We start from the raw sequence: 123,791 nt of genomic DNA on the forward strand, positions 1-123,791 counted from the left end.
GTCACGTCCATAACGCTGGAATTGCTCTATTGGAGTTGCTTTTAATCTCACTGTACATGGGTATAGTGACAATAAAGGCATTCTATTCTATTCTATTCTAAAAATCAATAAATGTGACTACATGGCTGCAGCAGAGCTCACAGTCCATCACACACACACACACACACACACACACACACACACACACACACAAATGTTACCCCTCTTTATGTTTACGGACACCTTTTAATTGTGCAGACACAATTATACTGAGCATAAATTCATACAAAGAGACTGTGCGTGTGTAAATAATAATAAGGGTAGACACCAAATAACAAAAAGGCAAATAAAAACTTAATTTATTTAAAAATGGGATATTGTGTAAAGTCCATGCAAATCATAATGTAAAGTGTCTGAATACTACTGTGATGTAGAAATTAAAATGTGCTGTACATGTCTTTGAGCGGTAGGTGTCGCCAGTGAACGCTGTTGAATGAGACGCTGAGTCATGAACCTTTTAGTGAATCACAACCGAAGCCTTGGTCCTCATCAGTCACGTGGTTTTCCGCTAAAAGAAACACACCTCGTAACGAGGCTTCATCTACCACACCCCCTTTATTCAACACACCCTTCGGAGCCTCATTGGCTCAGATGGCTAAGGCACCATACCATAAATCTGGGGACCCGGGTTCGATTCCGATCCGAAGTCATTTCCCGATCCCTCCCCGTCTTTCTCTCCTACTCATTTCCTGTCTCTCTACACTGTCCTATCAAAAAAAAAGGTTCATGACTCAGCGTTCACTGGCGACACCTACCGCTCAAAGACATGTACAGCACATTTTAATTTCTACATCACAGTAGTATTCAGACACTTTACATTATGATTTGCATGGACTTTACACAATATCCCATTTTTAAATAAATTAAGTTTTTATTTGCCTTTTTGTTATTTGGTGTCTACCCTTATTATTTACACACGCACAGTCTCTTTGTATGAATTTATTATTGTATTACACACACACACACACACACACACACATAAATTGGTACAAATAACCAAACAGTCAAGGGCACTTGAGGTATAGCAGGTAAACATGAAACATGAAATAAGCAGTATAAACAAACTAGCAGCTGTTAAAAGATAAAAACTCACAGGAGGTCCTGTACCATGGACTGAAACTTTTCTCGGTCCATCTCAAATGCTGTGAAGTTTCTCGGCTGAAATGCAGACACTTCTTCTCTCAGTAAAAATGATACTCGCTCTGTCGTGTGTAAAGCTACACGAAGATGCAAGACGGATAGACGAGTGACTGACACAAGGGGCTTATTGCATCACGGGACGCGTCAGTCGGTTCGTGGTGTCGTGACGTGTTAGAATGATTTCGAGGGGCGGGGCGTCACCTCATTGAGAAAGTACCACGGTGTATTCGGGCCATGGTGTGTGTGTGTAATTTATATATACTAGTGCATCTCAAAAAATGCACTAGTATATATAAATGTTATATATTATAGACTCATTACACATAAACTAAAATGTTTCAAGCATTTTTCTATTTTAATTTTAATCAGTATGGCATACAGTACAAAAACATTAAAAAATACCCCATCTCAAAATATTAGAATATTTCATTTCGAGTTTGAGTAAAACAGTATGAACACGGTGTATCTCTCGGTCTAGTTCAGTACACACAACCACAATCATGGGGAAGACTGCTGACTTGACTGTTGTCCAGAAGATGATCACTGATGCCCTCCACAAGGAGGGTAAGCCACAAAAGGTCATTGCTGAAAAGGGTGGCTGGAAAAGGTGCACAAGCAACAGGGATGGCCGCAGTCTTGAGAGGATTGTCAAGAAAAGTTCATTCAAGAACTTGGGAGAGCTTCACAAGGAGTGGACTGAGGCTGGTGTCAGTGTATCAAGACCCATCACAAACAGACATCTTCAAGAAAGGGGATACAACTTTCGCATTCCTAATATCAAGCTACTCCTGAGCCAGAGACAATGTCAGAAGTGTCTTATCTGGGCTAAGGAGAGAAAGAAATGGACTGTTGCTCAGTGGTCCAAAGTCCTCTTTTCAGATGAAAGTACATTTTGCATTTAATTTGGAAATCACGGTTCTAGAAGAGTGGAGAGGCACAGAATCCAAGGTGTTTGAAGCCCAGTGTGAAGTTTCCACAGTCTGTGATGATTTGGGGTGCCATGTCATCTGCTGGTGTTGGTCCACTATATTTTATCAAGTCCAAAGTCAACACAGCCATCTACCAGGAGATTTTAGAGCACTTCATGCTTCCATCTGCTGACGAGCTTTTTGGAGATGCTGATTTCCTTTTCCAGCAGGACTTAGCACCTACCCACAGTGCCAAAACTACTACCAAATGGTTTGCTGACCATGATATTACTGTGTTTGATTGGCCAGCCAACTTGCCTGACCTGAACCCCATAGAGAATCTGTGGGGTATTGTCAAGAGGAAGATGAGAAACACCCAACCCAAAAATACAGATACGCTGAAGGTTGCTATTAAAGCAACCTGGGCTTCAATAACACCTCAGCAGTGCCACAGACTGATCACCTCCATGCCACACCGCATTGATACAGTAATTCATGGTAAAGGAGCCCCAACCAAGTATTGCATGTATAAATGAATATACTTTTCAGAAGTTGGACATTTCTGTATTGTAAATCCTTTTTTTTGATTGATCTTAGGGAATATTCTAATAATTTGAGATACTGGATTTCTGATTTTCATGAGCTATAAGCCATAATCATCAAAATTAAAACAAAAAAGGCTTTAAATATTTCACTTTACATGTAATGAATATAGAATATATGAAAGTTTACCTTTTTGAATTCTCATCTCATCTCATTATCTCTAGCCGCTTTATCCTTCTACAGGGTCGCAGGCAAGCTGGAGCCTATCCCAGCTGACTACGGGCAAAAGGCGGTGTACACCCTGGACAAGTCGCCAGGTCATCACAAGGCTGACACATAGACAACCACTCACACCTACGGTCAATTTAGAGTCACCAGTCAACCTAATCTGCATGTCTTTGGACTGTGGGGGAAACCGGAGCACCCGGAGAAAACCCACATGGACAGAACATGCAAACTCCACACAGAAAGGCCCTCACCGGCCCCGGGGCTCGAACCCAGGACCTTCTTGCTGTGAAGCGGCAGCACTAACCACTACACCACCGTGCCACCCCCTTTTTTGAATTAAATTATGAAAAAAGGAACTTTTTCATGGTATTCTAATTTTTTGAGATGCACTAGTATATATAATTTTTTTTTAAACCAACTTTATTCATCACACACTTGTGAAATTCTTCTCTGCATTTAACCCATCTGAAGCAGTGAACACACACATGCGCACACATACACCCAGAGCAGTGGGCAGCCATGCTAACAGCACCCAGGGAGCAGTTGGGAGTTAGGTGCCTCGCTCAAGGGCACCTCAGCCCAAGGCCGTCCCATATTAACCTAACCGTATGTCTTTGGACTGTAGGGGAAACCGGAGTACCCGGAGGAAACCCACACAGACATGGGGAGAACATGCAAACTCCACACAGAAAGGCCCTCGCACACACACCCAGAGCAGTGGGCAGCCACCCACGGTGCCGTCAGAGCAGCCAATTTTTTCATCTCATCTCATTATCTCTAGCTGCTTTATCCTGTTCTACAGGGTCGCAGGCAAGCTGGAGCCTATCCCAGCTGACTACGGGTGAAAGGCGGGGTACACCCTGGACAAGTCGCCAGGTCATCACAGGGCTGACACATAGACACAGACAACCATTCACACTCACATTCACACCTACAGTCAATTTAGAGTCACCAGTTAACCTAACCTGCATGTCTTTGGACTGTGGGGGAAACCAGAGCACCCGGAGGAAACCCACGCGGACACGGGGAGAACATGCAAACTCCATACAGAAAGGCCCTCGCACACACACCCAGAGCAGTGGGCAGCCACCCACAGTGCCGTCAGAGCAGCCAATTTTTTATTTTTGTAATTACACACACACACCATGGCCCTAATATGCCATGGTATTTTCTGTGGGTGGTAGAAAAGGGCAACTGGACTTGCTTGAAGATTCTTGAAAACGTTTCACCTCTTGTCCGAAAGGCTTCCTCAGTTCTGTCTGACTAATAGGGAGTATCAGATATTTATCCTCTCCTGGATCAGAATCAGAATCAGAATTCTGATGACAAGCTCATCTAAGGTGTCGTTGAGGCATCATGTTGGTGTGGGTCACTGGAAGCTGGGTGTGAATGGCGAGTCACCAGGGCAACCAAAGGATTGCCCGCCAGGGTGATCAATGGAAAGCTGACTCTCTCCGTCCCCCCGTGAGCCACCAAAAACAGCCGGGCCCTGGCGTACACCCAGCCGTCTGGGAAGAGTGTCCAAGACCGCACTGCAGACGGCTGACAAATGATGTCCCAGACCCCCACCTCTGTTCAGCGATGGCCGCTCCAGGTTGACAAAAATGGCCTCTCCAACTCCTCGTTGGTGTGGGAGAGGAGTTGGAGAGGCCATTTTTGTCAACCTGGAGCGGCCATCGCTGAACAGAGGTGGGGGTCTGGGACATCATTTGTCAGCCGTCTGCAGTGCGGTCTTGGACACTCTTCCCAGACGGCTGGGTGTACGCCAGGGCCCGGCTGTTTTCGGTGGCTCACGGGGGGACGGAGAGAGTCAGCTTTCCATTGATCACCCTGGCGGGCAATCCTTTGGTTGCCCTGGTGACTCGCCGTTCACACCCAGCCTCCAGTGACCCACACCAACATGATGCCTCAACGACACCTTAGATGAGCTTGTCATCAGAATTCTGATTCTGATCCAGGAGAGGAGAGGTGAAACATTTTCAAGAATCTTCAAGCAAGTCCAGTTGCCCTTTTCTACCACCCACAGTTTACTATGACCTGGATGATTGAGAATCTTCACAGACATGGTACTTTCTCTCTCTCTCTCTCTCTCTCTCTCTCTCTCTCTCTCTCTCTCTATATATATATATATATATATATATATATATATATATATATATATATATATATATATATATATACACTAGTGCAGGGCTTTTCAAAGTGTGGGGCATGCCTCCCCTAGGGGGCGCCAGAGTTCTTCAGGGGGGTCGCAACGTGAGGAAAAATAAACCAGAATAAGTTACTATTGCGGACATTTAGCGAACTTCAGCTAGCCTTTGCCAGAGACAAAATGGATCGATTTTTAGTACCTAAAGCTACAGTGAGTGAGGAGACAGAGTCTGGGCCAAGCAAAAAAAGAAGGAAGTATGACCACGATTATTTAAAGTTTGGATTTTCATGGACTGGATCTGAAGATGCTCCACTGCCACAGTGTGTTGTCTGCCAAGAGGTGCTAGCTAACGATGCTATGAGATGTTTAAAATGTGTAAAACAAGATGTTTAAAAAAAAAGCACAGATGTTTAAAATGTGTAAAAAAAAAAGAGGTTTTAAAAAGCACAGATGCTTAAAATGTGTAAAAAAGATATTTTAAAAAAGCACAGATGTTTAAAATGTGTAAAAAAAAGATGTTTTAAAAAAGCACAGATGTTTAAAATGTGTAAAAAAGATGTTTTAAAAAGCACGGATGTTTAAAATGTGTAAAAAAAGAGGTTTTAAAAAAGCACAGATATTTAAAATGTGTAAAAAAGAGGTTTTAAAAAAGCACAGATGTTTAAAATGTGTAAAAAAGATGTTTTTAAAAAGCACAGATGTTTAAAATGTGTAAAAAAAGAGGTTTTAAAAAAGCACAGATGTTTAAAATGTGTAAAAAAAAGATGTTTTAAAAAAGCACAGATGTTTAAAATGTGTAAAAAAAAATATGTTTTAAAAAGCACAGATGTTTAAAATGTGTAAAAAAAAAGATGTTTTAAAAAAGCACAGATGTTTAAAATGTGTAAAAAAGATGTTTTAAAAAGCACAGATGTTTACAATGTGTAAAAAATATGTTTTAATAAAGCTCATATGTTTTAAATGTGCAAAAAAAAAGATTTTTCAAAAAGCACAGATGTTTAAAATGTGTAAAAGAAAAAAATAAAAATGTGTACAACAACAACCATTTTTTTAAATACGAATGGAACATTAAGTATAGCAACAACAAAAATTGTAAGGGGGGGGTGCTGTTGTTTATTTGCTCTCTGAGGGGGGGCTGACTCTCCCACACTTTGAAAACCCCTGCCCTAGTGTATCTCAAAAAATTAGAATACCATGAAAAAGTTCCTTTTTTCATAATTTAATTCAAAAAGGTAAACTTTCATATATTCTATATTCATTACATGTAAAGTGAAATATTTAACCCTTTGGTGACTGACCCCTTGAAAATGGTTCCTCCAGGAACCATGACGTTTCAGTTGTCAAGACAACGGAAAAACTAAAATACAAATACAAGAGCATTTTGTTTTGTGCACAAGAGCATTGTGACGTATCTTTCTGTTTTTGTATTTTAGTTTTTCCGTTGTCTTGACAACTGAAACGTCATCGTTCCTGGAGGAACCATTTTCAAGGGGTCAGTCACCAAAGGGTTTAAAGCCTTTTTTGTTTCAATTTTGATTATTATGGCTTATAGCTCATGAAAATCAGAAATCCAGTATCTCAAATTATTAGAATATTCCCTAAGATCAATCAAAAAAAGGATTTACAATACAGAAATGTCCAACTTCTGAAAAGTATATTCATTTATACACGCAATACTTGGTTGGGGCTCGTTTACCATGAATTACTGTATCAATGCAGTGTAGCATGGAGGTGATCAGTCTGTCGCACTGCTGAGGTGTTATTGAAGCCCAGGTTGCTTTGATAGCAACCTTCAGTGTATCTGTATTTTTGGGTTGGGTGTTTCTCATCTTCCTCTTGACAATACCCCATAGATTCTCTATGGGGTTCAGGTCAGGCAAGTTGGCTGGCCAAACAAACACAGTAATATCATGGTCAGCAAACCATTTGGTAGTAGTTTTGGCACTGTGGGTAGGTGCTAAGTCCTGCTGGAAAAGGAAATCAGCATCTCCAAAAAGCTCGTCAGCAGATGGAAGCATGAAGTGATCTAAAATCTCCTGGTAGATGGCTGTGTTGTTGACTTTGGATTTGATAAAATACAGTGGACCAACACCAGCAGATGACATGGCACCCCAAATCACAGACTGTGGAAACTTCACACTGGGCTTCAAACACCTTGGATTCTGTGCCTCTCCACTCTTCCTCCAGACTCTAGAACCGTGATTTCCAAATTAAATGCAAAATGTACTTTCATCTGAAAAGAGGACTTTGGACCACTGAGCAACAGTCCATTTCTTTCTCTCCTTAGCCCAGATAAGACACTTCTGACATTGTCTCTGGCTCAGGAGTAGCTTGATATTAGGAATGCGAAAGTTGTATCCCCTTTCTTGAAGATGTCTGTTTGTGATGGGTCTTGATACACTGACACCAGCTTCAGTCCACTCCTTGTGAAGCTCTCCCAAGTTCTTGAATCAACTTTTCTTGACAAGATGTATAAGACAGTAGTGAGACCAGCTGTGATGTATGGATTGGAGACAGGACGCAAAGTTGGAGGTGGCGGAGTTGAGGATGTTAAGGTTTGTGATGGGAGTGACAAGGTTGGACAGGATAAGGAACGAGCACATCAGAGGGACAGTACATGTGGAGAGCTTGGGAATTAAGCTAAGAGAGATGAGACTGAGATGGTATGGGCACATCCTGAAAAGAGATGCAGAGCATGTTGGAAGGAGAATGTTGAGGATGGAGCTGCCAGGCACACGAAAACAAAGAAGGCCAAAGAGGAGATACATGGATGTGGTGAGAGAGGACATGAAAGTGGCAGGTGTGGTAGAGAAGGATGCGGAAGACATGGAGAAATGGAGATGAAAGCTCCGCTATGGAGACCCCTAATCGGAAGCAGCCAAAAGAAGAAGATGATATATACAGTGGTGCTTGAAAGTTTGTGAACCATTTAGAATTTTCTATATTTCTGCAAAAATATGACCTAAAACATCATCAGATTTTCACACAAGTCCTAAAAGTAGATAAACAGAACCCAGTTAAACAAATGAGACAAAAATATTATACTTGGTCATTTATTTATTGAGGAAAATGAGCCAATATTACACATACATAGGTTTACATACTTTTGCCACTCACAGATATGTAATATTGGATCATTTTCCTCAATAAATAAATGACCAAGTATAATATTTTTTGTCTCATTTGTTTAACTGGGTTCTCTTTATTTACTTTTAGGACTTGTGTGAAAATCTGATGACATTTTAGGTCATATTTATGCAGAAATATAGAAAATTCTAAAGGGGTCACAGACTTTCAAGCACCACTGTATGCAACTTGAAGTGTGTAAGTCACAGGTAACTGTATGTGACACAAGGGAATGAGGGTATAATGGAAGAGGGTAATTTTCAGTAGATAGCTTTCAAAGGAACTAGCAGAATGAAGTAATATTAATGTGTCATTAACTTTGTAATGAAACATATAGTTTTTGTTTATTTGTTTCTCCCCAGTTTGGTGACTTCCCAGTTCCCACCTATCTTTAATTTGTCTCAATTAGACCTCACAGTTATTAGTTCTGACAATGTCAGACTTGAATGAAAGATGGTCTATTACTGTTACTGATATCATTGCGTAACCATTCGTTAACAATATTATATAATATACTTAAAATTTATATAATAATAATATAATATTATTATTAAGTATATAATGATATACTTAAAATGTATTTATAATCAATCATCTAATAATAATAAAATTAAACAAGTCCTAAATTAATTACAATTTCCTGCTTAATTATAACAAAACAATAAATTATTCTAATACTCCATTTATTAGAAAATATTTCCATACAAATTAATATTTCCAAAACATTAAAAAAATTTGACAAATTTTAAGAAAACCTAAATAACATCAGGTGCTATCTATTTATAACGATATCAAACAAAAATAAGATCAAATAACAATTCAATAGTATAAACTCAATGTTGGAGCGATAGAGAAGCTTGAACATCAGTGGACCAAGTGCGTTGAAGTTAAAGGAGACTGTGTTGAAAAATAATGCAAGAATAATCTTTCTCCTGTGATGTTTTCTGGGTGAGGCTAAGAAATTTTTGAAGTACCCTCATAGATGAATTATACAGTCAAAAAGTGAAAGGTGCATTCATCAGATCTAGAGTGAAATGGCTTGAAGAAGGGAAACAAAATTCACCTTTTTTTAATTTAGAAAATCATCATTCCAGTAATACAGTAACATTGTGAACAGACTACATATTAATGGTGTAATTACAGAGGACTTTGAAGTAATATTTAGTTAATGTTCTATCTTTTACCAAACCCTATATAGCTCTACGTCTTGCCAGGCTTCAGCTGATATCTTTTAACTCCCTGAGGGTTAAAGGTGCTGACTGCAAACTTGAATTCTGGACAAAATATTCTATTCTATTCTAGGGGCGTGGTTGGGAGGAACGGCCTCCCCGATCTGAACCCGAGTGGTGTTTTGTTATTGGACTTCTGTGCTAGTCACGGTTTGTCCATAACGAACACCATGTTCGAGCATAGGGGTGTCCATAAGTGCACGTGGCACCAGGACACCTTAGGTCGGAGGTCAATGATAGACTTTGTAGTCGTTTCATCTGATCTCCGGCCCTATGTCTTGGACACTCGGGTGAAGAGAGGGGCTGAGCTGTCAACTGATCACCACCTGGTGGTGAGTTGGATCCGCTGGCGGAGGAGGAAACTGGACAGACCTGGCAGGCCCAAACGTATGGTGAGGGTCTGCTGGGAACGTCTGGCCGAGCACTCTGTCGGGGAGGTCTTTAACTCCCACCTCCGGGAGAGCTTTTCCCAGCTTCCGAGGGAGGCGGGGGACATTGAGTCTGAGTGGACCATGTTCTCTACCTCCATTGTGGACGCAGCTGTTCAGAGCTGTGGCCGCAAGGTCTCCGGTGCCTGTCGTGGCGGCAATCCCCGAACCCGGTGGTGGACACCGGAAGTAAGGGATGCCGTCAAGCTGAAGAAGGAGTCCTATCGGGCCATGTTAACCTCCAGGACTCCCGAGGCAGCTGACGGGTATCGGCAGGCCAGGCGTGCTGCAGCTCGGGCAGTTGCGGAGGCAAAAACTCGGAACTGGGAGGAGTTCGGGGAGGCCATGGAGAAGGACTATCGGTCGGCCTCGAAGAAATTCTGGCAAACCGTCCGGCGCCTCAGGAGGGGGAAGCAGTACTCTGCCAACACTGTTTACAGTGCGGGTGGGGAGCTGTTGACCTCGACTGGGGACATTGTCGGGCGGTGGAAGGAATACTTTGAGGATCTCCTCAATCCCACCGTCATGTCTTCCACTGAGGAGACTGAGGCTGATGACTCAGAGGTGGACTCGTCCATTACCCAAGCCGAAGTCACTGAGGTGGTTTGCAAGCTCCTCGGTGGCAAGGCACCGGGGGTGGATGAGATCCGCCCTGAGTATCTCAAGTCTCTGGATGTTGTGGGGCTGTCTTGGTTGACACGCCTCTGCAACATCGCGTGGCGGTCAGGGACAGTGCCTCTGGAGTGGCAGACTGGGGTGGTGGTCCCTCTTTTTAAGAAAGGGGACCGGAGAGTGTGCCCCAATTATAGGGGAATCACACTTCTCAGCCTCCCAGGGAAGGTTTACTCCAGGGTACTGGAGAGGAGAATTCAACCAATAGTCGAACCTTGGATCCAGGAGGAACAATGCGGTTTTCGTCCTGGTCGCGGAACACTGGACCAGCTCTATACCCTTCATAGGGTGCTCGAGGGTTCATGGGAGTTTGCCAAACCAGTCCACATGTGCTTTGTGGATCTGGAGAAGGCATTCGACCGTGTCCCCCGTAGTATTCTGTGGGGGGTGCTTCGGGAGTATGGGGTTCGGGGCTCTTTGCTAAGGGCTGTCCGGTCCCTGTACGAACGGAGCAGGAGTCTGGTTCGCATTGCCGGCAGTAAGTCAGACCTGTTCCCAGTGCATGTTGGACTCCGGCAGGGCTGCCCTTTGTCACCGGTTCTGTTCATAATTTTTATGGACAGAATTTCTAGGCGCAGCCAGGGGCCAGAAGGAATCCTGTTTGGGAACCACAGGATTTCATCTCTGCTTTTTGCGGATGATGTTGTCCTGTTGGCTTCTTCAAACCAGGACCTTCAGCATGCACTGGGGCGGTTTGCAGTCGAGTGTGAAGCGGCTGGGATGAGAATCAGCACCTCCAAGTCCGAGGCCATGGTTCTCGACCGGAAAAGGGTGGCTTGCCCTCTCCAGGTTGGTGGAGAAGTTCTGCCTCAAGTGGAGGAGTTTAAGTATCTCAGGATCTTGTTCACGAGTGAGGGAAGGATGGAGCGTGAGATCGACAGGCGGATCGGTGCAGCCTCCGCAGTGATGCGGTCGCTTTACCGGTCCGTTGTGGTGAAGAAGGAGCTGAGCCAAAAGGCGAAGCTCTCAATTTACCGGTCGATCTACGTTCCGACTCTCACCTATGGTCATGAGCTTTGGGTAATGACCGAAAGGACAAGATCGCGGATACAAGCGGCCGAAATGAGTTTCCTTCGCAGGGTGGCTGGGCGCTCCCTTAGAGATAGGGTGAGAAGCACAGTCACTCGGGAGGAGCTCGGAGTAGAGCCGCTGCTGCTCCACATCGAGAGGAATCAGCTGAGGTGGCTCGGGCATCTTTTTCGGATGCCTCCTGGACGCCTCCCTGGGGAGGTGTTCCAGGCATGTCCCCCCGGGAGGAGGCCCCGGGGAAGACCCAGGACACGCTGGAGGGACTATGTCTCTCGGCTGGCCTGGGAACGCCTCGGTGTTCTTCCCGAGGAGCTGGCCGAGGTGTCTGGGGAAAGGGAAGTTTGGGCTTCCCTGCTTAGACTGCTGCCTCCGCGACCCGGTCCCGGATAAAGCGGAAGAAGACGAGACGAGACGAGTGAGCAGCAATATCACGTGACCACCATGGGATCTGTTTGACCTACTTTTAACCAAAACAAGTCAGCATGGGCAAACATGGCGGACTCCACTCTCCTGCCAGCTAAAAGCCAGTGGAAAAGAAAAGGAAAGTCTGCCTAATGAATGCAACTGCAAGATAGAGCAAGGTTAGATGACGTGTCATTTTTCTGGACAGATAACAGTCATTCTAGCTAGTGCTTAGCTAGCTTAGCCTTAGAATGCATGGGCTTGACTCCACAGTAGCGAGTATGGAGTTACACACCTAATGTTTTGGTCTTATAGAGAAAGAAACGATAACACAAAAGCACTAACAGAGAAAATATATATTCATCTTTTGTTTCACAGAACCATTCGTGAATGTCAACCACAAATTACAGCCCTGTGACTCAAAACTCTCCGAGGTTGATGCAGAGTCACGAGGTTTTATGCACGTCTCCATCTTGGTGTGACGCAGTTCCATAGTTATGTTAATTAGTTAAAGCTCCTCGCTTTCGGCTGTTTCTGTAGGGCCATACTATCTACCTTAAGAGGTAGGAAAACGGTCCCAAAAAGGAGAAAAGCGACCCTCAGGACATCAAATTCTCATCTACATGACATTGTTCTTGCAAGACAAAGGAAAATGCCATGCACAATAAAAAAAATTAAATTTCAGATGACTTTGAAGTCAGTAGCTTTAAATCTGTTGATGAGAATGAAAGGGATTTATGTGATAAACCTCCTACCTCCCTTCAGGAGATTAAGATTGTAATTAATAATCTAAAAAAATACCAAATCACCATGTACTGATGGATTGACTTCAGAATTTTATAAATTATTTGCTAACAAACTGGCTCCTTTTTTTAGTTGAAGTCTTTTCAGAAAGTACAGTACAGGAAAATCTCCCAACCACCATGACTCAAGGACTGACTACTTTCATTCCCAAACCTAACAAAGACAAATTAATTGTTGAAAAGTGGCATTTAATTTTTTTTACTCAACAGTGATTATAAAATATTTGCTTTATTATTGGCTAAAAGACTTAAGATGGTGTTGAACTCAGTTATTACAGAAACATTGTCAGGTTTTATGACAAACAGACCTATCACAAACCATATCAGATTAGTTCTGGATATTCTGGATTACTCCAACTTGATTGAGGATAATGGCATCATTTTATCTTTAGACTTCTATTAAGTTTTTGATATGGTGGAACATCACTTTATCCTATAATCCTTAAACAAATTTGGTTTTGGTAATTATTTTTTTAAAGCTATTAAAACTCTTTATAAGAAGAGTAATCATTCTATTAAACTAATGGGTGGTACTTCCCCTAGATTTAATCTATCTTGAGGGCAGCACAGTGGTGTAGTGGTTAGCACGGTTGCCTCACAGCAAGAAGGTTCCAGGTTCGAACCCAACGGCCGGTGAGGGCCTTTCTGTGTGGAGTTTGGATGTTCTCCCCGTGTTTGCGTGGGTGTCCTCCGGGTGCTCCGGTTTCCCCCGCAATACAAAGACATGCAGTTAGGTTGACATGAGGCGGCCTTGGGCTGAGGTGCCCTTGAGCAAGGTACCTGACCCCTGACTGCTCCCTGGGCGATCTGGTGTGGCTGCCCACTGCTCTGAGTGTGTGCGTGTGTTCACTGCTTCAGATGGGTTAAATGCAGAGGATGAATTTCACTGTGCTTGAAGTGTGCATGTGACAAATAAAGGTTTAGGCAGGGTTGCCTCATTTCACAAGACCTCTTCCTCTTAGTGGCTCAGCTTTTGGCAGATCTTATTAATGCTAGTGTGGTGAAAGGTATCTCTCTCATAGGCAGAGAAATAACCATAACTCAATTGGCAGATGACACTACCCAAGTCCTGCAAAATGAAAACCAAATGTATGTCACCACTGAAGTTATCAAGGGGTTCTCAGAGGCTTCTGGTCTATGCCTGAATTTAAATAAGTAATCACTAAGGATGAACAGAGGAGAATCTCATCAAGCTTTAATCCTGTTATACAAAACCCCTCAAATTTAAACCAATGGCTCTTAAGGGATCTCTCATTAAGAGTGTTGATTACCAAGGCAAAAGGAATATTCTAATACATAGAGGAAGTTGCACGACAATATGAAGTTTATCTTCAAGTGGTGATTGGATATGTCGCGAACGAGTGATATATTTTTCAACACGAGAAGATAAACTTCATATCTTCATGCCACCATGTAATGTTCTTTATATTATATGGACACATCCACAAAAAATGCAAGTTAATTAAAAGAATTTTAATTTTGAATCGGTTCACCATTTTGACAATGCGCATCAAGCCAGCGGGAAAACATTAAGAGTGACATCATCGGAGTGAAATATCAGGAAATATACATACAGGACACTTTTTCAATGGAATAAAAACATGTATTCAATTCCCTTCTAGCGGGTTTCATTCATTTGGTTTAATAGCATGCAATATTGTTAGCATATCACTTACCCTACGTGTATTACGTCACTATCTACCCAATGGAGAATGAGCGTTGAATATGGTTTACGATATTGCATGGTTGTCAGAACAACATGACCTCACACGTCAGAGCTGATGTGAATATTCAATGAGAAAGTTTTCTGCTGTGTATGCACAGAAGCATTTCTGTGTTCGCCAGGAAAGAAAAAGATGTGTTGAACACCTGAAAGGCTACCAAAATTTCATTAGATATTCTGCATGCATATTTACAAGAGAAAAACATACCAATGGACATCAAAAAACTGGAAAAGAGTGTCTGTATAATAATAATAATAATAATAGTTGCCAGGCAAAACAAACCTCACCCGGTAGCACTTATGATGAATATGAAGGAAGATATCGCGAAAAAAAATAGGTACCCTATGGGTACATGTGGCTACTGCTTATAAATAAAATTGTTTTCTGATACCATGTCCATACAGTAAATATAGCGTATATATTTACTCTATGAGGCAGTAGCCACAAAAATGAAGCGTAATCCAAAACTGAACAATTTAAAAATCACAGAAGTAAAATATACCAAGTGTATGTACTTTATATTATTCTACTCTTACCTCTTACAGTTTTCAAAACTGAAACGTCCTAACTGAGGCTGACATACACACGCTGTCGCCATGACCCAAACTCTTATTTCCTGGAAATGGCCCGGCGCTAGAGCTCAGTGGAACGCACTTTCCCTCTGTAATAAGCATAAACATGTCTGAAAGTGATTTCTTTACTCCATTTATTTTGAATGGTGAACCAAATTGTATACACTCACCGGCCATTTTAATCGGAACACGTGTATGCGCATGCGCAGTGCACGATCGTTACACTCTTACATTCTTACAGCACGATGACATAATGGCTAGCACCTCTATATGAGGCAGTAGTCACAACAAAAATGATTTTGACCTTTTTAGTGACCTTGACCAGATGACCCTCAAAATGTTGGAGGTTCTATTTGAGATCAATGCCCATCTATCCTAAAAATTTCATGAAGATTCATCCAACCGTTTTCCCGTAATATCATTAACAAACCCGACCAAAAACAATACCTTGCCCCCTAGTGGACTCCGTCCCGGGCGAGGTGGTAATAATAATAATTATTATTCATCTCATCTCATCTCATCTCATCTCATCTCATTATCTCTAGCTGCTTTATCCTGTTCTACAGGGTTGTAGCTATCCCAGCTGACTATGGGCGAAAGGCGGGGTACACCCTGGACAAGTCACCAGGTCATCACAGGGCTGACACATCTTATCTCATCTCATTATCTCTAGCCGCTTTATCCTTCTACAGGGTCGCAGGCAAGCTGGAGCCTATCCCAGCTGACTATGGGCGAAAGGCGGGGTACACCCTGGACAAGTCACCAGGTCATCACAGGGCTCATCTCATCTCATTATCTCTAGCCGCTTTATCCTTCTACAGGGTCGCAGGCAAGCTGGAGCCTATCCCAGCTGACTATGTGCGAAAGGCGGGGTACACCCTGGACAAGTCACCAGGTCATCACAGGGCTGACACATATTATTATTATCTCATCTCATCTCATTATCTCTAGCCGCGTTATCCTTCTACAGGGTCGCAGGCAAGCTGGAGCCCATCCCAGCTGACTACGGGCGAAAGGCGGGGTACACCCTGGACAAGTCGCCAGGTCATCACAGGGCTGACACATATTATTATTATTATTATTATTATTATTGGCTGGATTTTTTTCATGATATATCAGATATATTCTATTCAGCTAGCATGATATTGAATTCAACTTTGACTCGTTCAGTATCATGCTAGCTGAATGGAATATATCTGATATACCACTCAAAGCCAGTCAATATTATTTAAATATATCACTCAGATCCATGATGTATTTCGGATGAAAAATGCGAGTTTTTCCACACAAGAAGATAAACTTCATATCTTCAAGCCAACATGTGATTTTCTTTTTATTATATAGACACATTCACAAATAAAAAGGACCCAAATTTATCAAAACAATTCATTGATTTCCTCACGAGTGACAGTGAGAGAATTATTATCCATACAGGACACTTTTTCCATGGAATAAAAACATGTACTCTATTCCCTTCGAGCGGGTTTCATTCATTTGGCTTGATGGCATGCAATATTGTTACCATATCGCTTATTCTCGGCGTATTATGCCACTCTACCCAATGGAGAATGAGTGTGCAATATTGTTACAATATTGCACATTGTCAAGACACAATGTCACACGTCAGAGACGTAAAACTTCCACGCTAGCAAGCGATAATAACAATTTGTAAACAAACATGGCCACCAGGTGTGCTTCGTTAAAAACAGAAGATTTTGAGAGAATTTTGCCTGCCAGGTAGCTCCATTGTGTGGAGATGTTGATTTTAAAAGTCTCATCTCATCTCATCTCATTATCTCTAGCCACTTCATCCTTCTACAGGGTCGCAGGCAAGCTGGAGCCTATCCCAGCTGACTACGGGCGAAAGGTGGGGTACACCCTGGACAAGTTGCCAGGTCATCACAGGGCTGACACATAGACACAGACAACCATTCACACTCACATTCACACCTACGGTCAATTTAGAGTCACCAGTTAACCTAACCTGCATGTCTTTGGACTGTGGGGGAAACCGGAGCACCCGGAGGAAACCCACACAGACAACATGCAAACTCCACACAGAAAAGCCCTCATCAGCCACGGGGCTCAAACCCAGACCTTGCTGTGAGGCGACAGCGCTAACCACTACACCACCGTGCCGCCAAGAGAGTGTATACTTGTGTATAATAATAATAATAATAATAATAATAATAATGGCTTTTTTCCTTTTTATATCCCTTTCAGCTAGTGTTTCTTGTCATGGTCTCTTGTCGAGAAACACAACTTTTCACCTCATAACTCTAGAATATGGAAAAACAAGGACATCTTATATTGAAGGAAATCTCTCTTCTTGGATCAGTGGTTTCATAATAATATTGTATCAGGGAATCAGTTATTTAAGGATAGGGATGGCCTTCTCTTCACATGTGAGGACTTCCTGTCAGAATATAACATCCCTGTAACACCAGGGGAGCATGCAAAATGTTTTTGGTGCAATATCCTCTGGTCTCTGTCTGCTATTTAAATCTCAGCCAAGGGTTATTGGTCAACAATGACGTTTGTTATCACCTAAATATCCACTTAAATGCGTTTGAAGGACTTTTACTCGACACTCATGCTGCGTTCATGTGCTATGGGAATTATGGTAAATACCAAACGCCGACATGGAAAACACACATGAACGCCCCCTCTTGTGGTATTTTCCACTGGGCAACTCGTAGAAAATTTTGATACACGAGTTGCCGAGATGAGATGAACTTTAACCTTTTCAACATGGCGGCGAGCGGTACAAGACACTTGAATGCTAAGCATTGTACGCTACTAAAGTTTTTTTTTTACTAGTACTAGTGGGTAGTTTTTGGTGTCTATGCAATGTTGCGTCATTAACAAGTGTAATATAATACATTAGAAATCCGTTTCCTTTAAAAATGCGTTGTTATGGTTTGTTTTTACCTATCCAGAGCAGACGCTATTGCTAACGATAGCTAACTAACTATTGCTAACTTGAATCTGGTCCACCATCTTTAATTTGTCAACCACAACAAAAGCATGTGAACACAACACACTGGTAAATACCACTTCCCAACTGGAAAATATCATCTTCCCAGAGCACATGAATGCAGGGTCAGTGCTGATGTATACTATTTCCGGGTCGCGCGCGCTACATTTAAGAGAAAATAATTCTTTATTAATCCCACAGTGAGGAAATTTGCAGTGAAACAAGATGCTCAGGAAACCATAGTAAAGCTACAGAGAGCTATAAAAGCGAAAATATATATGAAATAATGATTTAGAAACAGCCTTAATGGATTGGCTGTTTTGTCTTCCATGTTATTGTGTTTAGTGAATAGAGCTTTTTCATGTAAATATCAGTTTAAACGCAGTTTCTCGTTAGTGCCACAAGGTGGCACTCAAGTGTCAGCAACATTTTAACACTCATGATGAGGACCTTCATTTCACATAATTGTTAATGCAGTTATGTTATGTTATGTTATGTTATGTTATGTTATGTTATGTTATGCCTTCACCTAAATCTAAACCCTAACCTTAATCTTAGTAACCAAAAAGAAACATTTTGGCTCTTACAAAAAGCAGTTTTCATCATGGGGACCAGCCAAATGTCCCCACAAGGTCAAAACTGTCAAATATTCCTATCCTTGTGAAGACATCTGGTTCCCACCAAGATATGAAAACATGCTTACACTCACAATAACTCTCAATGTTCACAAGATTTGTCACGTACAGTAAATTTAGACCGGGCTTGAATACATTCCTGCATATGCATGCTATACTAATACATGTACAAGCACTTTGTTTTTATGAAACACGTGGATACACACAGTCTTCCTTTTGATCGTCCTGTCTAAAAATCTCACAGATTCAGCTGTAGGGTGTGGCACTGTGTGTAGAGTAGACAGACGGGTTTTCAGCCTGGTGGCAGTGAGTAAAAGGGCTGGTAGTTCTCTCTCTCTCTCTCTCTCTCTCTCTGTCTGCTCTTATGCAACGAGAGTCTTCCCACCTCCCCTCAGTGTTGTTGTTTTTCTCAATGAGCCAGGCTCTCCCCGGCGCAGGCCCCTGTATGCGCCTGTCCACCGGGCCCCTTTCCTGGAAAAAGAGCCCTCTCAGAGAGAGACAGAGAGACATGGAGAGAGAGGGAGATGGGGAGTGGGAGGGGGTCTTCTTCCCCTTCCTGTAAGTCACATGGCTGCAGATTTGAGCCTGGGTGCTGCACAAACCTCAGATTTGGCCAATCCAGCCTGTACTTTGCTTAATGTGGGTTGTGTTAGGTGCAGGCCATGAAGGACATTGAGGCTGCTTGGATCAAGGCAGGATTTTGTTAGTTGAGCTCATATCCTGTTAAATAGTTCAAGAAAGAGGCAGTTTTACTGATACAAGCTACATACAAAATAAACAAATTCTTCATACTCATTTTCATCGTCTGGAGTGCAATACGAGAGACTTTTTTTTTCTTTATCTGAACATTATATCCATAGAGTGTTCAAATATGTTAACATAAATATGTCAGCAGGGTGTAACGATAGTTATGGACATACACAATTGTGGTCAGAAGTTTACATGCATGGACATGAATGTCATAGCAATGTTGGGCTTTCAATGATTTCTTTCAACTGTTCTTTGTTTATGGCCAAATGATTGTACAGCATACATCTTGAATAGAAAAATAACTAAGAATTTGGTGCACAAGTTTTAATTTATTTTGGGTTTTCTGAAGTCAATGCAGGGTCAAAATTATACATACAAGTTCAAAGATTTACATATGCCCACTTAGATTATTAATTCAGTGGTGCTGAAAGTTCTAAAATGTCTTTTAACTTGCCAAGGCCTCTTAGTGATCATGACTGACTACAGCTGGTAGCTTCTCAAAAAGGGGTTGTTTGACAGAACTCACTGGATTAACCAACACATAGTACAATGGGAAAGTCCAAGGAGCTCAGTGCAGATCTGAGAAAGAAGATCATAGATTTACACTCAGGAATGTCTCTTAGAGCCATTTCTAAACACCTGCATATTCCAAGATCATAAATTTAAAAAATTGTATGTAAGTGCAAGTTATTTGGAGATGTAGCCACTTTGCTGGAAGAAGACCAAAACTGTCACCTTCAGCTGAAAGGAAATTGGTTCAGATGGTCAGGAACAAACCAGAAACCACCATGGCACAGGCCTGCCATGAACTTGGAAGCACTGACTGTGCATGTGTGAAACTGAGCAGGCTTGGGCACTGAGACATGTCTGTAGCAGCAGAAAATCAAGTATACACTGGAGACACTCCTGCACACGAGTCCTCATTGTGCAAAGCCATGTAATGGAAGTAAACTTCGGCCCTTGTATCGCTCACTGTAGACCGAAGGGCTGCAGTCCAAGAAAGAAACCCCTACTTGAAAATCGACACTTCTATGCTTGACTAAAGTTTGCTGCTGACCCCATGTAAGGAGATGTATACAGTATTTAACGTTTATGAAGGAGTCTCCAGTGCCAGAGCTCTGTAACTGTCAGTTTTCCGCCACTGAGGATTTTGTGCTGCATTTTGTTGCCATGTTACCTACCTGTTGCCACAATGTAGCATTTTTGCAGCTCAGCTGCAGGGTCCCTGGTTAGATCCTGAGTTTGGGTTTACTGTGAGGCGTTTTCACTTTGCATCCCCGTGTCTGTGCTTGTGATAGACTGGCATCCCATCCGGGGTGTGTTTTCATCCACATATCGTCCAGCGTTTCCAGGATAGATTCCAGATCCATAAATATAAACAACTGAATAAATGTTCTGAAAATATGAATATTTTGAATCTCTCTTCTTTAGTAGCAAGTTTATCAGGAATATTCACTTTTCTGAATCATAGTACTATAATACCATATTCATCAGGTAACTAACTATAATATGTGAATATTCATGTCTCTCTTTATTTTGTGTACAAGATGCTGTACATTACACACACACACCCTTTACACACACACACAAGTCTTTTTTTGCCTGTGCGTATGTTTTTGCAAGAGAATACTCTTGCATGTGAAAAATAATTCAGGTCATATCCTACTAACCAATTATGGGAGTGTCGCAACCTACATTAAAAAAAAAAAACACATTCTCAGTGCCACAATAATATCATCTCATCTCATTATCTGTAGCCGCTTTATCCTGTTCTACAGGGTTGCAGGCAAGCTGGAGCCTATCCTGGCTGACTACGGGCGAAAGGCGGGGTACACCCTGGACAAGTTGCCAGGTCATCACAGGGCTGCCACAATAATACAGTAGCTTATTCATTTAGTCATCTGCAGTAAGCACTTTGACTTGGTCAGGATCACCATGGATCTAGAGTCTATCCCAGGAATACTGGATGCAAGATGGGAATTCCTTCAGGATGGGATGCCAGGTCATCTCGGGGCACCATGCACACATTCAGTCACACTCTCATCTACATCTAGGGGTAATTTAGAGCAGCCAATCCACCTACTGGCTTTCTGAAGAAACTGGAGAACCAGGAGGAAACTCACACATGAAAATGACCATGATCATACATGTGGTCTTCTAATATGTTCCATATGTTATTTCATAGCTTTGATGTCTTTATCATTGTTCTACAGTGTAGAAAATAGTCACAAAACAGAAAAACTTATGAATGAGTAGAATCGAGGTGTACAAACTTTTGACTGGTACTGTCTTCTTAAAATGATGTGTATTACCAGTGATTTATATCATTTACTGTCATCCTCTTTGAGTGTGAAGCTGTACACAGATATGATATATAAGTAGCACTTACTGAATGTTGAATTCTGTTTACAGAGCTTGATTAGATTAGATAAATTAGATTAGATAAAACTTTATTGATCCCTTTGGGAGGGTTCCCTCAGGGTGCTGTATAGCAGACGGTCCACATAAATGGATTGAAAACATGTCAATGTTGATTTCATGAAATTGTCTGTGAGGAGACGTTTATTTAACATGGTTGGAAGGAGTCTCCAGTGTGAGGGCTTTGTAACAGTCCAAGGTAAAGATGTAACTTTAAGTTTTCAAGATAGTGGACTTTGTGGTTTCCTGACGATATGACAAGACTGTTGAGCAAAAGACTGTTTATAGCTATTGCAACATGTAAAGTGTGCTGACAAAAATGCCAGATAGTAATGTTCCTACATGCTTCTTTTGCACTAGTTTCTTTTACAGGTTTTCGTGGCCCCTTCTTTCTGTTTCTGAATGACTAGTACTTTGAGGAGTGATCTCTGTCATGATAGCTTTATTAACTGTAGTTTTGTAATTTGACCTTGTTTTTGATTGTCGCAGTGTTTCACACTACATATTTTGTTCCAGCGTACATAATTATATACATATCATTTTCTGTGATCTTGTGCCTGCTGTAGACTCAAATTCCGGTTCTTAGGTGACAGGAGTGAAACCTGATGTGCTTTTTTGCTGTTGTAGCCAAATCTGCCTCAATGTTCAATGTGTTGGGCAGTCTGAGATGCTTTTCTGCTCACCATGGTTGTAAAGAGTGATTATTATATTATCATCTTTAATAGCCACAGTCTTCCTGTCAGATCAAACCAGTCTGCCCATTCTCCTTTTTCTTTTTCTCTCTCTCTCTCTCTCTCTCTCTCTCTCTCTCTCAGCTATAGTTATATACTACAGTTGGACAGACGTTTACATACTGTAGTCAATCATGATCACTAACAGGAAGTTAAGAGGCCTTGGCAAGATAAAAGTCATTTTGGAACTTTGAAACTTCCGCACCAAATTCTTCTTCTTTTTTATTAATAATGTATGTTGTACAATGAGTATTCCCCAGAAAAAGAACAGTTCAAAGAAATCAACCATCCATTATCTGTAACCGCTTATCCTGTGCAGGGTCACGGGCAAACTGGAGCCTATCCCAGCTGACTATGGGCGAGAGGTGGGGTACACCCTGGACAAGTCGACAGGTCATTGCAAGGATGACACATTTAGAGACATACAACCATTCACACTCACATTCACACCTACGGTCAATTTAGAGCCACAATTAGCATGTCTTTGGACTGTGGAAGTAACTGGAGCACCTGGAGGAAACCCAGCAAGACACGGGGAGAACATGCAAACTCCACACAAAAAGGCCCCCGTCAGCCACTGGGCTCAAACTAAGAACCTTCTTGCTGTAAGATGACAGTGCTAACCACTACACCACCATGCCACCCTCAAAGAAATCATTCAAAGCCCAATATTGATATGACATTCATGTCCATGACACGTTTATGTAAACTTCTGACCACAACTATGTATAACTGTGATTTTCAGTCATGACTGTATGATCATGTAAATGAACAAATAAGACTCAGTACTGTGAACATAGTCTTTATAGCCTTCATAACACCTCTATACTTCTAGCCAACAGATCGTCCAACATTCCCAGGCAAAAGGATCTTAAATGGTGGAATCAGTTATTGTACATTATGCATGAAGCAAAACTTACAGACCAATCAAATTTAATGCTGCTTTTCCTACCACCCTGCTGAGTTTCTTTCACCATTTCCCCATCATATTTGTTGATACAGTGAGTATTGGAAACGTAAGGCTTTAAAAGTGACATTTGATTAGTGGTATACTTCAGTCAGATCTGATGGAAGTTATATATTCACACACAGTACCCACAGTATTCTTGGATCTACAGCATTGTCATTCACAGTGCTGCTCTTCAAGAATTCAATATTAATAGCAAAACAAGAGCTGTTTTGCAAGCCAGTGTCCTGTCTTCTGCCCTGAAGAGTTTTTTCTTTTCAGAAAATGTTTTGGAATTCTGCTCACAATAATTTTAGCTACAAGTCTGCGCGGCTTCCACGAGGAATGTAGACACTGCTCCAATGCTTGTTTACATCTCAGCTTTGTGGTATAGAATTGGCCCCAGCTGGGACTTCTCAGGAAGAGATTTGCAGCACTGGAGCTTTCTTAAAGCTTAACGCCTGCCACTCTTTCTATGAATTATTGCTCAATATCATTTTTAGTCTCGACATTGTCCTCATACCTGCTTAATACAGTATGAGACCTAAATATTACAACTTTAGTGCTTAGGAGCTGCAGCACGTTATTTGTAATCTTGCAAATGATAGAATAAATCCAAAGCAGCATCTATACTGTTTGATCAGAGAGATTGAGAATGTATTTGTGACTTGATTCCTTATCTTTGTGTTCTTTGTGTTACTAAAATATACATCTGCAAGGCAGGTCTTGCAGGTAAAAAAATTATGTAACTTATTAACTGCAATTGCATCTTGATTCATTAACCCCAAACCTTGACTTCTGAGTTTATTATTCTCCCGGCTGCAAGTTTTCTTAGAATGACAAATGTAATATAAACCATGCAGTGTTTCAAGAATAACTTACAAACATCAACTAAGTAAATGTTTGCAGCCCCCACTCCCACACGTAAAATTTCACTCCAGCTTTTCTCTTTTTATTTTCTCTCAGCTATTTTTTTAGAAAGCAAAAGACAAATTTAACACAAAGCATAACTGTATATTTATCTTATATGGCTTATCTATTTAAAGTGTATCATATGCCAATGGTGTAGAAGTAATTTGGTAACTGATTACATCTGACCAAAATATTTACTGGTCCCCAAAACAACAACAACAACAACCAACATAAAAGCACTGAAAACATACCGAATCTTTAATAAAATCATTATATCATCCACAGGGCAGAGTGCAAGGAGGAGACTTAATTCTAATTAATTTTAAACACTTTGGAATCTTATTTTATTTTTGTATTCTTTGTAACTTATTCTTATAACTTTTATTGTAGTAACCCATGTACTTACAGTAGCTACTTAATGTTGCTAGTGCAGTCCAGTTTTCATTTAAATTGATACAGCTGATATAATTCATCTCATCTCATCATCTCTAGCCGCTTTATCCTGTTCTACAGGGTCGCAGGCAAGCTGGAGCCTATCCCAGCTGACTACGGGCGAAAGGCGGGGTACACCCTGGACAAGTCGCCAGGTCATCACAGGGCTGACACATAGACACAGACAACCATTCACACTCACACCTACGGTCAATTTAGAGTCACCAGTTAACCTAACCTGCATGTCTTTGGACTGTGGGGGAAACCGGAGCACCCGGAGGAAACCCACGCAGACACGGGGAGAACATGCAAACTCCGCACAGAAAGGCCCTCGCCGGCCACGGGGCTCGAACCTGAACCTTCTTGCTGTGAGGCGACAGCGCTAACCTCTACACCACCGTGCCACCCTTGATATAATTCAAGCTATGCAAATTATAAAATAAAAATATAAAATGTAAAAAACAGTTTTGCAACAATATAAACAATATTACTCGTAATACAACAGCAACAACAACAATAATAGTAATAATAATATACATTCAATTATACATTTCATTCAGACTTGATGAATCATATATAGTTCATATTCATTTATATGATCAGTGTTGCAGGTGTTTTGACCAAATCAGAAGGATTAATAACTATAGAGCAGCTGTGAAAATAACAGTAATGGCACTATGTGACCATTTATCATGCATCAAGGAATACGATATTTTGCAAATGCAACCTTTAGGGCATCCTTGCCTGCTCTCTACCATTGTTTTACAACTATAACAACAATACTGCTACTAATCACTAATAATAATAATAATAATAATAATAATAGGAAGAGGAGGAATAACAACAGCACTGCTACAACTACAACAGCCAGAAAACAACAGTAACAGAAGAAGTACTTATTTGTCACATATACATTACAATACAGTGACACACTTTTCTTCACATATTCCAGCTTGTTACAGGACTGGGATGAGCAATGACATGGTGCTGCTGAAGCAGATAGGGTTAAGGGCCCAACAGTAGCAGCCTTTAACCATTGTGCCACCACTGCCCATTAATAATAATAATAATAATAATAATAATATGCGGGTGGCATGGTGGTGTAGTGGTTAGTGCTGTCGCCTCACAGCAAGAAGGTCCGGGTTTGAGCCCCGTGGCTGACGAGGGCCTTTCTGTGCAGAGTTTGCATGTTCTCCCCGTGTCCGCGTGGGTTTCCTCCGGGTGCTCCGGTTTCCCCCACAGTCCAAAGACATGCAGGTTAGGTTAACTGGTGACTCTAAATTGACCGTAGGTGTGAATGTGAGTGTGAATGGTTGTCTGTGTCTATGTGTCAGCCCTGTGATGACCTGGCGACTTGTCCAGGGTGTACCCCGCCTTTCGCCCGTAGTCAGCTGGGATAGGCTCCAGCTTGCCTGCGACCCTGTAGAACAGGATAAAGCGGCTAGAGATAATGAGATGAGATGAGATGAGATGAGATGAGATGAGATGAGATGATGATAATAATAATAATCTATACTACTAAAGGAAGGCTGTCTGTCTGACTGTTCACCTATGCAAATCGACATGGCTGGACACACATACTCCATACTTTCCACATGGATTGGTGACACCCCAGAGGGGCCCAAGACAACATTTTTGATTTTCCAAAACATGGGATTAGCACTAATTCAACACACTATTCATTTCCCATAGGCTGCATGCTCACGCTAACACACTGCGCGCAGCCTCGGCGGGGAGTCCCCTCCCCTACTCGCCTGAGAGTTTCAATTGTACGGGACCTCGGAGAGCACCATTCAGAGGAAATCAGGTTCATGGGCAATAACTGCTAGCAATAATAACAAGAAGAACAACAACAACAGCAATAAAAACAACACTACTACTACTGTTACTACTACTACTACTACTTAGAAGAAGAAGAAGAAGAAGAAGAAGAAGAAGAAGAAGAACAACAACAACAACTACTACTACTACTACTACAGTTAGGTCCATAAATATTTGGACAGAGACAACATTTTTCTAATTTTGGTTCTGTACATTACCACAATGAATTTTGAACAAAACAATTCAGATGCAGTTGAAGTTCAGACTTTCAGCTTTAATTCAGTGGGTTGAACAAAATGATTACATAAAAATGTGAGGAACTAAAGCATTTTTTAAACACAATCCCTTCATTTCAGGGGCTCAAAAGTAATTGGACAAATTAAATAATTGTAAATAAAATGTTCATTTCTAATACTTGGTTAAAAACCCTTTGTTGGCAATGACTGCTTGAAGTCTTGAACTCATGGACATCACCAGACGCTGTGTTTCCTCCTTTTTAATGCTCTGCCAGGCCTTTACTGCAGTGGTTTTCAGTTGCTGTTTGTTTGTGGGCCTTTTCTGTCTGAAGTTTAGTCTTTAACAAGTGAAATGCATGCTCAATTGGGTTGAGATCAGGTGACTGACTTGGCCATTCAAGAATATTCCACTTCTTTGCTTTAATAAACTCCTGGGTTGCTTTGGCTTTATGTTTTGGGTCATTGTCCAGCTGTATTATGAAACGCCGACCAATCAGTTTGGCTGCATTTGGCTGGATTTGAGCACACAGTATGTCTCTGAATACCTCAGAATTCATCCGGCTGCTTCTGTCCTGTGTCACATCTTCAATAAACACTAGTGACCCAGTGCCACTGGCAGCCATGCATGCCCAAGCCATCACACTGCCTCCACCGTGTTTTACAGATGATGTGGTATGCTTTGGATCATGAGCTGTACCACACCTTTGCTATACTTTTTTCTTTCCATCGTTCTGGTAGAGGTTGATCTTGGTTTCATCTGTCCAAAGAATGTTCTTCCAGAACTGTACTGGCTTTTTTAGATGTTTTTTAGCAAAGTCCAATCTAGCCTTTTTATTATTGAGGCTTATGAGTGGCTTGCACCGTGCAGTGAACCCTCTGTATTTACTTTCATGCAGTCTTCTCTTTATGGTAGATTTGGATATTGATATGCCTACTTCCTGGAGAGTGTTGTTCACTTGGTTGGCTGTTGTGAAGGGGTTTCTCTTCACCATGGAAGTTATTCTGCGATCATCCACCACTGTTGTCTTCTGTGGGCATCCAGGTCTTTTTGCATTGATGAGTTCACCAGTGCTTTCTTTCTTTCTCAGGATGTACCAAACTGTAGATTTTGCCACTCCTAATATTGTAGCAATTTCTCAGATGGGTTTTTTCTGTTTTCGCAGCTTAAGGATGGCTTGTTTCACCTGCATGGAGAGCTCCTTTGACCGCATGTTTTCTTCACAGCAAAATCTTCCAAATGCAAGCACCACACCTCAAATCAACTCCAGGCCTTTTATCTGCTTAATTGAGAATGACATAACGAAGGAATTGCCCACACCTGCCCATGAAATAGCCTTTGAGTCAATTGTCCAATTCCTTTTGGTCCCTTTAAAAACAGGGTGGCACATGTTAAGGAGCTGAAACTCCTAAACCCTTCATCCAATTTTAATGTGGGTACCCTCAAAGGAAAGCTGAAAGTCTGGACTTTATGTCCATGTCCATTATATAACTATAACTTGAATATGTTTCAGTAAACAGGTAAAAAAAGAAAATTTGTGTCAGTGTCCAAATATATATGGACCAAACTGTACATGCAGAAAACAATAACAGCAAAAATAACACTACTTCTACTACTACTATACATGTCAAGTTATATGGTTTCCCTGTATTTTGTACGGGAAAATGCAATTTTTTGGCTAATATGGTGTACACTGATTTTCATACGGGAAAATTATGTTTTGTATTAGAGATTTTTTCTGTTACTCCGAGAAAATTTTCTTAGCATCCACCATTTATTATTTCAAACACGCATGCCCAATGAAACAGAACTATTTTCAATTTATGTGGTTTTATAGTTGCACATGGTTTTCTCGGTCATTTAAGTACATCGGCCTGGACTGCCCAGACTTCTGTGACAGCTGTAGAAGTTACTAGTATATTCTGCCAATTTCTTGTGGAACACAACATCCCCCCGACTGTGACAGACCATTTTTCACAGCTAGTGGAAAAAAATGTTTCCCGATTCAAAGACTGCACAGGTAAGCGTTTGTGTTTTTTTTTGTTTTGTTTATTTTTTATTTTTTAAGTTTTTACTGTTTGCATGTAGGAAAGCTTCCTCCATTATCATGATAATTTAGGGAGGTGATACTGGGAGTTGCCTTTTATACAACAGCAACTGTAGTTACCCGGCGATTTCTGGTTTCGCTTCCCTAAACATTTTAATTGCTGATCGACATTATATGTAGACACAGATGACCAACACTCGTTACCACCATCAGTCATCAGTAAACTAGAAAAGTATTGGATGAAGAGTAATGGTGGTAACGACCGTTGGTAACCTGTCTCTAAAATGTGTAGTAGGGGATGGAAGCAATTTAACACTATCTACATGTTTGCCGTGCTCTGATTTTCTTTTATTGACCAGGAAAATAATAGATGTATATTGGGGAAAGGTCTTCGATGTAAAAACTGCTCTGGGTGTTGCCAGGTTTCCAATGCTGAAACAACTTTTTACTGCTTTGCTGTGCCTCCCACATAGCAATGCAGATAGTGAGAGGGCTTTTTCATTGGTTAGGAAAATTCATACGGAGTACAGAAAAAATATGGCTGCAGACACATTAACTGCATATCTGCAAATTAAAATGAACTGTGATGAGGAGCTACAACTGCTACCCAAGCAGTCAAGGGCGTCAGAAGCATTTTTAATGTGGGGGGGACACACTGGCGGGGGGTCCTCCGCCAGAAAATTTTTAATTAATTAGATGCCATTTCCTGCATTCTGGTGTATTTTTAACAGGTTGTTAAACACCTAATTTTACCTACAAAAGTCACTTAATTCAATGACTATTTTAGAGACTCAACAATAAGTCCTCATTCAACTCGTCCATATATTCATCAGCCTGTTTTTAAACCCACCGCTACGCCTAAGATAATGAGATGAATGTGACACAATTTATCACCAACAATGACTTTATGGGTGCATTTTACTTTTTATTTTGTGTTTTCTATTGAGTTTTAGATGTAACACAACATGCCACTGGGCCAAGCAATAGTGACACTCAACTGTATGTTTAAATATAAGAATATTCATAATCTCACACAATGAACAGGCATGACATGGCATCATGCAAACTTCATAACACAAAATCACACTGTGTCAAGCAACGGTGACACATAAAAAATAACTTCACACAATGAACAGGTGCAATTTTGTTCACCACCAACAGTGACTTTAGTGGGTGCATTTTACTTTTTTCCGATTTAGCGATACTCATAACAAAAATGGCATGGCATCATGCAGTCTTCATAACACAAAATTACACTGGGTCAAGCAATGACACAAAAGATAACTTCACACAATGAACAAGTGCAGTTTTGTCAACCTACATGCAATGGTGGTACTACAGTAGCATTTACAGATTAGTATAACAAATAGATTTATAGATATAACTCCTTATATTGGTGCCACCACAATTTCTACCACTTCATAACTTTTATCCCCCTTTCCTTCACAATCCACCTGGAATAACATCCATCTCTCTCCATCGCTTTCCTCTCTACTATTCCTTCCCCATACACTGATTTCCCATCTTACTTTCCAGAAAACTGCCAAAGACCAGACAAAACAAGGAATCAATAAATATCATCAGAGCAGACTTGACCTCATTCTTGGCATTACAGTAAGGCAGGCCTACTGGGTTTGAATTAAATGATAGCTAACGTTAAGCTAGCTGATACATCTCCTAACATTGACTAGCCAGCTAACTGCACTAACATTTCCATTGGGACAAAAAAAAAAAAACCCTGTCCTGTGGGGAAATTTTGACTGACTTTCCGCTTCTTTGTAAAGAATGTCCTTATGTCCATTGTGTCTGGGGAGGAGCAAATACTGCAAACAATTCATCATCAACCAAGAATACCCCATTAGGCTAAGCTTATTTCACTGTTTAGTTGAATATTAATTTAACGTGTCCTAGGGTTAATTTTGAGGGCATATAACAAAAGAATAAAGGGCCCCATACACGTTCAAAAAAGTCGTCAAAATTTTGCATCAAAATTTTGATATCAAAATCTCATCTCATTATCTCTAACCGCTTTATCCTTCTACAGGGTCGCAGGCAAGCTGGAGCCTATCCCAGCTGACTACGGGCGAAAGGCGGGGTACACCCTGGACAAGTCGCCAGGTCATCACAGGGCTGACACATAGACACAGACAACCATTCACACTCACATTCACACCTACGGTCAATTTAGAGTCGCCAGTTAACCTAACCTGCATGTCTTTGGACTGTGGGGGAAACCGGAGCACCCGGAGGAAACCCACGCGGACACGGGGAGAACATGCAAACTCCACACAGAAAGGCCCTCGCCGGCCCCGGGGCTCAAACCCAGGACCGTCTTGCTGTGAGGCGACAGCGCTAACCACTACACCACCGTGCCGCCGATATCAAAATTTTGATGCAAAATTTTGATGTAAAATGTCCACACACGATTCAATGTTTTTTCTATCAAAAATTCAGTATTGTCAAAAACTTTGACATGGACGCAGCAGTGGCCGTAGCACTTGTGTTCGCTCTGGACAATGAACCGCCTCGGCATCGACGGAAATGGTCGAAAGACTGGTTTTTGAAACAGCGAACGTACGGTCACGTCAACCTCCTCAGAGAACTTCGTCTCAAAGAACCAGAGGACTTCCGTAATTTCCTTAGGATGGATGCCCCATCCTTCGATGAATTATTGGACCTTGTCAAGCCATTGATATTGAAAGAAGACACTGTGATGCGTTCATCTATACCACCAAGTGAACGCTTGTCCATCAAGCCCCCCACACACGCATCAATAATTTGACGACTCTTCAAAAAATATCAAAGTGATTTGATATGTCAAAATTTGGGTTCAAAATTTTGACATCAAATTTTTGACGACTTTTTTGAACGTGTATGGGGCCCTTAAGGTTTTAGCAAAAGCTAGACATTATGAGGTGGCAATGGGGCTGACGTCACCTCCTCCACTTTCCAGCAGCTGCACCAACATTTCTGTGCTCGCGCTGAGATTCACTTCACTCGCGCGCGGTGAGCTGTTGTAGGGAGCGCCCGGAAAACCCGGAGTGGATTTTCAGTGCTCTGTGTATTCTCTTATCGATCAAGTGGAATGGATTCTTTCACGAAGCAATAGAAACGGCGCTGGGTGAACTCATATTTTATGTTAAATGTGGGGCGTCCAAACGAAGAATTATGAAATGTGAGGGGGACATGTCCCCTTCACATTCAATGGTGGCGACGCCCATGTAAGCAGTGATATTATAGCTAGTGCCGAATCTGCAACATCTTTGCACAACAAAGAACACTCCAAAAAGGAATAAGATTTAAATTCTTGTTATAAATTACTAGGAAGATTTTCAATTTAACTTCATAATTTATTAATATTTTCACTTATCCTTGTTTACATAATATACTTGATGTGGTTCAGTCATCTTTAGTTGGATCGAACACTGCTTGTGGTGTCAACACTTTTTTCTCAAATGGAACTTTTACTAACCTTCATTTACTGTTTGACATGATTATATATAATTTATTACATGTAACCTACTATTTTAATTAACATACCTACTTAGGGGGCGGCACGGTGGTGTAGTGGTTAGCGCTGTCGCCTCACAGCAAGAAGGTCCTGGGTTCGAGCCCCGGGGCCGGCGAGGGCCTTTCTGTGCGGAGTTTGCATGTTCTCCGTGTGGGTTTCCTCCGGGTGCTCCGGTTTCCCCCACAGTCCAAAGACATGCAGGTTAGGTTAACTGGTGACTCTAAAGTGAGTGTGAATGGTTGTCTGTGTCTATGTGTCAGCCCTGTGATGACCTGGCGACTTGTCCAGGGTGTACCCCGCCTTTCGCCCATAGTCAGCTGGGATAGGCTCCAGCTTGCCTGCGACCCTGTAGAAGGATAAAGCGGCTAGAGATGAGAGATGAGATACCTACTTAGTACTGCTGTTATATTTCAAGTAATTTTCTTTGGTGGAATGTAATATTGTAGGTGATGTCAACACTTGTCAGATAGAACTTTGTGTAATTTTTATGAACTATTTAATATTAGTAAATTTTATTTGCAAAATTTACATCAATAATTCTGGTATTACTGATACAATGTATATTAAATAATTAAGTTTATAGTTCAGTCATTCTCTTTAGTAGATAATTGTTTACTTGACTGGCCATATAGTCCTTTTTAATTCAGTTGTTTTCTCTGGGATCTAAAATTTATTTTTATTCAGTACATGCTTATTTGATCCCTTTAACTTGATGCAGTATGATAAATATGTCTATTACAATAGGAGTGTATAATGTGGAATAAAACAATCGGTGATTTGGATTATATATTGGAATTTTTTTCTCATATATAAGGGCTCATGGGTGTATGTAAGGGAAAAGTACAGATTTTGTAAGGGCATGGGTAACTAAAGGTTGGCATGTATGTACTACTACTAATAATAATAAGAAGAAGAACAACTATTACTACTACTACATGCAGAAAACAACACCACTACTACTAATAATAATTATGATAATAATAATAATAATAATAATAAGGAGAAGAAGAAGAAGGACAACAACAACAGCTACAGTGGTATGCAAAAGTTTGGGCACCCCTGGTCAAAATTGCTGTTACTATGAACAGTTAAACAAGTTGAAGATGAAATGACCGCCAAAAGGCATAAAGTTAAAGATGACTCATTCCCTTTATATTTTAAGCAAAAACAATTTTTTTTATTTTCATCTTTTACATTTTCAAAATGACAAAAAAGGAAAAGGGCCCGAAGCAAAAGTTTGGGCACCCTGCATGGTTAGTACCTAGTAACACCCCCTTTGGCAAGTATCACAGCTTGTAAACACGTATTGTAACCAGCTAATAATCTTTCAGTTCTTACCTGGGGGATTTTCACACATTCATCCTTGCAAAAGGCTTCCAGTTCTACAAGTTTCTTGGGCTGTCTTGCATGCACTGCTCTTTTAAGATCTATCCACAGATTTTCAATGATGTTTAGGTCATGAGGGCCAGGGCAAAACCTTCAGCTTGTGCCTCTTGAGGTATTCCATTGTAGATTTTGAGGTGTGTTTTGGATCATCATCTTATTGTAGACCCATCCTCTTTTTAACTTCAACTTTTTTACAGATGGTGTGATGTTTGCTTCCAGAATTTGCTGGTATTTATTCGTATCCATTCTTCCCTTGACCAATGAAATGTGCCCTGTGCCACTGGCTGCAACACAACCCCAAAGCATGATCGATCCACACCCATGCTTCAGAGTTGGAGAGGTGTTCTTTTCCTAGAATTTGGCACCCTTTTTTCTCCAAACATACCTTTGCACATTGTGGCCAAAAAGTTTTATTTTGATTTCATCAGTCCACAGGACTTGTTTCCAAAATGTGTCAGGCTTATTTAGATGTTCATTTGCAAACTTCATATGCTGAATTTTGTGGCTAGGACAGAGGAATGGTTTTCTTCTGATGACTCTCCCATGAAGGTCATATTTGTTCAGGTGTTGCTGCATAGTAGAACAGTGCACCACCACTCCAGGGTCTGCTAAATCTTTCTGAAGGTCTTTTGCAGTCAAACAGGTTTTTATTTGCCTTTCTAGCAATCCAACGAGCAGTTCTTTCAGAAAGTTTTCTTCATCTTCCAGACATCACCTTGATCTCCACTGTTTCTGTTATCTGCCATTTCCTAATAACATTACAATCTGAGGAAACAGCTACCTGAAAACACTTTGCTATGTTCTTGTAGCCTGCTCCTGCTTTGAGAGCATCAATTATTTTATTATTAAGAATGCAAGGGAGTTGCTTAGAGGAGCCCATGGCTGTTGATTTTAGGGACAAGTTTGAGGAGTCAGAGAATTTATACAGCTTTGAAATCTGCATCATCTGACCTTTCCTGATGAAGAATTTGAACAAGCCACAGCTCAATGAGGTAATTAAGGTCTGGAACCTTGGTAAAAGTTACCTGAGAACTCAAATGTATTAGGGTGCCCAAACTTTCGTATGGTGCTCCTTTTCTTTTTTTACTCTCCAATTGTACAAAACAAAAATAATACACAAATCTTGCAGAAAATGCTGAAAAGAAATGTATCGTCTTTACCTTTATGCCTTTTGGTGATCAGTTCATCTTCTGCTCACTTAACTATTCACAGTAACAGACATTTTCAGTAAGGGTGCCCAAACTTTTGCATGCCACTGTACTACGACTTGCAGAAAACAATAACAGTAAATACTACTACTACAGAACGGCACAGTGGTGTAGTGGTTCGCACTGTCGCGTCACAGCAAGAAGGTTCTGGGTTTGAGCCCAGTGGCCAACAGGGGCCTTTCTGTGTGGAGTCTGCATGTTCTCCCCATGTCTGTATGGGTTTCCTCTGGGTGCTCTGGTTTCCCCCACAGTCCAAAGACAGGCTACTCTAAATTTCCCATATGAATGTGTGTGTGTGTGTGTGTGTAAGAGAGAGAGAGAGAGAGAGAGAGAGAATACAGAAAGGAACTGGCCACCTTACTGCTGCAATTCACTTCAAGCAATGACGATGAATAATAATAATAATAATAATAGGGGCGGCACGGTGGTGTAGTGGTTAGCGCTGTCGCCTCACAGCAAGAAGGTCCTGGGTTCGAGCCCCGGGGCCGGCGAGGGCCCTTCTGTGTGGAGTTTGCATGTTCTCCCCGTGTCCACGTGGGTTTCCTCCGGGTGCTCCGGTTTCCCCCACAGTCCAAAGACATGCAGGTTAGGTTAACTGGCGACTCTAAATTGACCGTAGGTGTGAATGTGAGTGTGAATGGTTGTCTGTGTCTATGTGTCAGCCCTGTGATGACCTGGCGACTTGTCCAGGGTGTACCCCACCTTTCGCCCGTAGTCAGCTGGGATAGGCTCCAGCTTGCCTGCGACCCTGTAGAAGGATAAAGCGGCTAGAGATAATGAGATGAGATAATAATAATAATAATAGCAACAACAAAATAAATGTAATGCACATGATATTATAAACAGAAACCAGATATCCTAATATTGAGACCCTGATGCTGAGACTCTGATATTGAGAGCCTTATATTGAGACCCTGATGCTGTGACCCTGACATTGAGACCCTGATGCTGAGACCCTGATATTGAGACCCTGATATTGAGACTCTGATGCTGAGACCCTGATGTTGAGACCCTGATGCTGAGACCCCAATGCTGAGACCCTGATGCTGAGACTCTGATATTGAGACCCTTATATTGAGACCCTGATGCTGAGACCCTGATATTGAGACCCTGATATTGAGACCCTGATGTTGAGACCCTAATGTTGAGATCCTGATGTTGAGACCCTGATGTTGAGACCCTGATATTGAGACCCTGATGCTGAGACCCTGATATTGAGACCCTGATGTTGAGACCCTGATATTGAGACCCTGATGTTGAGAACCTGATATTGAGACCCTGATGCTGAGACCCTGATGCTGAGATCCTGATGTTGAGACCCTGATGTTGAGACCCTGATATTGAGACCCTGATTCTGAGACCCTGATGTTGAGACCCTGATTCTGAGACCCTGATCTTGAGACCCTGATCTTGAAACCCTTATATTGAGACCCTGATGCTGAGACCCTGATGTTGAGACCCTGATGCTGAGACCCTGATATTGAGACCCTGGTTTTGAGACCCTGATATTGAGACCCTGATGCTGAGACTCTGATGCCGAGACTCTGATATTGAGACCCTTATATTGAGACCCTGACGCTGAGACCCTGATATTGAGACCCTGATGCTGAGACCCTGATATTGAGACCCTGATATTGAGACCCTGATGTTGAGATCCTGATATTGAGACTCTGATATTGAGACCCTGATACTGAGACCCTGATGTTGAGATCCTGATATTGAGACTCTGATATTGAGTCCCTGATGCTGAGACCCTGATATTGAGACCCTGATGCTGAGACCCTGATATGGAGACCCTGATATGGAGACCCTGATGCTGATACCCTGATATGGAGACCCTGATATTGAGACCCTGATGCTGAAACCCTGATATTGAGACCCTGATGCTGAGACCCTGATATTGAGACCCTGATCCTGAGACCCTGATATTGAGACCCTGATTCTGAGGCCCTGATATTGAGACCCTGATGATGAGACCCTGATGATGAGATCCTGATTCTGAGACCCTGATATTGAGACCCTGATATTGAGACCCTGATGCTGAGACCCTGATATTGAGACCCTGATGCTGAGACCCTGATATTGAGACCCTGATCCTGAGACCCTGATATTGAGACCCTGATTCTGAGACTCTGATATTGAGACCCTGATGCTGAGACCCTGATATTGAGACTCTGATTCTGAGACTCTGATATTGAGACCCTGATTTTGAGACCCTGATTCTGAGACCCTGATATTGAGACCCTGATGCTGAGACCCTGATATTGAGACCCTGATGCTGAGACCCTGATTCTGAGACTCTGATATTGAGACCCTGATATTGAGACCCTGATGTTGAGACTCTGATATTGAGACCCTGATACTGAGACCCTGATCCTGAGACCCTGATATTGAGACCCTGATGCTGAGACCCTGATATTGAGACCCTGATATTGAGACCCTGATGCTGAGTCCCTGATATTGAGACCCTGATATTGAGACCCTGATCCTGAGACCCTGATATTGAGACCCTGATTCTGAGACCCTGATATTGAGACCCTGATTCTGAGACCCTGATATTGAGACCCTGATTCTGAGACCCTGATATTGAGACCCTGTTATTGAGACCCTGATGCTTAGACCCTGATCCTGAGACCCTGATGCTGAGACCCTGATATTGAGACCCTGATATTCAGTGCCGTTCATATTCAGCTTAATGAACTGTTTGTGGCGGCACGGTGGTGTAGTGGTTAGCGCTGTCGCCTCACAGCAAGAAGGTCCTGGGTTCGAGCCCCGGGGTCGGCGAGGGCCTTTCTGTGTGGAGTTTGCATGTTCTCCCCGTGTCCGCGTGGGTTTCCTCCGGGTGCTCCGGTTTCCCCCACAGTCCAAAGACATGCAGGTTAGGTTAACTGGTGACTCTAAATTGACCGTAGGTGTGAATGTGAGTGTGAATGGTTGTCTGTGTCTATGTGTCAGCCCTGTGATGACCTGGCGACTTGTCCAGGGTGTACCCCGCCTTTCGCCCGTAGTCAGCTGGGATAGGCTCCAGCTTGCCTGCGACCCTGTAGAAGGATAAAGCGGCTAGAGATAATGAGATGAGATGAGATGAACTGTTTGTAACATGCACTACGTGATCGTGAGCCGCGCGAGCGCTGGAATGTTTTCAATGTGGAGCGCGCGCAGCAGAGAAGAATGCTTCAGCTACTCCCACTTCCCGGACATCCAATCCGAAACGAGCAGCCGTTTCAAGGCGCCCCCTGAAAGCCCAACGAAAGCAAAACAATGGCTGAATAAATCGCATAATGGCGTTTTCTCGTGGCTTTCTGCACTTCCTGTCCACGCAGACTCCCACTGTGGACGCGCTCGAGCCGTTCGCGGTGAGTCTGAGCGTTTGTTCGGCGCCCGCACTGAGCTTGTTTATGTGTAGTAAGGGGAACTTGAAACCGGCCGCCTTGCCCCATGTCCTCGCTTGTTTTCCTTCTCTCGCTCGGATTCTCCATGTTGTCGGAGCGGACTGGACTCTGGCGCACAAATAAATACACCCGGGCGCAGCAGCCTCGGGAACTCTTTATCAGATCAGATCAGAGATAAGAGTCGGGCTCCTCCTGCACACACCAGGACAAATACAGAGATAGGTTTAAATATATATATATATATAGATATATATATATATATATAAATTTTTTTTTCTGTTGTCATGATTATGATCCGGAGATTATTTAAAAAGAAAAAAAAATTGATATAGCTGAATGTTGGTGTCCGGAGATGGATTGGAAAGTTCAGTCGCGGTGAAGGGTTCAAGTGCAGAGACGCGGAGGAGGAGGAGAACAGGTAGGACACGCGCGCGCACTGTCAACAACAACAACAACAACAACACCGAGCTCGTGTTGTCCAAAATATGGAACCGTGACGTTATTTCTGAATGCTTTTAGGCGACATTGTTTCGTGTGATAGAGAGAGATAGAGAAAGAGAGAGAAAGAGAGAGAGAGAGAGCGCGCGCGCGCAGTGACAGCTTGGTGTGTAACAGTGGAGCTGTCATCATGCAGCACTCGCGCGCGCTCAGGAACTGCGAGTTGTTTACCATTTTTGTTTTCTTACTGTCGGATAACCTCAGGATAAAACAGCAAAATAATCCAGTCAACTAGTTTAGGAGTAGGATAATATTTAAAAAATAAATAAATAATAATAATCTGATTATGCATATATAGGCCTCAGAGTTGATTCTATGTTTCACAGCCTGTTTATGTTGTATATATCATATGGTTGTGTTGTGTAAACCTTTTGAGGCATTGTTTTTATGTCCTCATGCTGTGAAGTAAAATGCCATCCTGCTCTGTAACACTTTCCGAGTTCATTTGTATGCAATTGGACATATAGAAACACAGCAGAGTGTTAAATCAACAGTATACAGGGTTTGCACTAAAAAAGAAAAGCGTGTAAATACACACTCCAGTGCAAGGTGTCACGGTGGAATGCATAGACATACACACACACACATACACACGTTAGCTACACTAAACACTAGCATACACGCCCTCATCCTTCTCCTCCTCCTCCACCTCCTCCTCACAGTGTTGTTGACAATTCGGCTTTCATGCCTGTGTGAAGATAGCTTATGTTCTGCCATTTTAAAACTCACTGCGTACAAACTACTTCAGCGTAGTTTGGTGCTGATTACTCAGAAATTTGCAGATAATTACCAAACAAACCCCTCATCGATAAATACTGAACCGCCTTCATAAGCAGCCTAGTAATCCTTGTTTACTAGCTGAACTGTTATTCAGTGATCTTTTCCTAACCTTTCAGTGTTTCTTGTACCCATAGTAAACCTCAGTTCTTTGACTTGGTGGTGAAGAAAAGCTATTTTTGAGCCCTCCTAAACAAAAGTACATAGCAGAATTACCGCTTCCTCTAAACTCTTATGAGCAAAGTGTTACTGAAGTATGTTCCCGTTTCTGTTGGGTGTTTCTAAAGGAAAAGTCCACTTTGAAACACAGTAAATACACTGATAATGAAATACGTGCCATGTATTTGGCAATTCAGGAGCTACGTTGTAGCCTGGTGTTGTATCCCTGTGAGAAGTTAATACTTGTGTTAAAATTCGCTCTGACATGAATGCTAGCTCAGTTACAATGGATTTTAATCGGACACAAACTTTCAACAATCTCAAATATAAGCAGTAAACAGTCAAATGCTACGGGTAGCTCCTAAAAACGAAACCGTCAACCATGAACCGTTTTGCATTCATCTTAACGTAGAAGTAGTTGATGCAAGGATGGAGTTGATGGTAGTATGAACATGAAAGTTGAAGCTTTGCAAGCTGATTTGTTTGAACTAATTATACAGATGATGAGGAGTTGAGAGCTACAGACTAAAGGACTAAAGCACCACTGCATCAACTGCTGACCAACATGCCACTGAAAGAAGTTTAAACTAAAAACAACAACAACAACAACGTCAACTCAGAATTTCATTACAAAGTAAATATTGGAGACCATTAAAGATCACATGTTAATTATACAGAGTATAATGCATGGCTTGTAGTTTATATATTGTGTGTAGTGTGTATATATACATTTATATGTAACAGGAGCACCCAATCTACTTTACTGAGGAATGATTAGCCAAAAAACACTTTTTGAGCTACTGTTTAAAGTTTATTCATGAGTATATACTGGTTAAACGTTTAACATACACACAGAACTGATGTGATAAGACAAAAACACTAAACGAATTAACAGCGTCAAGATATTTTTTAAGTATCTTAAAAGTTTACAAAATGCTACATTTCAGTATATTAACTTGTAACTTGAAGAATTTTTATCGTGAAACTTTAAGTGACGTTCCGTAACTTCTTAAAGATAACAAAATGTTGTTAAAAATAGCGTTTGTGATGTCACTTAAAGTTAATACATTTAACATTTAAATGTACTTAAAGTCGCTACTATTTTTAAGAATACCAATAAATGGTCTTAAAGTTACTAGTATATTTAATGAATTTAAAAATTCTACTAAATAGAATTTAGTACTACTAAATTTAAGGGCTGGTCTTAAAGGTAATTTAAATACACTACTAAATACTTAAAGATTCCTTTAAGGTTTATATTAAATACAATTACATTCACATTTTCACCTAATGAAACATAAAACAGAACAGTCTATACTGTTTAGGCTATTTGTGCAAAACCGTTCTCGTTTTTACCTAACAAAATAACATCTTGTTTAAGAACTTATCGTGGTTTAAATCAGGTAGCTGTAAATCAAATGTAAAAGAACTGCATTCACGTTCATTTCTCTCGCACATTCCTGGGAGGAGATTGATCCGAATCCAGCAAAACCAAGGTAAGATGTTACTAAAAGTAATTACAGAATTAAATTATTTTGCGTACATTTTCACTAAGTTGTCCTGCTTGACTTCCGTCAGTGTTGATATAATCTGTTTTACTTATCATTGACATTTTAATTGCATAGTGAGTTCATGTACTGTAACATTCCTTCTAGGTATTAAAAATGTACTCATCTCATCTCATTATCTCTAGCCGCTTTATATAATAAAAAATAGGTAGCGTTTATTGTAGGGTTAAGTTGTAGCAGCTAATATTTATGGATGGTACTTAGAAGTTGTATAGTTTGATTCACAAAACTGGATCTTTAAAAAGAATCACATTCATGAAGCATGAATTTCCCTTTCTGGCCTTTGAAATACAGTAGTTATAGCTGTTTAGTCAAGTGGAAATTTGTTTGTAATTTTTCAAGTTGTCAAAATCAGTGTGATTTCAGCTTCGATTTTAAAATAATTCTATGTCTAAGTCTACAGATGAAGCAGCGACAGGGTGTGGCATAGAAAAGCCTGCTAAGGGGCCTGATAGCAATTCACAGATTGGTGGTGTTTCTTTTCTGTAAATGTACAATTGTGTTGTGTCTAAAGGCTCTGTTTGAATTTGTTCCTGCCCTGAGAAACTCTCTTTCACAAAATCGCCCACAAGTTTTCTTAACGCAAGTGTCTGTGTGGTGCAAGTTTGTGTTTACGAGTTAAAAGGATTTAAAGAAGCTTGAAAATCGTGAGTCGGGTATTATCTTGCATTGAGTTAATGTGATACCCAGTAAATTCGGCATAGTTGAAGATATTCTCTGTTTTATTGTAAATGGCACTCAGTAAAGTAACTTATGAAAGGAATACGTTTCAAGAGAAGGCTTAATGTCTTGGACTTCAGTTTGATATTAACACTGCTTTATCATTACATCCAGTATTTCATTTTATATTATATAATTTTCTGTGGATTTAAAATTCTAATGATATTCATACAGAGGTGCAGACAGTAACAGCTTTATTAGATTTGTTGTTTTGGGGGTTTAGCTGTATTTTATATTAAAAACATGCATACTGATAACTACAGCTGTGTGAGACAAATATATATTTAATATGCAGCTTAGATGTGACTATTTCTAGTTTTATTTGTTTATTTATTTATTTTCTTAATTTGACCTGCTGTAATTCCTGATGTATTGATGTTTGGCATTATGAGTGGGTGGAGATTTGTTCTTGTTGTTCTTTTAGTCGAGTTGATTGTACAGAAGACTACTCAAATCTAGTTGCAGAACAACCTTAAAAGGTCCATCACCCCTCCTCCTTTCCCAACGTTGTGAAATATTAGTCCCATCTGCGTATATATCAAACCAATCGAGTGATAGATCAAGGCTTATGGATCATATTTATTTCACTATTTCCTGAGTGTTTTATCAATGAGTATAGAGATGGATAAATGAGCAGTGAGAGGTGACGCAGGGGGCCATTTTCCCTTCATCCAGCTACGCACTAGCATACACACACTGCTCATGTGTTACATAAGATGATTCCTATGGCTATATAAACCCCTCAAAGAGAAAGACAGGGAGAGAGGGATGAACAAGGCTCCTTGCTGTTATTTCCAACTCATTATCTTGAGTTATATCTGAGAAAGAAAAATGTGAGCTTGCAGCAGTAGGTTGCAGTACAAACAGATTTCCCCAGAGATGGAACTGTTTAATATTCAGGGCACTTTGCAGAGTCTTTTCTCTTGTAATCGAAAAAACATGCAATTAAAATATTTGCAAATGTAGATATGAGACCTTAAATTCATATTAGCCAATCATAATGTATCTGAAAGTCTGTTGCCGATGTTACTGTATGAAACACGACTCTTATTTCTGCGCCTGTGAGCTCTGGCTTTGTGGCATATGCACTGCACGGGCTCGTTCCTGCCAGACTCTCCTGTGATGAAATGGCGGGAGTGTTTGTGTGAGCGCTCACGCCCGTGTGTGTGTGTGTGTGTGTGTATGTGTTTTGCACTGAAGCTGCATCTGACATGTGTGGGCTTTCCCACCCTCTGTGATTATATAACATATACTAGCCATAGCCAGTAACCTCATTTAAAACAGATTTTTCGAGTTTTTGTGCAGGAGAGGGGACGCCGAGCACAGGGACGATTTTCACTGATTAAAAAGAATGAAGCTTACGTCGTGTTCCAGTTCTGGCTCAGACCAGACACTCGAACCGTACATTTCTTTACCAGTGAAATATCTAAGAAACGGTGATACAGAAACACAACGGTTGAAGCACAAAAGTGAAAATCTTTCATTTTAAATTACTCATTTTATGATTATGCAATAGGCAAGTGTTTTGATATAGCCACTGAAATGTTGTCTTTGAAGGTTCTCACTAATATAATAGTAATAAGTTTAAATGTCTAGGCTTGCACTCTCACGCACATTTTGTCATTTAGCCACGGATTGGTGGTGGGTTTAAAAGGGATTACAGTAAATCTTGTTATTCATTTGTGCTTAATATAATTTTATGTAACTGAATCAGCAGTGAAATGGCTGCAGCTCACCGTCATACAACATACAAGGTCGGCCTATATGTAAGGAATAAAACGCAACAGGGTGTGCTGTTATAAGAGAAGAATCAATGACAAGGCAGTCATAACCACATATAAGTGGAGTTATAAGTCGATTATTTTCCCATTACAGCATGCCCTGAAATATTTTATTCTGGTTTTACTACACTGATTTGTCAATGATAATAATTGGTATTAATTACAGAACGACGTTTTGTATTAATATAAACCTTTATAGTTATATTTAATGTTGTGGAATGACCACAAAACAAGTTATCTCCTGTTATAAACAGTCATTTCTTCACTAGCTTTCTTTTTTAATAAAACTGCAACCATATCAACAATTTCACATTTTTTAATCCGTATGTGGTGCATCTGTAGAAACTGTAATGTATTAGAAGAAGCTCATCAGACTTTTGATGTGACTTGCTGTTATAGAAAATTAATTAATGAACATCTGACCAGTCAGAACCGAAAATTCAATAGTGCCGTGGTATAAATAGTTTATAAAATCTTTTGCTTCCCTCTTTGTTTTCTTGTGGGTCAGGTGAACAATTCCTTGAATACAAATTTCTGAAGACAAAACATCTTTTATCGAAGCCTTCAAGCTCAGGATGTCCAGCTGCAAATGCTGCCTACCCACGATGCTCCGCCTAAGGATAGCGGTACTGCTGGCAAGGTAGCACCATTTTTATCTTCTGAATGAAGATCCTAGTCTTCAGGTCCATGAGAAAGAGATCAGGCTGTTGCGATGTGGCTGCAAAATGCTTTCCATAATTTCTTCACTATCATGTGTCATTAAGCACAGCTGAAAAATAAAAGAATACAGCTAATTACAGGCTTTGTCCTAATTACTATTTAATGCTTTTCCTATTAACTGTTATAATAAACCCAAAGTGTTGAAAATTTCTGGTTGGGAACATCATCATGGAATTGGGCTTGGATTTCATCAAAAGCAGAAAAGCAAATTTGTACCTTGATCTCAAATACTCACACGTTGCGTAATTAAGAACAACGGGCTTTTTGTGAAAGCAGGAACTGGCTCATGTCTGTTCTGAGTGACCTACTGAATTTGTAAATAAAGGCGAACACAGAAAATAGGGCTTCTTCTGGTTACTAATTTGCATGATGAGATCTTATGACTCCTTTTTTTTTTTTGCCTGGTGAGCAGATCCTTTCTAATCTGCAACATTCACTTTGCTTACTGAACTGACTCTAGCAGATTAATTGGACAGAGAATGCATAGGCTCACTTGGCAGAGCAGACCTCACTTATGCATATAAATCATTTTCCGCCATCATAGCTACGTCTACATGCCGCAAGTAAGTTGTACGAAACTAGAACGAACTAATGAGTTGGATAACAAATTAGTCTATTTATAGTTCTGTTTTAATGCTCCCTACATGGGAGCTTCTTGCGCTTCCTGAAGCCGAACGAGACATCATCTTTTTCACAAAGTGCCACAAAAAAAAAAAATCACAAATATCCAGAACAAGTCACCGGAATGTTTATATTCTCAAATCTAAATTATTTTAAGAGTCGGACAACTTTAAGATCACAATATAATTCTGATTAACAGATGTATTTTGGATCATTGGTGCACATGGAAACATACTGATTACATATCATTTAGCTATTAAAAGCTGTCAAGCAGAATTAACAACAAATCCCACGCATTTACCATTTTATACAGAGCATTGATATTAGAAATACAGCCTTGATGTTTGACGAGTTCCTGGTGCCGACCTGTGATGCTTTTATCTTGCTTATAGATTCCAGATAAATGAGTCTGGACACGAACCTCAAGGAGACGCTACTGTGGAGTTTGCTTAAGGTATTGACATATCACTCAAAACTGTGTTAATACTTTGTACTTGGATTAATTCTGATGAAATACCCTCCACTTATCGCTCTTTATCACTCAATACAAGATTAAAAACTTACACTCACCTGCCACTTTTTTAGGAACACCCATACACCTGCGGTTTGATGCAGTTCTCTAATCAGCCAATCCGTTGACAGCAGCTCAATGCATAAAATCATGCAGATACAAATCAACCGCTTCAGTTAATGTTCACTTCAAACATCAGAATGGGAAACATTGTGATCTCTTTTTTTTTTTACTTTCACTGTGGCATGGGTGTTGGTGCCAGATGGACTGGTTTGAGTATTTCAGAAACTGCTGATCTCCTGGGATTTTCACACACAACAGTCTCTAAAGTTTACACAGAATGGTGCAAAAAACATTGAGTGAGCTACAATTCTGTGGGTGGAAACGAACGCCTCGTTGATCAGGGAGGTCAGAGGAAAATGGACAGATTGGTTCGAGCTGCCAGGAAGGATATAGCAACACATATAATCACTCTTTACAACCGTGGTGATCATAAAAGCATCTCAGCATCCAACAGTAGAAGTTCACATTGGGTTCCCCTCCTGCCAGCCAAGAACAGGAATCTTAGAATCAAGAACAAGTTCCTATTAAAGTGTCTGGTCAGTGTATAAGGAGGACTTTAGCTGCTAGAATTGAAAATATTATTCTTTCACTCATCCATCCAGATCAATTTGGCTTCATTAAAGGCAGACAAACACGCAGATTTTAACTTGATACACTGTACGTCACATAAAAATGTGGAATCTGCTATATTAACACTTAAACAGCAACAAAAAGTCAGCTGAAAACTTCATCTCGTCTCATAATCTCTAGCCGCTTTATCCTGTTCTACAGGGTCGCAGGCAAGCTGGAGCCTATCCCAGCTGACTACGGGCGAAAGGCGGGGTACACCCTGGACAAGTCGCCAGGTCATCACAGGGCTGACACATAGACACAGACAACCATTCACACCTACGGTCAATTTAGAGTCACCAGTTAACCTAACCTGCATGTCTTTGGACTGTGGGGGAAACCGGAGCACCCGGAGGAAACCCACGTGGACAACATGCAAACTCCGCACGGAAAGGCCCTCGTCAGCCACGGGGCTCGAACCCGGACCTTCTTGCTGTGAGGCAACAGCGCTAACCATTACACCACCGTGCCGCCGGAATCATTTATTAAATTTCGAAATTAGAAATTGTACAGAATTGCACAGAAGAGATCCATCTGCTTACAATTTAGTCGAGAGTTGAGCCATGAAACAGAAAATAATCAGCCTATTTAGTTAATATTTATGGATAAACTAAAACTAAAATCAGCTTTGTGACAGAATAAACCAGGATGTGTGATAATATTTGTTTAAAAAAATTGAATAATCTGAAGGGGGGAAAAAAACAGAGAAATAGGACTAATACCAAAACATTGGCTGGATGTTTTACTGTAAATCATCCATGTTAAAGTATCATCTCCTTATACATGAATAACTCAGATATCAAATGAATAAGATACTCTTGATTACATTTATATTGTAGCTTCAAATGCATCAGCCTTAACATGGAGCTAAGCTTCGATTAAGGTGATTAATGAATTGTCTTTGTTTCAGCCTGTACCTCAGTGTTGATTTCTCTATCTCTGGGGACATACAGCATGTAGGACCTCATAAGAAAATGGTGTGTGTGTGGTTCCCCCCCCCCTGTGAGAACTGGAAGACTGCTAATGTTTTGGTATTTTTATTAGCACAGTCACTAATGGGAGGTGAGCTGTTTTGCCTGAATAAAAAAGTGGACAGTGTGCGCCCCCTAGTGAGCAAAAGACCAAATGTTTTCCTGTTCCTGTTTTCCTATCAGTTACAGCCGTGAATAATCATGTGCTTTAAAGAAGGAAAAGAAAGAAAGCACAACTTTATTCATCACACACTTGTGAAATTCCTCTCTGCATTTAACCCATCTGAAGCAGTGAACACACACACACACCCAGAGCAGTGGGCAGCCATGCTAACAGTGCCCGGGGAGCAGTTGGGAGTTCGGTGCCTCGCTCAAGGGCACCTCAGCCCAAGGCCGTCCCGTATTAACCTAACCGCATGTCTTTGGACTGTGGGGGAAACCGGAGCACCCGGAGGAAACCCATGCAGACACGGGGAGAACAGGTGAATAACTCAACAACTTGGGACGTAAAGGGGCTACTTTGTCATTTTTGAGTAAATCTCTTTTTATTAAGGCATCACAGTGACCAACTAACACATTGGAGCTTAGAAGGTTAAATTAACATTCATGCAAATAAAGATTTGTGAGAGCTGATTATGATATTGAATGAAAAGGCTAAGAAATTCTACTACTTTTCAGTGACATGGTACTACTACTACTACTATGAAATAATGCTAATAATAGATGTAGTAGTACAACGTGCTGTACAATCAAGTACTAAAATTATATGATAAGTACTTCAGTAGAATGCACAGGAATAAAATAAAAAGAAATGAAGAAAACAAGTATAAATGCTAAGTAATACATAATAGAAATAAAGCAAATTACACAATAAATAAATACATACATAAATGTCTCATCTCATTATCTCTAGCCGCTTTATCCTGTTCTACAGGGTCGCAGGCAAGCTGGAGCCTATCCCAGCTGACTATGGGCGAAAGGCGGGGTACACCCTGGACAAGTCGCCAGGTCATCACAGGGCTGACACATAGACACAGACAACCATTCACACTCACATTCACACCTACGGTCAATTTAGAGTCACCAGTTAACCTAACCTGCATGTCTTTGGACTGTGGGGGAAACCGGAGCACCCGGAGGAAACCCACGCGGGCACGGGGAGAACATGCAAACTCCACACAGAAAGGCCCTCGCCGGCCCCGGGGCTCGAACCCAGGACCTTCTTGCTGTGAGGCGACAGCGCTAACCACTACACCACCGTGCCACCCGACCTTCAATTAAATGTCAAATTAAAAAAGATACGTTTTGAAATACTTTTTAAAGGAGTGTAAGGTTTACTGCTGAATAGAAAAAGGCATCAAATTCAGCGACTGAGAAAATAATCCACCTTGTTCATGTTCCCAGTCGAACTCATCTACTTGATGGCAGGGGCGTGTTTAGCCTATTTTTGGGGGTGCTCAAGCACCCCCCAAAAACGAGCTCAGCACCCTCAAAAACACTGCTTTTGGACGTAATTTTCAGAAATAAGTGCCCTTGCGCACTGCGCAATGAATGTGTGCGCGGGCGTGTGTGTGTTCTTGAATTCACCTGTTCCGTGATAGTTCTATGAGCAGTAAAATCCCTCTCCTCCTTGCGTCCCCTCTGATTGGGTTGCCTGTCCGTGCAAGTGCTTGCTACGACATGGTGTTTTTTTTAACTGGATTCCACGCCGATGAGGAACTCGAAGTAGCACCTGAGTATTACTGGCATAGCGAGATGTGAAGGTACGGACTGGAGTTACAATTGTTAAACACAACACAATAATATGCATAATGCAATATTGATGTTCCCTGGTCTATGAACAGAATGATAAAAACAACATTTATCATCCATATCGAGATACTTTTGTGCAGAGCTGTACAAGTGCTACGGTGCTAGACCACCGTGTGTTAGTCAATTTTATTTAATGTAACATAGCGTTTACTAATGTAAACTAATGTAAAATCATAATAATACACACTATTATTGCAGGGCGGCACGGTGGTGTAGTGGTTAGCGCTGTCGCCTCACAGCAAGAAGGTCCTGGGTTCGAGCCCCGTGGCCGGCGAGGGCCTTTCTGTGTGGAGTTTGCATGTTCTCCCCGTGTCCGCGTGGGTTTCCTCCGGGTGCTCCGGTTTCCTCCACAGTCCAAAGACATGCAGGTTAGGTTAACTGGTGGCTCTAAATTGACCGTACCGTACCGTAGGTGTGAGTGTGAATGGTTGTCTGTGTCTATGTGTCAGCCCTGTGATGATCCGGCGACTTGTCCGGGGTGTACCCCGCCTTTCGCCCGTAGTCAGTTGGGATGGGCTCCTGCTTGCCTGCGACCCTGTGGAAGGATAAAGCGGCTAGAGATAATGAGATGAGAATGAGACTATTATTGCACAATACACAATAACACATTAATTAACAATTACCACTGTTCAAAATGAATAGCTCCAACATTACAAATGCAGTAGTAGGTCTTGTTTAGTTAAAAATATAATGTAAATATTTGTGTCAGTGGTTGTAAATGTGTAGATATAGTTTATTGGGTCAGCTTCTGTTAAAACATTGCATAAGTCTAGTCTTGTCTAGTCTAGTCTAAATGCGGAATAAACATGGAAACACTGTCGTTCAAGCCAGGTGCCTCTGTCAGCTCTGGGGGCTAAGCACCCCCAAAGATCAGATGCTAGAATCGCCCCTGCTTGATGGCGTGTTAGTTGTTTTTTTTTTTTTTAAAAAAGCCCCAATACAGACAAATGAATGTAAAGGACACTCCACCTGACACCACTGTCAACGATAAACTGTGTGAATCTACAAACTAGGATAGAAAGAAATCAGTCACAGACCTTTCTCTTCATCACATTCTGTGTGTTTTTACTTACGACTGTTGGTGGTGCTGTTGCTCAGAGTCAAAATTCTGACTTATTATTTATGTATTCTTTCCTTATAAGAGAGGGGAGGGTTCTGCCATGCTAAAAGTTTAAAGTTTCAAATCTACATTTGCTAATTTACACTCGCCTTCCACTTTAATAGGAAATTGTTCTTGATTCTAAGAGTCCTGTTCTTGGCTGGCAGGAGTGGAACCCAATGTGGTCTTCTGCTGTTGCATGCCGAGATGCTTTTCTGCTCACCACGGTTGTAAAGAGTGATTATATGAGTTACTCTATCCTTCCTGGCAGCTCAAACCAATCTGTCCATTTTCCTCTGACCTCTCTTATCAACAAGGCATTCGTTTCCACCCACAGAACTGTTGCTTACTCAATTTTTTTTGTTTTTCACACCATTCTGTGTAAACTCTAGAGACTGTTGTGTGTGAAAACCCCGGGAGGTCAGCAGTTTCTGAAATACTCAAACCAGTCCATCTGGCGCCAACACCCATGCTACATTGAAAGTCACAGAGATCACAATTTTTCCCATTTTGATTTTTGAAGTGAACATTAACTAAAGCTCTTGATTTGTATCTGCATGATTTGATGCATTGAGCTGCTGTCAAGGAATTGGCTGATTAGAAAACTGCATAAAACGGCAGGTGAAGAAGAAGAAGCCTTTATTTGTCACACATACACTCAAGCACAGTGAAATTCCTCCTCTGCATTTAACCCATCTGAAGCAGTGAACGCGCATATACACACAAGTGAGCAATGAGAGCACACACACATGCAGAGCAGCGGGCACCTATGCTACAGTGCTTGGGGAGCAGTTGGGGTTTAGGTGCCTTGCTCAAGGGCACTTCAGCCCAACCTCAGGCCATGGCTGCCCCATGTTAGCCTAAGCGCATGTCTTTGGACTGTGGGAGAAACCGGAGCACCCGGAGGAACATGCAAACTCCACACAGAAAGGCCCCTGTTGGCTGCTGGGCTTGAACCCAGAACCTTCTTGCTGTGAGGTGACAGTGCTAACCACTACATCACCATGCCGCGAGTGAGTGCATATGAACAGTGATGCTAGATGTAGTGCTATCACATTGGAAGCATACATTCTGTATGGATAATGTTTCTCATTATTTATGAATGTATAAGATTTGATTCTCTCTTTTGATTTTCAGCAAATAAGCAACTATATTTGTCATGATTGCCCCCCAATAAGCATGGTGTTTGGCTTCTGCCTGGTTCAAGTAATCCAGGATAGGTTGGTTCTCACTAGTTCGGCCTATTCTTGATTACTTGTGTCATGAGGAAGCTGCTAGCAGCAGAACAGGAAGCTTTTCAGTGCGTGCTGTCATGCTTCATAACAGGATAAGAGGCATGTTTGATCGCATAGTGTTTCTTAAGACTGTACATTGTTACTGAACTGAGAATGAAAGGAGAAGGGAATTGTAAAGAGATATAAACCCTGAAGCAAGGGTGTCATTTGCAATTACTGTGTTATACCATCTGTAGAGTACGATCTTCTCCTCCAAATGAAAACTGAAGTTTATTGTTGGAAGAACTTATTCCTGATCTGTATTTTTTCTTCACGACTCTATTTTTCCATCCATCCTCTTCCCTGTTTTTCTTCTACTGGTTCCTCACCAGGATATAGACTGTATCTCTGGCTTGCTTTGTTATTCCATCAGTAAATGGAATAACATTTATTGATGTGTTCAAGCGGAGCTGAGATGTCCTCAAGACCCTCGCGTGGATCCTGATCTTTCCACCCTGTGAACCCCATGAGGAACCTCATCATCATACCAGCTGCTCTCGTCTCCGTGGGTTGGGTAGGTTTAGGAAGCTGTAAGCTGTTTTCCACACGTGACACTGTGAAGAATTTGTGATCTGTTGCTTGAAATTCTCCATAAGCAATCAAGCCAGTCTGCATTAGTGCAAACTGTAAATAGCTCCACATTAACACAAAGGTTTCACAACATCTCCAGTTTAGCTGTAGCAATCTGGCCAGCAGCAAAGCGAACATGAATGGAGTGAACCTTTGAATTTTGTGAATCAAAAGAAAATGAGGGTGGAGGTATGGTCTCTGGTCAGTAAAAGCACAGCGTAGAAAGTGTTATTTGTCTTTTATGCCATAAACATGGGGCATTTCCATCCAACCGGGCAGGATGAACGCTAACCCATGAAGCCAGCCAATATCTTTACCAAACTGCTTATGCTGTGTCACAGGACAGTGTAGCACACTTTGGAGGAAAGTGCTATCTGCCCTCTTCCACATACATAAGCTTATGATTGACCAGCGTTACTGTGATTGACAGGGGAAAGAACCAGTTCTTGACATTCTTGGCAATGCTTCACAGACATTAAAAGGATCCCCAGAGCCCACTTAGTGAACCATTGCTTTAAAAGAATTAAAAAATAAGAAACAGCGACAATGTAATCATACATCTTCCAGCACAATGGTTTTGTCAAGACTAATCCCATTGATTTCTGCATGCTGATTCTGAAAGCAGCTTTATTGTAATTTCTCATGTACATTTGAACATCGTTAAAGATCTGTTCAGGACCACTCATGCAGATGTGTATAATCATCTAACAGCTGTGTGAATTTTCTTTGAGACGCCTTCATGCTGCTTCTTCGAAAAGAGTGCGCAAACAAGAAAAGCAGCCAGAAAATTAGAAATGAAAATAAAATGTCCATTTGTGTAAGCAATGGGGTGAAATTTGATCCAATAGCAAACAGAACAAAAACGCGTAGCAGTTTTGTTTGTCAGAATGTGCATACCACAACATACGAACTCAAACCACTGCACATTCTTGGTCCAGAGATGTCTTTTGGTTTCAAAATATTCAAACTCACATTCAGAATACATTTATAAATGTTCAGGAATCACATCTGAACCTTATTTATGATGCTCATCTCATTATCTCTAGCCACTTTATCCTGTTCTACAGGGTCGCAGGCAAGCTGGAGCCTATCCTATCCCAGCTGACTACGGGCGAAAGGCGGGGTACACCCTGGACAAGTCGCCAGGTCATCACAGGGCTGACGCATAGACACAGACAACCATTCACACTCTCAGTCAGTTTAGAGTCACCAGTTAACCTAACCTGCATGTCTTTGGACTGTGTGGGGAAACCGGAGCACCCGGAGGAAACCCACGCGGACACGGGGAGAACATGCAAACTCAGCACAGAAAGGCCCTCGCCGGCCCCGGAGCTCGAACCCGGACCTTCTTGCTGTGAGGCGACAGCGCTAACCACTACACCACCGTGCCGCCCGAATAATAATAATCAGTTATATAAAATTATATAAATGAAATGTTTTTGAGACAAAATACAGTCTTTACTTAAGAATTATGTGAACAACCTTTAATATAATGATAACTATAAATATTAGAAATGGTTTCTGTCTGTGCAGGTTTCAGTGCTGTATTGATGGTGTGTAGACGACGCTGAGCTGCTTCACCGCATCACCTTTGTCTGAGGAACTGAACGTGCCTGACGATCCCCACAACCAAAATCTACTTTTATTTCATTAATTAAAAAAAAACAAAACACCTAAACCACAATTTATATTTTTTTTACTTCAGGTATAAGTTATTATATAATTATCTGTAATGAAAAATGGGGACAAATTATGAATATATACTGTATAATGTTTCTGCTGGTTGGAAAACATCACAATGTACTAAACTAAAGCTCAGCTCAGTAGTTTTTCTATTTTCAGCTGCTTTACTGCACATCTGCACACGAAGAGCCACACATTAGGGCCTGAGTATTTTGTAGCTAAAAATATCAGGAGCAGATCAGTAAAAAGCTCTGGGATGTGTTTCATGTTGTTATACTATATTCACGACCATATGACATCAGATTAAAAAAAAAAAATCAATATTAATTAATTAACAATAAAGTCCGCAGGCACGTAATATGCTGCAAGTGTATTCATTAAAGCAGCTTTAAAAAGGTGCTATTTTTTCCATGTTATTTCTTTTATAAAATGATCTGTGATGCAGGTACAGTGGTGCTTGAAAGTTTGTGAACCCTTTAGAATTTTCTATATTTCTGCATAAATATGACCTAAAACATCATCAGATTTTCACACAAGTCCTAAAAGTAGATAAAGAGAACCCAGTTAAACAAATGAGACAAAAATATTATACTTGGTCATTTATTTATTGAGGAAAATGATCCAATATTACATATCTGTGAGTGGCAAAAGTATGTGAACCTTTGCTTTCAGTATCTGGTGTGACCCCCTTGTGCAGCAATAACTGCAACTAAACGTTTCCGGTAACTGTTGATCAGTCCTGCACACCAGCTTGGAGGAATTTTAGCCCGTTCCTCCGTACAGAACAGCTTCAACTCTGGGATGCTGGTGGGTTTCCTCACATGAACTGCTCGCTTCAGGTCCTTCCACAACATTTCGATTGGATTAAGGTCAGGACTTTGACTTGGCCATTCCAAAACATTAACTTTATTCTTCTTTAACCATTCTTTGGCAGAACGACTTGTGTGCTTAGGGTCGTTGTCGTGCTGCATGACCCACCTTCTCTTGAGATTCAGTTCATGGACAGATGTCCTGACAATTTCCTTTAGAGTTCGCTGGTCTAATTCAGAATTCATTGTTCCATCAATGATGGCAAGCCGTCCTGGCCCAGATGCAGCAAAACAGGCCCAAACCATGATACTACCACCACCATGTTTCACAGATGAGATAAGGTTCTTATGCTGGAATGCAGTGTTTTCCTTTCACCAAACATAACGCTTCTCATTCAAACCAAAAATTTCTATTTTGGTCTCATCCATCCACAAAACATTTTTCCAATAGCCTTCTGGCTTGTCCACATGATCTTAAGCAAACTGCAGACGAACAGCAATGTTCTTTTTGGAGGGCAGTGGCTTTCTCCTTGCAACCCTGCCATGCACACCATTGTTGTTCAGTGTTCTCCTGATGGTGGACTCATTAACATTAGCCAATGTGAGAGAGGCCTTCAGTTGCTTAGAAGTTACCCTGGGGTCCTTTGTGACCTCGTTGACTATTACATGCCTTGCTCTTGGAGTGATCTTTGTTGGTCGACCACTCCTGGGGAGGGTAGCAATGGTCTTGAATTTCCTCCAGTTGTACACAGTCTGGCGGCACGGTGGTGTAGTGGTTAGCGCTGTCGCCTCACAGCAAGAAGGTCCGGGTTCGAGCCCCGTGGCCGGCGAGGGCCTTTCTGTGCGGAGTTTGCATGTTCTCCCCGTGTCCGCGTGGGTTTCCTCCGGGTGCTCCGGTTTCCCCCACAGTCCAAAGACATGCAGGTTAGGTTAACTGGTGACTCTAAATTGACCGTAGGTGTGAATGTGAATGGTTGTCTGTGTCTATGTGTCAGCCCTGTGATGACCTGGCGACTTGTCCAGGGTGTACCCCGCCTTTCGCCCATAGTCAGCTGGGATAGGCTCCAGCTTGCCTGCGACCCTGTAGAAGGATAAAGCGGCTAGAGATAATGAGATGAGATGTACACAGTCTGTCTGATTGTGGATTGGTGGAGTCCAAACTCTTTCGAGATGGTTTTGTAACCTTTTCCAGCCTGATAAGCATCAACAACGCTTTTTTCTGAGGACCTCAGAGATCTCCTTTGTTCGTGCCATGATACACTTCCACAAACGTGTGTTGTGAAGATCAGACTTTGATAGATCCCTGTTCTTTAAATAAAACAGGGTGCCCACTCACACCTGATTGTCATCCCATTGATTGAAAACACCTGACTCTAATTTCACCTTCAAATTAACTGCTAATCCTAGAGGTTCACATACTTTAGCCACTCACAGATATGTAATATTGGATCATTTTCCTCAATAAATAAATGACAAAGTATAATATTTTTGTCTCATGTGTTTAACTGGGTTCTCTTTATCTACTTTTCAGACTTGGGTGAAAATCTGATGATGTTTTAGGTCATATTTATGCAGAAATATAGAAAATTCTAAAAGGTTCACAAACTTTCAAGCACCACTGTACAACATTAACACTCCATCAGCAGCAAAGCTCCTATTAAACATCTGTTATTACATGTTTTTATCTAAGCCAAGAAGCTAGCAAGAGTGCTCAGGTCAGTAAAGGAAGGATGTTGTAAAATTAATGTTAAATAGTGATAAATGTTGCAAAAACTAAATATCAGCTTGTGCCTGACTAGAAACATACACACTGGCCACTTTATTAGGAACACATGTACAGTGCCTTGCAAAAGTACAGTATTCATATCCCTTGAACTTTTTCACATTTTTCCACCTTACAACCACAAACTTAAAAGTTTTTTATTGAGAGTTTGTGATAGACCAACACAGAGTAGCACATAATTGTGAAGTGAAACGAAAATGATAAATGGTCTCCAAAATTTTAAACAAATAAAAATCTGAAAAATGTGGTGTGCATTAGTATTCAGGCCCCTGTCCTCTGATACCTCTAAATACAATCCAGTGCAATCAATTGCCTTCAGAAGTCATCTAATTAGTTAATAGAGTCCTACTGTGTGTAATTTACTCTCAGCATAAATACACTTGTTCTGTGAAGGCCTCAGTGGTTTCTTAGAGAACACTGAAGAACAAACAGCATCGTGAAGACCAAAGAACTCACCAGACAGGTCAGGGATAAAGTTCTGGAGAAGTTTAAAGCAGGGTTAGGTTATAAAAAAATATCCCAAGCTCTGAACATCTCAAGAAGCACTGTTCAATCCATCATTCAAAAATGGAAAAAGTATGGCACAACTGCAAACCTACCAAGACATGGCCGTCCACCTAAACTGACAGAGCGAGCAAGGAGAGCGCTGGTCAGAGAAGCAGCCAAGAGGCAGGCCCATGATCACTCAGGAGGAGCTGCAGAAATCCACAGCTCAGGTGGGAGAATCTGTGCACAGGACAACTACAAGTCGTACACGCCACAAATCTGGCCTTTTTGGAAGAGTGGCAAGAAGAAAGCCATTGTTGAAAGACAGGCATAAGAAGCCATGTAGGGGACACAGCAAACGTGGAAGAAGGTGCTTTGGTCAGATGAGACCAAAGTTGAACTTTTTGGCCTAAATGCAAAGCGCTATGGGTGGCGGAAAACTAACACTGCTCATCACCCTGCACACACCATCCCCACTGTGAAACATGGTGGTGGCAGCATCATGCTATGGGGATGCTTTTCTTCAGCAGGGACAGGGAAGATGGATGGAGCTAAATACAGGGCAATCCTGGAAGAAAACCTGTTGGAGGCTGCAAAAGACTTGAGACTGGGAAGGAGATTCACCTTCCAGCAAGACAATGACCCTAAACATACAGCCAGAGCTACAATGGAATGGTTTAGATCAAAGAATATTCATGTGTTAGAATGGCCCAGTCAAAGTCCAGACCTAAATCCCATTGAGCGTCTGTGGCAAGACTTGAAAATTGCTGTTCACAGACGCTCTCCATCCAATCTGGCTGAGCTTGAGCTATTTTCCAAAGAAGAATGGGCAAAAATTTCAGTGTCTAGATGTGCAAAGCTGGTAGAGACATACCACAAAAGACTTGCAGCTGTAATGGCAGCAAAAGGTGGCTCTACAAAGTACTGACGCAGGGGGGCTGAATACTAATGCACATCACATTTTTCAGATTTTTATTTGTTTAAAATTTTGAAGACCATTTATCATTTTCATTTCACTTCACAATTATGTGCTACTCTGTGTTGGTCTATCACATAAAATGTCAATAAAAAACTTTTAAGTTCGTGGTTGTAAGGTGGAAAAATGTGAAAAAGTTCAAGGGGTATGAATACTTTTGCAAGGCAATGTATACATTTTCAAATATCCAGTCATTATAAAGACTCGAAAAAGGATCAGACAATCTTCAGTTGTCCACTTTGGGCGAGTCTGTGACCACTGAAAATTCAGCTTCCTGTTCTTGGCTGGCAGAAGTAGAACCTATATGTTCTATGAACCGGCTGTTGTAGACCATCCACATGGCTCTGAAGGTCAGGGATTCAAGTCCCAGCACCACCAAGCTGCCACTGTTGGGCCCTTGAGCAAGGCCCTTTCCCTCTCTGCTCCAGGGATCCTATATAATGGCTGAACCTGCTTCTCGGACCCCAACTTCCTAACAATCTGGGATATGGAAACAAAAGAATTTCACTGTGCTATAATATATATGCGACAAACAAAAGCTTCCTCTACCATGTGGTTTATACCGGGATGCTTTTGTGCTCACCATGGTTGTAAAAGTGGTTAAATGTCGCCTTCCTGTCAACTTGAAGCAGTCTGAAGCGCTTGACCTGCATGTGCAAGATTTTATGTATTGCACAACTGCTACATGATTAACTACCTGGATGATTGCAGGGGTGGGGGTGTTTTTACAGTTGTATTATGTTTGGCCAATTAACACTTCATGCCATACAATACTAAAAACGGCAAATTAATATAAAAGTGTCTTTCGTGTTAATAGCTTTCAGTTTTGAGCAGACTTTCCCATACTTTACGGTCGCTCAGTTAAAAATTATTCATTACTGCTTATGTAAACATGCTGCATGTAATATTTGGCAGCGCGAGCTTTTTGTGAATTGTTCAGTTTTCATTTTTCCTCACTACAGCCCACTGGTGTTGGGAATGATTTCCACTGCTCTTGAAACTTGCCAAATATTTCCTAGGAGTGCTGAATTAATTAACAACGGGGAGGCAGGGCACTCACATCTCTACTCGAGTTAGTCCAGATAGATTTCATGGCAATTTGGCACCTTGTAATACAATACAGGCCTTTAAATAATATTGTGAACAAATGCAGTACTCTGATAAAGCATTTTTGTTGGATTGAAATTCCAGTCTTCAATGATGAAAACACAAAGGGATGCCATGTAATAGCAAAATAATCTGAAGTTTATTATTTTCCTAGAACGGCGCCTGCCGAAGCTCGTCATGTTTCCAAGAAACCACGGTTACAAAACTCTGATACTGGAGACCAATCATCTCTCATCTCATCATCTCTAGCCGCTTCATCCTTCTACAGGGTCGCAGGCAAGCTGGAGCCTATCCCAGCTGACTACGGGCGAAAGGCGGGGTACACCCTGGACAAGTCGCCAGGTCATCACAGGGCTGACACATAGACACAGACAACCATTCACACTCACATTCACACCTACGGTCAATTTAGAGTCACCAGTTAACCTAACCTGCATGTCTTTGGACTGTGGGGGAAACCGGAGCACCCGGAGGAAACCCACGCGGACACGGGGAGAACATGCAAACTCCGCACAGAAAGGCCCTCGCCGGCCACGGGGCTCGAACCCGGACCTTCTTGCTGTGAGGTGACAGTGCTAACCACTACACCACCGTGCCGCCCCGGAGACCAATCAGATTAGACGATTCTAACAATCACTGTAGTAGTCACACACATCACATTATCTCTAGCCGCTTTATCCTTCTACAGGGTCGCAGGCAAGCTGGAGCCTATCCCAGCTGACTACGGGCGAAAGGCGGGGTACACCCTGGACAAGTCGCCAGGTCATCACAGGGCTGACACATAGACACAGACAACCATTCACACTCACACCTACGGTCAATTTAGAGTCACCAGTTAACCTAACCTGCATGTCTTTGGACTGTGGGGGAAACCGGAGCACCCGGAGGAAACCCACGCGGACACGGGGAGAACATGCAAACTCCACACAGAAAGGCCCTCGCCGGCCACGGGGCTCGAACCCAGGACCTTCTTGCTGTGAGGCGACAGCGCTAACCACTAGACCACCGTGCCGCCCCCACTGTAGTAGTAGTAATAATTAAAAAAAAAAAAAAAAACACACACACACATTGTGATCAGTCTTCCTGGAACAGTTGGAAACTCAATGAGTGAGTTTATGTTGCTGGCTAAGGTTAACTTGCATTCTGATGTCTGATGATGTGAAGGCTCTAAGGCCAGCTGGCTGCATAAATCCAGTCTCATACTATGATTTGCATAAAGCCACGGAGACCAAAATTAAACTTTGTGGCTTTAGTATAAAGTGCTATGTTTGACAGCACTGCTCATCACCTTGAGAACATCATCTTCCCTTGCAAAGCATGGTGGTGGGAGCATCATGTTGTGAGGATGCCTTTCATCAGCTGGGACTAGGAAACCCGTCAGGGTTGACGGTAAGTTTGATGGAGCCAAGTACAGGGCAATCCCAGAAGAAAACCTGTTCCAGTCTGACAGAAACGAGCTCCGTTCTAGATCCTGGATTTTGCCAAAGAGCAGGCCAAAGTCCAGCTGCTTTAGTGGAAATGCTGGCAGCACAGCAATAAGCGTCTCACTTACTTCTTGGGCAAAGAATGGCTTTCATCTTACCTTGCTTTTCACCTGAGACTTGAATGAAGGGATTTAGACATTTTTAACTAGACCTCATTAAGTAAAAGTGCACCAAATGGCCTTTAGAATGATTGGAATGGAAATGGATCACTGCACAAATTACACACAGTTGGTCTGAGGTGTTAATCTTTCTTTCAAGGTTCATAGCCTCAAGCCTTTATCCCAGATTTTTCTTCCTTTTTATTAGTACGTGCACATCTAGCTTTTTCTGCAAAACACCACCAGAGAAAGTGAGCCATAAATAAATAAAGCCAAACTGCATAAAAACATTTTATTTAATTGCATGAGTGATGACAATTGCTTAAAAACATGATTATGAAAAAAACAGGTTTATGGCTTTTGTAGAGATGAGTGGAAAGAACATCCGATAGCACCTTAATATAAAAAGTTTACAGATATATTAATAGCTTCGTCATAAATTCTTTTGTAAACATAGCAAACTGATATAAAATAGTCCTGAAAATTACAACAAAAATAAATGGAATAACTTCTACAGGAAACACAGGAATCTAATACACAAGAAGACGAAGTTCAATGGAAGGGACCGTGACAAAAGGAGAAAGCATTTTGTTTTGTTTTTTGTAACAAAATCCAATCATTTTTAAATGACTTGGTGAAAAAGGAAATCAATGTCATCAAGTGTACCATTTAAGAATCCTTCACATCTCGAGATAAAAACGATGTGGTTTTTCACTAACGGTATAATTCACTCATTGTATTTACTGTATAATTTGACTGGAAAATGTCCCCATTTCAATAAGGTGGTCATCACAATGTTTACACAACCTGTCATGGATTGTTTCTAATTTGTGACATGACCATACAAGGGGTTGGGAACGCTCTGTTATGGTGGCGTATTAAAGTGGAAAGTAGCAACCATGTACAAGACAGGAGGAAGTCATTTGCCAAGACATCATCACAGAATAACTCACTTGAACAGAACAACACTGTGTAGAAACAAATATTCAACTTAAAGGGTTTCTCGGAAAGCCAGAATCTCTCAGACGGATACCTTAAGACCAAGACCATTCGATAAGAACACTCTTGACCTGTTATGTAACCTGAACAAGTTAAAGTGCCATTCCACCATTGGATGTATTTTTTTGGCATAAAATACAATACATTTTATGACAACATGACTAGACAGAGAGATCTTTTAGCTTCAAAATGATATATCAAACAATTTGACAACGACAAGTATATTAATTTTGCGACCAAAGTCACCTACCCTTTTAATTTCCGCGCGGTAGTGAAACGTGATGTCATCGGCAGGTTCCCCTTCTTGTGTACCACGTCACGTGTGACGCGGCACAGGTTATCAGCAATGGCGGATAGAACGCGATTGTCAGCTTCGGAAAAGAAGCGAAGGAAAATAGCAAGTGATGCCCAAAGGAGACGGTCGATGGTGAATATCGGCACAGCAATCGACAAGTGGAAATCGCGTTCTATCCGCCATTGCTGATAATCTGTGCCACGTCACACGTGACGTGGTACACAAGAAGGGGAACCTGCCGATGACTTCACGTTTCACTACCGCGCGGAAATTAAAAGTGTAGGTGACTTTGGTCGCAAAATTAATATACTTGTCGTTGTCAAAAAATTATGTTTGATATATCATTTTGAAGCTAAAAGATTTCTCTGTCTAGTCATGTTGTCATAAAATATATTGTATTTTATGCCAAAGAATACATCCAATGGTGGAATGGCACTTTAAGTATCCAGCCGAGATGTACATAGTTTTAAGTGAAATGCCCCGTTGAGGACTTCATAGTAACAAACAGTAACAGATAGAAAATTGAGCGACAAATGCTAAAAAGTAACCAGCAAAATGTGGTCTTGTCTTACCACACTCATTAAATAAATACTTGCAAAGTAAAATTCACTGTAAAACACTGTAGCGCTATCACACACAGATAGTACTTTTATTATTGCTACAAGTTTTTGACACCTAACATATATAATGGACTCAATGGAAGTCAGTGTCCAATTCAAATTGTACACAAATTAATCTTTTTTTTTTTACATAACAGATGCATATTAAATTATTTAAAAAAAAAAAAAAAACACATACATATACACGATTCACTTTGCAATAACTTTACACAACTACGTTAACGAAAGATGTGTGCTGATGTACATGTAGAGACAATTTCGAGAACTTTTAAATGGAAGACTTGTAATGGTTTTGAGTGTCCAATCATTACAAACAACTTTCAGTGACCGAAAGGTAACATGTCTACTCTGCTATTCCTGAATCAGAATAAATGTGGTGCAAGACGGTTATAAAAACATGACAGGAGCATAGAAATCCCTCAAATCCACCACAAACACACATCGCTGGCTTTCGTAGAGTAGAAATTCTCAGATAAAAAGGTGATTTCTTGCAGGAACACATACTGGGTGTCTTCTGGTGCTAAAAGAGTGCTGTCTTGTGAGCGTCCATCTTAAAAAACAAAAACAAACAAAACAAAAAACGCTGCCTGACGTAACCAGCATTAAGGTTTAGAAAACGTTGGTACCTGATGGTCCACTCAGCTACCGGCATTCCCTCTCAGCCTTGGCTACCGCAGGAGGACAGGCTGTCATAGAGAGAGTCGCTAAGGGATTCCGGGGTCTCTAGGACCTGAGGGTGGCCAGGGGAAAGTGTGTCATCAGGCCGCTCTCTCATCAGCTCTAACCCAAGTTCTCTTCCCAGGTCTGGGTTGAGAGGAGCACGTGCCTTGCTTCTGCGCACCTGAGTCGGCTGTGGGAGGCTTCTGGGGTCACTGTCACGCCTGAATGGGGCATCACTAGTCTTTGAGCGCTGTACATATGGCATAAATCAAATTAGAATTTCAATTTAAAAAAAGATGCGAGGGAATATAAAAAAAAAAAAAAAGATCCATGCCTGGACATATCCAGTGATTACAGTGGTGGTGTGATGCCTTCCAGGCATTGAACAAATACTGAATAATTATTCAAGTTTAAAGGTCCCATGGCATGAAATTTTCACTTTGAGGTTTTTTAACGTTAAAATGAGTTCCTCTGACCTTCTTAAGTCACCCCAGTGGCTAGAAATTTCATAATGTGTAAACCAAACTATGCCCAACATTTGAGAATGGCACGTCAAAACGGCGCGTTGATAAACTCTTCCCTTGCCTACGTCAGCAAGGGAGATGATCCCCACGCCCCCCCTCTGGATTCCCACCCACTGTATGGATTGCCCGCCCAGCTCAAAAGTTGCCACCAAACATTGAAGTTGCGCTGTACATGGATGTGACAACACAGAAAGGAGTCTGTTTTTACTGCCGACGGGAGAGCCCCTGAAGACGCAGTGGCTTAATTTTATTTACTCCAATAATACGCCGTCGAGTCTACCTAAGACGGTGTACGTTTGTCGGAAGCATTTTCCTGATGAATGTTTCCACAACTTGGGACAGTACAGGGCAGGTTTTGCACATCAACCGTCACTGAAGCCTGGGTCCGTACCAAGCATCCCTGCCGCATCAGCCTCAAACAGCGAACAAGTAAGTGTATAACTGTTAAGTCGTTTTGCCGTGTTTTAAAATCGGTGCCACGTTAGCCTTGCAATGGCTACATTAGCTGTGCAGCTAACCGCTTCCTGCAGTTAGCCAGGTACTCTGCGCTACAAAACCAAAAAGCATGCAGCATGCTCTGTTATAATAGCCAATCAAAACAGTTTTTACAAAGACACCCACATTCTTTTTTTTAAGTCACTCGTTCATTTTATTTGTTTTTGTTCAGTAAAAACCCAAACATTTGTTGAATTTATTTTATTTCCTCGCGTCGCACCTTAATGACGTCAGCGCGCGGTATTTTTCCCTTCGCGGTTTGTTCCTTCTCTCTCGCCATAGTAAGACACCCACATCCGCTTGTTCTGACCCACTGGAGGCAGCGTCACAGTGCTGTTAGCCAATCAGAGGTAACAGTTTACATGTCATGAATATTAATGATAAGACCCGCCCCCACCCTCTACCCTTCCCCGCCTCCTGCTTCTCATTAGCAAAACGACGCACTGGGAAAAGCGCTGAAATGGGGCTTTCTCCCAGGAGGCTATATCTACGTGCCGAGGGTTCATTTCGAGAAAGGCTGCGGATATAACATCCGGAAACCTCCACGAGCCCGTTTAAAGCATCAACAAACCACCATGCCATGGGACCTTTAAAAAAAAAATAATAAAATAAATAAATAAACCCTGCTACTTTTAAGTATACTAAAGTATTAAAAAGTAAATGTGTTTTAATATGAAAACTAGCTTACCACTTATCTAAACCTCTTAAAAAGAACTATGCTTTCTTCATTTCTTCATGATTAACATGCATGACAAAGTTTGAGAAATTAATCCATAAGATATTATCTAAATAAGCAATATTGACCATTAATTAGAATTTGACTTCCTGCCCAGGCAATTATTAGGTACTGGAATCAATACTAGTCTAACTTGGTTAAATATGACCAGTTAACATCAAATTACCGCAAAATGGTTTTTCAAATTCTATGGAGTTCGTGCCTTGTATGGAGGCAAAGACGACACCTCATTTCATACGAGTCTTTGTACTCCAGCATGTTGAAACATTTTACCGAGGTGTGCCCGGGGTGCTCAGCCTCAAGTTCCACGCTTATGAATATGTACAAGTCTAGTGGCTTATACATATTCAGAAACGCAGATAGCTATAGCCCTAAGTACATTATGCGGCATGAGAAGATCATCAAAGATGATGAATTAGCATGAATCTTGATCATTTTTTTTTCCTACACCAAGGGACTTTTATGTATAGTGAACAGTCACTGGCTGGATGAAAGAAGAGGCTCGAGTATTTTTGAAGGTCTTAATAAAAATGTAAGGAGTAAAAAAGTATGTGGTTTTTCCTTGAAAATGTAATTATAAAAGATTCAATTTCAGTAGCAACCAAATAAAGCTCAAATATCGCCAAATAATACTAGTATCGTCTAGTCTAGCAACAAAGTACTCAAGTATTTTCCACCCCTGGTGCCATCTATGTGTCTAAATAGCAGACTCACCCTCCTAAATGAGCTCTTCTGGTTCACTGAATCTAAGGCCTCTTCCATTCCAAGATAAACATCAGCCGGCTCTGCTGATCCTTTGAGGTTGGGGAATGTCCAGTTCTTTGTGGAGCCAGATCTGACAGGTCCACCACAGACATCAGCTCCTTAAAATAGAAATATGCTCCATAATTCATCAGATACAGTTGAATAGAAAACAACATTTCAGGATTAAAACTTGTACTGAATATTTCATGCAAGATAACCCTAAATAAATAAATAAATAAACCTAAAAAATAACCCAAAGTATATGCAGGAATCTCATCTCATCTCATCTCATTATCTCTAGCCGCTTTATCCTGTTCTACAGGGTCGCAGGCAAGCTGGAGCCTATCCCAGCTGACTACGGGCGAAAGGCGGGGTACACCCTGGACAAGTCGCCAGGTCATCACAGGGCTGACACAGGTGGGGTTTACATTAGATCGTATCAGCGGATCATCAGATTAACGTTTATAAAAACGATTAGCGTGCACACAGCAACGCCAATACACGATTCGCGTGCACACAGCAACACACGGATACGCTAATCACATGACTAATTCGGCACGCAAGTTGAAATGTGTCAGTGCGGCTCATCGCTTCCTCCTCAGCGGCTGCGCTCCAAATCACTCCACCCTGAACAGCGAGTGCCCTCTGGAGGGTGCGCACTCCGGCCCTGCGCAGCTCACAGAGCGCGCGAGTGTAGTGCACGAGCAGTGATTCGGGACTGAGCCGCTGTGCGCAAGTCACTTACCACTTGCAAGTGGAAGGATGGCAAGCCTAAAGACAATCATAACTACACAATGGGCAGTATTTGCATCAGTATTTGCAGTATTTTCATACTTTTATACTCTTTAATGAAAGGTGATACAAGGCAGAAGTCCGCGCCGTTTTTCAGCAGTCGCGTCACATGACCAACGCCAGCGAATCAGGAAGGTGGATGTCACAGTGACGTTGTCCAATGACGATGCCAGCTAGAGCTCAGCACAGCGTATCCGCGTATTCTCAATGTTTACACAGCACCGGACCAGACACTATCTGGATTGAATACGTGGACCCTGGCGGATTCCCGTTTCCCGGCGTTTTAATGTAAACGGACAGTGCATCCGCGAAGAAAACGAGACAGATACGGTCTAATGTAAACTTGGCCATAGACACAGACAACCATTCACACTCACACCTACGGTCAATTTAGAGTCACCAGTTAACCTAACCTGCATGTCTTTGGACTGTGGGGGAAACCGGAGCACCCGGAGGAAACCCACGCGGACACGGGGAGAACATGCAAACTCCACACAGAAAAGGCCCTCGCCGGCCCCGGGGCTCGAACCCGGACCTTCTTGCTGTGAGGCGACAGCGCTAACCACTACACCACCGTGCCGCCCTTTTAAAACCTTTTTAATGAAATTTTAAGACTTCAACACCACCTCAAGCTGTAACTGTTCACATCAGCAACACACCTTTAACTTACACTTACTATATACTAGTTTTGCAATCTCAAACAATCTTAATTTGTAATAACTTCAACAGATCACTGTCTATCAATACAAGAGATTTCAGATAGGACCGGAGGGAACAAAGCTCAAGAGAATAAACTGAGTGGCTAGCCCAAATGCAAGGTTTATTAAACTTGTACCTTATGTTTGCTAGTTTACAATCCATAAAAGGACCTTTATATAGCATTGTCACACTGAGGGCAGTCAGTCAATGGGTCTGTACACAGGTGAAATGTTTGACCTTTTCATACGACATCCTGTAGGACTGTAAGGCTAAAAATACATGCAAGCGAAGCAAAATTCTCTCTTAGCTCGGTGTTTGCATGCTGTTGCGAGTGTAACAGACTAAACTAGCAAGCTAGTAAGCTATCCGGTCACTTGTCTTTACATCAGAACTTTCATTCTGTTAAAGTAGACCCAGGGTTAAATACCTAACATACCAGGAACAACAACCCCTTACAAGGCCCTCCAAGCAAATTAAACGACCAAACAGCGCCACAGTTGAGCAATTTTCAAGCCACCAAAGTCAACAACATACATATCTGATTGGCCACCGATGGCAAAATTCACTCCTCATTTGTACAGAATTAAACTTTTCCCAACTTTTTTTGCTCGCTTCATCTAATTCGCTCATCTAGATCACTCTTGCTTGCCTCCAAAAGAAAATGAATGGAACTTCGCTTCACTTGCATACACTTTCAATGTAACCTAACTAGCTTGTACAGAAGAATCCCACATGTGCTACATGGCTAGAAAACAAATAAACAAAGCCACGTAAACTTTTAGCATACAATCTCTTTGGACAAATAAGCTATTCATATCAAGGGGGAAAAGCTAGCTACAAAATTTAATACCTCATAAAATAGCGATTAAGACGTTTTAATACTTTTTAAAGGCCTTAATTTTCACCAAGTTGATTTATTACCTTTTAATACTTTTTAAGACCCTGTGAACACTTTAAACTTGTAATTTGCCTTGTAGTTATAGAAAATTACCAACTTCTAGCCAATCAAAATGGAGAATTCAACATCCCTGTAGTATAAAACATTTGACTGGAAGACCGATTATAAAGGGAACAGCTCTATAGTTGACAAGGGCAATTGCTCTAAGACAACGAGGGAGGCTCAGCCTCCTCTAAACATTCTGGATCTGAAATAGCAATGTTATAAGTTATAACATTGCTATTTCAGATCCAGAATCATAGAAATATATGTGCTCAACCCAACTACAGTGCGAAATCATTCCGTTATAACTTTCCCCAGTTCGCCTAATGTGTGCGTGAGTTTTTCCCCCTCGTGACAGCCCGATGCAGCCCAGCCTCAGTGGACTTCAATGGCATTTGGGAGCTATGCACTTTTCAATCTCAAAATGCAAGATGATTATTGGACAAATACTGCGAAAACGCCCGCCCACGGACTCCCAGCCTCAGTGGACTTCAATGGCATTTGGGAGCTATGCGCTTTTCAATCTCAAAATGCAAGCCAATTATTATTGGGCAAATACTGCGAAAACGCCCGCCCACGGACTCCGAGCCTCACAGTGGGAGGGACATGGCAGTTTCCGCGAGGAGACTGGTGATTGGTGAAAGCGGCCGGATATTTTCTTTGATTGACAGCTCATTTCAAATATAGACAGGCAGCGGTGAATTTCAGTTCAGTCCCATGCGGATTCGCAAGTGCTGTGGTGTATTGTAAGAGATCAGCTTACATTTCGATTTCATTCATTACATACGGTTTCTACCAGCTTTTTTAGTTTGTATATATTTTCATTGTAAATAAAGTGTAAATATAGTGTTGTCAAGTTTGCTATCTTAGTTCCAGAAATTTCGTTTATTTGAGTGACTGAACTTGAACTTGAGGGGGCTAGTCAGCTAGCAAGAAAGCTGCGCACGGATGCCAAGCATTGCTGATTTAATTTTGGCAAAGCCATTTGCCAGTCTTCCTTTCGAGGAAAAAATTAAAATTAAAGAGCAGGGTAGACTAACGCCTCAAACTGACTTGGTGAAAAAGGTAGGGAATAATACTCGTTCCTTTCAGCTCTCCTGGTACGAGAAAGTGAATTGGCTAACAGCAAGTGACCCACATCAACAACAGTAAATAGGCTACTTTAGTAATATGTCATGGATGGACCAAAAATATAGAATCTATTTAAAATGTTTATGCTGAGTATATTATATTGGAATATATATTTCTCTGGATATGAATTAAACACAGCTACAATTCGGAAAACATTTTTAAACAAAAACACAGCCGAGAACATTTCACACTACAGACCTGGATTAAAAGTGAAGGGTTATCAAAATTGTCAATAAAACATTTCTCAGTCAAAATAAGTAAAATATAGGGAAAGTGTCATTGAATGAAATGTGTGGCACCCAGCTCTATGTTTGGCTCCCCAAGGTCAGTGCTTGTGCTTATTCCAGAACACTCTGCTGTTACTGCTGAGGTTCCTGACAAAGAGCTGCTTTCAATAATGATAAATTTTTAAACAACATGCCACAATTTTAAAATATAAAATGTTAAAATATACCCCCCCCCCAACACCACCGTCATGTATATTGGACAGTAGGCTAATGGGCCAAAAGAAACTGTTATTTCACAGTTTGTGACCCTGCCAACAATCAGCCAGATCAGAGGCAAGAGTATGGGCAAAATTGATGTGTTTTTTCTTTTAAAATCTGGAAATATCGTAACCGACCAGCCTCCCCTGTTTGAAAGACTACCAGCCGCCACTGATAGTTGATCATCATCATTGAGCTGGTACTGGGCCCAGTGTATCGTAAACTTATCAGACCTTCTCCAAAAAGGCAAAACACCTGAAGCAAAACACAATGCACCAATAAATATATCATCAGTACCTTCTTGACCCGTGTCAGCAACTTGGTTGGGTGCAATCTTGCCCTCCAGTGGGGTGCTATCCATTTCCTGTCCCATGATGTAATCTTCCTCTAAAGATGACAGCTCTCTTTCCAAAGTCCAGGCTTTGGGGGGAATTTTAATACCTGAGCCATGTCTTCCCTGAGGAAAGGAAGGATCGTTCTCCCCTTGGGCCTTCCCTTTGGGGACACTTTTACATCCAGCATTCACACTGTAGTCAGGAAGAGGAAATGTGCCAATACCACTATCCAGGGTGTGTGTGGAAATTCCAGAGCCTGTAAAAACCAGTTTGATATTGAAACAGTTCAACTAAATGCATGATACCATGATATCACTTGTGGCATCATGATACCATGATACCAATATGGCAACTGCTAACTTAGAGCGTGTTAATCGTGTATGTAAATCTGATGCCCTCAAAAATGGTAAAAACTTAATGTATCTCAAATAAGACACCCGAAATATAAATATTCTGTCGATAAAATATCCTCTGTTAGCATGTTCTGCTTAACTGCCACAAAGTCAAATCAGATAAAAGTGAAATCATATAATATATTGGAACGTTACTGCTCTGCAGGTGTGACTCATCATAAAAGCCACAGGAAGAAACATGTCAAGCAATCTTGTACTGAATGATCAGGTCTAGGCCTGTTTATGAGGTCATACACTAACCCACCATTCATCAAATACATCATCTTGGTGTGGTAAGTGACTGTGGCATCAGTCAGCAGTCCTACCTGGAAAGTGCTCATGGTGAACTGAATCAGCCAGGTTCTCATCGGATACACCATCCACTTTAGTCATTAAAGATGCGGCCTGGGACAAACCACAGAAGTTAGAATGATTACTGTAACATTTAGGATAGAATTTAAAGGAACAGTCCACCGTACTTCCATAATGAAATATGCTCTTATCTGAATTGAGACGAGCTGCTCCGTACCTGTCCGAGCTTTGCGCGACCTCCCAGTCAGTCAGACGCGCTGTCACTCCTGTTAGCAATGTAGCTAGGCTCAGTATGGCCAATGGTATTTTTTGGGGCTGTAGTTAGATGCGACCAAACTCTTCTGCGTTTTTCCTGTTTACATAGGTTTATATGACCAGTGACATGAAACAAGTTCAGTTACACAAATTGAAACGTAGCGATTTTCTATGCTATGGAAAGTCCGCACTTTAATGACAGGCGTACTAACACCTTCTGCGCGCTTCGGCAGCGCATTGATATCTGAGCTCCGTATCAATGCGCTGCCGAAGCGCGCAGAAGGTGTTAGTACGCCTGTCATTATAGTGCGGACTTTCCATAGCATAGAAAATCGCTACGTTTCAATTTGTGTAACTGAACTTGTTTCATGTCACTGGTCATATAAACCTATGTAAACAGGAAAAACGCAGAAGAGTTTGGTCGCATCTAACTACAGCCCCAAAAAATACCATTGGCCATACTGAGCCTAGCTACATTACTAACAGGAGTCACAGCGCGTCTGACTGACTGGGAGGTCGCGCAAAGCTCGGAGAGGTACGGAGCAGCTCGTCTCAATTCAGATAAGAGCACATTTCATTATGGAAATACGGTGGACTGTTCCTTTAAAGGCGTGCCTTTCAATTGTTGCCAGTGACAGCCAAGCTGTTATGATTTTACCTTTTCCATGTCCTCACTACTTCTGGTCTGACAAACACCACTTATGCTATGATGGCTGAAGACCGGCCTGGTTTTACAATCAAACGATAAGCGTCGATGAGGCACGCAGACACTTCCAACATCCTTTCCATCCACCCTTTCATAAGAACAAAAAAATGTATTAATTATTCAAAAGCATTTGAAATATTTCTATTACACACCCTTAGTCAGTGGATGCAAATGTAGGAATGCATGACTAAGTGAGAATGCTAGATGCATAATGGAATATGCAAGTAGAAATGTATAAACTTGCCACATCATGCATACCGGTTAAGCAGCTGCTGCATGAAGTTGTCCGATGGCACGCCCCTGTACATTACAGACAGCTGCCCCTGAGCTTGATCCATCACCACCTCACAGGAATGTCCCTTTCCTTGTCGGTCCATAGCAATACCATTCACATAGGCACGTTCCTCTTCCAGGGCTTTGTGTAGCCCCTCCGCTTTTTCCATTAACATGGATATGTTCAAGCTCTCGCCCTCTGGCTTTTTAGTAGCCACTTTAGAATCCTTTCCCCCTGAGGATATATTGAGTTTCCATTCTCTCTTATCATCTTTGCCTTTTGAAGCCTCAGGTTTCCGATTAAGAGCTGGCAGCTTACTTTTCCGCAAGCCAAACCAGTTGGCAATTCCACTGGAAGCCTTCTGTTTAACTTCAGGTGCTTGACTCTTGTCCTGTTCTTGAAGCTTCAGCATATTTTCCTCAATGCCCTTCATGACCTTTTGCTCAATGGAGGACTGAGGGCTTGGTGCAGAGTGCCTCTTTTCTTCAACGGACTCTGTTGGCCTTGGAGGTGGAGGAGGAAGGCTCTCCCCAAATGAGTTTTTCTTTTTACTGGCTCGGGATTGGCTTCGGTCTTCAGACTTGGACAAGTACCTTGGAAGCTCCTGGCTTGGTTTCCCATCTCGATTCAAAGATGGTGGTACAGTTTTAGTTGGAGATTTTAAAGGAATCCTGTTAGGGCTGCTACTGTGGGGACTAGAAAGGTTTTTCCCACTGTATGAAAGACTATGTGGTGCTGAACCCTTAGCATAGCTACGCAAAGCTTGTGCAGCTTCCAAATTGGTTGATAGTGCAGGCATTTTAGATTTGGGGCTCTCTGGTTTTGCAAGGGACATTTTAGATGATTCATTTTCCAACTTAGAGATTGTAGAGCTTGCAGGCATTGATTTGATGCCTTGGTCAGAAAGCTTTGAGACAGCATTGTCATTATGACCTGAAACATATGATTTTTCTTCAACAGAATCTGTACTTTTTAAGAGCTTATGTTCTTCAGTTTTATAGTCAGCAGCTTTGCTTTTGTCACTGGTTCGTGCAGGCATTTCTTTTTTGTCAGCTGCCTGGGAACAAGCTGGTTCTTCTGGGTTCCTTAGCTTGCCAAGTGCAGCTAGTCTTTCTTTAAAGGAATGGCTGGATTCACCCGAGTGTCTGCCCACACCTGTCTTCTTGGGAATGGGTGGTGGATCATTCTTTTTGATGGGTGATCCTGCACTTTGTATATGGTCTTTCACCAACTCATTTTTCTCTTGGCTTTTGGACCTCATGGCACACATCTGTGACTTCTGTGAAGATGACTGACTAGGTAAACTGCGGTGGTTGGCCTGCTTATGCCATACAGGGCTGTCTGGGCTCTCCTCTTGGTCTGAGAAGTCAGAGCCTAGTGAAGAGTCCTTTTGAGATTTGAAACTTGTGGGTCTCTCCAGACCAAAACTTCCTGTCTTTCCTTTAACTTTTTCTGTGTTCGAACTGGCATAACGGAGAGCAGAGCTCACCTCTCCAAGAACTTGGGATATGTCTGAGCCACTAGTATTGGAGAGATCAGAAATATTTTCATAGTGTGGTATTTTCTGGGGTGTTTTTTGTGGGGGGGCAGTCTGTGTAGGTTTGCCTCCTCGACTGCTTTTTGGTATGCCACAGTTAAGCTCTTTTGGCACCACCGGAGGTGGATCATCAGACAGGGGTGGAGAGGTTGGAGCAGAATGGGTGGATGGATAAGGCTCCGATTTGGGACAAGGTGGCTGTTTTTGTCTTTCTGCTGTGGTCGCTTTGCGGGTAGCGACCGGTGAATGATGCACCTCATAGTTGTTACTGCGACAAGGGATCTTTGAGCTACGTGTTAGTTGAGGGCTGAGACGGGGAGGATTGGCTACTGGAGCACGCTCCCCAAGGGTGGGAATCTTGAGAAACTTAAGCAGCTTTGAAGGGGAGGACTTGACCTCTCGTATGCATACCTGGCTGGGGTTCACAAGTTTAGATCCATCAGCCTGAAGGTCTTGTGCTGTACTGTCCTTCACAGGGACACGTATCTCATCTAGTACTCTTGATGCTGTATGATTCTCACTGGGAGAAAACAGCAGCCCTTTATGCACAGGTTCACTACTTTCTACCTCACTATACGTGTCTTGCAATCTGTCCTTTAGACCAAGAGTAGGTAACTTGGAGGTGATTGACTGGACATCGATATCCCCTTTCTGCAGAAATTCTTCACCATCTGTGACTTTTTCAAGCTTCTGTAATGATACAGTTTTTAAGTGCTTAAAGTCTGTTTCCAGAGTACTTGTGTCATTTGTACTCTCATGACTAATCTTTTCACTGGCAGTGTTGCCACTTTTTGATAATTGAGAGTTCGATAAAACATCCGATATTCTATTATCTCTTGTCTCTTTCTCTGACAGTGCAAGGGAATTAGCTGGTGCATGATCAGGCACTATATTACGGTCTTTTTCAGGTACTGCCATGTTAGAGTCAGAGGCTTCTGTTGATAAAAGTTCACTGGATGGTTCAAGACCTTTTACCTTCGAAAGAACAGACAAATCGGCAGACTTCCTGATTACTAGGAGTTCACTAGTACCCGTAGTAGGCTTCACGTGGCTCTGCAAGTCTTGGTTCTTATGAAATTCGGGCAGAGCCAGGTTGAGGTTGTCAATAGTAATGGCATTTGAAGTGCAGCAATTGTGGCTACTGTTAGCTAGAGTGATTGAGTCCTTATTGGATAGAAGCAGGCATGTGTTACAGCTTCCACACTTTAGACTATTGTGCTCTGCTCCACTGATACAAATACAAACATCTGAACAGGAATGGGGACAATGCGTTTTAGTCACATTGCACCTGGGTGAGTTGTCTCTGCAAGCCAATACAGCGTCCTTAGAGACCAGAGCTTGGCTATATTCACAGAGGGAAGCGATTCCAGAGGAACGATGATAGCGTAGAGGATCTGTCTCCTCAATTTTGCGCAGGACCTCCAAAATGTGTGCTTTCTTTTTCAGAAAAGGAGATAAGGCGTCCATGGATGTGGTGGAGCTTTGGGTTTCAGGAAAGCAAGTTTTTGCACACTCTCCATTTCCCTTTAGAGTCAGACAAACATTTGAAGGAAAGAATAAGTTACATTTCATAATTTACCCGTACCCTAAATATGGTTTGGTTAAATACAGATAAGAACAAAATGAGTTTGTGTACACTTCATTTAAACCTTAACCAAAAATGTTATTTATAAGGTTCGCCATGTTTTACGATGCTTTGTTTTGTGATAACTATTGCGGTTTATTAGATCTTCATGTACTGTTTTTACCTTGGATTGTGCATTCCTCTGAGTTTCAATCTGTTTGTTTGAATCAGTGTGCTGTAGCTCAGAAATGTGTTCCAAGCAGGACCCAGTCTGAATTCAAGAGTCAATAAGACGTGTTAGTTCTGTAGTGGATTATCCATTTCTATTTCATACAACAGTCCACTAACTGGACTGGATGACCGGCATTACAAGAGAGTGTGAATATTTAGTACAACATCACTGGTATATTACACTACTTGCATCATTCCACTTGTCTGTGTTTGCGACATAAAATTTCAATTCTAGCAATAGTTCATTACAATAAAACCATTAATACAGGCTGTCAATCAGCCTGTGCATTGCATGACAACATGTAACGCTCTATCCAGCTGTAGCTTCTTTATGAACTCTGTCGTTGACAGACCAAAAATTAATGCTGTGTTCACATATATACCGGTACGATAGTGGTATAACTGTATCGATACAAAGTATAGCGGTACAGTTTAGTGCATCTGTCCACACTAGCGAGAAATGTTTGCGGTTTTCTTTCACGGTAGTTGAAATGCGCGTGCGCGAAATGTTTCCGTGGTTACCGAGTAACTTCCTTCCGAGAATATGCCGGATGAAACAACGCGTGTGTGCTTTTTGTTGTCAGTGTACAGTCTGTATTTCTGGTGGTCATTTATTCAGTTGAATCGTATAAAACGCGCGAGGCAGTTGAGAAAGAAACAAAGAAAACGAATCTCCGTTCTTCACTATTTTATTCAGCGAAGACATCGATTGAGGTGTGTGACTTTGCGCATTATATTTGTATCGATACAGAACCGCTTCATCTGTCCACACTACAGCAAAGCGCTACAGTACCGGTACGAAACCCATACATTTGTGGGTTTTGTACCGATACAGTTATACCGCTACAATACCGGTGTAGTTGCTAGTGTGGACAGGTGTTGCGGTACAAAAGTAGTATCGTATCGGTACAAAATCCCTAGTGTGGACAGGGTATAAGAATAACATAACATTTGGCCATGTTGTGTCTGAACCATCAGTTACTCTGTATTCAGAATTGTTGCCTAAAAGCAACAGAAATGCTGTTATTCTGAATAGCGGCACAGCTGTGATTACTTACAGCGAGATTCTTGCTTGTGTAATATTGTTTAATAATGTGATACATTATGTGTACATTAGCAGTATACTTTATATCTGGAAAATGCATCTCTGATTTGCATAGCTTTTCTCTTACTCCCTCAGAAAAATACCCTCCCACCACCAAAGTAAACAGGAAAGTGCACATTTTCCTCAATTTGCCGTGCAAAATAAACACAAACATAATAGGGCGTCTAAATACAGTCTTTGGAAAGCTACTACAAAAACCACAGCTTTGTCTAGAGAGAAAGCTTCAGCTCGTTGCTTGAAATGTTTTCGTTATAATTTACCTGCTGATGTACACATGACTGATTGTGCAGTTTCTCTTGGAGGAGTTCACACAGTGTTCTGTTCTGCTTCTCCAAATCATACACTCGCATTTTCAACTTAATGCACTCCTCCCAAAGATCCTGAAACAGCACGTGAACACACTCGTTTACTAAAAGTGAAGGATGGCAATAGTTTTAAAGGAACAGTCCACCGTACTTCCATAATGAAATATGCTCTTATCTGAATTGAGACGAGCTGCTCCGAACTTTGCGCGACCTCCCAGTCAGTCAGACGCGCTGTCACTCCTGTTAGCAATGTAGCTAGGCTCAGCATGGCCAATGGTATTTTTTGGGGCTGTAGTTAGATGCGACCAAACTCTTCCGCGTTTTTCCTGTTTACATAGGTTTATATGACCAGTGACATGAAACAAGTTCAGTTACACAAATTGAAACGTAGCGATTTTCTATGCTATGGAAAGTCCGCACTATAATGACAGGCGTACTAACACCTTCTGCGCGCTTCAGCAGCGCATTGATGTCTGAGCTCCGTATCAATGCGCTGCCGAAGCGCGCAGAAGGTGTTGGTACGCCTGTCATTATAGTGCCGACTTTCCATAGCATAGAAAATCGCTACGTTTCAATTTGTGTAACTGAACTTGTTTCATGTCACTGGTCATATAAACCTATGTAAACAGGAAAAACGCGGAAGAGTTTGGTCGCATCTAACTACAGCCCCAAAAAATACCATTGGCCATGCTGAGCCTAGCTACATTGCTAACAGGAGTGACAGTGCGTCTGACTGCGTCTGACTGACTGGGAGGTCGCGCAAAGCTCGGAGAGGTACGGAGCAGCTCGTCTCAATTCAGATAAGAGCATATTTCATTATGGAAGTACGGTGGACTGTTCCTTTAAACGGACACCTGTCGCCCTTTACAATGCGCAGCATACAAGCAGATCGTTTTAATATAACAAATGAAGAGAGTGGTGAGCTTTACCTTTTGGTTGAGTAAAGCCTGGACGACATGATTGGCTACCTACCGATGTTAAAAACACAAGAGACATCTTAGATAGCCATTTAGATTCAGCCATGTTCATACACCATTGTTTACAGTGGAGAAATACTAGACTGGTTTTATTAAAAGGGAATGCCATCAGGCTCAAGGACAAAGTCTTTTTTTTTGTGATTTATTTTCTTACTGGAGAAAACCTTGAGAGTATCTAAACCAGGGAACAGTGTGGAATAAATAAATAAATAATAAGACATAAAACAATGCGCTATCTCTATCAACTCAGGATGTCAAAACTCACTTCATCCAGGCATCTTTCATAAGCTTCTCTCTGGCTCTCATTGGCGAGGGAAAGAGACGAGTTCTCAGCCTGGACAAAAATAAAAGACACTTGTAATTCAGCGTTCTGACACTGAACAGATATGAAAGATGTAGAATTGTTCTCACGGTGTCTTTGCAACGCAGAAACATGACTCACTTGAAGCTCTCGGACACGTTCCAGGAGCTCGCTGCTGCTCTCCTCCTCCAGATATGATTCCAGATCCCCCTCCTCTGACTCCAGGTCCTCCTCAAGCGCTCGGTGTTGGGTCTCCTCAGACATCATCTTTACCTGCAACGAAAAAATGTGAAGAGCTGAATACAGCACTGGATCTAGTAGTGGTTGTCAAAATGGTAAACTCATTGCGAGAGACCGTGTATGAGAAAAGGACTTGGCAGTCTAGTTTGGGCACTAAATCAAAGCCACATGGGTTCTTTTGTTAGTATATACACCAATCAGCCAGAACATTAAAACCACTGATAGGTAAAGTGAATTACATTGATTATGCTGCAACAATGGCAGCTGTCAAGGGGTGGGATATAGTAGGCAGCAAGAGAACACCGTCAGTTCTCCAAGTTGATGTGTTGGAAGCAGGAAAAATGGACAAGCGTAAGGATCTGAGTGACTTTGACGAGGGCCAAACTGTGATGGCTAGATGACTGGGTCTGAGCATCTCCAAAATGGCACCTCTTATGGGGTGTTCCCAGTATGCAGTGGTTAGTATCTACCAAAACTGGTTCAAGGAAGGACAACCGGTGAAGTGGTGACAGGGTCATGGATTTGCATGGGGCACGAAGGCTAATCTATTGCCCCTTTTCCACCAAAGCAGTTCCAGGGCTGGTTCGGGGCCAGTGCTTAGTTTGGAACCGGGTTTTCTGTTTCCACTGACAAAGAACTGGCTCTGGGGCCAGAAAAAACGGTTCCAGGCTAGCACCAACTCTCTGCTGGGCCAGAGGAAAGAACTGCTTACGTCAGCGGGGGGCGGAGTTGTTAAAACCAGCAACAATAACAAGACTGCAAAAGATCGCCATTTTTAAGCGACAAGAAGCCGCAGCTGTACAAACGCGAAGTCATCCATTATTATTATTGTTGTTGCTGCTTCTTCCGCATTGTTTTTGTTTTGATATTCGCGCCAAGGTTTATGCAAACGTAGCGACATAACTGATGTATACAGCGACGTAACTGACGTGGCTTCCCTTAGCACCGCGAGCTACGGAAAAGCAAACTGGTTCTCAGCTGGCTTGCAAGTTGAACAAGTTGTGAACCAGCACCAGCACTGGCCCCGAACCAGCCCTGGAACTGATTTGGTGGAAAAGGGGTATATATGGTCCAATCCCACAGAAGAACTATTGTAGCACAAACTGCTGCAGGTTAATGCTGGCTAAAACAGAAAGGTGTCAGCATTAACTTTTTCAGCAGTTTGTGCTACAGTAGCTCTTCTGTAGGATTGGACCATATGGACTAGCCTTCGTGCCCCATGTGAATCAATCAGTGAGCCTTTGACACCCACGACCCTGTTGCTGGTTCACCGGTTGTCCTTCCTTGGACCAGTTTTGGTAGGTACTAACCACTGCATACCGGGAACACCCCACAAGATGTGCCATTTTGGAGATGCTCAGCCCCAGTCATCCAGCCATCACAATTTGGCCCTTGTCAAAGTCACTCAGATCCTTACGCTTGCCCATTTTTTCTGCTTCCAACACGTATTCAAAAACTGTTCTCTTGCTGCCTAATATATCCCACCCCTTGACACATGCCACTGTAACAACATAAATCACTTTACCCGTCAGTGGTTTTAATGTTATGGCTGATGTTACTATACTGTAAATACAGCAAAGTCTTTTACAGCATTCCCAATATCTCCTTGCAACTTTGCTCTGCTAATAGAATGCAATAGTGTAAAAGAAAGGTGTAGGACTGGTGCAAAACTAGCATCTAAATGAGGGCTTTGGGGCAGCTGGGATTTCAGTGGGACGAATGGACCAGGCTTTGACTAAAGCTTTATAATAATAAAAGAGATTAAACAGAACTAAAAGCTCTAAATTATACCATGGGATCACGGTCATGTCACCACCCCCCGACTCCAGCTTAACTTGCATTAGTGATCATGACACAGAAGCACAGGAGTTTCTCGTGGCCTACTTGTGCTCCAGAAACAAGGACCTCACTTGACAGCCTCTTATTTTCTCCTAAAGTGGACTACGTCACTAGCTAGTGGAAGCATTGTGCAAGGCATTAGTCTGCCCTCCCTACTTGTAACAAAGAATTAGATCCATTCAACAGAGACTACTCGACCTTCTCATGCCCTATATAAATGCAAAAGTCAGGAGTCCACCCGTTCCTGTTATTGCATTACCAGAACCTTGACCTTCACTAACCACTTGGGATCATACCAACACATCCTATAGTTTTGCTATCCTGTTGCAAAACTCAATCTGAAAAATCGATTGGCACGTTCATTCATAATTGATGCTTTTAACATTGAAAGTGACACATTCAGGCTCGGTAGAGTCAGCGTGGTTGTGCTTGCAGTAAATTGGTTTAAATGGACCCGCCTCTTATATTAAATTAAAAAAAAAAAAAGTCCACTGGGGTCACAGAGCAGAGTACAGTGATCAGAACACATGTTTAGCAGTAACCGTAGTATCTGAGGTGGGACAACAGGCATCGTTGCTGCCTCACCGAGTTGGAGTTACTGTCTGTTCGGAGTATCACATATTCTCCACAAACCTCCTTGAGGGTCTCCTTTTCGTTCTCTGGATTCCTCCCAGCTCCCAAAACACACCAGTAGGTGGATCCATGACTCTAAATTGCCTCTAGGTGTGAACGAGTTTGTCAGTGTGTGTGTGTGTTTGGCATCCCATCCTTTACTAACTGCTTGCTGAAACGCAAAGACGAGCAAACTAATTAATGAAGTAACAGTTAATGAAATGCTTAGCCCAATAATAAGTTGCATTACTAGATTGGAACATACCAAGTTATCACATCATGATACCTTTGTAAATGAAGTTTAAGCATTTTTAGATGCATCATGTACCTGTATGCATGGGGTGGTGTGTTCACTTCGATTTCAGCAAGAGATCTATGCGGAATGCACCGAAAACTCATCTCATCTCATTATCTCTAGCCGCTTTATCCTGTTCTACAGGGTCGCAGGCAACACATATAATCACTCTTTACAACCGTGGTGAGCATAAAAGCATCTCAGCATGCAACAGCGGAAGCTCACATTGGGTTCCGCTCCTGCCTGCCAAGAACAGGAATCTTAGAATCAAGAACAAGTTCCTATTAAAGTGTCTGGTCAGTGTATAAGGAGGACTTTAGCTGCTAGAATTGAAAATGTTATTCTTTCACTCATCCATCCAGATCAATTTGGCTTCATTAAAGGCAGACAAACACGCAGATTTTAACTTGATACGCTGTACGTCACATAAAAATGTGGAATCTGCTATATTAACACTTAAACAGCAACAAAAAGTCAACTGAAAGCTTACCACACTAAATAAAATGGGTTTGGAGGAATCATTTCTCTCATCTCATCTCATTATCTCTAGCCGCTTTATCCTGTTCTACAGGGTCGCAGGCAAGCTGGAGCCTATCCCAGCTGACTATGGGCGAAAGGCGGGGTACACCCTGGACAAGTCACCAGGTCATCACAGGGCTGACGCATAGGTGGGGTTTACATTAGACCGTATCAGCGGATCATCAGATTAACGTTTTTAAAAACGATTAGCGTGCACACAGCAACGCCAATACACAGATACGCTAATCACATGACTAATTCGGCACGCAAGTTGAAATGTGTCAGTGCGGCTCATCGCTTCCTCCTCAGCGGCTGCGCTCCAAATCACTCCGCCCTGAACAGCGAGTGCCCTCTGGAGGGTGCGCACTCCGGCCCTGCGCAGCTCACAGAGCGCGCAAGTGAAGCGCACGAGCAGTGATTCGGGACTGAGCCGCTGTGCGCAAGTCACTTACCACTTGCAAGTGGAAGGATGGCAAGCCTAAAGACCATCATAACTACACAATGGGCAGTATTTGCATCAGTATTTGCAGTATTTTCATACTTTTATACTCTTTAATGAAAGGTGATACAAGGCGGAAGTCCGCGCCGTTTTTCAGCAGTCGCGTCACATGACCAACGCCAGCGAATCAGGAAGGTGGATGTCACAGTGACGTTGTCTAATGACGACGCCAGCTAGAGCTCAGCACAGCGTATCCGCGTATTCTCAATGTTTACACAGCACCGGACCAGACACGATCTGGACTGAATACGTGGACCCTGGCAGATTCCTGTTTCCCGGCGTTTTAATGTAAACGGACAGTGCATCCGCGAAGAAAATGAGACAGATACGGTCTAATGTAAACTTGGCCATAGACACAGACAACCATTCACACTCACATTCACACCTATGGTCAATTTAGAGTCACCAGTTAACCTAACCTGCATGTCTTTGGACTGTGGGGGAAACCGGAGCACCTGGAGGAAACCCACGCGGACACGGGGAGAACATGCAAACTCCACACAGAAACGCCCTCGCCGGCAACGGGGCTCGAACCCAGACCTTCTCGCTGTGAGGCGACAGCGCTAACCACTACCGCCCGCACAGGAAACTTATCTTTTCAAAACCTAATAGATTCAGGTTTATCAGACCAGCTGGAATAACACTATGGCACTTTTCAGTAGCCATCCATTTAAAAAGCCGTGCAAACATTACACACAACCAAAGAACTATATATAGCAACAAGCTGAAAAAACACCCAAACCTGAGCGCTTTTTTTTTTTCCTTCTCCTCTGCTCTGGCAGACTGAAAGGTTGGAGCTGTTTTGTATCTGCTTTTGACCAAGAGCCAAAATGCCTTTGCTACACAGAACCGTTAAGGCACTGAGATACACCAGGTATTAAATCTACAAACATGGCTTGCTGGGTATAAGGTACTAAGCCCAGAAGTACACAGAACACGGTCTTCTTTATATAGATTAAATGCAAAGGATATATAGATGCCATTGTGTGCTGGATGTTATTATAGGAGGTAAAGATGCCATTAGTATCATTGTTTCTTCTCATCAGAAACAAACAAAAAGGCAGACCTCCAAACATAAGCATGTGCAAAACAAGCATGCAGCTTGTTTGAGGCTTGGGATTTTTCCAAACCTCCTGACACCAATAAACTTTAATGCAAAAGAGCTTGGCTCTGCACTCAACTATCATTCAAAATCATTAGCTGTAAATTCCAAAGTATGATATAAAACTAAAACAATGAACGCAGTCGTCAACAACAACAACAACAACAGGAATCGCTAGCCCGGGACAAGAAGATCAAGTATTATTTGGTGTTGTATTTTTCTTTCAGGATCGAAGGAAGACGAGCCAATTCGTCCATTATCCATAACCACTTATCCTGTACAGGGTCGCAGGCGAGCTGGAGCCTATCCCAGCTGACTATGGGCGAGAGGCGGGGTACACCCTGGACAAGTCGCCAGGTCATCGCAGGGCTGATATACAGAGACAAACAACCGTTCACACTCACGGTCAATTTAGAGCCACCAGTTAACCTAATCTGCATGTCTTTGGACTGTGAGGGAAACCGGAGCACCCGGAGGAAACCCACGCGGACACGGGGAGAACATGCAAACTCCGCACAGAAAGGCCCTTGTCAGCCACTGGGCTTGAACCTAGGACCTTCTTGCTGTGAGGCGACAGCGCTAACCGCTACACCACCGTGCCGCCTGAGCCACAAGTCTCATCTCATTACCTCTAGCCGCTTTATCCTGTTCTACAGGGTCGCAGGCAAGCTGGAGCCTATCCCAGCTGGCTATGGGCGAAAGGCGGGGTTCACCCTGGACAAGTCGCCAGGTCATCACAGGGCTGACACATAGACACAGACAACCATTCACACTCACATTTAGAGTCACCAGTTAACCTAACCTGCATGTCTTTGGACTGTGGGGGAAACCGGAGCACCCGGAGGAAACCCACGCGGACACGGGGAGAACATGCAAACTCCACACAGAAAGGCCCTCGCCGGCCACGGGGCTCGAACCCGGACCTTCTTGCTGTGAGGCGACAGCGCTAACCACTACACCACCGTGCCGCCCCGCCTGAGCCAATTCGGTAAAATGTAAATATAATGTAATGTAATCTCATCTCGTATTTCTAAACTTCATCGAGTGAAAGTGGGATTCAAATAATCCATTTTAACATACGACAAGAACACTACACCTGATAGCCAAAGACTTTCTGTATTTTAGTTGAGGGCTCAAACTTGATGCTTCATCACCACCACACATTACTTAGAGCAGATAAAGGCCTTGGCTACATAAAAGTCACCAAGCATTCAAGCACTCGCTTATTTTGTATAATTGCACAACACGCGGTTGAGAAAGGCCATTGCTCAGTGGGAACGCGAATAAATGTATAAAATTTGTCCACTCCTGAAAACCACGACTCTGGATTTATGCAGAAAACGTATATCAGATGCCTCAATCCCTAGCGGATCTCCTTGGGGTCAGTCTGCACAGGAAATCAAGCCCATCCTCAGTTTATCCGAGATGCCACATGCGAGACTGTCATGGCTTGCTCATCTTTTCTTTTCATCTATGAATCACTGTCGTGGAACGCAAAATTAACACATGAGTAAGTCAAACCCACTGAGGCACTGGCTAAATAGTCTAATTTCAAGTTTCGGTTGAGAGATTATTCTACATACAGCAATTTGTGGAGTTTAATTACAGAATTTCCCAGAACTACTAGATATACTTCCAGGGTAATATCAACAAACAAACAAAAAAAAAAGGCAGCTGAACGTTTCCGTCAAACTACGAAATGACGCATGATGTCAGTTCCAGAGATGTCATTAACCACTGAAATACCAGAAAAGCAGCATTTTAATGCGGTTATAAAAGCCTCACCCTTTGATTAGCCCGTTAAGAATGCGACCGTGTCTCAGGCACTGTTCAAACATACATGGATATTTTTGAAAACGTTTTGTTTTTTTTAATCCCTCCAGCTTCCAAAAAAAAAAAAAAAAAATAATAATAATAATAATAATAATAATATTCACATCCACGTGAACATTGTTTTTGAAAATATCTCCATCCACATGAAAGCTGCCAAATCAAGTTTGGGTTATGTCGAAAACTGTTACATCGAATTAAGAGCATGCATTTTGAACGGTAGAAAAGAGGAAATGTGGTAAAACACCAACATGGTTGAAAGTTTGTTCATTCATTCATCTTCAGTAACTGCTTTATCTTGGTCAGGGTTGCGGTTGGCCAAACACGTGAAAACTGACAAAAATATTTTAACTAAATTACAGATGACAAACTAACAACCTGCTTAGGAGCAAATGATAAACCTCCCAACAGATTCATAACACAAACAAAATCACAATGCGTGTGTTCAGGTCCGTGCTATGACATCATCTCATCTCATTATCTCTAGCCGCTTTATCCTGTTCTACAGGGTCGCGGGCAAGCTGGAGTCTATCCCAGCTGACTACGGGCGAAAGGCGGGGTACACCCTGGACAAGTCGCCAGGTCATCACAGGGCTGACACAGACAACCATTCACACTCACATTCACACCTACGGTCAATTCAGGCCCTGTCCACAGGGCAACGGATTCAGGTGAATCTGATAAAATTGTTTATCGTTTCGGCCTGGCGTCCACACGGCACCGGCGTTTTGGGTGCCCCAAAACGAAATCTTTTGAGAACGGGTTCCAGAGTGGAAAGATCTGGCAACAGCACCATTGCGAAGTCGTCTGGATGAGTAGAACGATTTGTTTACGATGACGTCACAACCACATGTGCTTCACGCCAGGTAGAAGTGTAACGAACTCGATGCGAGTTGTCAACAAATCCTATAACTTGGTTCATGAAACGCGCTTACAAAATATTTTCACTGTGAATATTTATTGTGTAATGGTGCAAAGTGAGAGAGAGAGAATAGCCCTTAGGGCAGAGTCAATCCCGCCAGCAAAAATAGGGAAAAAAAAAAAAAGGAGCGATCTCACCTCTTCAGATGTTGGTTTAAGTCCTACAATACATTCCTCAAAAAGGGCGTAGAAGAACAAATTAATCCATCAACGTGTAGCATTCAATTTATTCCGGACCATTAAAGACGCCGCCTTCCGCGTAGAATCATACGTCATCCTCGCCGCCATATTGGATGGGGCAAAGCGGAGAATAAAGATGCCTCGTTCATGTGCTGCGTTTAACTGTACCAACAGGTTTGCCGTCCGAACGAGATCACATGGGATTACCTTTCACAGGTGAGACTGGAAAAATACTTTTCATTGTATTTGGTCATTATAACGTAATTTTACGAACAGATTTTTCTGACTTTGTGACTAATATGAAGTCTCACGCATAATAGTTTATGCGCATGCGTCCTTACTTTTCTATTGTTGTGGTGTCTCCGATGGGACCGTCTTACAGCGCCCCTAGAGGTGTGGCATGTGTATTGCATCGTTTTCAGCAAGCGTTGCGTTGCCATATGTACCTGATATTTTACTGATCCGTTGCCCATGTGGACGCGATATTTTTTTTTTTAAATCTCGTTGCCGTTGTTGTGTGGATGTAGCCTTAGAGTCACCAGTTAACCTAACCTGCATGTCTTTGGACTGTGGGGGAAACCCACGCGGACACGGGGAGAACATGCAAACTCCACACAGAAAGGCCCTCGCCGGCCACGGGGCTCGAACCCGGACCTTCTTGCTGTGAGGCGACAGCGCTAACCACTACACCACCGTGCCGCCGCCATGACAAAAGTGTTTTCAAAAACATACGTTTTTCCGCTCAACACAAAAACAGTGAAGAGCCCCCAGGTGGTGTAACTATTGCCCGATCATCTACAGTAGAGACGGCGAGTTTGAATCCTTGTGATGCCACAGCCATCGATGGCCAGGAATTGGCTCCATTCTGATTCGCTCACCAACCAACCTTTTTTGACTGTTCAGAGCATTTTGACCAAAAATAAATCGGTTCAGAACCTGAAAAGTTGATTCCCAGCTGGAATTGAAACATAGCTGTTTTTTCCAGCACAAACTGTGACAGTGTGTCATTAGATTGGAGAGGAAGTGGAGCGTAGTAATGGAGAACGCAATGGAAAAGGATACATCTTCAGAAAAAAAAAAATGGACTGAAAACAAATACCTGCAATAACAGAACAAACACTCAGAGGTGATCAAATCAATGCACGGCGCCATGTTGCTACTAATGTTTACTCCTGTTGTGGATTGTGCAATACTGTTCATGACACATTCTTGATAACAATGGATCTGCTCTAAACTGGTGAAAATGTAGGTCGATTCGTTAGCTGGCAACAAGGTTCAAAGAATCCTGAACAGAACCGGTTCAAAAACCCGTTCTCTGTTAGTCAAAAAGGGATACAAGAGAGCAAAATTGCCTGTGCGCTTTCGGGAATGGAATGGCAGACCGTCTCTCCTTGTCAATCACAGCAATACTAGCCAATCATGGGCATCTGTCAGCTCAGGCACTGCAAAAAACTCAAAACTGAATTTGAGGAGAAAATTCCTAAATACTAGTGAAATTTTCTTGCTGCGTGGACAGATCATTTTACTTGACAAGACATCTTGGAATAAGTTGGTTACAACCTATAACTAGTTTTAATGATCTCAGAGTTGGTGTCTTGTATTCTTCTAATAGGAAATGCTAGATCGTTTCAACTTTATTCAAGATATCTTAAGTTAGAATATCATTTTTGCAGTGTAGAAGAATACAAGACACCAACTCTGAGGTTATTAAAACTACTTCTAGGTTGTAACCAACTTATTCCAAGATGTCTTGTCAAGTAAAATTATCTGTCCATGCAGCAAGAAAATTTCACTAGTATTCAGGAATTTTCTCCTCAAATTCATCTCATCTCATTATCTCTAGCCGCCTTATCCTGTTCTACAGGGTAGCAGGCAAGCTGGAGCCTATCCCAGCTGACTATGGGCGAAAGGCGGGGTACACCCTGGACAAGTCGCCAGGTCATCACAGGGCTGACGCATACAGTGCGTTTACATGCACATCCAAATCGAGCTGCTGTCGGTAATCGAGCTAAGGGTCCCAGCAGGGGTGCCAGAGAAATCCAATCCTACATGCACACAAGGAAATCGAGCTATTGTGTGAGGTACATTGTGCACCCGAGCCACAGGTGGCGCTACACGCCCCATCGTGTTGGTACACTTCCGGTTGTCGTCATGAAGAAGAGCTATTCAAGAGTATAAACAAAGTTATCAGCGGTGTTGCCAGATACTGCTGACGTTTTCAAGCCCAAAACACGTTCAAATCCGCCAAAATACACTTAAAACTGCCCAATCTGGCAACACTGGCAGTTCTGTGTTCACAAGTTCCGTGCTCAAGCTGTTAGGCTTGCTCTAACAGACTGTATGGCTACAAACTGTCCTGCGCAGACCACTGTTTTGTAAGACAACTTATTTTGCACAATTGTATATTTTTCTAAAGTCCCATTTTTTGCTTACAAAAAATATTTTTTTTTGCTTACAATTTAACTTGTGTCTTAATAAACACACAAAAAAGTTCAATTGTTTTGTTTTTATTGACATTCTTCAGATGTTGGACATTGTGTGTGTGTGTGATATATATATATATATATATATATATATATATATATATATATATATATATATATATATACACACACACACACACACACACACAATGACTTGTTTATGTACACAATTCATAGCTATGCAACAGCTGTACAGATGTATTTGGTGATACAGTAAGTGAGCTAAATTTTAACAGTGCAAACAATGCCACAAAAAGAAGAGATTCATGCCGTTGTCATGATTCGTTGTCATGCCGACCGAGGCTGTTGTGTTTCCCGCTTGTGGTCTCGTCACTCGTCACTTCCGGAAGGGGCAGTGCTGAAGTAAGTAGCTCGACTAAGTAGCTCGGCAAAAATCGCATAATCTAGGTCGCATAGCTCGATTACGAGAAATCAAGTTCGGTTCGATTTCAGCCTAGCTAAGGTGTTTCCATGGCATTTAGAACTTCGATTTCAGTCGAGCAATGGCAGAAATTCGATTTTCTCTATGTGCATGTAAACGCACTGATAGACACAGACAACCATTCACACCTACGGTCAATTTAGAGTCACCAGTTAACCTAACCTGCATGTCTTTGGACTGTGGGGGAAACCGGAGCACCCGGAGGAAACCCACGCGGACACGGGGAGAACATGCAAACTCCGCACAGAAAGGCCCTCACCGGCCACGGGGCTCGAACCCGGACCTTCTTGCTGTGAGGCGACAGCACTAACCACTACACCACCGTGCCGCCCTCTTCAAATTCAGTTTTCAGTTTTTTTGCAACGTGTATTCGGAAGTAGGTGGATAGAGCTTTCCTTTGAGTGCGTTACGCTGCCTTGTTCGGAAAAGATGTGGTTGGCTGGCTTCACATGTCTTGGAAAACACTGTGCTAGACTCAACCCTCCCTGGTTGTTAACTGCCATAAGATAGGGGACAGGTGGCTGGAATTGGCAGAGACCATATTTAGGATACAATGGGGATTTAAAAAAAAAAAAAAAAAACACCAGAGTTTTAAATTTCTCAATCTTGGTGGGTGTTTTCAAAAAACCAAAAAACATAACCCACTATGTCTTCAGAATTGTGCATATACGGTATGTATGGTTGGGGCCCAGTCAACTGATGTCTTGATGGTGAGTGTGTTCACCTACAATCCTTACAAAAACACCTTCAGTCTTTGGTCACTTTCAACCAACAGGAAAAGCAGGTCAATCTCCTCTTGTCTGGCTTAAATGAGATTAGCATCGGTTTTCTTCTAGCTCTGAACATTACCTTTGTGCTCCGAATAGGTCTATAGAGCCTTCTGAACACACCTGCGCCAACGTGAAAAAGTTCACAGTTGGCAGTTAAACACGCTCAAATAGAACTAGCTCGAACAAGTACACCTCTGGTGACAAGAGGGAGAGGAGATTCCTAGTGCAAACAAAGGGAGGACTATAGGCTCCATGCTAACAAGATTCTTGGCAGGGCTAGCAAGCTCCTAGCACATAATCCTACTATATACCAAGTAATAAACCTAGCAATAAAACATTGTGCCGTGGCCTTAACAGGGCCCCCATGCTCACTAATCTGTACAGCACATTCGCTGCACAGAGACTACTGTTCTGCACTTTTGAAATCGCCTCCTCCTGCTGTTCTGGATGGTCTACAATGGAAGCCCTAAAAGTCGGCACTTCCAAAAACATTTATCCCCAAGTCTCATACTTGCTCGAGTGGATTATCTCACCTTGTTCCTAAGAGCTGCTGCAGTAATCATAAAGACTGTCCTGTGCTCATCCCAGAACTCATAAAGAACATCCTTTAGTACAGTTTCTCTTTACTCCTCTACACCTGTAATGATTTATATGCGTACTATCCGGTGTCACCCAGCATAGTTCCCTTTAGAGTCTGGTTCCTCTCAAGGTTTCTTCCTCATGTCATCTTGGGAGTTGTTCTACTCCACGGTCACCTCTGGCTTCCTCACTGAGGATCTAAAATCTACATCCGGATTTCTGTAAATCTGCTTTGTGGCAAGGTCTATTATTAAAAGCGTCATACAAATAAAACTGAATTGAACTGAACTGAATAGTCGATTGTTGTACAGTATCTGGAACGCAGAGAAATGGCCGGACTTTCGTTTCCCCTGATTTCCCCTTGTTTCTGAGTCACCGGGTTGGCATGATGGCCAGAGGATAGTCTCTTGAACATGACTAATGCTGGAAACCAGAGCTTCTCTCAACACACCAGACTCTAAAGCGTGGCAGTCTCAAAAACTGAAGGCGAGTCTTTGTTTTTGGAGACATCAAACAGAACCAAGCTTTCATCTGACAACGTAGAGGATGCAACATGTCTGAACGTTGGCATATTTGCCGAGACGATTTCGAAGGGGGACTGGTGCTGGTTTATAAAAAGCATATTCAAGATGGAATCGAGGATGGTGGAGTTTCAGGATTAACATGGCAGAGAATACTGATTTTATTCCCCCTCCCAGTAAAAAGACCACAAGCAGCAAAGCTCAAGGTCCATCTGGACACTGTGGAACATTTAAAAGCATGCAACGCATTCGTAATACAGTTTTAATGATCCTGTCAGGCTATATTCTAAAACAACATCCGGCCACAATCCTTGGTCCAAACAAGAGAACGTACTAAACAAAGAGGAGCATAAAGGACAGAACGCTGTCCTGTAAAATTACTGCTTCGTGATTAAAACAGATCAGATTAGAAAATTCGATTTGGTCTACTCATCTATAAGCCTCAACAGACAATATCAGCACAATTGGGTATTTATTTTCCATGCTACATAGGCTTAAATATCGTTTCACATGTGGACAGTGTACTGGAATACAAGGGCGTGTATATAATTGGATATAAATGCCTTTTCTTTTGTTAAGGGCAGACAGTACAGTCTTAATTAATGCAAAAATTCTGTGTCAAGGGGAGAGAAAAATAGCTAGTACTGGGAGGGGTGAAATAAAACCATGAAGAAGGCAAATCATACAGAATTGGGGCTCTGGGATCCCCAAACCTCGCCTCCATCCCCCACACTCCAGGGGTTATTAAGAACCAAACCCATCCCCGTCTGCCGAGGCAGTCTCTGATTATTCACACCCTGCACAAAGCCCTGCGACACCAAGCGTCACAAAATTATTGATCCTATTTTTGGGTGATGCGTGATCTTATAAAATGATCAACTGCCCCAGAAGAGGGACTTGATAGCCCTCATATGCATAGAATGAAAAGAATTAGCCGAGAGGTGTCAGCTGCTCATTTCCATCTGAGGAGAAAAACAAACATAAAAGCCTTGCGTCAGTCCCCCTGGGGAGCATTAATTTTTCTTTCTGATGTGCACTAATCTGGGGACAGACCCGGTCTCTGTAGTGCGAGATTCTGGATCTGTGCATCAAATTTAGAACACCTTCAATAATGCAGTTCAATCAAAATTGCCATTTTCGAGATCGCATTATCCACTTAACGGTGGGCTAATGCATCCGTGACGGGCCTAAAATGAATGCACTCCCTGACCCACTCACTGTTCTGCCCTCATCCCGAGTGCTAAAGTGAGATAAAAGCAAGTCTACTCTGCAGCCACAGAAACGCAGACTGTCCTTCACAGTGCAGCACATCTCGCTTCTCAAAAGCACATCTTTTAAATCCCCCATTTGGGTCTGCTTCAAAGACCTCGAAATTACCAAAACGCACAGCAGGGAAGACAAATAACCGGGACGCCTCGTTCTTTCAAGGGCGGTTGAGAACATGCGGAAAGAAACTATGAAAGCAGCTGAAGGTGAGGTGTGAATTAAGCTGCTAATTTGCTGCCGCCTGACTGTGAATGGCGCCGGTTTTGGATGAGGCAGGTTCTCGGTCTTGCCAAAAGCACTGGATGGTCCACAAACTGATGAACTGTTACTTCTGTCCTGCACACTGAGCAATTCAGAAAGAATTAAACTGACAGCTGATTGTATGGAAATGACGTGCGGCTTCAAGCCTTTAACACTGAAAAGCTCGACGCGGATGTTGGCACTTTTCACTTCATTCAATCAAAAGGTTTCACAAAAGCAACTGAAACATTTTAATAATGCTTCTCGTTAACGCAAACTTTTTCTTTTTTTTAAATAAATATCCAACTACCTTGTTTTACTTTAGCTAATTTTAGGACAAAGAAAACAATTTGTTTACATTTAATGTTTCTAAAATACAAAAAAAAAAAGCCTTTATAAGAGAACAGGAAAAACAAATCTTTAAGCCCCTGCTAAAGTTTACTATACCTGCACATCTAGTCAGATCATCCTAGGAACCTGAGGACAGGCCAAGTAGGACAAATGAGACAGAGAAACAGAACCTGCCCTTGCAACGTCAACGTCATATTAGACATGGCCCTCTGTAGACCTTCCCTATACGTGTCTCTGCCTCATTCTGAAACCTGGTTAAGCGTCTCCAGGCTGGCTGCGGTGGTCCCCGTGTTTTCCCATTGTTCCAGGGAGAGTGAAGCAGGCGTCCTATCTGTACAAACCCAAGTGCACTACGACAGCTGTGGGCCGCCTGCCTGCCCGCCCGCACCCCCCACTTCTCTTCTCGTCTCTCGTTCTCTCCCTCCTCCAACTGCTGCTGCCCAAACATTAACCCTGCAACTGCTGGAGCAGCCATAAAAGGGGAAGGGGGGGGGGGGGGGGGGGGGGGGTGGGTGTTATATTTCAAAAGGGACAAGGCTCTACCATGCACAAAAGAAAGATAGTGAAGTGAAAGGAGGATGTCCTACCAGTCGAAGGTACTTGTGGAGTTACCCAGGCAACGCGGGCCTCGTCCTAAGAGGATCGCGTGAAGGTTGCTGATTGGATTGTGACCATAGTCAGTCAGTGTAGGTGCACACACAAAAAAAAAAAAAAAAAAACCTGATAGGGGAAAAATAAAAATACAACCTGCTTGGCAAAATAATAAAATATATATATATATATAAATAAAAAGTGCTGTCAAAGTTAACGCGATAACACGTTAACGCGATCTCAATTTAACGTGATTAAAAAAAAATAGTGCCGTTAATGCAAATTCTAATTTGGCCCTGCGAGTCGCCCGTAGTTCCTGTTGAGGCTTGTCGCGCGCTGCTTCAATAAGAGTACGTGTGAGTTATTAGTGGGACATGGCGATTCATTTCCGCCAGTTCGTTCATGTCGGTCAGTTCAGCAAAGAAATTCGTTCGTTCAGTTCGTTCACTCGTTCATTTTGATGACGTCACACCAAAGCGGCACAACTACTCTGTCAACAACGAGAGAGGTGGTGGTGTTGCTGAAAAAATGAATACAAATGCTAGTTCTGAATAAATAAGTAGTGGCAGCCCGCTGTATTTTATTCTCTCTTTTTTTAAGTATTATTATTAAATTGTAATAGACATGCATGCCCCCCGCCCCCATAGTGGTGCGAACTTTCTGATAATGGTATCTCCCAGTAGGCAAGGGAAATAAAGTAAAGCCAACTACGATAGATGCAGACTGTTTCATGCAGTTGTTCAAACCCATTAAGTAACACCCATTTTGCTCATATTCAACAGCAACGCTCATTACAAAGAACAAACCACTTTATTACAAATTGCATTAACATTAAAAAAACGAACACAGTATGCCGTGATCTCCAGAGCCACGTTCTTCATTGTTTATCACAGTCATGGAAACCGTTGCTATGCGCCCAGCCCAGTATGGCAGCAGGCAGGCTGGCTGCTGGCTGTTCGTTCGTTCGCGAACTGCTGAGCTCGTTCGCTGTGAACTGAAATGTATTGCTGAGTGAGAGCTCTAAATTGTAAACTAAAGACCTGGCATGTGTCAACGCTCTGATAATAGGGCTCAGATAGCCCTTAAAGAAGTAAAGTGGCGCTGCTCTGCACAGATCAAAATGCAAGTTGGACGCCCTTCTGCTACTGAACAGATCCTGCTGATTCGCCAACGACCGAGATTCAGCGACCGCCCTGCTGCCAGCGAGCAGAGACTGCTGATTCGCGAACGACCGAGAACGAGAGGCAGCGCAAACTAGTTCTAGTCGTTCACTTCGAAGACTCGTTCAAAAAGAACGGTTCGTTCGTGAACGACACACCACTAGTGTGAGTGATGGAGAAAGGCATAGACATATAAACATCCTCGCCGCCATATTGGATGGGGCAAAGTGGAGATTCTTCAACCGTCTCCGGTATAGCGTCTAGACAGTAGCCGAGAATAAAGATGCCTCATTCATGTGCTGCGTTTAACTATACCAACAGGTTTACCGTCCAAACGCGATCACATGGGATTACCTTTCACAGGGGAGACTGGAAAAATACTTTTCAATACTGTTCCTTCAGTCTGCAGTCTCCCAGCTCATCTCCACCGGGTAGGTGTAGAGTTATAAGCAGTGAGAATTAGATAATACAGCGCCACACTATGATGAACGTTTTTATTTTTGTTATCTGTTTTTAATCTTTTATGGCAAATACTTCTCTTCAAAAGAAACTAATGAAGAGTAAAATAAAACTTTTTTTACTTTCACAGTGATATGCACTTTATTTTTCATCCCTTGGTTTTCTCATCTAATATGGAAGTTATGGATGTCAGTGGCTGTGACAAGACGTGTTATGCTCTGCAATAAAAAAAAATAAAAAAAAAACCTTGGTACAAAGCAAGCCCATTCACTTTTTTATGCTGATAAGAGAATTACAATGGTTTTTCATGTGACAAAAATGTGCGATTAAATTGCGATTAATTGCGAGTTAACTATGACAGTCGCGACATTAATCGCGATTAAATATTTTAATCGCTTGACAGCACTAATATATGAGTGATTCCACGCTTATGGGTACTGAAATGGGGACATGAACTTATTTTTAAAAATTCACCTAAAACCATTTCTTTTTTTACCATCAGGTCACAAAACATGTAATCTTTAATGAATGATATGTTAAAAGATAACTTTAATTTTCTGAGATGTAATAAAAACATATTTATATGCCAAAGTCAGAACGTAACAGAAGTGTTGTGGACATATATATTCTCAATTTTAACAATGTAGAATTACTTTTTGAAACATAGGAAGGTGATGTTTTAGCAAATATAATTAATAAACATGTGTAGTAGAATAAACATACACATTCTTTCAATAAGATTAACATGGTATAGAGCTAGATTGTAATTAATTTGTAACAGACGCGAGATGGACAATCGTAACAGAAGTAATGTAACAGACATCATTTTGGAACTCATAGGCTTGACTTTGGCATATAAATATGTTTTTATTACATCTCAGAAAATTAAAGTTATCTTTTAACATATCATTCATTAAAGATTACATGTTTTGTGACCTGATGGTAAAAAAAGAAATGGTTTTAGGTGAATAAGTTCATGTCCCCATTTCAGTACCCATAAGCGTGGTATCACTTATATATATATATATATATATATATATATATATATATATATTTTAATTAGGGTGCATCAGTTGCCCCTTAAAAATGAAAAGTTCCTCCGATCATGATGCATTGTTGTTTTTATGTTCCTTTTGGTAAGAAAACACACTGGGTGAAATATTTTGACAAAATTCAAAAGTTTAATGGTGGCACCAGGAGCTCAAAGTTATGGAAAAAGCTGCTATTTTATGACTTTTATGACAAAATTTCAATCACTTTTCATGAAACATTATGGCACCTTATAGAGTATACCAAATATCTTAGATACACATTTTTAGTGCATACCGGTATTTTAAATATATTATCAAGCACAGTTTGAGTTTTAGCTGTTCACTGAATCATTGTTCAACTACTTTTAAACAATCCAAATGTATTATGAATCACATTAATGCTTCTCAATCCCTTGCAAAGGTTCTTAACATGATCTCTGGCTCACAAGAAATCAATAAATGGAGTCCAACATTGTGATTCGAACCTTACGTGAAAACATAAAATAAGCGTTTTTTGGCAAAAAATGAACCTCATGGTGCCACCATTAGACTTTTGAATATGGTCAAAAAATTTTACAGGATGTCTTTTATTGGTGAAAAGGAACACCCAAACAAAAATGCATCAGATTTTATGAAAGGGAGGGCAACTGATGCACCCTAATATATAATATAAAAATTCACTGTATCTTTATTGATGAGGTGGGACATGTTAATGTCAAGTTTATTTGTATAGCGCTTTTAACAATAAAAATTGTCGCAAAGCAGCTTTACGGAATTTGAACGACTTAAAACATGAGCTAATTTTGTCCCTAATCTATCCCCAATGAGCACGCCTGTGGCGACGGTGGCAAGGAAAACTCCCTCAGACGACATGAGGAAGAAACCTCGAGAGGAACCAGACTCAAAAGGGAAATGTCCTGCAAAGACAGACAGAGCTCCAGAGAAAAGATTCATATGTTGTTTTTTTGTTCTGCTTTTTTTTTTTTACCTGAAATGGCGCAATTTAAAGGAACATAAAGGAACTTAAAGGAACAGTCCACCGTACTTCCATAATGAAATATGCTCTTATCTGAATTGAGACGAGCTGCTCCGTACCTCTCCGAGCTTTGCGCGACCTCCCAGTCAGTCAGACGCAGTCAGACGCGCTGTCACTCCTGTTAGCAATGTAGCTAGGCTCAGCATGGCCAATGGTATTTTTTGGGGCTGTAGTTAGATGCGACCAAACTCTTCCGCGTTTTTCCTGTTTACATAGGTTTATATGACCAGTGATATGAAACGTGGCGATTTTCTATGCTATGGAAAGTCCGCACTATAATGACAGGCGTACTAACACCTTCTGCGCGCTTCGACAGCGCATCGATACGGAGCTCAGATATCAATGCGCTGCCGAAGCGCGCAGAAGGTGTTAGTACGCCTGTCATTATAGTGCGGACTTTCCATAGCATAGAAAATCACTGCGTTTCAATTTGTGTAACTGAACTTGTTTCATATCACTGGGCATATAAACCTATGTAAACAGGAAAAACGCGGAAGAGTTTGGTCGCATCTAACTACAGCCCCAAAAAATACCATTGGCCATGCTGAGCCTAGCTACATTGCTAACAGGAGTGACAGCACGTCTGACTGCGTCTGACTGACTGGGAGGTCGCGCAAAGCTTGGAGAGGTACGGAGCAGCTCGTCTCAATTCAGATAAGAGCATATTTCATTATGGAAGTACGGTGGACTGTTCCTTTAATACCCTGTCCACACTAGGGATTTTGTACCGATACGATACTACTTTTGTACCACAACCCCTGTCCACACTAGCAACTATACCGGTACTGTAGCGGTATAACTGTATCGGTACGAAACCCACAAATGTATGGGTTTTGTACCGGTACAGTATCAGTACTGTAGCACTTCGCTGTAGTGTGGACAGATGAAGCGGTTCTGTATCGATACAAATATAATGCGCATGCGCAAACGAAACGACCGTGGAGCTACATGGAGCAAAGAAAGGGAGATTAATTTTCTTTGTTTCTTTCTCAACTGCCTCGTGCGTTTTATACAATTCGACTGAATAAATGACCACCAGAAATAGACTGTACATTGACAACAAAAAGCGCACACACGTTGTTTCATCCGCCATATTCTCGGAAGGAAGTTACTCGGTAACCACGGAAACATTTCGCGCACGCGCATTTCAACTACCGTGAAAGAAAACCACAAACATTTCTCGCTAGTGTGGACAGACGCACTAAACTTTACCGCTATACTTCGTATCGATACAGTTATACCACTATTGTACCGGTATATATGTGAACACAGCATAAGACATGATGACTTGAGTTTTTAATTCCACTCCGGGTTCAAAGACCTCTTTCCAACAACAAGGCTCATTAAAAATTGATGTGTGTCTATGAACAAAAATGATTAACAGGCTTTTTAACAGCTAGATATTAAAAAAAAGGTGCTTTTTTTTGTTTCCATGTTTGAAATGTTGTTTTCAGATTCCAAGAGCATAAATGCAGACCATAAGTCATCTTAAACATCATCAGACTTCCTGTAATTTGCCTTAAAAAAAAAAAATGAACAAGACGACTGTTTTCCTTTGAAAGGTGAACTATTCATTCAGACATGGGTTAAAGCGATACTGACACGAACAGGTTTCCTCGGTGTCATTTTATAGATTTTGACACAAACTTTCAATTTTCGATGTAACCGCGAGGCGTGGAGATGAAAACGCAACAAAATAAAACATTTAAACCTCCCGTCACGAAGCGATGCCTGGAATTCCCTTCCACCGAGAATGGCGCAAACCAGAAATGACGTAGACGGAGGAACCCCTGCGGGGAAGGTGCGCCGACAGAACAGGTTTTCATGATAGAACATGAGCTGTGTCCAAAATCAATCACTCACTCGCTCACTACTCCCAGGGAATTCTATATAGAGGACTATATAGTGAGCTCATTGGTAGAATGAAAAAACACTGACACTACTCCGCCGCGCCGTTATTTACATCATTACTGTCGCGCAATTAAAACGTGCCAGATCAGTCGGCTGGTGGGTTTTCAAAATAATAAATACACGCCTGTATTTTTGTGATAAATACATATTATACTGAGTGTCTTTCCCACATTAATCAATACAAAGGACTTTGTGTCTGCGGCATAGGTGTAATAATTCTCACCGTACGGTACATTCGGACAGCACTGCAAAATGGCGAACTCGCTATATATGCTGTGTTCACATATATACACCGGTACGATAGTGGTATAACTGTATCGATACAAAGCATACCGGTACAGTTTAGTGCATCTGTCCACACTAGCGAGAAATGTTTGCGGTTTTCTTTCACGGTAGTTGAAATGCGCGTGCGCGAAATATTTGTGGTTACTGAATAACTTCCTTCCGAGAATATATGGCATCCGTTATTTCAAGATCTCGAGAAAACAAAACAATTATTCCATGATCTCAGCTGGATCGCTGTATCTCCGTCAGTAGAGACGAAGCCGGGCCAGTCTTCTGCGGAGGTGCCGCGGACTAATTTTGAAATTATCACTTATTCATCTCATCTCATTATCTGTAGCCGCTTCATCCTTCTACAGGGTCGCAGGCAAGCTGGAGCCTATCCCAGCTGACCACGGGCGAAAGGCGGGGTACACCCTGGACAAGTCGCCAGGTCATCACAGGGCTGACACATAGACACAGACAACCATTCACACTCACATTCACACCTACGGTCAATTTAGAGTCACCAGTTAACCTAACCTGCATGTCTTTGGACTGTGGGGGAAACCGGAGCACCCGGAGGAAACCCACGCGGACACGGGGAGAACATGCAAACTCCGCACAGAAAGGCCCTCGCCGGCCACGGGGCTCGAACCCGGACCTTCTTGCTGTGAGGCGACAGCGCTAACCACTACACCACCGTGCCGCCTTTATCCCTTATTAAAAGACTTAATGCAATCTCTCCCTGTGTCAACCCCTGATCAAAATATTGCCTTATTAGGTGATCAATTATTCCAGACATTCTAATGACCAAAGTTGCGTCTATACAGAATGAGAAATAGCCCCAAAGTCAGCATATCACAAGTCTCTTGGCGCGCCTGAATGAACCATTTCTCAGCTGTTTACTCGAGATCATGAAATAATTGTTTTGTTTTCTCGAGATCTCGAAATAATGGTTTTGTTTTCTCGAGATCTTGAATTAGTTGTGTTGTTTTCTCGAGATCCTGAATTAATTATGTCGTTATCTCGGGATAACAAGGTGAATAAAAAAAAAGGATTATATGAAGGGCCTCTCTCGGCTTCCGTATGGATGAAACAACGCGTGTGTGCTTTTTGTTGTCGATGTACAGTCTGTATTTCTGGTGGTCATTTATTCAGTCGAATCGTATAAAACGCGTGAGGCAGTTGAGAAAGAAACAAAGAAAACGAATCTCCGTTCTTCACTATTTTATTCAGCGAAGACATCGATTGAGGTGTGTGACTTTGCGCATGCGCATTATATTTGTATCGATACAGAGCCGCTTCATCTGTCCACACTACAGCGAAGCGCTACAGTACCGGTACTGTACCGGTACGAAACCCATACATTTGTGGGTTTCGTACCGATACAGTTATACCGCTACAGTACCGGTATAGTTGCTAGTGTGGACAGGGGTTGCGGTACGAAAGTAGTATCGTATCGGTACAAAATCCCTAGTGTGGGCAGGGCAATAGTCTACTATGTAGCGAGTGATTTCGGACACAGCGCATGTCTTGCATGATGGGGATGAAGAGTAAAGGCCTCTGCATGCTCTTGCGACAAGGCTTTCGCAGATAGCTGTAATTTATCATTGAGCGGGGAGTAATAGGCGTGCGCGATGTTATTCACCGCCACAACGCAAGGGGGCGCAAAGTCGCGAAATCGCTAGGAGTAGTTGGTGGGTGTGGTTAGTGGAGTGTTTATCCTCCAGTTACTTATAATGACTAGAACTGGAGTCGTATAGATGTACGTACTTCCTCGATCAACCGCTCTTCGTGCTGCTCCATCTTCGCTCGTGTTTTTAAAAATGGCGGTCATGAAAACAAACCAAACCGGGAAAGTAGGGAAGCGGAAGTGCGTGTACGGCGGATGTAGAGTGGACCAATCAGAGCCCTCGTCTGCGACGCTGTCTGCGAGGCTTCTGCGGTGGTCACAATTTTTGGGAGGTGCGCGCAGAGTGTCTGCGAAGGTGGGGGGAGTGGGGGGCTACGCAGACGCCATCTGCGACGCCATCTGCGAGGACTGGCTTGTCAGCATAAATTGGCCTTTAGTTAGTTGGGGAAGAGGAGGAGGTAGAACTTATGGCTCGGGATAGAGCCCTCCCGCTTTGAGCCGTACCAGAACCGTCATATCGGCAATGAGAACAAGGCGAGGTGACGGCCACTCAGATCTCAGCAAGCTGACAAGTGGACATGGTGGAGGGATGATTGTAACAGACCACGTGTTTTTGTTTACATCAATAATTACCAATACCAGCTGTTAGAATCTTTTACTGACGTAACTGTTCGTATAATAGTAATCCCTGTCAATAAGTTATAACTTGGTGCCAAGATCAAATAATTGTTTTTGTTGCAATTCGGCAATTGCCTTCCAAATACCAACCTCCCACAAGTACAGTGTGGCACAGAGATATGTCGCTTATGCTGTGTTCACACTTATACCGGTACGAAAGTGGTATAACTGTATCGATACAAAGTATAGCGGTACAGTCTAGTGCATCTGTCCACACTAGCGAGAAATGTTTGCTGTTTTCTTTCACGGTAGTTGAAATGCGCGTGCGCGAAATGTTTCCGTGGTTACCGAGTAACTTCCTTCTGAGAATATGGCGGATGAAACAACGTGTGTGTGCTTTTTGTTGTCAGTGTACAGTCTGTATTTCTGGTGGTCATTTATTCAGTCGAATCGTATAAAACGCGCGAGGCAGTTGAGAAAGAAACAAACAAATCTCCGTTCTTCACTATTTTATTCAGTGAAGACATCGATTGAGGTGTGTGACTTTGCGCATGCGCATTATATTTATATCGATACAGAGCCGCTTCATCTGTCCACACTACAGCGAAGCGCTACAGTACCGATACTGTATCGGTACGAAACCCATACATTTGTGGGTTTCGTACCGATACGGTTATACCGCTACAGTACCGGTGTAGTTGCTAGTGTGGACAGGTGTTGCGGTACGAAAGTAGTATCGTATCGGTACAAAATCCCTAGTGTGGACAGGGTAATAGTGTGTCAGGTGGGCGAAGTATTCTGTCAGGAAGGGGTGGGAGATGGATGTAAGTGCAGAAGATAGTTTATTATTAAGAAAAAGTGAAAAGAGGTAAACAATCCGAATCGGTGAGCATAAATTGAGAAACGGTGAAAACAGGCAATAGGTCGAGCGAAGCACAAACAGATGGTCAAAGGCTAGGCTGGAAACAAACACGAGAAACAGGAAACCAAGAGACGCAAACAGGAACTAAGGCTCGATAATATGTTAGCAACGCAATCGGCGAGTGTTTTCTAGGTCCTTATATAGGTGTGCTGATTGCGCCTTAATCCTGCGCAGGTGTGAGTCGTTTACTGCGTGCGATGTCCGGAGCGCGCCCGAGAGTCAGTCAGTCTGATGCACGCGCCATGGCACACAGATGTGACCGTGTAGACCAGCGTTTCTCAACCTTTTTTCAGTCACGGCACCCTTCAGAAGTATGCAAATTCTCAAGGCACTCCCATATAAAATATACGCAGTCACGCTGACCCCGGCAGTGACGTTACGACATGGGAAAGGGACAAATTTCGATGATGCATGAGGCGGCGATGATCTGCATTAGTGCATGACCAGACGTCCCGGTTTGACCGGGACAGTCCCGATTTTGAGTTACGTGTCCCCAGTCCCAACAAAGGTCCGTCGGGACGCTGAAATGTCCCGGTTTACACCAAACGCTAACAAACTGTCCCGGTTACAGCGATCATACATAGCCAACAAGATGTCAATAAAGCTTCTAGCAATTCAGCATCAATGTGTGTGCGCGCGCAGTCAACCTTACAATGTATCTATTTGTACAATATTACAATATAGAGGCCGCGTTATGACGTTTTTTTTCGCTAGCGGCTGTCAACTACTGCGCGACAGTGCCGAACGGATGAGCGCTGGGCGGAGATGTTCACGTACTTCAAGAGTACGGAGATTCCTTACAGCAATGTCAGCCAGCTTTGCCAGTTTGCCATGTGCCTACCTGGCACCAATGCTCCACTTGAGCGAATATTTTCACTCATGAGCAACACCTGGACTGACAAGAGGAATCGCATGACTGTGCCTACTCTCGAAGCCTTGCTCATTACCCCGGCCAATTTCGACGATACTTGCTCGCAGTTTCACAGCAGGTTCTCGGGCAATAAAGCGCTACTGGAGCAAATTCACTCATCATGTAAATATATGCAATAAAATGGCATCTTCTTTAGGGTGGGTGGGTTGGGTGGCTGTGTTTCTGAAACATTTTCTGTTGTCTTTCATCTGTTTCATGTGTCTTTAATCTGTATCGCAGATTGTCTTGACTTGTTTGATGCTGTTGTCAACTCAGGGTTCACGTTTTCAAAATAGTTAATAGCCGACACTGGTTAAGATTAAACAGAGGCGTTTTGGGTAAAAGTTCAGAGGGGACAACGATTACGCTCATGCGCTCGTTCCTGTTACAATGCATAGCCTATTGTTTAAAAAAAAAAAGTTCATCGCATAAAATGTTGATGTTAATATGCAAGCAATGCATTTTCTTGGCGTTTTCACAAAAGGTGAATGTCTGATTTTCTTACTTTAACTGAATTGTGATAGAAGTACATGTAGATAACAAGAAAATACTTGATTATTCTCTGAAATGTTGATAAAAGTGAGCTTCTACAAAATGTCTGAGCCATGGTTTGAGCCGGCGCATGTTTACATCAAAACGCGTGTGCGTGCAAGAGTATCACGGTCACGCGCAAAGCATCCCGGTTTTAGACTCGGGAAATCTGGTCACCCTAGTGTAACTATGTTTTTTTGGAATTGTAATTCATTTTATTTCAATGTTATGGCCCTTTTCCACTACCCTTTTTCAGCTCACTTCAGCTCGCTTCAGCCCGACACGGCTCGCGTTTCAACTACCTTAGAGCAGCACGACTCAGCTCGCTTCAGCCCTACTCAGCACCCAAAACTCGCACGGTTTTGGAGTAGGGCTGAAGCGAGCCAAACCAAGCCGAGTGGGGCTAGGGGCGTGAGCAGACACTCCCCTGTGCACTGATTGGTGAGGAGGAGTGTCCTCACATGCCCACACACGCCCCGCGAGCACGCTGGGATCTGTAAACACCGTAAACCCGGAAGAAGAAGAATTACGAGAATTTCTGAAGCCTTATGCGCCTCGCCTCATCTATACGCTCTTGCCAGTATCTGTTGGCGTTGTCGGTGACAACAAGCCACAGCACCAAGACCAGCAACACTAACGACTCCACGTCCTCCATGTTTATTGTTTACTATCCGGGTCGTGAGACTACCGCTTAAAAGGTCACTGATGTCACTGTTTGCGCTGCCTAACGACATCACGTGACGTCCACCCACTTTCGCTAACTCCACCCAATGTGTCCACCCACTTCCAGCCAGCACGGTTCAGCGCGGTTGTAGTCGAAATGCAACTCCAACAGCCCCGCTCAGCTCGACTCAGCTCAACTCGGCACGGCTCAGCCCAACTCAGCCGCGTTGGTAGTGGAAAAGCGGCATTAGAATATATAATTTTTTGACGGCACTCTGGTTGAGAAAGGCTGGTGTAGACAACTAATGGAAAAGTAGTCACTCGAGTGCAGCCAGTGTACCAGAACAGTGCTAGTTTAGATCTACTCTACTTATTTCATTACCTGAAGGCTAAAATAAAATATTTTCCCGGCCACTAAAGAGTACCTACCCACTGTTCAAGCCTGTGTTTGTCATTGTTTTCAAGCATTTTCAACACTCTTTTGTGTAATGGAGTATGTGTACAATAGAATGGGCCATCTATCTGCCAGACTGCTTTATTTTCACAGAGAAGTTATTTAGTTGTCAGTATTCATTTCAAACCTTTTCAGTATTGTAAAAGTACCACAGAGGAATACTGCATTAATACCATAATATCTGTAAATAAACTACCATGTTATTCTGTGACTGGGCTTGTCTGTATTCCTTTAGTAGTGATGGAAAATGATAAAAAAAATTCCTGGCTTCAGATGCCATGTGCGCACTTCCGGTTTCTGGAGATTCCCTGATCTACCGTACGTCACAACAAGGTGCTGTAGTTCCCGTGTGCCACTTTGGTGTGGGTTTTTTCCCCCCACTCTATCATCAAAGGCTTATTATTCACAATCACACTGTGGGTGAAAATTATCATCTCATCTCATTATCTCTAGCTGCTTTATCCTGTTCTACAGGGTCGCAGGCGAGCTGGAGCCTATCCCAGCTGACTACGGGCGAAAGGCGGGGTACACTCTGGACAAGTCGCCAGGTCATCACAGGGCTGACACATAGACACAGACAACCATTCACACTCACATTCACACCTACGGTCAATTTAGAGTCACCAGTTAACCTAACCTGCATGTCTTTGGACTGTGGGGGAAACCGGAGCACCCGGGGGAAACCCATGCGGACACGGGGAGAACATGCAAACTCCACACATGCCCCTTTTCCACCAAAGCAGTTCCAGGGCTGGTTCGGGGCCAGTGCTTAGTTTGGAACCGGGTTTTCTGTTTCCACTGACAAAGAACTGGCTCTGGGGCCAGAAAAACCGGTTCCAGGCTAGCACCAACTCTCTGCTGGGCCAGAGGAAAGAACCGCTTACGTCAGTGGTTAAGACCAACAACAATAACAAGGCCGTGAAAGATCGCCATTTTTAAGCGACGAGAAGCAGCAGCTGTACAAATGCAAAGTCAGCCATTATTATTATTATTGTTGTTGCTGCTGCTGCTTCTTCCGTGTTGTTTTTGCTTCGATATTCGCGCCAAGGTTTATGCAAACGTAGCGACGTAACTGACGTATACAGTGACATAATGACGTATCTTCCCCTAGCACCGCGAGCTATGGAAAAGCAAACTGGTTCTCAGCTGGCTCGCAAGTTGAACGAGTTGTGAACCAGCACCAGCACCGGCCCCGAACCAGCCCTGGAACTGATTTGGTGGAAAAGGGGTAACAGAAAGGCCCTCGCCAGCCACGGGGCTCGAACCCGGACCTTCTTGCTGTGAGGCGACAGCGCTAACCACTACACCACCGTGCCGCCGAAAATTATCATAACCATCTTTATTTTCATGGAGTCATAGGGAGGAGTGAATTTATTTAGGTGTCTGTGTTACTTTAAGTAGTGCTTTAGCATCCGAGTTTGCATTGTTAATCATTTTGGGGACACCAATTTGGTGAATTATGTACTTCATTATACACATGAAATCAGAATTCTCACGTCAAGATGCCTTTTAAACTATAAGCACCAAGACACCTTAAAATATTTAAACCCAGTCAAGCCTTTAATTCCAGCATGAGCATCCCCTAAAGGATAACTGGCTGTTTTCCAGCACAACAAAGGCATCCTTGTGAATGTCTTCTAGAAAGAAAAGAAAAAAAAAAAAAACACATTCTTAAAATACTGCATCAACCTTGTGGTTAAGGGGCCAACGAAACAGCTCATCAAAACCATCCCTGAACGCCGGCTCACGCCCCCGTCAGCCACCCCATCCCCGGAATTCCTCCTGGAGCAAAACATTGGCTGTGTGTTTAAAAACCAAACTGGGTGACATGACCCACATGGAAAAGGGGTCATATGTTGTCCTGGAGCCAACAGTCGAGTGTGGTGAGAATCTGCCACAAAGAGCCATTGTGATCCTACAAACACCACTTTCGCTCATGAAAAGACTGAATGATGTGTGTATCCGGGTGCTCCCTGACAAGCCTCGTAAATATCGCATACAGTGCTCGATGAAGAGGTAATACATAACAAAGCTGGTGGCAATGATGTAGTTTAAAAAAAAAAAAGGACATCTTGATCGCAATCTGTAGGTTGTGAAGCTTCGCTGCTATTTTAAGCGTTAGCAAGTTTACTGCTCAGCAATGGCAAGACAACTGGCGAACACTTGGGTAAATCAGAAAGCTCCAGGTGCTGGATGCCATTTGGATTAACATGAACATAAGTACTTTGCCAAGCCATGTCTCTTGGAAAACAGCTGGACATTTAACACAAGTGAAACATCTGGTTAAAAAAAGGACACGCTATTACAGCGGAGAAGATTTTGCTGATCAAAATGAACCATCCAATTTGACAGAGCTGGAGCAATTTTGCCAAGAAGAACAGGAACAAATACCAGGATCCAGATGTGCAAAGCTGATAGCTACATGTCCCTGAAGACCTGCAGCAAAGTACTGATCTAAGGGGTGAAGACTTTTGCAACCAAGAAATATCTGCTTAACTATTGGTGCTTACAGTGAAAAAAAAAAAAAAAGAATTTACACCTACAAAACGGTAGGAATGTTGTTTTAAACTTAACGGTAAAAATCCCAGTGAAGTCCGTTTCAATTCCAGGTTGTAACAAAGAAAATGTGGAAAAGTTTCATGGCGGGGTGTCCATCGTCAGACCAAACTGTTGCAAGTTATATTAAATGAGCTTGTAAAACCGAGATCAATCGCAGTGCTTTTAACAAAACGTTGTGCTGAGCGTCTGTGCATTTGTGGCATCGCGGCGAGTTTCGGATTAAGGGAATAAATCAGAGTGCCGGCAAAAAAAGCTCCCATTGAAAGCAAGACAGCTTAATGGGCTGTAATGTGCTGAACTCCATGTGAGGTGGAGGGGCTGATCCACCTTGGAAATGTGACACTAGTCTGGGGGGGGAAGGAAGGGTTTGCCTGCAACTTAACCTGAGCCAAGCCCTCTTGTGAACAGTTTTTTCATATTACCAAAGGCCACAGCGATACAAATTGCACAGAACCTTCGCCTTCTGTAACCTACTTAATCATCTTCATTGAGAGTGATTTTTTATTTTTGTTCGAATGTTTGTTAGAAAAAAAAAAAAAAACACAATGAGGCCATCCTTGAAAAAAATCCGTTTCCTGTCCACCGGGTGGGCAAAAAAAATTCAGTCGGGCGGGAGGGATTTTTTTTTTTTAAATGGATGGATAAGAAATCGCAATGCTGTGTTTGCTTTTTCTTTCAGTACTTTATTACAAAAGCAGACACATTTAATAAAATATGACAGTTTAATCAACTGAAACTTGTACAAAAACTAAGGCCCTGTCCACACAGCAACGGATTCAGGTGAATCTGATAAAATTGTTTATCGTTTCGGCCTGGCGTCCACACGGCACCGGCGTTTTGGGTGCCCCAAAACGAAATCTTTTGAGAACGGGTTCCAGAGTGGAAAGATCTGGCAACGGCGCCGTTGCGAAGTCGTCTGGATGAGTAGAACGGATTTGTTTACGATGACGTCACAACCACATGTGCTTCACTCCGGGTAGAAGTGTAACGAACTCGATGCGAGTTGTCAACAAATCCTATAACTTGGTTCATGAAACGCGCTTACAAAATATTTTCACTGTGAATATTTATTGTGTAATGGTGCAAAGTGAGAGAGAGAGAGAGAGAGAGAGAGAGAGAGAGAGAGAGAGAGAGAGAGAGAGAATAGCCCTTAGGACAGAGTCAATCCTGCCAGCAAAAATAGGGGAAAAAAAAAAGGAGCGATCTCACCTCTTCAGATGTTGGTTTAAGTCCTACAATACATTCCTCAAAAAGGGCGTAGAAGAACAAATTAATCCATCAACGTGTAGCATTCAATTTATTCCAGACCATTAAAGATGCCGCCTTCCGCGTAGAATCATACGTCATCCTCGCCACCATATTGGATGGGTCAAAGCGGAGAATAAAGATGCCTCGTTCATGTGCTGCGTTTAACTGTACCAACAGGTTTACCGTCCAAACGAGATCACATGGGATTACCTTTCACAGGTGAGACTGGAAAAATACTTTTCATTGTATTTGGTCATTATAACGTAATTTTACGAACAGATTTTTCTGACTTTGTGGCTAATATGAAGTCTTGCGCATGCGTCCTTACTTCTTCTATTGTTGGTGTCTCCAATGGTACCGTCTTACAGCGCACCTAGAGGTGTGGCATGTGTATTGCATCGTTTTCAGCAAGCGTTGCGTTGCCATATGTACCTGATATTTTACTGATCCGTTGCCCATGTGGACGCGATTTTTTTTTTTTAAATCTCGTTGCCGTTGTCGTGTGGATGTAGCCCAAGTTAGCATTTTAAATGCTGACTGCAACATTTGCAAAACTTTTACAAAGGTACTTAAAATGTCCGACACACTGACTTTTTGTAGTTCTAAATCGACCCTTAGGCCTAGTTCGGATGAAATTACACGATTAAAATGATCACCGAATGATTTGTTTTTCTGAATCTTTATTTTGTTGTTCGCTAGAATATCATTTTGCGATTTCACACTTAAGCAAATGCTTAAAAACTTCGGATCTCCTTCCTTCATGGTGGCTGCCATTTTTTTGTGCCGCACGGCGCATGCGCAGAGCTGATTCGGTTCTATATTCTGCGCGGAATGCAGGGCTTTCCACAAGCGCCGGCTGCCGGCCACTTTAACGACTATTATTTTTGTAGCCCACAGGCTCTAAATATTAATTTTCGATTTTAATAAAATTAAATGTTTATCTAACGGACTGACAATAATGTCAAACTGAACCGCACTCATTTAAGTTGTGATTCGCGCTGTTTGTACCGATAATAACCACAAATTCCCCGCCGACTTCGTTGATCAAGGGAGAGTAACTCATCCGCGGCCCCGACATGTGGTGTGCACGCGCGCGCACTCGGCGAAGGCAGTAGTGTGTCGGGGCCGTCGGAGGGAACAGAAGCAGAGATAACGCTTATTTTGTCTCCAGTAAACCAGTCTTCTCTCGTTCAATTCCGTGCTGGCATCAAAAGACACCGTTGGTTGTAAATGAAACCAAACTGAGTGGTTGGAGTGTATTTTCATACACAAATGGAGAAATGTTGGCTGAGTGTGTAATTGTGTAGCCCCACTGCAGACCGTTGTCGTTGTTAATTCATAGCATGCTCAGCTGCGTGAATGTGTCATGCACTGAAAATAAGAGATTTACAAGCCAGGAACGCCTCATGATGCAATACGCAAGAAAAGAAAGATGATTTGCTGCCATTTTACTTTGTATTTGAGTAAAGTGAATAAATACATGGTCTGTGGAAAATACATTTAATCCTGGGAACTGCGTGCACAGGAGTTTATTTTGTGTTTACTCTCTCCCCGGCTGGCTACTTATTTGTCATGGCTGGCTAGTATGAGCCTTAGTGGAAAGCCCTGGGAATGCAGAAATGGCAAGTTCGATTTTAGATTTACGAACCCGAAAAAAAATGTCGAAAAACCGGCGTTAAAAAAAAATTTCAACAGCACAAACGGCACTCACCCGGCCGGTGGACCGGAAACAGAACATTTTTTAATAATGGCCTGACCACCCTGCACTGAGAATCACTTGATTACAAAAGACTCGATGCAGCCACACCTACACCCTATTCAAGACCGTTCATGTGAACGGTAAATACACTCGTATCCAAATCTAACCTGGTGGCATCAACATAAATTTGCCTGAAAACTCTGAACAAGGATCTGCCTCAAGCATGTGACTACCTAGGATAAATGTCATGCTGACAAAAAAGAGGAAGAAACCCAAGCCAGTTCCTCTACTGATCGACAAATAAAGATCGCAGGTGAAATGAAACGAGGAAGAGAAATGGTCACCAGTCAGAAAACGAGGAACGTGGTAAAAGGGGAACATATGCTTTGTTTAAAGCCTGGTATGTACACAGTGTTGACCAGAGCCGCTGTCCCTTGGTCGAGGGTGAAGTAAAAAGCAATGGAGCCTTGAGCGAGTTCAGTCGGCTCGAGGGACAGAATGACAAAACATCTGGACAGCATCTGGACTGCACCTTTAGGATTTAGTTCCACTCTGCGCGCCTACTGTCTGCTCATGGCACCATAATCCAAATATTCGTCCTTATTAACCAGTGTGGAACGTATGCGGACGACACGAGGGGCCATGCTCCATGTGCTCATTAATCACCTTCGTTTGTATTGTGCGTCTATGTTTGAAGGCCTATGAGAATTCTGCTGCCAAAACAGAGTACCGGATGTTTCCGTATGAATAAAAAAAAGGCTGCTTTAAAAGTGATGGCTTCTTTGCATATTTGACACAAATCCAGCATAGATCAGGTTTAGTTTTTTTTTGAGGAAAGGGTTTGGCTGTAATTAATGGGACGAGAGGTCACAGGACCCCAAACCGCTGAGGCTTTCTTTTAACCGGCTGGTGGTAAAGCTTTTCAGAGAGCTGTGTGAATGTAACCGTTTGTGCCAGGAATGTCAGGAAGAGCCCCTGCCATATGAAATGGACCACACTAAGCCCTTTCTGATGGCATTTGTTTAACTCTTGTCGCTGTCCAACCGCATCGTGGACATTTATCCCTCAACTGCCCAAACAGGATGTGCCACTGACCTGGTTTGCTTGAATTGATTAGGGCTGCATTCCGACGCATATTTCCGCACACCGCCGGCATGAATTGAATGTTTGTTGCTGCTGAAGACTGGCGCTCTGTGGAATGGAGAACCAGTTGAAATGTTTGCACGACCTCAGCTTCTTCTGTGGGCTGGATGGGAGGCAGAGCAAATCCCAACGCATGTTATCCAACTGCACACTCCTGCCACTAAGTACTCACAAATCAGCTTGTGCTCGACACCCCCAAACCCTGCCATCTCAAAACATGAGGTTCTTTTAAAATATATATCTTTAGACATGAAGAAAGAAGTCCTAGGAAAGATGTGTAAATAAAAATTACATTTTCCACCCTCACATGAGCTCCCACAGCTCTTACAAAGGTGGACGACCCCCATAAATGAAACAAAGGCAGCGGGGGGGGGGGGGGGGGGGGGGGTGCAGCCAATGTAATTGCTTTCTTCCAAATATCTGCAGCGCGTGGAAACAGAGGCGCGGTCTTGCCGACTCGGCACCGTGCTCCCCTGCTGAGATCTCCGGCTTCTCCGAGTAATTGATGAGTTCTCCACATGCTAATGTGCCCCACCAATCTATAAGCAGGGTCCTGGCAAGATGGAGAGCAGGAGGAATCTCGCTGATGGGGGGGAAAAAAAAAAAAAAAAAAGCAGATAATAGGGCGGCCCTAACAAGGCAAGGCACACAGAGAGAGAGAGTTTTCCCATTTGTGGGCAACGTGACCATTTTTTACCAGACGAGGCAAGAAAGAGAACGTAATGACCACTTCCATTCTCTCAAGTTGGGCAGAACAGACACATGGAAGCTCTTGGAGAAGGAGTCTGAGCTCTAGGGGCTCAAGCTAAGGTCCAATTTCATGCTTCATTCCTAACAACTGTCCAGAGACTGGTGTTGCGGGCGCCTGAATGCAGCAGCAGGATAAGAAAATGGTATAATATTGAGCAAAACATTATCTACTGCGTTTCAGCCACGTAATCTATAGTGTGCATTCATTCAGTTGCTCATTCATTCAACTTGGACTTTAAAGGAACAGTCCACCGTACTTCCATAATGAAATATGCTCTTATCTGAATTGAGACGAGCTGCTCCGTACCTGTCCGAGCTTTGCGCGACCTCCCAGTCAGTCAGACGCGCTGTGACTCCTGTTAGCAATGTAGCTAGGCTCAGTATGGCCAATGGTATTTTTTTTGGGCTGTAGTTAGATGCGACCAAACTCTACCGCGTTTTTCCTGTTTACATAGGTTTATATGACCAGTGATATGAAACAAGTTCAGTTACACAAATTGAAACGTAGCGATTTTCTATGCTATGGAAAGTCCGCACTATAATGACAGGCGTACTAACACCTTCTGCGCGCTTCGGCAGCGCATTGATACGGAGCTCAGATATCAATGCGCTGCCGAAGCGCGCAGAAGGTGTTAGTACGCCTGTCATTATAGTGCCGACTTTCCATAGCATAGAAAATCGCTACATTTCAATTTGTGTAACTGAACTTTTTTCATATCACTGGTCATATAAACCTATGTAAACAGGAAAAACGCGGAAGAGTTTGTTCGCATCTAACTACAGCCCAAAAAAAATACCATTGGCCATACTGAGCCTAGCTACATTGCTAACAGGAGTGACAGCGCGTCTGACTGCGTCTGACTGACTGGGAGGTCGCGCAAAGCTCGGAGAGGTACGGAGCAGCTCGTCTCAATTCAGATAAGAGCATATTTCATTATGGAAGTACGGTGGACTGTTCCTTTAATGCATTTCAAATTACATTTCCTCATCTGGCTGACAAGTTTATCCAAAGCAACTTAAAATTAAATTCGTCTTGCTCAAGAACCCAACCAGTGTGGTATTGTGGAAGTGATGGGATTTGAACATATAACCTTCAGACACGGGTGGCATGGTGGTGTAGTGGTTAGCGCTGTCGCCTCACAGCAAGAAGGTCCTGGGTTCGAGCCCCGTGGCTGGCGAGGGCCTTTCTGTGCGGAGTTTGCATGTTCTCCCCGTGTCCGCGTGGGTTTCCTCCGGGTCCTCCGGTTTCCCCCACAGTCCAAAGACATGCAGGTTAGGTTAACTGGTGACTCTAAATTGACCGTAGGTGTGAATGTGAGTGTGAATGGTTGTCTGTGTCTATGTGTCAGCCCTGTGATGACCTGGCGACTTGTCCAGGGTGTACCCCGCCTTTCGCCCGTAGTCAGCTGGGATAGGCTCCAGCTTGCCTGCGACCCTGTAGAACAGGATAAAGCGGCTACAGATAATGAGATGAGATGGTCCGCCTCTGAAAAAAACTTGGCATTTGGATTTCCCGGCAAACGTTGATTTTTGTGACATCGCATGCGGGACGCCTCCTTCTGAATCCTACGTCAGCGCTGGTTTGTTTATGAGAAAACGACCTGGTGGTTTTCTGCAAATTTCTTCAACGTTATCGCGTAATTATTAAAATGGTTAACAGATGTATCGTAGGAGGGTGTAGCAACACCAATCTTGATGGGATTAGCACTCATCGTTTCCCAAAAGACCGGACAATGAGAGAGACATGGGAGCGCTTGGTCTACACAGGCTGTGCACTGAAACCGTACAAGCTCTCGCAGCCTGCTGGCGCTTCCGCAGATAACTCCAGGCTCCAGACTCCCTTGGGATTTTTCCAGACGTGTTTTGTTATTTTATTGTATTTTTTTTCTGCTGTAGACAGATGGCCTTGTGCAAAATTACCCTTCTGGATGAGTGTGTAAAGGGACATACTTTCATATAAAAAAAACAAACACGAAATTGGTCCAGAATATGCACTTTAACCTCTCAGCCTTCTCTCTTGCTGCTTAATACACAGGACACTTCATTAGACAAAGTGTACCAAAAGAGCACCGTGTTAATCAGAGCACTTCCCACTGGTTCGCTTTTCACGTCTCTCATGTGCTCTTTCTTTGTTTTAGCAGCTGATCAGCCTCCTGGCTCAGTGGCACGATCAGGTGGCTGGACGTAATCTCCCCGGACCTTTCTGGGCTCCGGTCCATGAAATAACATCATGAGCCTGAAGAAGGAAAAACAGACCCTGTTCACTCGCTACACAGCAGCCATGTGGGAGGCGCAGCATAACAATGTACCATGCTGGACAGCATCATCCCGAGTGCTACATGAGGACAAAGTGTTATTGCACAGTTTTGAGCTTTAAATAATTTGAAGGTTACACAGTGTGACAAAGGCCTGCATTCGTGTCAACAGCTCAGTGTTTCACTAAGGTCTTCTGGAAGCCTTGTTTTTGAATCCGAGCTGCTGTAAACCATGCTTTCTAAAAATAACATGGTTACAAAATAATAGAGTGCAAAGTGACATGTAAGAAGAGAGTGCCTTACTAATCTAAAGTCGGGTTTCCACTGTATGATTTTTGCCCTGATTTTGCTGTTGCAGACCAAAAAAAAAAATCGTACGTCGTAAAAGAATTCTTGGTCATGAGATTGGTGGTCTTAGAATGCACAGTCAGTGCGTTTACATGCACACAGAAAATCGAATTTCTGCCGTAGCTCGACTGAAATCGAAGTTCTAAATGCCATGGAAACACCTTAGCTAGGCTGAAATTGAACCGAACTTGATTTCTCGTAATCGAGCTACGTGACCTAGATTAGGGATGGCGAAAACTAAAAAAAATCTTGACCGACCACCGAGCCTCATTAGCCGGTTAAAGTCGGTTAACCTATGAGTTTAAACAGGGATGCAAACGGCACGCCTTTTTCACGGCTCGTGCAGATCCGATTTTTTTTTTGGGGGGGGGCGTTGGAGTGTCTGAATAATTTCATCAGAGTAAATTCTGTATTAAAATTACCACATAAGCAAATGCCGTTACAGTCCATGAAAAAGCCGTGAAAAAGTCGGCATCTGCGCCTTTAGTTTGTGTGGAGAGATATGATCTGCAATAACATGCATTGTTGGCTACAGACCGAAACATACTTTCAGAATGCACTGGCCAAGGCAGGACTAAACTCCATGTGCCTTCTAATAATAATTTAAAAAAACAGAATAGTAATTTGTAAGCTAAAAAGCCTGTGTCTACACTTTTTTCTTTCGCCGAGTGGCAGCCAATGTTTTTTTTTTTTAAAGATATTTTTTTGGGCTTTTTGCACCTTTATTGGATAGGACAGTGCAGAGACAGGAAATGAGCGGGAGAGAGAGAGAGACGGGAAGGGATCGGGAAATGACCTCGGACCGGAATCGAACCCGGGTCGCCCGCATTCATGGTATGGCGCCTTAACCACCTGAGCCACGACGCCCCAAGTGGCAGCCAATGTTGCCAGATATTGCTGACGTTTTCCAGCCCAAAATATGTTCAAAACCCACCAAAATCCACTTGAAACCACCCAATCTGGCAACACTGGTGGCAGCTGTGTTCAACTGGGGCAGGACATGACTGAATGGGTGCTTCTGATTTGTCAGCTGTCTTTAACTGGGGCGGGAGGGCGGGACATGACTGAATGGGTGTTTCTGATTTGTCAGCTGTCGTCCTTACACCGCATGGCATGCCCCAAGCGTTTACAAACACAGAATTCCAGGTTCTCTGCTCCAAAATCGGCAGCTTCAAAACGATTGATTTTTTTTTTTTTCACCGACAACCCCAAAAAAATTAACCGGTTAACATTGATTCGGTCAACCACTGGTCAAACTTTCATCGGTTAACATCCCTAACCTAGATTATGCAATTTTTGCCGAGCTACTTAGTGCGTGCATACCCTATCGAGCTACATACTTTAGCACTGCCCCTTCCGGAAGTGACGAGACCACAAGCGGGAAACACAACAGCCTTGGTTGGCATGACAACAGTAGTAGCGAGCAGCAGAAGAGGTCAGGAGGAACAAACGAATAAGAAAAAATGGCGAGCAGAAACGTGCACTTTTGGAGCAATGAGGAGACAGAGTTCATGCTCATTCAGCTTAAGGAGCTGAATATATTAAAATTCATGGACGGGAGAAAAACGCGCAATGGAGAACACGGAACTGATAACTTTGTTTACACTCTTGAATAGCTCTTCTTCATGATGACAACCGGAAGTGTACCAACACGATGGGGCGTGTAGCGCCACCTGTGGCTCGGGTGCACAATGTACCTCACACAATAGCTCGATTTCCTTGTGTGCATGTAGGATTGGATTTCTCTGGCACCCTGCTGGGACCCTTAGCTCGATTACCGACAGTAGCTCGATTTGGATGTGCATGTAAACACACTGACTGTAACGCTAGGATCAGACTACATGATATTTTTGTCTTTTACGATGGTCACCATGTCAGATTTGGCGATCAAAGTGCCATAAATTCTTGCCGTGTCTTGGCCACACGACAAGTTTGACTCTAACCAATCACCACTCATGTCCTTGTGTGTCGTTGGGGAGGAGGGTCAAAAAATGGTAAATCATGGCTTTCAAGGAACACGTCATAGAAGTGGGCAAACTAGACAAGAAAATGTAAAAAATTCCGACATGCTAGACTTTTCGTCAGGGCGTCCCGAATGCCACAGTGCTATTCTTTGACTACGTCACACTACAAAGCCTGTTCATCATTCCTGACATTCATATTCAGGCCAGACACTGGAAATTTGTCAACAATAATAAAATCGTGTCAAAATCAGGCTAAATTCATGTAGTTTGAGCCTGGCTCAATGAACTCGCTCACAATTTATGCTGCTTTTCCACTACAAACGCGGCTGAGCCGTGCCGTGCCGAGTCGAGCTGAGCGGGGCTGTTGGAGTTGCATTTCGACTACAACCGCGCTGAACCGTGCTGGCTGGAAGTGGGTGGACACATTGGGTGGAGTTAGCGAAAATGGGTGGACGTCACGTGATGTCGTTAAGCAGCGCAAACAGTGACATCAGTGACAGTGGCGGAACAAGTCAGAGCCGGGCCGGGGGCGGGGCAAATGACCGGGCCCTTTATTAAAGCTTATCATAACATCATTTTAGGCTACAAAATGTCCGCAACTGCGGTGTTTACCAATTTCAACACTACCGGGTGCAACTATGTTATTTAGTACATCAAGTCCTTCAAACGAACATGTAACTCAGAAACAAAAAACATTAGGATACTGTACATGGCTCATAATAAAACATCAATAGCCTATACTGCGCACATTATTTGAAGGGCATACGAATGAGCGCTCAGAGGCTGCAACGCTGACAGGAAGAGTCAGAAATAAAAGGAGGGCGGTGCAAACCTCACTGAATGCACTGTGTTTACCAATTTCAACACTACGGGGTGCAACTATGTTATTTTGTACATTAAGTCTCATCTCATCTCATTATCTCTAGCCGCTTTATCCTGTTCTACAGAGTCGCAGGCAAGCTGGAGCCTATCCCAGCTGACTACGGGCGAAAGGCGGGGTACACCCTGGACAAGTCGCCAAGTCATCGCAGGGCTGACACACAGACAACCATTCACACATTCACACCTATGGTCAATTTAGAGTCACCAGTTAACCTAACCTGCATGTCTTTGGACTGTGGGGGAAACCGGAGCACCCGGAGGAAACCCACGCGGACACGGGGAGAACATGCAAACTCCGCACAGAAAGGCCCTCGCCGGCCACAGGGCTCGAACCCAGGACCTTCTTGCTGTGAGGCGACAGCACTAACCACTACACCACCGTGCCGCCCCTGTACATTAAGTCCTTCAAACGAACATGTAACTCAGAAACAAAAAAAAACATTAGGCGACATACTGTACATGGCTCATAATAAAACATCAATAGCCTACTGCGCGCATTATTTGAAGGGCATACGGCGAGCCTTGCGCTCCGCGAACTCGTCCACGATGCTCTGTATGTCACTGATTCAGTGAGCTTTTAAGTGGTAGTCTCACGACCCGAATAGTAAACAATAAACATGGAGGACATGGAGTCGTTAGTGTTGCTGGTCTCGGTGCTGTGGCTTGTTGTCACCGACAACGCGGACAGATACTGGCAAGAGCGTATAGATGAGGCGAGGCGCATAAGGCTTCAGAAATTCTCGTAATTCGTAATTCTTCTCCTTCCGGGTTTGCGGTGTTTACAGATCCCAGCGCGCTCGCGGGGCGTGTGTGGGCATGTGAGAACACGCCTCCTCACCAATCAGTGCACAGGGGAGTGTCTGCTCACGCCCCCAACCTCAGTCGGCACGGTTTGGCTCGCTTCAGCCCCACTCCAAAACGGTGCGAGTTTTAGGGGCTAAGCAGGGCTGAAACGAGCTGAGTCGTGCTGGTTTTTGGTAGTCGAAACGCGAGCCGTGTCGGGCTGAAGTGAGCTGAAGCGAGCTGAAAAAGGGTAGTGGAAAAGGGCCATTAGTGGCATCCCTGACCAAAGAACAGTTCCACCAATATCAGACATTTCTGACTAAACTCTGAGTATTCGCACTGCTACAGCACTCATCTAAAACCCACCAATAACAGGACAATATAGACAGAATTGCACTAAACATGCTAATGAACAAAAATAAATATCCTTAATACCTTGAGAACATTTCTGTTTATGCGAACAGCCTGGGCTGCACAGATTGATGATCTAAATTCCCCTTAACCACAGATCTATCGTAAGGAAATCTTCGCCGCAGCCTACAATCTGACACGGAGAACACGTCACACAATGGACGATATAATTCAGGCAAAATTTTACTTTATTGAGATCAGCTCATGTCACGTGATAAGGAATAACGTAAACCAAAATAAACAAAAATGGCTGAAGAGAGCGCATAGCACAAAAGATAAAGAAAATGGCTAACGGATAAAAACCTTATACAACTTCAAAAGGTTTAAACTGACACCCAGTTGACAAACCATGCCTGATGTTTAAAGGCTAAGAATTTTCGGAGAGAATTAAGACAATAATTGCACAACCGCAAAGAAGCGGCCTGACGAGAAAATCAGCGTCTCACCCAGCGCCCGGAGCAATATACAAATAAGCATTTTATGCTCTCTGTATTCGGCGTTCTTGTGTGTGTGTGTGTAGATTGGGCAAGGGGTGTCATGTTTTTATATCCTGGTGGAGACCAAATCTCTGCTCAAGGATAAATATATCTGACAGTTTTGACCTTGTGAGGGACATGTAGGTGGTAACTACTTTAAAAAAAAAAAAAATTGTAAAGAAAATCCACAGCTTTTATTTAAAAACCTAAAACAGTCAAAAGGGTTAAGATTAGATTTGGGCGCAGGCATAGAATTAATTAGATGCATTAATAATCATCAGTAGAAGATCCTCACAAGGACAGCAAGACAGTGTATGTGTGTGTGTGTGTATGATTAATTAGACCCTCACTGCTATGTTTACAACCTCTCTTATAAACAGTCACAAGAAGGCAGTGCTTAACCATGGTGATATTTTGTCCAATCAAAAATAAAAAAACCATACATTTTCACACACCAGTAGTGACTACGCAGCAGCGGGGTTTGAACGTGACGTTTTTGGAATACCTCATGGAGGGGTTTGTGACCACCAGAAAGAAAGAAAGCACAACTTTATTCGTCACACACTTGTGAAATTTCCTCTCTGCATTTAACCCATCTGAAGCAGTGAACACACACATGAGCGATGAGCGCGCGCGCACACACACCCAGAGCATTGGGCAGCCATGCTAACAGCACCCGGGGAGCAGTTAGGGGGTTAGGTGCCTCGCTCAAGGGGACCTCAGCCCAAGGCCGTCCCATATTAACCTAACATGCCTTTGGACTGTGAGGGAAACCGGAGCACCCAGAAGAAACTCGCGCAGACACGGCGAGAACATGCAAACTCCACACAGAAAGGCCCTCGCCGGCCGCTGGGCTCGAACCCAGAACCTTCTTGCTGTGCCGCCCGAAGAGGTCATCTGCCTTCCGACAGGGACGACGCACGTCCTCAAGGCATGAGGAAACCGATCAAAGGCCAGGGTGAAGGACAGATAATCGTTTTGATCATGGGAGTAGCTCAAACAGCAGCCACGCAACCATGACTATCGTCAAATCAAGGAGCCAGGCCTTTGCGGTCAGAGCAAACGACTGGCCTGGCCTTTTTTTTTTTTTTAAATCTTGCTGTCAGCTATTTGTTTTGGTTTGTGTGTGTGTAGAGCATCCTCAGCAGTGTCCGGCTGGGACCCACAAACCTCTCGGCAGGAGGGAATATTGTTAACTTTACTGCACCGCCTTGGAATTTTGACCATCGCAGCCTAGGTTGTAAGCCAGCCTTAATATAGGTTTTGGCCATGGGGGCCTTGCAAATGTGAAAAACATCTGTAAAATATTAAAGGGGACGGGCTGGAGCTGGAGGAGGAGGAGGATGGTATGCTTTTACCCTCAATTACACTTGAATTAGTTGCTGTTTTAGGGGGTAATGCAACATGGGTGCTGCCAAAATGAGCATTTTTTTTTTTAAACAGTGCAGTAAAGCACAAATCTGGAGACTGTAAAAGTGCCAACAGTTTTCTGCTACACACACAAGGAAAGGAAGGATATATATACACACACATTATATGTATATACGCGCATGCGCAGGCGCGTGTACATATATATTTTATATGAATATGCGCGCATGCGCGGGCGCGCGTGTACATGAACTATTGAGGTAGATAAAAACCTGTGCTTTTTAAGTTATTATTAAAGACTTATCCGGGATGCAGCGCCGCAAATATGGCCGCCACTATTTAAAATGGCATTTAAATCCCCTCAAAAAAAACACCACACACACGCGCCGCATCCTGTCCGAGCTGAGGCAGGATATCACGGCCAGCATCCTCAAACCCGGCGTCCGAGTTAGCCGTTAGCTTTCACACAATCACGGCTCCGTTCTAAACCGCGTACGCGGGCACTCGATAGCAGGTTATAGTACCGGCGGAAGCGCACGCTTTCCACAGGCGGCTGTAGTGCGGCGCGGCGGTGTGTGATTTCGGACAGAGCGCGTATTTTGGCTTCTTTAATCGCATCATTTCCGCTTAGCTGCGCGGCTACGTTTAGCTCACTCAGCGCAATTTCGGTGTAGAAGAAGAAGAGGCTGGAAAGGGGAGAAAAAAGCGTGTTAAAGTGGCTTTACCTTGAGGTGTAGGGCTCCGGAGAGAGACGGACGGGTGGGTCAGAGATCCTGGACGGACGGACGGACGGCCGGCCGCGCTATGAGGCGTCTCGGAGTGCGCGGCGGAGCTCGCAGAGCGGGGACATGTTCCTCAGGCGAGCGTCACTCGGATGTTTGCTCACCGTGTTTAGGGCTCGAAGGCAGCGCGCGAGGCAGGAAAAGTGATGTCATGGCTCGCGCTCGTGCTCGCGCTGCTGCCCGCCCCGTTTGTTCATGCGCTCCACGTAGGCCTGCCATCACAACACGCGCGCGCATTTATAGAGCTGCGAACATTTATTATAATGGTACAGAAAAGTATTAACACACACCCGCTCAAAAGTTTGGGGTCACCCAGACAATTTTGTGTTTTCCATGAAAAGTCACACTTTTTTTTATTTCCCACCATAAGTTGTAAAATGAACAGAAAATATAGTCAAGACATTTTTCTGGCCATTTTGAGCATTTAATCGACCCCACAAATGTGATGCTCCAGAAACTCAATCTGCTCAAAGGAAGGTCAGTTTTATAGCTTCTCTAAAGAGCTCAACTGTTTTCAGCTGTGCTAACATGATTGTACACAGGGCCGTAACCAGGATTTTTCAAATACCGAGGTCAAACATTGCGATACATCTTATTTGCCAAAAAAAAAAAAAGTCCTATGGTGACTTTTCATACATTTTGGAAACGAGTCAAAATCACAAGCCCAACAAGATGAACATGTAGGTGAACATGTTTATTTTAATAATTTCAAAACTGCACGATCACAAAAGTAGTGTGTGTGCGCGCGAGAGAGAGAGAGTGAGTGAGAGTTTTGCCGCTTTTCCACTACAAACGCGGCTGAGTCGGGCTGAGCGGGGCTGTTGGAGTTGCATTTCGACTACAACCGCGCTGAACCGTGCTGGCTGGAAGTGGGTGGACACATTGGGTGGAGTTAGCGAAAGTGGGTGGACGTCAGGTGATGTCGTTAAGCGGCGCAAACAGTGACATCAGTGAGCTTTTAAGCGGTAGTCTCACGCCCCGGATAGTAAACCATGGAGAACATGGAGTCGTTAGTGTTGCTGGTCTTGGTGCTGTGGCTTGTTGTCACCGACAACGCGGACAGATACTGGCAAGAGCGTATAGATGAGGCGAGGCGCATAAGGCTCCAGAAATTCTCGTAATTCGTAATTCTTCTCCTTCCGGGTTTGCGGTGTTTACAGATCCCAGCGTGCTCGCGGGGCGTGTGTGGGCATGTGAGGACACGCCTCCTCACCAATCAGTGCACAGGGGAGTGTCTGCTCACGCCCCCAACCTCACTCGGCACGGTTTGGCTCGCTTCAGCCCCACTCCAAAACCATGCGAGTTTTATGGCCCTTTTCCACTACCCTTTTTCAGCTCACTTCAGCCCGACACGGCTCGCGTTTCGACTACCAAAAACCAGCACAACTCAGCTCGCTTCAGCCCTGCTTAGCCCCTAAAACTCGCACCGTTTTGGAGTGGGGCTGAAGCGAGCCGAGTGAGGCTGGGGGCGTGAGCAGACACTCCCCTGTGCACTGATTGGTGAGGAGGAGTGTCCTCACATGCCCACACACGCCCCGCGAGCACGCTGGGATCTGTAAACACCGCAAACCCGGAAGGAGAAGAATTACGAATTGCGAGAATTTCTGAAGCCTTATGCGCCTCGCCTCATCTATACGCTCTTGCCAGTATCTGTCCGCGTTGTCGGTGACAACAAGCCACAGCACCAAGACCAGCAACACTAACGACTCCATGTCCTCCATGTGTATTGTTTACTATCCGGGTCGTGAGACTACCACTGAAAAGATCACTGATGTCACTGTTTGCGCTGCTTAACGACATCACCTGACGTCCACCCACTTTCGCTAACTCCACCCAATGTGTCCACCCACTTCCAGCCAGCACGGTTCAGCGCGGTTGTAGTCGAAATGCAACTCCAACAGCCCCACTCAGCACGGCACGGCTCAGCCCGACTCAGCCGCGTTTGTAGTGGAAAAGCGGCATTAGGGGCTAAGCAGGGCTGAAGCGAGCTGAGTCGTGCTGGTTTTTGGTAGTCGAAACGCGAGCCGTGTCGGGCTGAAGTGAGCTGAAAAAGGGTAGTGGAAAAGGGCCATTTGAGTGAGTGAGAGTGACAACGCAATCTAGCCGAGCCTGAATAGACTTCAATTGCTTTTTAAAAAATATCTGCCCTTTTCAATGGCAAAATACTAGACGGTTATTGGACAAAACCGACTAAAACGCCACATTCGGAGACTGAGCCTCACTGGAGATGGGAGTCAATAAGAGGGGCGGGACAAGACTTCCC

The 123,791-nt window shown here is 42.8% G+C and overlaps 2 protein-coding genes and 1 long non-coding RNA gene across 10 annotated transcripts in view; 1 reads left to right on the forward strand and 2 right to left on the reverse strand.

Moving 5' to 3' along the window:
* LOC132896048 (coiled-coil domain-containing protein 42 homolog) overlaps positions 1 to 1,246 on the reverse strand; it is an 11,019-nt gene extending 9,773 nt beyond the window's left edge. Inside the window, exon 1 of the mRNA XM_060936768.1 lies at positions 1,133 to 1,246. Coding sequence (XP_060792751.1) covers positions 1,133 to 1,173 — 41 coding nt within the window. The 5' untranslated portion in view covers positions 1,174 to 1,246. The remainder of the gene's footprint in view (positions 1 to 1,132) is intronic.
* A 37,002-nt stretch (positions 1,247 to 38,248) lies between these two features.
* On the forward strand, positions 38,249 to 53,826 carry LOC132896575 (uncharacterized). 5 transcript variants are annotated; one of them, XR_009656097.1, is made up of 6 exons: positions 38,249 to 38,359; positions 40,330 to 40,463; positions 44,407 to 44,538; positions 45,632 to 45,693; positions 51,984 to 52,092; positions 53,682 to 53,826. It is a non-coding gene; the product is annotated as an uncharacterized LOC132896575 (long non-coding RNA). The 5 variants fall into 5 exon arrangements; XR_009656095.1 differs by lacking the exon at positions 38,249 to 38,359 and adding an exon at positions 38,426 to 38,813; XR_009656096.1 differs by lacking the exon at positions 40,330 to 40,463 and having other exon boundaries at positions 38,253 to 38,359.
* Positions 53,827 to 62,246: 8,420 nt separating this feature from the next.
* nckap5l (NCK-associated protein 5-like) lies at positions 62,247 to 121,687 on the reverse strand. 4 transcript variants are annotated; one of them, XM_060937511.1, is made up of 13 exons: positions 121,472 to 121,687; positions 111,462 to 111,612; positions 78,130 to 78,261; positions 77,953 to 78,021; positions 77,640 to 77,678; positions 76,666 to 76,785; positions 75,254 to 75,340; positions 71,953 to 75,029; positions 71,647 to 71,782; positions 70,748 to 70,826; positions 69,992 to 70,285; positions 65,618 to 65,766; positions 62,247 to 63,398 (listed from the first exon to the last, which is right to left on the reverse strand). In XM_060937511.1, exons 3-13 carry the CDS (start codon positions 78,253 to 78,255, stop codon positions 63,147 to 63,149), a joined length of 4,428 nt encoding a protein of 1,475 aa, XP_060793494.1. In that variant the 5' UTR covers positions 78,256 to 78,261; positions 111,462 to 111,612; positions 121,472 to 121,687; the 3' UTR covers positions 62,247 to 63,146. The 4 variants fall into 4 exon arrangements, with proteins under 4 accessions (XP_060793494.1, XP_060793493.1, XP_060793495.1 ...); XM_060937510.1 differs by lacking the exon at positions 111,462 to 111,612; XM_060937512.1 differs by lacking the exons at positions 111,462 to 111,612; positions 121,472 to 121,687 and adding an exon at positions 93,265 to 93,367.
* Between the last annotated feature and the right edge of the window lie 2,104 nt (positions 121,688 to 123,791).

This window comes from Neoarius graeffei, chromosome 13 (assembly GCF_027579695.1).
Source record: "Neoarius graeffei isolate fNeoGra1 chromosome 13, fNeoGra1.pri, whole genome shotgun sequence".
NCBI lineage: Eukaryota > Metazoa > Chordata > Actinopteri > Siluriformes > Ariidae > Neoarius > Neoarius graeffei.

Coding starts and splice junctions, on each gene's coding strand:
- nckap5l (XM_060937510.1), bottom strand. CDS start 78,255: ATGATGTCTGAGGAGACCCAACACCGAGCGCTTGAGGAGGACCTGGAG. Junction 71,783..71,952: donor ATGCAGCAGCTGCTTAACCG/GTATGCATGATG, acceptor TTCTTATGAAAG/GGTGGATGGAAAGGATGTTG. Junction 65,767..69,991: donor TGCTGACACGGGTCAAGAAG/GTACTGATGATA, acceptor TTCTATTTTAAG/GAGCTGATGTCTGTGGTGGA.